Raw genomic sequence first — 144,179 nt, forward strand, 5'->3', positions numbered from 1 at the left:
CAACTACAGCACACAAGGCCCAGCACAGTCAAATAAATAAATAAAAATCCTTGATTTTCCAGATGTAATCACAAGAGTCTTTATAAGAAGGAGGCAGAAGTCAGAGGGGATGTGACAACAGAAAGAGGGAGGGGTGCCATTACTGGAAGCCAAGGTTTGTGGGGAGCCTCCAGAAGGTAGAAAATTTTCTCCTAACGTCCCCAGAAGAAAAGCAGCCCTGCTATCACTTTGATTTTAACACCATGTTACAGATTGAATTGGGTCTCCCCTTGAAAATATGTTGGAGTCCTAACTCCCAGTACCTCAGAAGGTGCCTTATTTAGAGAAAGGGTCTTTGCAGAGCTAATCAGCTTCAAATGAGGTCGTTAGGATAAGTCCTATTCCAATATGACTGGTACATTTATAGAAAGGAAAAATTCAGACACAGACATGCATGGAAGAAGAATGTCAGGTGAAGCAGAAGGTGAAGCAGAGATCAGAGTGATGCTGCTACAAACCAAGGGATAGCAAAGAATGCAAGCAAACCACCAGAACTGGGGCGAGAGGCTTACAACAGATTGTTGCTCACAGTCCTCAGAAAGAACAACCTGCTGACACCTTGATCTCAGACATCTAGCCTCCAGAAGTATAGGACAATGCACTTCTATTGTTTAAGGCACCTCATTGTGGTACTTTGTTTTGGCAGCCCCAGCAAACTAGTTTACCCTGTAAGACCCACTTGGGATGTTGGACCTCCAGAACTGTAAAATAATTAATTTATATTGTTCTAAGCCATTAAGTTTTGCTAATTCATCATGGCAGCAATAGGAAACCAATATATTCTCCCCATTAGAAGTCCTAAAACCTGAAGTCTGTGCCATAGCTTAACATCTTCCAACCTGAACTTCCTCCCTGGCTTTGTTGTTCAGTCATTAAGTCATGTCCAACTCTCTGCAACCCCATGAACTGCAGCACTCTAGGCTTCCCTGTCCTTCACTATCTCCTGGAGTTTGCTCAGACTCATGTCCATCAAGTCGGTGATGCCATCCAACCATCTCATCCTGTCGTCCCCTTCTCCTCCTGCCTCCAATCTTTCCCAGCATCAGAGTCTTTTCCAATGAGTTGGCTCTTCATATCATGTGGTCAAAGTATCGGAGCTTCAGCTTCAGTCTCAGTCCTTCCAATGAATATTCAAAGTTGATTTCCTTTATGATTGACTTGTATGTTCTCCTTGTTGTCCAAGAAACTCTCAAGAGTCTTCTCCAGCAAGCACCACAATTTGAAAGCATCATTCCTTCAGCACTCAGCCTACTGTATGGCCCAACTCTCACATCCATACATGACTACTGGAAAAACCATAGCTTTAACTATATGGATCTTTACTGTCAAAGTGATGTCTCTGCTTTTTAATATGCAATCTAGGTTTGTCACAGCTTTCCTCCCAAGAAGCAAGCATCTTTTAACTTTGTGGCTGCAGTCACCATCTGCAGTAATTTGGGAGCCCCATTGCTCTTCCCTCACTCCTTCTGTTCCAGCCCCACTGGTTTCCTTGCTGTTCTTGGAACATCCTTTTCACTCACACAGGGCCTTTGCATTTGCTGCTTCCTCAGACTGAAATGCTCTTCCTCTCCCATGCTCCCTTACTTCTTTCAGGTCCCTGATCGTGAATGACCTTATCAGAGAAGCCTTCCCTCAACATCCAATGTAGAATAGAACTCTCTCCTTTCTGCTTTATTTTTCTTAGCACTTATCCCCCTCCATGTGTTATATACTGTGTGTTAATTTGTGATCATCAACTCCTCTTGCTTCCATTAAAAACCAAAGTACCTTGAGAGCAGGGAGTCATTTGGTTCATTCCTGGGTCTCCACTACCTATAGGTGCCAGGCACACAGGAAACACTCAAGACATCTTTATTCATTGAATGAATTTTGAATGAAAATTGAAATCAAAATTTCTGCCTCTAAAGTGATTTCCACTTAAACTGTTTTTTATATCTGTTTTGAAGCATATAAGCAATGAAACCATGGGCTCCGGGTTCATAAACTCAATGTCCCAAGTGACTCTCATTTAAAAAAAAAAAAAAAAAAAGGAAGCTCACTGGGAAGGCAGCAGCACAGATTTCCTGCAGAACTTCAAAACCTTTCAAACCAGAGAGTCAAAAGCACAAAGGCAGACTACGCCTGACCAGAGAAACCAGTCAAGATGTAATGATAGCTCTGGACTTGTAATTAATCTCAAAAGTCTAGCTGGGCAATTAAGCCTGCGTTTGGAATTAGATATTAAAATATTTTTAATGCAGTAATAAAGCAGAGTGGCTTTTGTTGTTTATAAGGAATTCAAAACTAGTCCTAGTCTTCAAAAGCTCTTCCATTTCCAATTTTAATAGGATGTGACCATGGGTGACACATAGGCAGCCTTGAAACAGAAGTTATGATACGGGTAGACGTTTAAGCTGCTAGAGAGTGCAGCTTAAATGAAAGCACTTCTCAATCTCTTGTTCTAACGATTGTTCCCTTCAACTTAGAAGTCAGAGCCTATGGGTAAGGCTCTAAGGGCTTTGTTTTCACCTGTTTTAACCATCAAGTCATCATCCTTTGTTTATTTGCATCACCCTGCCCATAGGTTTAAGACTTGTAAAGCCAAACATGAGCAAAGGAATGAATGTGGCCATTCTTAAACAAGCTTAAACAAAGTATCTTCAGCTAATTATCACTGCTGGACATACATTAATGGATAAATAGCATAAATTCAACTCATGTCTTGGGAGATACTTCTAGACTCCTCAAATCCCCACATCCGTGATTACCATTGTGCTGTGCGTGTGCACTCAGCTGTGTCTGACTCTTTGTGATCCCATGGACTGCAGCCCGCCAGGCTTCTCTGTCAGTGGGATTTTTCAGGCAAGAATACAGGAGTGGTTTGCCATGCCCTTCTCCAGTGGCTCTTTTGAATAGAAGGATAGAACCCAAGTCTCCTGCATTGGCAGGCATATTCTTTACCACTCAGCCACCAGGGAAGCCCCCATTTGTAAGAGGAGGAATACCTAAATGCCCTTCCCAGACACTCTTAAGAGAGGAGGAGGGATAAAATCTGATGAGTCAGAATCCAATAATACTCAAAGGGACAAGTTTATTAACAGGTTTTAAATATCCACTTGCACTGAACATTAATCCTTAGCCCCTGTTCACTCTCTATAGGAGCAACAGTCTGAGTCAGGGCTGTCCCTGAGGCCCAGTAGCCTTCATGTTTCCCATCACATGCCCCAACCTGTTGGTCACTAATAAAATTTCCTCCACCGGGGGCCAGGCAGAAGTGATAAAAGATTCCAAACTTTGGATGTATGTTTGAGGGCAGCTAGGAGACTCCTTTTAGGCCAAAACTAAGCCAAGAGCTCCCTCTATTCATTGCTAGCCCCCTGCACCCCAATCATGATGTGATCCTTTGTTTTACCATCTTCTATTGGTCCCTATATCTCCCTCAGGCTTTCCTGGGTCCCTTCCGCCAAATACTATTAAAACTCTGCCTTTGACTTCACTAACCATATAATTTCACCCTGCAGGATAAAAGCAAACACAAACTCTGCGACGATCCCTTCGGTTCCTTAATGGGCATTAAAAGACATTACCTGTGGTTGAGTACCACTTTGCCACCAGCTGGGCACCCTTACCAGTTAAAACTCTCCCACATTTAAGAAACATGAAACATTACAACAAAATCACATGAACCTGCAGCATGGCTGGTGAGCAGTCAAAACTGTATATAGTCATCCCTTGGTCTGTGGGTAGACTGGTACCAGGAGCTCCATGGATGAGAGTCCCTTACAGTCAGCCCTTGTATCAGGAGTTTCCACATCCTCAGATACGGAGGGCCAACTGTATGTTAATATGAGATGCCTAAGATATTCTCCCTAACTACTTTTTTCCTGTTTATCATATAAAGCTGCTTAATTCCTTACTATCCCAAACAGAAACCTCTGACATCTCATCTCTGTCCTTTCTTTAAAAAATTTTTTTTAAATTGAGATATAGTTGATGTACAGTATTATATAGGTTTTAGGTATACAACATACTGGTTTCTCCTCTTCTTAGGCTTGGTTTTGACTGATTTTTATAGGGTGGTCTATACTTCCGATTCCCATTTTTGCTCTTACCACATTTACTATTTACACCCACATTTTCACTAAAATTACTCACCGTCTCTCCACAAGCCTTTAGAAATGTGGTTGTGAGGTGGAGTGGGGAACATTCTATAGTAATATGATTAGATCTCAGCCTTTCTGTGAGTCTGTACGTGCCTCTGGATTGTGAACCTCACATCTGTTTCTCAGTATTTTTTTGGGTGGGACAGGATGGATAGATTGGGCTGACGTTAGGTATTTCCCTTCTTCCATGTGGAAGGCTAGAGCCTGCTAGAGTTGAGTATATCCCTTCCCCCAGCTCATTTAGGCTCTGATAAGAATACCTCAGCAGGTTAGGCTCTGGATAACTAGTTTCCCCTGAGGACAGGGCTTCTGAAAAACTGAGTGCTCTGGTGTATTTCAAAATGGCTCCATTCCCCTCGCCTTGCTGGAAGGTCTACAGAGATTCTTTCTTCTCCAGGATCTACTGTGAAAACCTGGTGGAGCTCTGCAAAAGCGGGAGCCACCTCTATGCCCAAGTCCTCTAGGAGTTTTTAACTCTCAGGCTTATCCACACTGAGTCTCTGTCAATTACAGTTCAGGCGTTTCTTCCCCACCCTTGGTTCCTGCAGCGGTTTCCACTCCTCTCTGCTCCAATAAGTCAGGACTCCCCAGATCCACCTGTCTCTGCAATCGTCGGGGCAGTGGCTTGCCCAGTGTCCTTGCCTCTCTTCCAGAAAAGTTATTGATTCTTTAGTCTGTTTAGTTTTTACTTCAGGGCCTTGTCAATTTTCACTGAGTCCATTAAATTGATCCTGTCTGGTTCCCCTTCCCCTCATTCCTCATCCTGTAATTTAGCTTTCTCTTTTATTCCTCCATATCCCCACATATGCTATTTCACTTTACATTACTTCCATTTTCCACATGAAAAATATTGTTGTTTAAATTAAGAGTCTATTGGATACAAGCAGGAGGAAAAAACCACTAAAGCCGACTTTAGTGTGTAAAGAGAATGGAGCTGAATTTCCAGGGTAAGCTGGCTTCAGGAACAACTGGATTCATGGCCCAGAACTTGACACTGAGACTTTGATTTCTTTCATCTCTCTGCTTACCCCTGCTTTTTAATATGCGTTGACCTGATTTTCGGAGTCATTGCACTGCCAAAGTGGCTGTGGTTAATTCCCACCTCATATTCCTGAGGTTTGAGTCCAGCTAGGATGAGAGAATATCTCCTCCTAGGCATCTAAGCAGTTCTGATTGACTTAAGTCACATGGCCAGCCCTGACCCAAATGCTGTGCCCAGAGAAGCAGAAAGCATTTATTGACTTAGATATTGGTTACCTATGTTCCTATCCCACTGTTCCCCAAGGACACAAGAACCAAGAATGGCAGAGATAGATCCCCTGATGAATACCAGGGACTATTACCCTAAGTAAGGCAAATGGCTACTGCATGACTGAAACACATTTACCTACTATATATATATATTTTTTTAAGACTAAGTTTAAGTATCCCCATGAGACGGAGATCTCTGAGGTCAGGGGCTATATCTATTTTATTTTTGTACCTTAATGCCCTAAATGTATTGAGCACTCAAAAAGCACGTGCTGAATGAAGAATATGCCTACAGGAAAACAGTAAAGAGAGCAACTAACTGTTAAGGGGAATTGGGGAAACTTTTCAAGGGGACGTGGCACCTCAGACAGGTGTGATGATGAATGTGAGTCCACCAGGAGCAAGGTAAATTGCAAGAAGGGCATCCAAAAGAAGTAATAGTCTATGAAAACACCTAGACCAGCATGGAACATTCAAGACTAAATCATCTAGATTTGGAGAAGTAGGGGATAGAACAGGACAAGGAGATGCAGGTAGCTTATTAAAGACAGGAAAAGAAAAAGAAAGAAAGGAAGAAAACCTAAAGATTTGTATTGATCTCTAGGTGGTGAAGAATCCATGGGCAAACTCCAGGAGATGGTGAGGGACTGAGAGGCCTGGTGTGCTGCAGTCCAGAGGGTCAGAAAGAGTCAGACATGACTCGGCAACTGAACAACAACTAAAGTGGAGAATCACTGCATGCTTTCGAAAGAGGGATTAATATAATTGAGTATTCTCACTTTAGAATGACAACATCGATTTCTTTCCTCTCCCAGTCTGTCCTCCCCACTGCTGTGAGAATCAAGAAACCAATTAGGAGATTGATACCTAATCAGTCCAGGGTTTCCCAGGTGGCTCTGTGATAAAGAATTCACCTGTCAACGCAGGAGACACAGGAGACAAGTGTTTGATCCCTGGGTTGGGAAGAACCCCTGGAGGGAGGGCATAGCAACCTACTCCAATATTGTTGCCTGGGAAATCCCATGGACAGAGGAGCCTGGTGGACTAAATCAAGAAGTATTTCTAGGAAGTAAAATTAAGAAGTGATAGTGAGCACATATGCTTAGAGATGGACACATAAGAGAATGTAGATTTCAGATTGTCTGACAAGGCAGATGGCAATACCAGCAAAAAGGATAAGGAACAGAGAAAAAGGAAGTCATGCTGAAATGTGCCTCTTTCTCCTACTTCTTGCTTTGCTGTCTATGCTTTGCTTTTTCAATCCAAGGAAACATTTAACCTGTACTATGTGTAACATGTTTGGGCTTCCTGGTGGCTCAGATGATTCCTGCAATGTGGGAGACCTGGGTTAGATCCCTGGGTTGGAAAGATCCCCTGGAGAAGGGACTGGCAACCCACTCCAGTATTCTTGCCTGGAAAACCCCATGGACAGAGGAGCCTGGCAGGCTATAGTCCATGGAGTCGCAAAGAGTCAGACACAACTGAGCAGCTAACACACACACACACACACGTGCAACATTGTTATGTAAGATTGTTGATGAAGGGAGTGTGTGGGGTCCACTGCTCACCACTCAAAAGCCAGTAAACAGACCAGGCTGGTGGAAAAGAAAGTTTGCTTTATTTCAGATGCCGGCAACTGGGGAGGGAGAGGGTGGCGGACATCTGTCCAAAGGGCAACTCTCCAACCCTGACAAACAAGGGGTGAGAGTTTTTACAGAGTTGGGGTTGGGTGGCTACACGCAGAAACAACACAGTCATCTCCAACAGTCATCTTCAAATCGGTCATCAGTGGTCTAACCAGCATCATCTTCGTTGTTTTAGGTACAGTTAATCTTCAGTTCCAGGGTCATTGTTCCCATTTCTTTGTGATCAGTTCTCGGAATCGTGGCAGCTCATGTCCTGGGTACAGTCTGTTCACCATGTAGTTAACTTCTTCACCTGCTGTTTTGGTACCAATAAGACAACTCACAAGATATGGCTCAGAATATTATCTGTCTTGAGAAAGAACTAAAGGTCCTCGACTATGCTTAATGACTACATTATTATTATTTAATCTCCTCTGACTGTTCCTTTGTTTCTGTATTTCTCATTTCTATGATTAAATTTATGTTTTGGCTAGAGTTTTCAACAGACAATATGCAGGCAGAGGACACTGTGGGGACCCAAGGACCACAGGGTCCTGCTCCATTTCAAGATCTCCCCCAAACTGATGACTCTCTTGCCAAGGCTCCAAGGATAAATATGGGATGCATTTTCTAGAAACCTGTACAGGGTTTGGTTATAAATTCACCAGCATAGACGTATGATTTTCCCCAGGAGAGCATGATTGGAAATAGGAAGTTTGAGAAACCTAACCATAAGTCCAAGTCATTGCAATGGAGGAGATGAGGGAAGGCAGCCAGGGTGGGTTCTGATCCTGCATTAGCTGACAATAACTGCCTTTTGTTAGAGTGTTTTGTTGCAGGGTTCTCATCTGATAGGGAAGCTGGGTGCTCTATTGATGGGAGGGACTTGATTTGATTTTTATTGAAGGATAGTTGATTTACAATGTATTTGTCCCAGATGTACAATGTGGTGAGTCAACATTTATAGATTATTTTCTATTTAAAATTAGTATAAAATATTGACTATATTCCCTGTACAGTATATCTTTGTAGCTTACTTTATGCACAGTAGTTTGTACTTAATCCCTTGCTCCTATCCTCCCTTTCCCTCTTCCCACTGGCAACCACTAGTTTGTTCTCTGGCAATCACTAATTTTTGAGTCTGTTTCTGCTTTGTTATATTTATTTATTCATTCATTTTATCTTTTAGATTTCACATGTAAGTGATAACATGAAGTACTTGTCTTCCTCTGTCTTATTTCACTAAGCATTATACCCTCGCAGTTCATCCACATTGATGGAAATGGCAAGATTTTGTTCTTTTTATTAATGACTAATATTCCATTATACATGTATGTGTATATATCTGTATGTGTTATATACACCACATCTTTGTCCATTTATCTGTTGATGGTCACTTAGGTTGCTTCCATATCTTGGCTATTGTAAATAGTGCTGCTAAGAATGTTTGGGTGCTTATGAAGTGAAGTCGCTCAGTCGTGTCTGACTCTGCGACTCCATGGACTACATGTAGCCTACCAGGCTCCTCTGTCCACGGGATTTTCCAGGCAATAGTACTGGAGTGGATTGCCATTTTCTTCTCCAGGGGATCTTCCCGACCCAGGGATTGAACCCAGGTCTCCCGCGTTGTAGACAGACGCTTAACCGTCTGAGCCACCAGGGAAGTCCATATCTTTCCTAATTAGTGTTTTTGTTTTCTTCAAATATATATTCAGAGATGGAATTACTGGGTCAGATGGCAGTTCTATTTAGTTTTTTGAGGAACATCTTTACTGTTTTCCACAATGGCTACACCAACTTACATCCTCACTGGCAGTGTACAAGGGTTCCCTTTTTTCTGCATCCTCACCAACATTTGTCATTTTTTGGTCTTTTTAATGATAAGTATTCTGACAGATGTGAGGTAGTATCTCATTGTGGTTTTGATTTACATTTCTCTGGCTAGTAATATTGAATATCTTTTCAAGTGCCTGATGGCTCTGTATGCCTTCTTTGAGAAAAATGTCTACTCAAGGGTTCTGCCCATTTTTTAATTGGGCTGGGCTTTTTTAAATATATATATTGAGTTGAGCTGTTTGATATTTTATGAGATGTTTGATATTGTATGAGCTGTTTATATAGTTTGAATATTAACTCTTTATCAATTGTTTGCAATTATTTTCTCCCATTCAGTAGGTTCTTCTTGCTTTGTTGACAGATTCCTTTGTGCAAAAGTCTAATTAGACCCCACTTGTTTATAAAAGCAAAAACTTTTATTTCCTTTGCCTTAGGATATTCCCAAAGATATTGCTGGGCTTCCCTGGTGGCTCAGCAATAAAGAATCTGCCTACCAGTGCAGAAGATGCTGGTTTGATCCCTGCATCAGGAAGATCCCCTGGAGAAGGAAATTGCAATCCATTCCAGTATTCTTGCCTGAAGAATTCCATGGACAGAGAAGCCTGGCAGGCTACAGTCCATGGGGTCACAAAGAGTTGGACACAATTTAGCGACTCAACAACAACAACAACAAAGATATTGCTACAATTTGTATCCAAGGTGGTCTTTAGGCATGTTATCACCTTACCTGATGTGGGTGGGATCTGGTGAAAGCCACGGAGGCTGGTAGACATTTTGTTAAATGTCTGGAGGCAGAGTTGGTTGCTGTTTTGCTGTGAACGAGGATGCTGGTGGTGGCCTGTGTTCTCGCACTCCAGGCCAGAGGCCTGGCCCTGACGGCAGGCCCATAGTGGAGAAGACCCCAAGCCTTGTCTTCCTTCCCTGCCCCCACCAGCTCCCCTGGGAGAGGCAGAGCTGGGCAGGAGCACAGACAGGCTCTTCGGGTACCTGGATGGAGGTCACGGCTCAGTGCGGTTCCAGGGAAACAGCCTTTGTCTGCTGTATTGAGGAGTAAGGAGACAGAGTAAACCCCACCAGAAGGATGGCAGCGGCGTGGAAACTGTGTTCCACTGGTTTCTTCTAGGAGTGTTATGGCTTTTGGTCTTACACTGGTCTTTAATCCATTTTGAGTTTAAATTTGTAAATGGGATGAGAAAATGTTCTAGCCTCATTCTTTTACATCTAGATGTTCACGGCAACTTTTGATTAAAGTTGATCATTTTCAAATGCCATTTAAATGCTTTAATGAAATAAATAATATAGGATATTGTCCTCCTCCACAAAGTTTCGTTTCAGTTAGATTTTTTTTAGCCCTATACTTTGGCGACCTGATGCAAAGAGCTGACTCATTGGAAAAGACCCTGATGTTGGGAAAGATTGAGAACAGGACGAAAAGGGGGACGACAGAAGATGAGATGGTTGGATGGCATCACCGACTCGATGGACATGAGTCTGAGCAAGCTCCAGGAGTTGGTGATGATCAGGGAAGCCTGGGGTGCTGCAGTCCATGGGGTTGCAAAGAATTGGACACGACTGAGTGACTGAACTAATCTTGTGGAGTTGTGGAATTTTAAATAAAAGCAACGTTGTGACTCATTTTTTTTCTTTTAAGTCATTTCTTTATAGCCTAGTATCATTTGCCTAGAAAATTCCAAGGGCTACAATCCATAGGGTTACAAAGAGTTGGACATGACTAAGCGACTTCACTTTCACTTTTGTATCATTTCCTTAAAGGAAAAATTAACCTCAGAAAATCAAAAAATGTATAGAGATCTATAAAAGAATTTTAAGAAGTCTACAAGCATTCTGAAACAGCCTTAAGATTCCTTAGATTTTGAAACATTATACCAATATCATAGGACTATCATATTCTAGAATTCCTTTATGTAGCAAATACTTCATTTAACTTTCAAATATCACATATTAAATAATGTTCTTTCTCCAGTCTTCATTACTATGTTAAACATACTAATTCTAAGAGTTAATATCACATTGAGTGACATAAACTATTTCCAGGATAGTTCAGGATAAAGTTTACTTCTAGAGAAAATTCCTTTTTATCCCCATTGATTACTTCATTTCCATCATAATTAGAATTGTTTATTACTCTCATATTCCTATACCTAAAGCTATTATCGCAGTCATGAAAATAAAATGCTGACACACCTGGCAGTTTTGCCACACCTAAATCAAAGTAGTCCATCAAAAACAAATTTGAATCTTCAAAAATAATAATAGGTGATACAGGTACAGCTGACTTTTTACTGCATCCATTTATCCAATCCTGAGCACAGGAGACTTTTCTTTTCTTTAAGTCTCTGTTGTTTGGATTTTTGTCTTGCAATATGTGTCACTCCATTGTAAAGCATATTTTAAGTCTGTTAAAACTGAGTTAGCTGCCAAGGATGTCACAGTTCTTTCCCAAAACCCAATTTTAAAGGCGTTTTCAAATCTTAACTATTAAGCAGGTTTATAGCTTAGAGAAACAAGGTATCTGTTAGAAATCTGAAGATTGCCTGTGCCATCCAGACATGAGAATAAAGGAGAATATGCTTGAGAATATTATGCTCCAGAGATCCAGTTCCCAACTTCTCACCCTCAGGGTGTAGGAGGGTCAGCAATAGTATAATCATGACTCCTAGGACCTAGAGTCCATCATCATTATTTTCAGATTAAAAATAGAATGTTTCATTAAGCAGTGACTCATTAGTAAAATGCACATTAATAAGCTTAAAAGATAATTAAGGTAATTTGCAAAAGAAATAATGTTCAGGATAAAGAATGGGTACATAATTTTCTTTGAATGATGGATAACAGTGCAATAACCACCTGGTTACATAGCTCTCCTGAAGTATGGTTCCCTGGTGAGGCAGAGCAGAGTGTTTAAGTGCTGGCAGGCAGATGGAGCATAGGAAGGAAGGAGTTCAAAAAAGAACAGGGAAACTCTAGAGACCATCTGACCCTTACTGATCCTGACTCAAATCCTAGAGATGGTCACTGATGAGGAGTTAAGGCTGAATATCTTATACTTATCAGGGGGACATTTTAAAGTGGTCAAAACAAACCAAAAAAGAAAGAAAAGAACATCTTGTTTAGAAGTAACTAAACGAACCACAGTTAACCCATCTCTCCCACTCCTCAACCTCTGGCAACCACGAATCCGTTTTCTGTATCTATGTGCCTGGTTTATCTAACTTTAGATTTCACATGTGAGACTGCATAGAGAATTCGTTTTTCTCAGTCTATTGCAGTTCTCATAATGCCCTTGAGGGCTGTCCATGTTGTTGCAAAGGGCAAGATTTTATTCTTTTAATGGGTGAATAATATTTCTATGTGTGTATTTCAAAATTTCTTTTACATTCATCCATCAATGGACACTTAAATTGTTTCCATATCTTGCCTGTTGTAAGTAATGCTGCATTCAACACGGAATTCAATATATTTTGCTTAGTGTTTTCATTTTCTTCTGATAAATACCCAGAAATAATATTGCTGGATCATATGGTAGTTCACTTTTTAATTTTGTGAGAAAACTCCATACGGCTTTCCATAGTGGCTATAACAATCCACATTCCTACCAACAGTGCACAGGGATTCCCTTTTCTCTGTATCCTTGTCAATACTTGCTATTTCGTACCTTTTTGATAATAGCCATTCTAACAGGTGATATCGCATTGTAGTTTTGATTTGCATTTCCCTGATGATTAGTAATGCTGAACATCTTCTCATTTGCCTATAGTCCATCTGTATCTCTTCTATGAAGAAAATGTCTATTCACATCTTCTGCCTATTTTTCAATTGTTTGGCATTTTTTTTTTTACTATTGATTTAAAATTCTTTATACATTTTGGATATTAACCCTTTGTCAGAAATAGGATTTACAAATATTTCTTCCTATTCTATTGGTTATCTTCTCATTTTGTTGATGGATTCTCGGCTGTGAAGGTTTTTCATCTGATGTGGTGCCACTTGTTCAAATTTTTTTTTCTTTCGTTGCCTTTCTTTTGCATATTTTGGGCTCAAAAAAATCAACCTGAAGACCTATATCAAAGTGCCTACTGCCTATGTTTTGTTTTAGGAGTTTTATAATTTCAGGTCTTACAATCAAAACTTTAATCCATTTTGAGTTAACTTTGTGAACAGTATAAAATAGTGGTCCAGTTTCATTCTTTTTTATCAGTTCCATTCAGTTGCTCAGTCCTGTCTCTTTGTGACCCCATGAACTACAGCACTCCAGGCCTCCCTGTCCATCACCAACTCCTGGAGTCCACCCAAACCCATGTTCATTGAGTCAGTGATGCCATCCAACCATCTCATCCTCTGTCATCCCCTTCTCCTCCTGCCCTCAATCTTTCCCAGCATCAGGGTCTTTTCCAACGAGTCAACTCTTCGCGTGAGGTACCAAAGTATTGGTGTTTCAGTCTCAGCATCAGTCCTTCCAATGAACACCGAGGACTGATCTGCTTTAAGATGGACTGGTTGGATGTCCTTGCAGTCCAAGGGACTCTCAAGAATCTTCTCCAACACCACAGTTCAAAAGCATCAATTCTTCGGCATTCAGCTTTCTTTTTAGTCCAACTCTCACATCCATACATGACGACTGGAAAAACCATAGCTTTGACTAGACGGACCTTTGTTGACAAAGTAATGTCTCTGCTTTTTAATATGCTGTCTAGGTTGGTCATAACTTTCCTTCCAAGGAGTAAGCATCTTTTAATTTCATGGCTGCAATCACCATCTGCAGTGATTTTGGAGCCCAGAAAAATAAAGTCAGCCACTGTTTCCACTGTTTCCCCATCTATTTCTCATGAAGTGATGGGACCAGATGCCATGATCTTTGTTTTCTGAATGTTGAACTTTAAGCCAAATTTTTCACTCTCTTTCACTTCCAAGAGGCTCTTTAGTTCTTCTTCACTTTCTGCCATAAGGGTGGGGTCATCTGCATATCTGAGGTGATTGATATTTCTCCCGGCAATCTTGATTCCAGCTTGTGCTTCCTCCAGCCCAGCATTTCTCATGATGTACTCTGCATATAAGTTAAATGAGCAGGATGACAACATACAGCCTTGATGCACTCCTTTTCCTATTTGGAACCAGTCTGTTTTTCCATGTCCAGTTCTTTTGCATGTGGCTGTCTAATTTTCCCAACATCATTTATTGAAGAGACTGTCCTTTCTCCATGATATATTCTTGGCTATTTTGTCATAAATTATTTTACATATATGTTGGGTTTATATCAGGGTTCTCTCTTCTGTTCCAAGGTCTATGTGTGTGCTTTTATATCAATACCTTACAGTTTTATATATTATGTTGTTGTTCAGTCACTCAGTTCTGTCCAACTCTTTGCAACCCCATGGACTGCAGCACACTAGGCTTTCCTGTCCTTCATATCTCCTGGAGCTTGCTCAAACTCATGTCCATTGAGACAGTGATGCCATCCAACTATCTTGTCATATGTTGTCCCCTTTTCCTCCTGCCTTCAGTCTTTCCCAGCATCAGGGTCTTTTCCAATAAGTCATTTCTTCTCATTAGGTGGCCAAAGTGTTGGAGTTTCAGCTTCAGCATCAGTCCTTCCAGTGAATATTCAGGATTGATTTCCTTTCGGATTGACTAGTTTGATCTCCTTGCAGTCCAAGGGACTCTCAAGAGCCTTCTCCAATAACACAATTCAAAAGCATCAATTCTTCAGTCTCAGCCTTCTTTATGGTTCAACTCACATCCATACATGACTACTGGAAAAACTATAGTTCTGGCTATCTGGACCTCTGTCAGCAAAGTAATGTCTCTGCTTTTTAATACGCTAAGTTTGTCATAGCTTTTCTTCCAAGGAGCACGCATCTTTCAATTTCATGGCTGCAGTCACCATCTTCAGTGATTTTGGAGCCCAAGAAAATAAAGTCTGTCACTATTTCCATTACTTGCCTATCTCTTTGACATGAAGTGATGGGATCGGATGCCATTATCTTAGTTTTTTGAATGTTAAGTTTTAACCCAGCTCTTTCACTCTCCTTTCACCTTCATTAAGAGCCTCTTTAATTCCTCTTTACTTTCTGCCATAAGGGTGGTGTCATCTGCATATTTGAGGTAATTGATATTTCTCCCAGCAATCTTGGTTCCAGCTTGTGCTTCATCCAGCCAAGCATTTCGCATGATGTACTCTCTATATAAGGCTTCCCTTGTGGCTCAGCTGGTAAAGAATCCACCTGCAATGCAGGAGACCTGAGTTCAGTCCCTGGGTTGGGAAGATCCCCTCAAGAAGGGAAAGGCTACCTACTCCAGTATTCTGGCCTAGAGAATTCCATGGACTGTATTGACCATGGGGTCGCAAAGAGTCAGACATGACTGAGAGACTTTCACTTTCATTCTCCATGTAAGTTAAATAAGCAGGGTGACAATATACAGCCTTGATGTATTCCTTTCCTTGATGTACTCCTTTAAACATCACAGGTTTGTAATACAGCTTGAAATCAGGGAGCATGGTGCCTCCAGTTTTATTCTTCTTTCTGAAGACTGCTTTGGCTATTCAGAGTTTTCTATAATTCCAGACAAATTTTAGGATTATTTGTTCTATTTTGGTAAAAAATACCATTAGAATTAAATCTATAGTTTGGGTAGCATGGACATTTTAACAATATTCTTCCAATCCATGAGCATAAAATAGCTTTGCATTTATTTGTGTCTTCCTCAATTTCTTTCATTAATGCCTTGTATTTTTCAACATACAGGTCTTACACCTCCTTGGTTTAATTTGTTCTTAGGTATTTTGTTGTTCTGATGCAACTGTAAATTATATTTTCTTAATTTCATCTCCTGATAGTTTATTATTAGCATATAGAAACATATCAAGTATTAGATTTTATATTCTGCAACTCTACTGAATTCTAACAGTTTTTTGGCAGAGTTTTTAGGGTGTCTACATACAATATCATGTCATTTGCTTATGCTGCTGTGCTGTGCTTAGTCGTTTAGTCATGTCCAACTCTTTGTGACCCAATGGACTGTAGTCCACCAGGCTCCTCTATCTGTAGGGATTCTCCAGACCAGAATACTGGAGTGGGTAGCCTTTCCCTTCTCCAGGGGTATTCCCAACCCAGGGATTGAACCCAGGTCTCCCCTGCATTGCAGGTAGATTATTTACCATCTGAGCCATCAGGGAAGCCCAAGAATACTGGAGTGGGTAGCCTATCCCTTCTCCAGGGGATCTTCCCAACCCAGGAACCAAACTGGGGTCTTCTGCATTGCAGGCAGATTCTTTACCAGCTGAGCTACAAGGGAAGCCCGTCATCTGCACATAGGATAGCTTTACTTTTTTCTTTCTAGGTTGGATGCCTTTCATTTTTTGTGCCTAATTGTTCTGGCTAGGAATTCTATGTTGAGTAAACGTAGTGATTGTCTTGGTCCCGATTCTTGTCTTAGTCCTGATCTTGGCGAAGATTTCAGCTTTTCACTGTTGAATATGATGTTAGCTATGGGCTTGTCATATATGGCTTTTATTATGTTGAGGTACAGTCCCTCTATACTTGCTTTGTTGAGTCTTTTTCTTAATCATAAACGGATGTTGCATTTTGTTAAATATTTTTCTGCATCTATTGAGATGATCATGTGATTTTTATCTTTCAATTTGTTAATGTCCATATCACATTTACTTATTTGCTGATGTAGAACTATCCTTGTATTCTTCGGATAAATCCCAAGTGATCATGGTGTATGATTCTTTTAATATACTGTTGATTTGCTTTGCTGATTATTTTGCTGAAAGTTTTAAAATCTATGTTCATCAGGGATATTGGCCTATAATTTTCTTGTGGTATCCTTGTCTGGTTCTAAATTCAGGCCTCATAAAATAAGTTTGGAAGAGGTTTTTTTTTTTTTTTTGGAAACAGTCTGAGAAGAATTTGTGTTAATTCTTTCAATGTGTGCTAGAATTTATAGAATTTACCAGGGCAGCTATCTGGTCTTGGACTTGTGTTTGTTGGTAGGTTTTTGATTACTGATTCAATCTCCTTATTCTCAGTTGGTTCACATTTCTTATTTCATTATAATTCAGTCATTAGACATTGTATGTTTCTAGGAATTTATCTGTCTCTCCTCAGTTGTCCAATTTATCAGCGTATAATGGCTACTATAATCCTTTGTATTTCTGTTATCCATTATAAAATATCTTTCCATTCTGATTGAGCTCTTTTTTTCTCAGCTAATCTAGCTAAAAATTTGTCCATTTATTTTTCTATTCTTAAAGAAATAGCTCTTAGTTTCTGTGATCCTTTTTATTGTCTTTTAGTCTCTATTTCATTTAACTCTGCTCTAATCTTTATTTCCTTCCTTCTAACTTTGGGCTTCATTTGTTCTTCTTTTTCTAGCATTAAGCTAGGTTGTTTGAGACTTGTTTCTTGAGGTAGATATTTATTGCTACAAACTTCCTTCTTAGAACTGCTTTTGCTGTATCCCATAAGTTTTGGTATGTTTTAGTTCCATTTTCATTTGCCTTAAGATATTTTTAAAAATTTTTTTATTTCTTCTTTGACCCATTGGTTATTCAGGAGTGTTCAGTTTAATCCCTATTTGTCAATTTTCTTGTTTTCTTTATATAATTTCTAGTTTAATACTATTGTGGTTGAAAAAGACATCTGATATTATTTCAAGCTTCTTATTTAGATTTTTTTGTGGCCCAAAGTGAAAGTGAAGTCACTCAGTCATGTCCAACTCTTTGCAACCCCATGGACTGTAGCCTACCAGGCTCCTCTGTCCATGGGACTCTTCAGGCAAGAATACTGGAGTAGGTTGCCATTTCCTTCTCCAGGAGACCTTCCCAACCCAGGGACTGAACCCAGGTCTCCCACATTGTAGGCAGACACTTTTATAAAGTCTGAGCTACCAGGGACCTAACATATGATCTATCTTGGAAAATGTTCCACATGTACTTGAGAAAAATGTCTATTGTGCTGCTTTGGGATAAGATGTTCTATGTATGTCAAGTTCCTCTGGTCTAACATGTAATTTCAAGTTGATGTTTCTTCTGATGTATCTGGATGATATATCCATTGATATAAATGGAATATTAAGGTCCCCTACTATTACTGTATTTTTATCTTTTTAGGTCTGTTAATATTTACTTCATATATTTAGGTGCTCCTAGGTTGGCACATAAATATTCCAAATTTATATTCTCTTGTTGAATTGATGCTTTATCATTATGTCATGCCCTTCTTTGTCTCTTGTCAGAGTCTCTGTTTTAAAGTCTTTTTGTCTGATATAAGCAACCCTAACCTCAGCTTTCTTTCAGTTTTCATTGATATTGAACACCTTTTTCCAACCCTTCACTTTCAGTCTGTGTATGTCCTTATATCTGAAGTGAGTCTATTGGCAGCATGTAGATAGGTTTTTTAAAAATCCATTCAACTGCTTTATCTTTTAAAAAGATTTTTATTTACTTGGCTGCACTGAGTTTTAGTTGCAGCATGTGGGGTCTAGTTCCCTGACCAGGAATCAAACCTAGGCTCCTTACATTAAGAGTGTGGAGTCTCAGCCACTGAACCACCTGGGAAGTTCCTGCTTTATCTTTTGATGGAAGAATTTATTTCACTTATATTTAATTATTGGTGGCATGTGCTTATCCCCATTTTGTTAGCTGTTTTCTGGGTATTCTGTTATTTCTCTCTGTTCCTTTGTTCTTCCACTCTATTTCTTTGTATAATAGTTTGGTGACTTCCTTTAGTGGTAAACTTAAATTCCTTTCTTTCCCTTTTGTATATCTGTCATAGGTTTTCACTTTGTGATTACCATGAAGTTTACATATAACCTGTATTTTAGTCTTTGTCTTTTCTTAGATAAGAAAAAGTCTTATCTAAGTTAATAAGTTTGAATGCATTCTAAAGCTCAAAATTTTTGCTCCCCCTCCACATTTTGTTTTCAGTATTATACTTTCCATCCTTTTTATCTTGTGTATTCCCCGATTTTTATTTTACTACTTTTATCTGTCAAACTTTATACTAGTTTTATAAGTGATTCATCCACTAATTTTATACTTACTTTTATCAGTGAAATTTACTCTCATGTATTTTCCTGTCAATAATTAGTAGTGCCCTTCTTTTCAGCATAAAGTCCCTTTTAACATTTATGATAAGGTTGGTTTAGTGGTGAATTCCTCTCCTTTGTCTGAAAAACTCTCTCCACTTCTAAATCATAGTTTTGTGGGGTTGCCTGTAAGGTTGTTTTTAAGCATTCTGAATATATCATGTCAATCCCTTCTGGCCTGCAAATTTTCTGGTGAAAAGTCTGCTGACTGTTATGAAGGGTTCCTTGTATGTAACAAATTGTTTTTCCTTTTAATATATTCTCCTTAACTTTTGACACTTTAATTATAATGTGTCTTGATAGGGGTTTCTTTGGATTCTTATTTGGAACTTTCTGGGCTCCTTGGATCTAGATGTCTGTATCCTTCCCCAAGTCAGGGAAGCTTTCAGTCATTATTTTTTCAAATAAGTCATCTGTCGTCTTCTCTCTCTTCTCATTCTGGGTCCTTGTATAATATAATTCATTGGTCTACTTGATGTTGACCCATAACTTCCTTAAGCTATCTTCACTTTATTCTTTTTCTCCTTTTGCTGCTCTGTTAGGTGAGCTCCATGCTGTTTTCTCAAATTGACTAATCCCTTCTTCTGCTTCAGCTCGTCTGTATTGAATCCCTCTAACATATTTTTCAGTACTGTATTCTTCAGCTCTATTACTTGATACTTATCTTTTGAATTTCTTACTGTGTTCATCAATTTTTCCCTCAAATTCAGTGAGCAGTCTCATGATCATTTCTTTGAACTGTTCATCAAGTAAATTACTTGTGTTTCATAAATTTTTCCCGATGTTTTTGTTATTTAGAACATATTTTTTTATGTCTTCATTTTTCTTGAGTCTCTGTGTTGGTTTCTATTAGATGAAGCAGTTCTCTCTCCCAGTCCTGAAGGAGTGGTCAAGTGTATTAGATGAACTTATCATTCAATCTTGCCTTAGCTCTTGGTTGTCTCTAGAACCTTTGTGACTGTCCAAACAATCTTATTTTAATCACTCCCACTGTGGATGGGCTAAAAGGGTGGAGTTCTGGCTCAGCACCTAGATGCATGCTAATTGGAGGCCAGACATTCGGGCTGCAGCTTTAAAGCATGGAAATAAATATAATACTGTGGAACCATAAATGCAGCCCTCCTGGCCACAAGGCCCAGTGATTCAGAGGTGTGCCCTGGGCTACAGTCAAATAATTTGGAGCCCCAGGTGAGTAGATAAGCTTCTTTCTGAGAGATACTGGTCAGCTGTAGCAAGGCAGAGGGAAAGTACAAAGGTGGCATCCTTAAGTTCCCTGAGAGCATCTCTGTAGACCTGCTCGATGTGTGTCAAATCTGAACCCTGCCTCTTAGGCCAAAACTCTGGGACGAGCAAACAGGCCTTTCACAGAAACACTAGGGCAATGTTTCAGTCCGCCATCCGTGCAATGCTCTGCTGAGCACTCTCTCTCTGACTGGATAGTCCCAGGAGACCCAGGAATGTAAGCCCCCTTGTCCACCAGATCCATGGGTTCAAAGTCTGGCTCCTGGGCATGCAAACCAGGCACATCTGCCATAAAATCCAGGACATCAGACATGTGTAAGAGCTCCCTTCCAGGAAGTACTTCTGCTCTGGAGCTGGGCAGAGGGAGAATACAAAGATAGTGCTCACCTTCCCAGGCCTCCGCAAAGGTTTACTTTCAGCCCTTTAATGTGTGTGCATCTAACTAGAAGCCTGCCCCTAAGGCTGCAGTGATGATGGGCCTTCTGCACAGAATGAGCTCCTGGATTCTTTGCCTCTTGGTAGCTTTTACAGAACTTTGTGTTGGTTACACTCCTATGAGACCTTTGAGCATAAGCCCTGCTGGCCACCAGAACCAGGCCACATAGAAATGTCCCCTAGCAGCAGCTGCTCGAAGGAGGGCACCAGATAAGGGCCTAAGCTGCTCTCTGAGAGCTGAAGCAAGGCCAAGAGCACAAAGATTGGGTCTACCAGCCTGTTCCCCAAGAGCACCTCCATGACCTCTAAGAGTATTAGCCTAGAAGCCTGCTCCTTTGGCCTCTTTCTCAGAAAGACAGGGTATTCTTCAGTCTGAGTGTCCTGGGGATGGTAGTCTGCCAAGAACTCTCTGTCACAGTCCCGTGAGAATCAGGAATTCAAGCCCCACCCTGGCCTCTATAGTCAGGTGATCAGAGAATCCTTTGAGTGCCAGCCACAGAAAACTGGGGCATCAGATGTGAGTAAAGGCTCCCTTCTGGGAGATACTGGTGTCACAGAGCGAGCTAGACAGAGGAGGTGAGGACGGCACCCACTGAAGAAAAAGAAAAGAACTGGCACCCGCCAGGGCCTGTGTCCCTATAAAGTGTCCCTGTAGGTCCCTGCCTCTCTGGTGGTTGCTGCAAGATTAGCTGGCAATTCTCTGTCACATAAAGCCTGGGCACTCTCAAACAACTGCTTTTTCGCTGGGCCCTGGGATGAGTGATTCTGTGCAAAACAGCCCTTTGTGTCTCATGCAGCCTCACTGGTTTTCAAAGCCAGGTATTTGGGAGGCTTGTAACAAGTCCAGGTCTCCAAAGTTGGGGTGCCTGTTGTGTGGTGCCTCAGGGAGGAGCTCCAGGTTTGAGTTTCCTCCGTTTCCAAGGATGGATTGATGGTGAAACCATGTCTCAGCCTCTCCTACCCACCCTAGTGTGGCCCTTTTGTCATTTGCCATGTGAAGGAGCTGTTCCACTAGTTTTCAGGTCTCTTTCAGAGGAAATGGTTCCATATGTAGCTGCAGCCTTGGCAGGTCAGTGGGAAGAGCTGAGTCCAGGATCTTCCTGTGTTGGCATCTTGGACTGTCCTCCTGTATCTAGTTCATATCCTTTTTTTTTTTTTAATCTCCAAATATACAATAATGTTGGCAGTCCAGCACTGACTTTAAATCAAATTAGCTTAATGTTTCACCATTTAGGATACTATTTATTGATTTTTGCTAACCAGTCTTCCAGAGAAGGCAATGGCAATCCACTCCAGTACTCTTGCCTGGAAAATCCCAGGATGGAGGAGCCTGGTAGGCTGCAGACCATGGGGTCACTAAATTGGACATGACTGAGTGACTTCACTTTCACTTTTCACTTTCATGCATAGGAGAGGGAAATGGCAACCCACTCCAGTGTTCTTGCTGGAGGATCCGAGGGACAGGGGAGCCTGGTGGGCTGCCGTCTATGGGGTTACACAGAGTCAGACACGACTGAAGTGACTTAGCAACAACAACCAGTCTTCAGTTTAAGTTTAGGAAGCCCAGGTGGCACAGTGGTAAAGAATCTGCTGACAACGCAGGAGACATGGGTTCACTCCCTCAGTCGGGAAGATCCCCTGGAGGAGGAAATGGCAACCCACTCCAGTATTCTTGCCTGGGAAATCCCATGGACAAAAGGGCCTGGTGGGCTACAGTCCTTTGGGTCACAAAGAATCAGACACAACTGAGCACACACAACAATAATATAATACTTTAGGGACTTGCCCGGTAGTTCGGTGGTTAAGAATCTGCCTTCCAATGCAGGAGTTCAGTTCAGTTCAGTTGCGTGACTCTCTGCAACACCATGGACTGCAGCACGCCAGGCCTCCCTGTCCATCACCAACTCCCGGAGTTTACTCAAAATCCCGTCCATTGAGTTGGTGATGCCATCCGACCATCACATCCTCTGTCGTCCCCTTCTCCCGCCTTCAATCCTTCCCAGCATCAGGGTCTTTTTAAATGAGTCAGTTCTTCACATCAGGTGGTCAAAGTGCAGAAGACGTGGGTATAACCCCTGGTTGGGAAACTGAGATTCCACATGCCACAGGGCAACTGAGCCCATGTGCTCTAGAGCTCACGCTCTGCACACTGCAACTAAAGAAGGCTGCCACGAGAAGCTCCTTCACCACAACTAGAGAGAGACCCAGTGCAGCCGAAAAATAAAATTAGTTTATGCTGACAGTTTCTAATACTGAGGCATCCTAATATTTTCAAAAGTGGCTAAAAAGTTTCTCTCAATGTATAGAACATCCCTCTCCCTCTTTAGAAAAAGCCCAATCAATCATCAAAAATAGCATAAGAAAAAACAGAGTGGACTATTAAGCTCCTATAGTCAGTCATTCATGATTTAACATATTTATCCATATACATTTGAGTGCTTACTGTGTTTCATCTTCTTTATGTATGTTAACCTTCTTAACAATTCTTTGAGGCTGGTACATATCCATTTTACAGACGGGAGAACAAAGATGTTAACAAGTTGCCCAAAGTCCCACAACTAAGGGATGGGATGGTCAGATGTGAACCCAAGTTGAGAGCCTAAACTCTTTAACATCTATTTTTAAAATGTTTCTCATTAAAATATTAGAGAAGATAAAAAAATAACAGAAGCTCCAAGATGGCAGACCAACTTAATGTGCTATTTATTGTCTCCAAATTCTACTGAAATGACAGTAAACATCTGTGAATGAAAATAAATCCAAAATAATATATAGAGCAGAAGGGAAGGCCCACGTAGCTCAAAAATTCTGAAAAATTCCTAGAAGACAAGAAGCAAGGAGGCATTAGAAAAGTTACAAACCAGAAAAGCAGGGATCCTTTCCGTCCAGTCAAGCTCTACAAAGGACTTGAACCTGTGAGACATTGGGTACAGAGTGGGACAAGGTTGTTGGCAGTACTGTTTTACATAAAGGGCTGTCTATGAACAATTAGCCCACTCAGCTCTTCCCACCCATCCTCCCCCACTCAGCAATGTTTGCACAATGTTAAAAGAGAGGTGCCTTGTAAAGAAATTTGGACTATATTACATGCACAAAAGGGAAAACAAGCTCTAAAGTTGGGAGCTGGCCCCTTGATTATGTCCTTGTCAACTGGCATCATGGGAGGCTTCTGGAGTCCTTGACTCAGCCTACAGGACAGCAGTCAACTTCATAAAGGAAGGGCTTCCCTGGTGGCTCAGTGGTAAAGAATTCACCTGCTAATGCAGGAGACATAGGTTCAATCCCTGGTCTGGGAAGAATCCCTGGAGAAGGAAATGGCAACCCACTTCAGTATTCTTGCCTGGGAAATCCCATGGACAGAGAGACCTGGCAGGCTACAATCCATGGGATTGCAGAGCTGGACACAACTTAGTGACTGACAACGTATAAAATGAAGAAAAAGCAAGATATCCAGGCAAAAGGTATAGCTTGAGCAGCGGTATAAAGGTTAGGAGCAGCATGGTGGCTGAGAGAAATATTTCACCCTTGCCTGAGGATAAAGGTCAATCTTACGCGTGACAGATGCTGAGGCTAAAGGGGCTGACAGTATCCAGATCTAAAACTTGTACTTGCCCTACAGGCCAAAAAGGAGTCACTGAAGGATATAGCCCAAGACTATGAACGGTCAAGACCATGGTCTTAGCAGTTGAGCGGCCTTGGGAATGAATGCTCTCTGGGTATCCTAAGGCAGTGGGTCCCAAAATGTGGTCTGAGAAGGCATCAGGACTGCAAACGTAAAGGACAAAAAATAAAAAATAAAAAAGCAAAATTATTGGGCCCCACTGCAACCTACGGAACCAGACTCTCTGGAGGGCCCAGCAATCCATTTTAACAAGCCCTCGTGGTTACTGTGATGCACTCACTTGAAAACAACTCTTCCAAGGTAAAATACCTCTCATCTCAAGACATTCCATCTCGTCCAAGAACCCTTCCTGCTCCATGTAGAATGGATCACATCCTCCATTGTTACCAATGTAATTCTTATACAGTAGAATTCTGTGGTGTTTATTATGTCAGTTTTCTCTTGGTAACCAGCACTTCTTTATGTCAAGTATGTTCTCTCACCTGCCTTTACAGGCCTGGCAGGACCTAGCTAAGTTCTTAAGAAATTAGTTTCCTGAGTGAAACAAAACACCAATTAAGAAGCGTCTGCAGTCATCCAATCAACAGATGAGGAAATGAGGTCTTGAACACACAGTACTGGGGATGGACCTGAGAAATATTTAGCAAATTAAATTAGCAGAAGTTAGTAAGAGTTAACAATTATATAACACTAACTAGGTACCAGACAGTTTTAAGTACTTTACAAGAATTCCTATTTAAACCAATAAGGTAGCTACTTTTAGATGAAGAAATTGAGGCTAAGTAATTTACCAAAGTCAAATAGCTACTATTGAGCCAAGATTAAAAGCCAGATGTCTGGCAGCATCTTCATATTCTTTGTTATTTACCACTTTTTGCCTCCAAACTTGTGTTAAGATTTCAAGCTTGAGTGGTTGGATAAATGGGTTGCCAACAGCAAAGAGAGAAAGACAGGGAAACCAGGGGGAGATGCGGAGTTCAGGTTTAGCTATCCTGTGTTTGAGATACCTGTATGGGGTTGTCCAATAAGTGATTTGATATAAGTCTGAAATACAGGACTAAGGTTTACAGATTTAGAAATCAACATGTAAACCATGAGAAATGGATGAGATGATCCAGGCAGGATTATATATAATGAGAAGACATGAACTGAAGGGCCTAGTGAATAATGTTTTAGCAAAAATAAGATACAGTGGTCTCGTAGGTATTAGGAAGCCTCCAGAAGACGATAACATCCTAGAAGCCAAGGCAACAGTTAGTCAGTCTCATGGAGGGAGTGATCAACAATACTGATATCAATTTGAGTTCAGGTAAGAAAAAGACTGAAGGCCATTTTGGCATCTAAGACTTCACTGTAATTGGTTTGTAATGATCACCTATAGAGGGATGAGAGCCAGAGTTAAGTGAAAACACAAAAAAATCAGGAAAGCATATCTAGTTCTCTACAGGGATGGTATCTTGTAGAAGATACAATTAAAAACATTTAAGTCTTTTTAGATGAGATTTCAGGGTATTTTTGAGGGTCCAGCAGATGGAACTAGTGTTAGTGGTACTGAAGATAAAGGGAAGAGGAGGAGGACTGATTTAACCAAAACCTGGGACAGGCTGAGGGCTTCCCTTGTGGCTCATTAGGCAAAGAATCTGCCTGCAACACGGGAGACCTGGGTTTCATCTCTAGGTTGGGAAGATCACCTGGAAAAGGGAAAGGCTACCCTCTCCAGTATTCTAGCCGGGAGAATTTCATGGACTGTATAGTCCACAGGGTCGCAAACAGTTAGACACAACTGAGTGACTTTCACTTACTTTTCCTTCTTCTAGGACAGGCCGGAGGAAGGTAGGCTCTGGGAGAAGGACAACCAACTCAACCTCTGAGATGAGGATGTAAAGATGGCAATGGATAGAAAATGGCCTTAATTTTATTGACAAAATGATGTTAATGGTAATCCACTGGGTATGGAGACAGGGTTAAGTGTAATACTTAAAGATATAAGGAATGGGAGAGGGGGCATCCCTAGATGCAATAGATGGACACGTATTTTATGAATAAATCATTTACAAAACCCAGGAGATCCAGATTAGGTAAACAAAAGGCTAAAAGAAACAGAAAATGGTGGGAAATACAGATCACAGGACTCTGAGGTCAAAAGTCAATTTAGAGCAAGTGAAGGCAGACCTTGATGAACAGGAGATTGCAGTTAAGAGTAAGATAGAGTTTAACTTCAAACAGCTCTGGATGAAAATATCTAAGCTTGTAGCCTTAAGAGTGGTAGCAGAGATAAAGGTTGATCAAAACCAAAACCAATATTGAATGGTACCTACATAATTAATTTCAGAAAACATAAAAACTGCTGGCACTTTTAGGAGACTGCTATTTTTGTATACCACTTGCAATGTGAAGATTAAAAAAAAAAAAAATGCTTGAGGTAGATGATCCATTTCCTATGGGCCTGGGAGCCACAGCCGGTAACAAAAGTTGTCACTCCGGAAGGTGTGAAGATGGTTGTAGAAGATATGGAAAAGATGGAGAGGACCCAGTGAGTGGAGAAAGCGCTTAGAAGCAACTGAGTGGCGGGGTGATTGAAAAAACTTGTAAGAATAGGTAGGAACATCTAATTGTGAGTTGTTTACCATGACCTAACTCTTCTGCCCACATTTTGCCTGTCAAAAAAGGGCCCTCCACAGCTCAACAGAGCTGACTATTCTCACCAATGCCTCATGAACAAGTATTTAGCTGTTAGATATGACCTTATGACTTCTTGCCCATGGGAAAGCACTAGGTGACAGAAATGACTCACTTCTCTCTTTGCCTCTGCCACAGCAACTCACATTCCCAGCGGCAGCCTGATTATCCAGGGTCCCCGTGGGGTGCTAACCCTGTGCTATCCACAATACTACGCAGAATAATCATGTATTCTAGACCACCTATTTTGGGGACTGTCTGTACTGCAGCATAATATAACTGTGCTTATTCCCAGCAACCAATCAACTGTTGTCCTGTCAATTTTATTTCAAACACCCTGAGTGCCCCTCCATATTTATACTGGTTCAGCACAACATTCCCTTTCATACAGTTTATTCTATTAATGTATTAACTCATCAACAAACGTCTTATGTTCCTTCCAATCCATTCTCTAAAGTGCACCTAAGTATTTCTAGGTTTGCCATCACCTCACCCCTGAAATTAAATCCAAAATGTTTACAAAGCCGTCTATAAAATCTGCCCATCCTAGCCTCTAAACTCATATTCCACACTACAGCCATGTTCAGCTTCTAAAACCTTGTCTCTATGCTTTTGCTAATTCTGTTCTCACTACATGGAGTACATGACTTCCATGGCTTGGGTTTGTCCTCAACCCGAGACCAAGAACCTGTGCCACAATCATACACATACATATGTTTTCCCCGTACTGTCTCCAGTACTAGTACCAAGGCAAAGGAGGGGAAAAGGTAATTAATTTTGATCCACTTAGAAGGATGAAGGCATGATTTTAAGTTTTACATAAATCTTGAACACTGTGAGCAGGGGCTATAGCAGTACAGACCAGCAGTGGGGCGTCTCCTCCGGGTACATACATGGTCCTCTGCGAATGCAACTGATGCCGAAACAAATTTCTACATCTTTTAAATGTAGGTTTTAAAGACTGAATTTTCAAGGTTCCAAAATGAGCGTTCTGAACTTACTAAAACTGTTGACCAATCAGCCTCATGAATACTTCAAAAAACATCATGCAAAAGGAAATTAACTTTTATTTTTGTTTATGCCAATTCTGCTAAGAGGAACTAAAATGGTTCAGAAATTTGAAAGACTCAACTCAATGATCTTGTTTCAAAGAACAAGCAATCTGATTTGTGATAGTTTTTCTGCCACTTGCCTCCCACCAACCAGTCTTTATTCACAAGGATTTTATTGTCTGCAAACATCAACTAATCCTAGAAAAATAGAAAAATGTGCCAGTCAGGTTTATTTTCAAAGTTCAAATATATAATTTTGATATTATACTCCCCCAAAATCACTATTTGGCATGTCTTTAAATATTACAGCTAAACAGGAAATTACCTATACTGGAAAGCAAGTCTTTGTTCATTGTATTTACTTTCTTGAACTAGACTGTTCTCTTGAAAAGAATATAAATGAGTAATTTTGAAACTCCAACTTTTAAGAACCCAAGTAAAGTGTACTAGTTGCCCTTTTATATAGTACATCAACTGCAAAGCACTCACTGCCTCACATCACCTGGTACAGTAGAAGCCCCTTTTATACTCCTATTTCTTTCAGCATGAGGAAGCACTTTACAGCCAGGAAAAAAAAAAGCCAGTATATTAAGTGGTTTAATAAAGACCATCCATTTAAATCAGAGGAGGTAGTAATATAGAATGGAAACATTTTCACTAGATCATGATAGTTCTAATTAATTTAGTGGAAGAAAATATTGAAAACAGTACAGTGTACTTAAATTTAGTTAGGAAGATGAACTGATACCAAGAATGAAAACTGTGTGTACAGAATCTCAGTTGGTTACAGCTCACAAGAGAAAGCTCTCGATAATAGTGGTTCTTAACTGGGGCAATTTTGCACTCTCCCCCTCTTTCCCTACTCCCGTGGGGACATTTGGCAAATTCTGGAAACAATTTTGGTTGTCACAACTGATAGTTGTTGATGGTACTACGGGTATCTAAGTGGGTAGAGCTCAGGGATGTTGTTACTTCACAATGCACAGGGCAGCCCCCATGACACAGAAGTATTCAGTCCAAAATGTCAGTGCTAGGCTGAGAAATCCTGATCTTAAAAGAACATGCATTTTTCTACAGAAGTCTAAACTGATTTCTAGAATAAGAAACTAAGAGTTTATTTCTAGACCTTTTAGGAATGCCTAATTTAGTTCATGGATGGTAAGGATTCCAAGTACACATTTGGTTTCTTAACAATAATGCATTAGGGTTACAGTAAGATACCATCACACACATTTAGCTGCCCTGACCTAAGTAAGCAGTTGGGTTTATATTAAAAGTGAAATGTCTATGAAACAAGTAAAACAGCTTTTCAAAGTAACAGGATTATTACAGACTATTAAATCATGAGGTCATCATGGTATCATACATTAACCAGTTCCATAATATAATTCTTCAGAATTTCCCTGTGAGAGAGCATTCTAGAATAAAATCAATGTGCATCAACCACTAAGTTACTGATAATGGTTAAACACACTAATTCCAACACATTCTAATTTAGAAAGAAATTTCAGATAGCCTTTTCTCATCTAAGACTTAAGTGAAACAATTCAATTTGCCAAAGTAATCACTAATAATCATTTAAGATCAGAACTAAAAAGTACAAAGAGGCCAGGGTATCCACACTTCCTCCACTAAAAAGCATTCTGACACATTAACATTTCAAAGTCTAACAAAGTAAAATTATCTGCAATACTCCCATTTGTTTTAACTGAAGTTGATTTTTGTGAAAAACAAATTCCATTTTCAATTAAGAGCTAACTTTGAAAGTTATAAACAGCAAAAATATATTGCTGATAACTCTTGACTAAATTACAGGTGTTCACAAAATCTTATTTTTCTAGTATTAATAGGAAAATCAGCAACTTACTGTACTATAAAGGGAAAATAAGTAATTTTAGTGTGCATCTTTCTTAAGAAAATGACCGCATATGGTCAACTTTTGCTAGCTTGCCACATGATTACTTCCAATGTGTTCCATTTTGTAGCCAAAGGTATCAGGAGTTTTACTTAACTAGAAAAAAAAAATCCATTAAAACCAGAATATCCTCTTCCCAAACAGCAAAATGGAACTGTTGTTACTACTGTCCGTTTTCCATTTCACAAAGGATAAATTAAAATTTCAAAAACACGTGTGACTCTGGAGTGGCAGTAATTTAAAAATTAGGATTTAATTTAAGAGCTAGAATCAACATCTCCTGAAATTTTAAAGCTCTTTAATATAAAAATATTTACTAAGTATACTATATCTAGAGACTGGCAGTTAATTTTTACAACGTAAGTTTTTGGTAGAATTTTTTACCTCGGCAGAAAATGTTACTTCAACTTTTAAAAAATTGTCACGCATTACTATATTACTTTGTCATGTGGTTTAAATACACCTTAAAAGGATTACTAACTAGTTAACTGAATTTTCTGACTGAGGATCATGTGTATTTCATTAAACTTCAACATGCCTATCTATATAATCATATTCATATATCTGAAATTGAGTTAGATATAAAAGGTATCAGAATATGCCTTCAAAACCAGTTAGATATGCCCATGTTATTTATCATTTACCCAACAAAAGTGAAAAAACAAAAAAGTGGCCTGGTTATTTATGGTTATATAAAAATTATGTAAATATCAAACATTTGTTGAAGTCTCCATACTCCAATTTGTGAAGCATTCTGAATGGTTAAGCAACTTTAGATATCATTAATTAATATATGACCACATTTTAAAAATTATCATGCAGTGCTACTGACTTTAAATTTTTAGGTTGCGCTTTGCCATACCAAATTTCCTTTCTGCCTTAGTTTCATAATGTAACAACTAAAAAACAACCCATATTGAGCTGTCTTTAAAAGAACTTGGCTAAATCTAAACAATTTAAATGTCCTCATCAGTGAACAGCTGTTTTATTCTCCTGAGGAACCATCATGTGCAGAACTGCTAAGCAGAACTTCCTAATAATTAAACGACCAGTGAGCAGTATGTGTGACAGACTGTGACTGAACCGCACACCTTCCATTCCAGGACCAGGACATCACCACGAGAAGTATGAACTTGATCAGTATGACTCAGCATTTAAAATTTGAGTATTCTTCTTTTACTAATTTTGTTATATATGTGAATATATACATTATAATATATATATCATATATATAAACACAAATCATATCGACTGCTAGAAAAGAGCAGAACCTCTTTTGTTAAAAGAGAATTTCAGCTATATTAGAAAAATGAGCCATTTTGCGAGACTCAAAAAACAAAAAACTACAAGCATTTTAGAAGTTAAAAAAACTGAAGGTGTGAAATCCAATATGTGAGAAGAGTTTGGATTTAACTTCAATTAACTAAGACATTCACACAACATATGCTTATCAGTCTCCTACTTGGTCCTAGAGCCTACAGTATTGTAATTTATTGTGAAACCGTGAAACCAAATACTTAAAATATATCCACAACATCTGTACCACGGTAATGCATAGTACATAATATACTAACAGCTTGAAATAAATTTCTATTACAGTTTTTTGCAAATTATAGTATGATTATCACCTGCCACACACTCTGAAACAGCACCAACTTCATGTAACGTTTCATGTCCACATACTAATCAAAATCCTTACTGGTAATGAAGTCTTATGCACGATCATCTGAATACTTGAAGTTAAGCTGTTCGTCTATAACCGCAGTATGTTATAATTAAAATCACCTCATAACTGCATGTTAAAGCAGGTAAGTCAAACAGCAGGAAAAATATTTCCAATTCACAGTTTCAAAAATAAAGGGTGCAGTTTTCAAATATCTGAATGCTTAAAACTTGTCACTCAATTTAACAACTGCCTCCTTCAATACATGTAAACTATGTTTGCACAGCATTAGGAGATGTCTTTTATTTCAGAAGTTAGTTCTTACTGTTACAGGAGCACCACAAATTTGAGGGAATAGGCTACAGTGTGAAAGGAGCTCACTGAAGGATATGTTAAATAAAATTTTAACTACAGTATAAGGTACTGCAAAGCTTTGCTTCCCCCCAAGCACAGACCCTTTCATCAGGAGTAGTCAACACTTACCAAATACAATATGTAAATTAGCTCTAGAAGAAAGGGGGGGGAAAAATCTAACTCAACTAAAAGAAAATACTATTATTAGCTAACAAACCTGTGACAGCCAGCTTCAGAATTTTCCAAAAAATAAAATTCACAAGCACACAGTTATTAGAATCATTCGATATGGAATGTAGAGGTCCAAAGGAAATCAAAGAAAAATCTGGCTACAAATTTCTAAGGGGAAACGCACACACACAAATGGGTAACCGAGAAAAACTGAGTACTTAAATATTCAAATTTAAATTTATAATAGAAAAAGTGGCAAATTGTTGACTTGATTTGCTGAAAACACCTGCAAATTCACACTGGCATTAAGAAAACCAAAGTTTCAAAAATTTACTCCCCTCTCTCTCCAGATATGTTTTCTGTGCAAAAATAAATATCTGAAAATTGCACTAATACAATAATACTTGTTTTAACTTTTGTATTATGAATAATCTGCACATGCTGCTTTACAGACAATACATATTTGCAAACTTGCTCATGCAAAATTAGTGTGCGCAACAGGGATATTGTTAATCCCCATACTTAAAAAATGATACCCTACTGTCTCTCTTAAACTGCCAACCCCTCTGAAATGTAACAAGTCTTACACAGATAATTCTTGTCTGCCAGCTAAAAAATCAATTTATGTTGCTGAAACAAAGTTACACAAGAAAAAGAAACATGGTTTTTGTCTTGCAGAATTTTTGATTTTTAAATAAGAGAAAATTTATAAAAGAAAGAAATTCATGGTCACAAAATTTTAACATTTTAATCCTAAACATTACAGGGTAAATATACTGGACCCTATCTCCATCAATCCTAACGTTTAGTTGTCATTTTAAATGTTGCCCTAACCACTAGAACATCAGTGGTTTTACAACCTCTGGATTATGGAAATACATATTTCTGAAATAAATGCTACAAAAACAACAATGGAAGAAAGTCAAACTGTCTCCATGAAGGGAAAAAAAAGTGGAACATTGTGAAGCTTTTAAATACTTCTCTTTTCATGTCTTATGATTAACCTGCCAAATCAGTGCATCATATGGTCAATATAATGGTCCCCAGGTTGAACAAATATCTAACTAGTGTCCATTGATTCCAAGTTAGTGGATGATGAATCTTTTTGGATACTTTCAAAGATGGCTGCCAGCTCAGGGTTAGAACTGATCTGTGACTGGAATTCACTCATCAGTGGACTCTTCTCTGCTTCTGGAATGGTTAGCAGTGCTGCCACTGCTCTCATGGCAGATCGCTTTAGTTCATCTTGCTTTTCAAACTCCTGCTTTACTGAGTTTGCTTTTACCTGGAACATTGAGTAAATTTATATTACATGCTATAAAAGGCAGCTCTTATACCAACAAAATCTAAGCACATAAAAATAAAGCAAAGCTACTCTTGAATAGATCCACAAGACACATTATTCTTCAAGCAGAGGTGTTTTGAAACTTTTTTAGCAATAGCTGTCTCCTTTTAAGGGAATATTTTATACAAAGCCCATTATAAAAACCAGAGTGGGATCTGCTTAGCAAGTCCTACTTTGTCCTCCATCAAACTACTGTTTGATGTTATCATATTTGTTCATTATTCTTCAAACATGTCATGTACTGAAATCTCTGTGCCTTAATTCATATATCATTTTTGTATGAAAAGTCTTGCTTCACTTTCTGAACTTAAAAATAATCCTGATTTTTTTCAAGGTCCACTTTAAATACTGTCATGTGCATATATGAAGCCTTCTATGACTCCCACCCCCATGTGCCGCCTCCAACAGAATTAAACATTTTCTCCTCTTTTGTAGACCTATCACTTTACCCATATCAGTACTTTAAAAACGTGTCACACTGTTACAACAAACTTTTAAGAATAGCATTTAACAGTGGTAAGCTTTCTAAATCATCCACATTTAATAAGTTAATTTTTGAAGCCAACTGCTACACAGGATGCCAGCACAGTTAAATTTGGAAAACCACAGTACAGAATCAACTGAGAATCCTGAACATACCAAGCCTGGCCTAAATCAACAACATCAATATTACCTTAGTTGTACACGTGGCACGTAATGGCTCGACAAGTCGGTCCAACCTCTGCAGTACCGCACTTGGACAAAGCGTAGAGAGTCTCACCAACATTAAAAATGTAAGCATCTATTATGAATAAAAAAGACAAAATTTAGATTCTGAATTTATTTTCTAAAGACAAATCTCAAATTCTGACAAAGTTTTTAAAAGAAAATGACCAGCCTGTGCCACAAAGTTTCATTTTTATGTAGTCTGCCATTTGGAATCACACACAGTTCAAATCTAAGAAGTTTTAGCTACAAGTACTAAAGTTATCTATCATATGGTCTGAGAGTACAGAACTAGAAAAGTGATTCTCAATCTTGACTGCACATGAGCTAGAGCTGGGGAGCTTTCCAATTTACTTTTTTTGGTTTTTTTACTTCACTCATTGGGATAGGGTCATAAACTGTTTTTCAAAAAGTTCATGTGGACCAAATGGAAAAAATCAGTGAGTGAGAAAATAACTAGAAGAAAAGCTTTATAACAAGTTTCTACTGTCTTAGATTTTTCTAAACAACAAACAAAAAAAACAAAACCAAAGAGCCTGCTTATTCAGATTAATCCATTAAAGTCCAATAACTGATAGTCTTTTATCTTAACACTATAAATTGTAGAAGGATCCTATTCTTTCAGGGCTCTTTTCACTGAATTCTGGGAGAATCAGGTTATTCCATATTACATTATGGAAACATCAAAGTAAGAGTTCTGATAGTATGGCCGAATTACTGCTCAACTACCACTTTTGCCCTGCTTGACCAAAGGCCCTGAGTAGAAGATTTTTCAAATCACCCTTTTATAGTTCACATTTTAAATAGGAAGATAAAAAGGAGCTATAAGCAAAGTTCATGCTCTAAGCCTAAGAGGTGGTATAATTTCTCTGTGGTTGCGTCTACAGATAGCTCTGTGTATAACATCCTTTAACAACACTCTGATTCTGACTTCCTCCGCCAATGAAAAGGTTTCTGGATTTTCCTATATGTCAACTGATGTTATTACACGGCACTGCTACTTTGTTTGCATATTAGAGAGTTTCTAACACAATAAAATCATGACAAGTAAACCAATCATTCTCACTGAATAACAAGCATAAATTACAAAGGTGAAAGTCACTAGCAAAAAGTATTCTTCTAAAACATTTTATCAACAGGCACAAACATCTCACCTTAATGTCATAATGGTCCTTCAAACCATCTTCAACATGATTAAGAAATTCAAAGATATCAAGTCTATCCAGACAACTATCTAGAAGCGTGTACATACACTCAAAAGCTGCCTTTCTAATATCCAGGCCGTCATCAACTGTATGCTTAAATGGACCCATCTCTACCTGTTGAAATACAAAGATATGTAAATATTCTAGAAAGTAAAAGACAAGCTTAGGTAAACAGTGTAATCTAACGTACCTCTCTTATAAGCTCCTTTCTAACTTTTGTTTCATTATAAAGATGTGGAAGAACAGTATCCAGAAGATCCCTTATTAATGATGGCTTATTATGTGCTGCTGAGTTGAATGTGACCAAAGCTACTCTTCTTACATTTAAATCTGGGTCTTCTAATGTTTTTAGGAAATCACCTGAAGAAGTCAAAGAGAAGCAACATAGTTATACGGCAAGCTTAAAATTAAATATGCATTATACTGTTATTTTACTAGTGTTGGTATTATTGCTATTTCTTCAACGTGGATCATGAAATATGATGAAATACTAAGTGAACTATATAATTTCTTTTGACAACAGTTAAACCATCATGTCTGAATCTGAGTGCATTTAATTGATAAACCTATTCTCAGAACCTTTAAACACAGGAGTGAGGGCCCCTAAAGCTCCCAATTATTTTTATAGATAGTTGATAAAAAAGGTGGGTGGCAAAGAGAAGTGATGGAGTCAGCAACCACAAGAACTAGTAACGTGAATGACTCTCCTTAAAGTTCAAAATTAGTATCCACACTAAAAAAACCACCAACAGAGGTGGAATCTTTTTTCATTCAAAAAGTACTTGTTGAGCATTTACGGCATAAGGCATTGGGGTACAGCTGTGGGCAAGTCAAATTTATGTTCATATGAAGTTTACATTACATGTATGCTATAGTTTACATCCCAAAGGTGAAATCTTAAAACCTGAGTTCAAAACATAAACAAGGGTGGGGACAGATCCACTGCTGGAATACTGTTAACAAGTAAACAGTTTATCAGATGACAGAGAAATGTGCCTCCAAAAGCTAATTTTTATCTTTAACAAAAAATGTATAAATTGACAAGAGGTCTAAGAGTAGAAAAGAAGGAAACTGAAGCCTAACATAAGACAAAAAGCTAGAGAAAGTGCCCAGCCACTCTAAACACAGATGTAAGTGTGACTGTTCTTATACATGGAGGAAAGAATATAGTGCGCAGATCTTTGGAGTTACACAGACGGTGATCCAAACTGCTTCACTTGTCAACTGTAAGACTGACTTCTAGCAATTTATCATAGGCAAGAGCCTCAGTTTCCCAGTTTATAAAATGAGAATTATAAGCTTTTAGGGCCACAGAACAGAATAAATAGCATGTACATTACTGAACACAGTGTCTGGTACATGTATTCATTCACAGCTATTCATCAATATGATGATAAGTAATCTTTTAGAATACATGGTGGGGAAAAGGTGCCAGAAAATGTATCACAACAGCAATCTGATAAAATGGGAGATGAAAAAAATGCTTCAAACATCATAGACTGGGTAACCTCAAGACTGACCACCCAGGAAAGTTCTGACTACAAAAAAGGTTAAGAGATAGCTTGTGTTCAAAAAGAATTTAAAGCTCCTCAGCTCTATCTGTTTAGAATTACTATGATGGTAAATTGCTTTTAAGCAAAGCTCCTAAAGTACTGCTATCATTATGGACAAATGGTGACACAATCTAGGATCAGTGGTCCCCAACAACTTGGTCTAGGAATTTCAATTTTAAATAACCAGAATGATCATCATCTAACTGAGTAACTACACCAGTGATGCATACTTGCTGACTGATGTCTCTAGAGATCTGGCACAGGTCTCTTCCTTTGTTGTATCTTGTACAATGCCAAAAATGAGAGTAAACAAAGAAAAAAGAGGGGAGGAGAACAAAGGCAAGGATCTTCTGACAGAGACTTCCAATGAATTATCTCTATGTCTCAGCATTGTCATCCATTTATCCTCTATGTCCCTCTTACTCTGAACTAATAATCCCTTTGTGTAGTTCTTTTAGACTGTGTTTTTGCCCCTTCTGGTCCACTGCAGAATGGCATGAAGCTGCTAAGTTTCTATGCATACACCCCTCTATCCTTTCTGCTGATATTCCCATTCTTTTGTCAAGAAAACACCAAGAGTTTAGTTACTAAAGATTCTAGGTAAACTGATGATGAAAACAACATAGGAAGTTATAAAATCATGAAAAATAATAAAGAGATGACCTTTTGCTTTCTTGTGTATCTCCTCTTAGGCTGACAGGGCTAAATACCTCAAGAATTATCTTTTTTAGTCTTAAATTTCCACCTTAAACTTAAAAGCTTCCATAGAGCCCCTTGGGAGCTACAGGGATATAAATAACAGAAAATTTGGCCGTCACAACTCAAATGAGATTCATTTACAACTGGGAAGAACTTCAGACTGGTCAGATCATATAACATTTCCCTTTACCCATTAGTTTACTTTAGGTCATTCCCAAAACACTATTATCAAGTGTGCAATTGACTTTAAAGACATCCTAGCATATTTACCTAATTTCAATTATTTGCAAAATTATGTTTTTAATGAAACAATTACCAGACCCTTAAAAGTATTTTAGTTCCTTGGAGATATATTTAGCTACTGAAATAATTCAGGTTTTGATAATTAACTACTAACTATTTAGGCAGTATTTTCATCTTCATTTCCACTTACCTATGCAGTTCTTTAATAGTGGATCAATAGGTTGTGGATGATCAGAAATAGTAAACTTCACAGCTGTAACCACTGAGCTTCGGGCATATGATGAACCTAATTAAAAATAAATTTGAAGTCTACAGTTTTTAACCGCTAAAATCCATGGACACCTTTATCATTTTCAAACCACTTCAACTAACATCAGTGTCTGTAATTCCTTAAAATTCTCTGATCAAGAAGGGCATTTCTTCTTTCCCTCAGAATACTAATGGAGCAAAGTTTATTCATTTTGTGAAATATAATCTCACTAGATCTCGAAAGAAACAATTTCATCCAAGAAGGAGGCAGCCTGAGAAACCAGCAGTGAAGCATCTACCCCTCCTAAAAGGGAACTGGTTTAACCACATCAGCAGATAAGATTATCAAATTTCTTATTAAAAATGGAAGCAATTTCTAAGAATGAATGGCCATTTTTACCTTCTCCTTGGATAATAAGGGTTGACACTGGTAAATCTTAAAACTGTTCCCAGAATTTTTCATTTGAACTTAGTTCACCAATTTTAGTACTGTAATTAATACAAGCATAGTACTCTGGCTTTATTAATTCAACAGACATCTATCTTTTCAACATTAAGACAAAAGAGTAACATTAAAATATACTGAACACTAGAAATGACACCAGATTTATTTAATCATTATCTAACTCCACTTTTAATTCTTTTAAACAACAAAATGTCATTTGAACATGTAACAAGATATAGCATTAGCCATCTTTCCAGGCAACCAAATACTAGTAAGAATTTTTAGGGGGAGGGGAGGGAGGCTCAACAAGGAGGGAATATATATATATATATATATATATAATTATGACTGATTCATGTTGCTGTACAGCAGAAATCAACACAATACTGTAAAGCCATTTTTCTCCAGTCAAAAAATTTAAAAAATAAAAATTTTCTTAAATAAGAAAATCTAGGTACCCACCTGATATTAAATACCCCTTAAGTCGTGGAAGGAGAGTTTCTGGATCAATTAAAGTGAGTTTGCCTAGACATTCAGCAACAACATTTCTGGTTCCTTCTTCTGCACACTCACAGTGCTTTAGCAGTAAGGCCCAGATGTTTTCAACATACGGTTTAAGGCCCACCACTGATGCAGAGCTAATAATTTCCTTCAAGGAATGAAGCAGTAGATACTGCCTTTTGGGTTGACTGGTTATCTCTTGTAAGACAAACGGCAGGTACTCAGGAAGGTTGCCCACGCTGATGCTGCCTAATGCATACGATGCAGCTGACTTTACTTCTTCACTAGGAGATGAGAAGGCTTCTAATATGACAGACTTTAGTTCCAGCTGCCCACTTAGATCAATATGATGCCCAACTTCTCCAAGAGACAGTAGAGCTAAGAGACGAATTGAATCTGTAGACCTTGAGTTCTTCACATCTTGAATAAACTGACCTACTACAGCTGGTCCTTCTTTAGGGCATGCTCGAGTAAGAGCAGCTACACATTTGGCAATGGAATAATAAGACTGCTTATGAGTAAGAGCTGTGCTCTGAGAATAAACTGGGCCAGTGAGCATGCGCAACAAATCCATATATCCTAGATTATTCGTTCCAGTAATAACCAGAGCTTGGAAAAAGTCTAGCATGGCGCTAAGAGCTCCCCCTTGCAATAAAGGTGATCTAACAAGTCCAATAAGTTCATTGAGAATGGATCCACTTATCTTCGAAAGGGAGGAGGGATACACTTTTGCTAGTGTGGTTAGAAAACTGATAGCCATCTGTGAAACATGCATATCACTTTCACTGATAAGAGGTGGGAGCTCATCTAGAACTGCATCAATCATGGCAGCAGTCAAGCTGTCACTATAGTTTTTAATTAAAATATCTAGAGCAGAAAGGGTACCCAGTTTCAAAGCTCTCTGGTTTTTCCTGAGAAATGAGGCAAGGATAGGAACCCCTTCTCCCAGGACAGGCCTCAAATCTATCTTCAAAGGGGACCCAGCAATCAATGTCAACGCCTTCACTGTAGTTAACCGTGTAATCTCATTCTTCAGTCTCTCCAAGAAAATCTGAAGTGTATTAGGCAAGTCAGAGCCCAAATTGTCTCCAAGGTTGCAAATAATTTGTCCCATACAGGAAATAGCCCTTTCCTTGACTTCCTGATCAATGTCAGCTGCTTTTAACCTCTTAATGGTACAGGTAAATAGATCTTTGATGTAAGGAGTTGCATCAAATGAGGAAGGCTGATCTAAAGGACGAATTACTTTAACAAGTTGTTGAGTAACAAGAAGAGCTTCAGATGTAATCTTGTAAAATGGGTCTCCAACACAAGCCACCACTGGGGGGACCAAAGCTTGAACGTGAGGATGGAAGACTTGAGGAGAGTGGTTACAGAGGATTACATATAGACAGGACAAAGCATCGATCTTCAAATTTGATGAGCTTGATTTATCATTCAGTGAGAAAATGATTCCTAAAAACCCAACCAGAAAAGAAAAATCCAATGTTTTTATGCATGACAACTTTATGAAAGCAAAAATATAAAACTAATCCCTAAAAGACTACTAAAGCTTCCACTTTATGTTATCTCTAAAGTCACAGAAATTCCACAACCTGTGATAAATATTAAAGTAAAATATTTTAGGGTATCGTTTTAAACTTTTTACTTTTAACTTTAGATATTCAATGTTCCTATTAAAAAGTTAGTTCCATGTGCCAATTAAGTTGTCACAAATCATCCTTCTCAAGAAAACAATTATTTAAGCTTATCTAAGTCTTAATAAATCCCGAAAGTGATTTACTATTTCTTGCATACCTGGTACAAGTACAGGAATGTGTTGTGTTAGGGCCCCGGGTAATACATTTACCAGTTCAGTTAACATGTTAAAACAACACTGTCGGGTCTTCACACTTTTCTCTTTCATCTGTTTGTGCAGAGCTTTAACAATGTTTGGAACCTGTAATTATCAAGTGCTCATTAGCTGGTTCAGTTACTGGTACTTCCTCAGTTCACTTAACACAAATTACAAGAGGTGGGGATGAATGGAAGAATTTTTCTGGTCAAATTCCTAATTCTGCTAACCACTAACAATTTGTTCGATACAAACTTTGCTGCATCTACTACGCATGTTCTCTTGTAACTATATTTGCTTGATACTGATAAATAGAGAAAAGCTATCATTAGCTTTCTACAGAACAACAGGATAGTCTTCCTTAATTTTACTTATGAAATGCACAAGACTAAATAGAAATCTAAATAATAATTTTCAACCAAAACTTTAGGAACATAATTTATAAACTTAAATAGCACATATAAGCAATTACAGGAAAAAAGACAAATTACGGAAAAGAAACCATTAAATGGGCCCTTGTTTTTGCTTTTCGTTGGCTCTTACAATGAAATCAACCTCACTTCAAATGTAGTTACAAGCAGCAGGAATATGAGTCAAAGACATCGCTTCTATACTTTCTAATGTTAGCGAAACCTAAATAGGGTATTTGCTAATAAGTCTTAAGGATAGCAGGATACAGACACATACCATATTGAACAATGATGTGAGAACTAGAGGCAAAAGAAAACACCTATCTAATTAATTCATCATAGCACCATCAAAATTTTTTGTGATTTTTATCTGCTTTTTATATACTTAGTCAATTCCTTACGTCTTGGATACACTTTCTCTTTCTTCTACAATTTGTCTTCAGTGTTCACCTTTAAGTTCACCACAGTCTTTTAAAATTTTTACTACTTAAAACAAGATAGCTATGACACGTACATCCCTTCTCCTGGTTTAGTTGTTTAGTCTCTCTCAAGATCTCTTCTGTAATCCATAAAAATGGACATATATGTACCCCATGGGGCTGCTTTAGAGATTACATATAAGATAGGAAAATGCCTAATGTGAATATTATTAAATATTCAGTAAATGGGGACTATAAATACCTAATATTTAGATTCTAAAAAAGATGTGCTAAAGTGAAAAAATATGTATTTTATCAATAATAGGTGGGCTATAAAGCCAATATCAGTAATAATATATGGCATATAAAGCCTGTGTGGCAGGCTTCACCACATGTTTAAACAGAGCATATCATTTCCACCTTGGGTAGACAGTTTTAAGTAAACCATTACTACAAATGAGAAAACTGAGGCTTAATAAAATGTCTAAATAACTCGTCCAAGACTACACACACACATACACAAAGTCCTAATTTCTCTAAATTAGAAGAGAAAGAAGCTATGAACACAAGTAGTCCAATTCTACTGCCTAAGATTTCTCCATTAATACATCAAAGATAAAGATATTTTATTGAATCTTAAAATTAATACTGTTCAGCCAAGAAAAATCAAGAAAACTTCAATCAGAATAAATTATAAGTAATGTTATATGAGGATCCATAAACTATTATACAAACATATCCCAGAAATGTTTCTCTAAAGCTATTCTGGAACTCCTATTTCCATACAAAACCACCATTTTAAAAAAATCACATTTACTAGCAGGACTTTCAAAACCACACTTTAAACTGACCTGACTCTGAAGCATTGTTAAAGGTGTTTCTCCCTGTTCCATCGCGTCAGGGTCACACAGCCAACTTTGCACAGGACGAGTTTGCTTCAAAAGAGAAAGGTACGCATGAAATACATCTGCTTTTACATTCTCTTCACGCTCTTTAAATCTGGATATTAGTGCAGGAGAGACGGTCTTGTAGAATTCTGGAAGCATTTCATGCCTTGTGCTAACTACAGCATCCAAGCACTTAGCAGCTGCACGTCTCACTTTCCAACTCATGTCATCATCGTCACTGTATTCATCGTCACTCCCTAAAGAGAAGTTTTAATGTTAACAGACTATTAATCATATGAAAAGTTTAATACAGAAAGTAAATTGATACTCATAATTAAGATAATTTTCTAACTTTTAAGATATACAGTCAGAGACAGGTTTAAAAAGAGCTAGTTCATAAACCAGAAGCAGAGTTTATTTAAAAATCTACCCATAAACCTCTAAAGAAAAATGATCTGATTGTGTTTTTAATTTGTTAAACATTTTCTCATTGATGGATAATGAGCTGCTTCTTAACTATCATTTATTAACACATTAAACATCTTCAGATTACAAATATGTGTAAATGTCCCCGCCTTTTAAATAATATGAATAGAAGTTCAATTCAAAAGATTCACTTGACACTACAGGAAAATCAAACAACTGGGGAGTTTATAAGATAAACCATAAAAATAATGATCACCAATGGCATATCACACTGTGAAACTAATTTTTCAGGGGAGAAAAAAGAATCCTGATATTAGCTTTCTTTGTGGCTACATGGCTTTCCATTAAATTTCTTGATGGGCTATTAGGAACAAATATGCATATCTGTTATCAACTTATCAAAATACTATCTTAATATAGTTTAAAGAAGCTATACTTTCTCAGTTACAACAATAAAATTCTGTCCACAGAATAGAGCACTAGCTTCTCCAAACTCTTGCTAAACATTAAAACAATATTCTAAAAAATAATAATAAAATAAAACAATATTTTAAGCTTAAGTATTAACAATTCCATCTCTCTTATACCAAATACTGCTAAATCAAGGCATCTGATTTGAAGAAAAATTACAGGGCACTATCAAGTAGACTATTTAAAGCAAATAAGTAAAAGAAAAATTTCCAATGGCAACCAAACTATGGGAATAACTTTATAGAAATATACTTTATTGAAAAAGTTATAAAAATTAAATAGCCTAGTAACTAAAATTATGGCTATATAAGTTACAATAACACTATGATAAAAAAAATTAGGCATCAGAAAATGATTAGGTGTAATGAAGAAAGTAAGAATAATAAAAAGGGAAATAAGAGTATGCAGTATGGGAAAGTCCTGAGATGGGAGACTGGATGAGGGAGGTATGTAAAAAGTGATCAGGTATAACTCCAAAGTTTTTGGCCTGAGAAACTAAGGAGAATAGAGGTGCTATTCTGAGATGGAGAAGTCTAAACAAGAAACAAGTTAATAACCAACAGTGGAGGAAGGGTGGGAAGATATTCTGGACATCTAGGCAGTATATCAATTAAGCAGTTTTGCATATATGAACCTAGAATTAACAGGAAAGATCTGGGATAAAGTTTGGGTTTTCAGCATACTGATATTAAAGCCAAAAGACTAGATGAGATCAACAAGATTATAAAAACATAACAGAGAAGTCAAGAACTAAGCTCAGAAATACTCCACAGTTGAGTGATCAGGGTGATGAAGAGGAATCGGCATAGGGACAGAGAAGGAGTAACCACAAAGACAGGACTAAAACCAGGAGAATGTGATATTGTGGCAGTTAAATAAAGAAATGCTACTGAAAACTGAGGAACAAGCAGAGTCAAACATCTGAGGTCACTAGCAATCACTGCAAGACTGGATTCAAAAGAAAAGGGGGAAAAAGGAGTTGGAGAGCATTTATTCTTTTGAGGAGTTCTGTTATAGTGCAGAGAAACTGAGCGGTATCTGTTAAGAATCTAAAATGAGATTAAGAGGGCGTTTTTGTATCTTTTTTTTTTAAGATGGATGAACTTACAGACTTTAGAGCAAAGGCATTACCTAAATTCATTCAAAGAATCAAACTTAAAAGTATAATTAACAGGAAATCCACCAACACATATACCCAGTAACTTATTTAAACATTACCATTATGGTTCTTTTAACAGAAAAGAGACAACTACACATGAGCAACCTTGTGCCCTTGAAGTGTTACTCCTTTCCACAGTAAATACCACAAATCTCAGCACAACGACATCAATCTCAGGAACCTCAGAAATACTTGGATTATTCATGAAAGTTAAGTGGAGCCTCAAATAATACTTAAAATTTCTCATTAAAAGTAACTATGTATAAAACAAACCAAACTGCTAGGAATATGTTATAGATATCTATAGGTACAATTTTAAAAATAGGATTCATTTCCCTCCTTACAAAAACACTGTGTAATCACTGATAAGTGCTTTCCAAGAGAAAAACAGTAACATTTTTTTCAGCTTATTTTAAAAAATTAAATTGGGACAGAGTAATTTTGCTATCTACTTTTCATTCAACTTATTAACTGCTTTAAGAAATGTTTACTTAGAACATGATTTTGAAAATACTGCATACAGTTCAATACCTGGATGCCCCATAATTAAATCAACTTGCTCTTGTTGAATATTGTGGTAATTTCCACTTTCACTATTATAAGCAAGCAAACAAACAGTACATTTTGGGGCTAAGAATCATCTCCATCTATAATTAGTTCTTTCATGAAAATATAACAAATCCTACTTAATTTGAAATACCTTGGTCGTCGTCATCACCACCGTCTGCATCCATGGCATTTTCATCTTCATCTTCATCATCATAATTATAATTAGGATCATAAGTAAGATACTTAAGACATATATTTATAATGGTAGTAACATGGGGATACACTTCCTTAGGACATCTGTAGAAAAAACAAAAGCTACCTTGAATAATTGTACTTATCTTCTTGATTCAGTATCTGTCAACTTTATTACCAGATTCTGTCTTCCCTTTAATGTAACATCGGAAAAGTGGTCTCCAGCCTTTTCAACACCTAAGATCCTTCATCTTTCCCTCTCACTACGTCATGTTTTAAAAGAGATTTACTTTTCAAGTTACTCTTTTTTAATCAATTTTAAGATGAACTCTTCCCTCCTACCACCACCATTGTAACACCTTTGAAGTCAGGATGATTCTTATAATAAATGGTATGACATGGTTAGTGTGGGGACATACAAAGAGAGATTTGTACACAGTCTATCTTTTCAACATACAACTGTAACACAAAGGCCAAATAAATGTATTCTGCAGTAACTAGCATTACTGGTGAAAATGGTAGGGTACATTAATTTAGGTTTAGTCTTATAACTTTAATGTTCAGAAGACAGAACGTATAATAAATGCCCAAGAGTAAGTATTTCTCAATTAAAAGGATAGAAATGAACCCCACAATTTTTAGCAATTTTATATGACTATAAAGCTACTTATCAAAAACCATGAGTGCAAACTCCTTACTATTACTACAAATAGCAACAGTCAAGTCACAAAACACTGTGCTACAATGATGTCAATTCTAGCCAGGAGTGGGGGAAAAAACCCAACAATCTCGCTACTTAGCCAGTAAGATCTTCTCACACATAAATGCAGTTACTATTAGAACCAAGGTTTTCAAACTGAGAATCACTGCCCTAGCAAAACGGATGTAACAGATCTCAAAAATTGTTGAAGAGATACAAAATTCACTAGTATATATTTCTGACCAGATAATTAATTTGTTCTGGTAAACCACAGTAAGACAACTGAAAGACAATTATATATACTTTTCCCAAGTTCTTTAAGTTCTCACAGTAAGGAGGAAACATTTCAAAAGAAATGTGACAACCGTATTTTAAAATTAAGATGATATTCACTTCAAATACTGTGTTGTTATCACTTATTATTTAAAACTTAATTAAAATATCTGAAATCCAAAATTTAATCCAGCTGTGAATAATTCATTCTTCCTCACCCACCAAATCTAGATCTTCATTATTATTCTATTCTTAAGAAAAAATTTTATTTGAAAAATAGAGATCTTAAAAACTTGCCTTCTCACAAATGATTCAAAGGCTTGAATGCAGTACTCTCTTAATTCATCGTCATCTACATTACAAAATTTTACCACCAAAGGAATTATCTTCTCAAGGTATTCACCTAAGAAAAGCATATTGGTTCTTATAAATATTCATTAATATGTTTTAAAGAAAAATTTTAATTATATAAATATTTCTTACCTATTCTATGACCAGCTTGCCTACTAATAGCAGCAATACATTGTATGTAGGTTCTTGTGGTTGACATGGAATCATTTTTGGACAACTCTGACAACAGATGTTCAATAAGATCGACAAAAACTATATTTCCACAGCTCATAACCAGATGGCCAAGAGCAATAATGGTTCTTTTCCTCACTGCAAGTCTAGGGCTGGTCAACTGGGGGAGCAGACAGGTCAGAATTGAAGGATGGAAATTAACAAGAAGTCCTCCTTGCCTTAAAATAAAATAAGAAGGAAACAAATAAATTCAAGATGTCCAAGAACTACTACAATTTCTGCCCTCTGACCATCTCTTTTTTTTTTTTTTTTAATTTTATTTATTTATTTATTTATTTTTTTTTTTAATTTTAAAATCTCTTGATTACTTCTCCCTATTGTCTTTTCACTACAAATCTATACACTCAGTTTCAACCACTGTGTTGGTTCAACTCCTCTCTCTCTCAAATCATTTCACATGTGCAGTTCAATGACTCAACAGCAGTCAAATATCTGTGTCCTGGCCAGTACAGTGCTAGTGATCAAGTCACACATAGGACAAAAGGTCTAACTGAATTTTCACTACTTATCAAATTGATAAGACTCCAATCAATCAGAATGATCTCTGACTATCTTCTATTCATTCTATGTTCTGGAATAATAATGCTTCCCAACTCAAGACTACTCATATATTCTGATATATTTTATCCTTAAGCACATATACCTGTGCTCTAACCACTTTGCAAAACTCAATCCAGATGTGGTTCCCATAACAAACTTTCGTGGCTCCTTCCATTTTAAATGTCAAAATACACTGTACTCTGCGTTAATATTTAGTCCAGCTCTGCCTTACATTACAGCCATTTGTCTTATCTCCTGTAGTGAAGTATAAGCTTTTTGTGTGCTAGGATAGCTCTTCGCTTTTACTGTGTATTTGTACCACATGAAGGCACTTGATTATTTTCAAGTTCAAGTGAATTAGCCACAAATAATGATGACTATATTCAAGAAAATAAAGGGTAAAACAAAATATAAAAACTGTGCTGAAATATTTAAATTACAAATTTTATTATTTTTCAAGCTACAAAAAATATGCTTGCTATGTAATATTACATAAGTATAATTAGCTTTTTTCTTCCCTCACCCCTAACCACACATTTATAAAACAATTTAAATATTAATAATTTGACCAAGTTTTATTATATTTATCAGAAAGCGTTAATAAATGCAAATATCTGTATATAAGTAATAGAAACCACAGTCATGTTTACCTGCTTAACATATCAGCCATAATATCCAAGGCTTCTAGCTGAACAGACACATCTTCCTGCTTTGCTATTGCACTGGTAAGACGCCCAGTGATCTTTTTACATACATTAGCAGCTAATGCAGAGCCTGCACGAAAAAGGAACCATAATAATTTCTAGGCAAGTATGTTGAATTCCACCTTAAATTCATTCTAGTTATTAAATACTCAGCAACTCTAAACTTGATTTAAAAACTGACTCAAGAGATCCATATCAGAAAAATGTTTCAAAATAGACTGTTTTTCAATAAAATAAGTTATTAGACATAAACAAGAATTGGAGATAACTGCAGAAGAGTGCATGAAACAGGGAAAACAATATCAATTCAGTAAACTCATACTGCACAACTATTTCTGTGCACCAGTGGGAACGCTGGCTATGGAGCTATTAGCAGCGGTAATGTTTACACCTCTAAACTGGAAAGCATATAATATTTTTCTCTACTTGAGTCATCTTTAGTAGTAACCTAATGAGATCCTTTCCAATCTAAGTAGAAATGTTGTTCCAGGAGACTCATCAATAAAGGTTATTAATATTTTAAAGTAGATCTGTATTGTTACTGACCAGAGAGAGGAAAAAAAGGAAAAAGAAATTGTGAAAGTAAAAATCTGCATGGTTAACAGAATTCCTGTTAGAGCCAGAAATCAGCTAAAAACAAACATGTTTTATTTAATGAGAGGGAAAAAATGAGGACAATTATAACTAATAAAAGGACACTTGCTCCTTGGAAGAAAAGTTATGACCAACCTAGACAGCATATTAAAAAGCAGAGACATTACTTTGCCAACAAAGGTCCGTCTAGCCAAATCTTTGGTTTTTCCAGTCGTCATGTATGGATGTAAGAGTTGGAAGTATGAAGAAAGCTGACCGCCAAAGAATTGATGCTTTTAAACTGGGGGGTTGGAGAAGACACGCGAGTCCCTTGGACTGCAAGGAGATCAAACCAGTTAATCTTAAAGGAAATCAGTCCTGAATATACATTAGAAGGACTGATGCTGAAGCTGAAACTCCAGACTTTGGCCACCTGATGAAAAGAACTGACTCAATGGAAAAACCCTGATGCTGGGAAAGACTGAAGGCAGGAGGAGACGAGGACAACAGAGGATGAGATGGTTGGATGGCATCACCAAATCGATGGACATGAGTTTCAGCAACCTTCAGGAGTTGGTGATGGAAAGGAAGCCTGGCACGCTGCAGTCCATGAGATCACAAAGAGTCGGACTTGACTGAGCAACTGAACTGAATACAATTATAAATAACATGCGCAGAGTTGGTGAAATGTTTTTGAAGTAACTAATTCAGTAAGGGTAAAGTAACAATGACATGATACAGAAAATAATGGGTATGAATCTTCTTCACCCAACAAGGTAATCAAAACTTTGGATGAACTGACCTAATCTCCCTGAATCTGAATTCTCTTATCAACAATCTACATTATTAAGACCTCTCACATGATTGATGTTTGGACAAAGTGAAACAGTACACATGCATTATCTAGCATGATAGTTAGCACAGTGATTAACAAATATTAAGTAAATGAATGAAAACTACATACTAAAACTACATTTTTACCAATATACATCTTTCCATGGAATAGTAACTGCACTCCATTTGCAGATGAGACAGTAACTTTAGACTGTTAATTTAAGCCAATAGCTTAGTAGTGAAGACCAATTCTAAAACTTACATAAAAATTTCTATTGGAGATCAAAAGCTAATTACTTGACAAATTCATTAACTGTAACTGTTTTAAACTTTTTAAAATTGTAAGTAGTTATAAAAGGCTCAGCCTGAACTAAAGATACTAGTAAACTGAAATCTTTCATAGCTATCTTAATAGTGTTAAGTTTTACACCATAAATTCTAATGCAAAGCAAAATTAATACTGAAAATGGAAAGCTAATCAAAATAACTCATGATTTTGGTTATCTTTTCTCTCATGCATACACTGGTTTAATTCTTTTCTGCAAGTCACTGTACATGCAATGATATAAAATCAAGTTTCAATATCAAAATTTTTCAGAACTGGCACTCCAAAGAAATACTTAAATTCAATCAAAATAACTGAATTTGTTTTTAAGCAAAAATAAGACTCTAGAATTTTTTCCCTTCACTGTTCAAAGGGATGTTTACAAGATCTTCAGGGGTAAATACATCTTTCTCTCTCTGTGACCAGGAGAAAAAAAAAATTAGAGAAACACTTCCATTTTTAAAAGGGAAATAGAAGGAAAACACACTCTTGCTTACCACTGGAAGCTGGAGGAAGTTCTCCAATTACTGTTTTGAGGCCAATACTCGAAATATCTCGAAGTTGTTCTTTATCAGAAAGCATGTTAGTGCAGAGGGTATCTACAATTGTCTCTACTTGGTATTCCTTCACTTTACTCACTAAAGGGCCAAGACTGTAACACAAAAAGAAAAAAAAAATTTAACCTAGATAAAAAAACAGAAAGAGAGAAAACAAATATACAAAAAAGAGTATAAAAAATTCTTGGTTAATAAGCTTCTTGCAGTTTCCAATTTCTTCCCATTTATTTTCTTCACAGTATCATGAAATTCAAGATGCTTTCACCTGACCCCCACCCTTGGCAAACCCTTCAAATACACATCTTGTAATAATAAAAAAGCTAATTAGGAGTCTGTTCCTAATAAGAATCCCATGATTTACCTGCAATAGAAATTCCACCCAACATATCACATTTTGCCAACTGTGATCCTCTCTTCCTACCATCTAACACCAACTTCATTCAATTCAGAAGTCCAAGAATTTATATCTTTTATTTTCTTGTTTTAAGCATCAAGTAATAGTTGCAGAAACCAAACAAGTCAGAACCTCTCCATGCTTCCAAAGCATCTTGAATACGCCTTTCATATTAGTATCTCATACTGCTATTATTTTAGCACTGCATGTAAGTCCACTGGTTGAGGATAAAGGCAAGCTCTCCTCCTGTGTCCTTCCCACAGAATTTAGCACATAGGTAATACTTGGGACATGACTATCCACTGAAGAGCCACTGTACTCAAGACTGTACTGAATAACAAAAGTATGGCCCTGATCTTCAAAAATTTACCATATGGTTGGTGAGGCAAGGAACTCACATAACTATTTTAGAAATTAACTGAAGGCATTCACTACTCTGTGCAACTGGAAAAAAAAAAAGATAACTTTTAAATGCAAAGTTAGTATTTATTTACAGACAGGAGACCGCACTTAAACAAATTTTAGGTACTTGCATTTACAGGATATAGTTAGAAAAAAGAGCATTTCAAATGGAAGGATCAGATGCTAGAATGAATACAATACACACTAAAGAGATGAGAAGTCAAAAGAATTGCCTGACTTAGTCATTACTCATATTAGTTTTAAACTTTCAGGGTCACTTTTCAGGGACCCCAACTCAAACTTTTGAGAACTGTTGCCCCAAAAAAGGTATTAAAAAAATGGTATAAAAAAGGTATATAAAAACTTTGAGAACTGTTGTCCCAAAAAAGGTATAAAAATACCAACAGGGATTTCTCTGTTGGTCCAGTGGTTAAGACTCTGCCTGCCCAATGCAGGGGACATGGGTTCAATCCCTGCTCCAGGAAGATTCCACATGCCATGGGGCAACTAAGCCCATGTGCCACAACTACTGAGCCTGAGCTCTGCAACAAGAGAACCCACCCTCAGTGAGAAACCTGTGTACCACAACTAGAGTAGCCCCTACTTACCACAACTAGAGAAAGCCCTCTCACAGCAATGAAGGCCCAGAGCAGCCAAAAAAATAAAAATGGATTTGCAAAAATAAATAAAAACCAACAACAACAAAAGAAACAAATAGAAAAAGGGCAAAATGGCACGCTGAAAGCTTCCTACATCAATATTTACAATAAACAATGAACTAAAAAAACAATGCCATCAAAGGGAAGAAATTATGAAACTGAATAGAAGGAAAAAAAAGCAAGACTTAACCATCTGCTGTCTACAAGACACATAATTTAAAAATAAAAAGATTAAAAGCTGAAAGTAATAGAAAAAAGATGCACTATGCAAATACTAATTTAAAAACAAAACTGGGGCAGCTATATTAACATAAGAAAAAATATATTCCAAGATACAGTGTATTTAAAAAGAAACATTTTTACTCATAAACACATCAAACATCAGGAAGACATAATTATAAATATGTATGCCTCTAACCATACAGCTTTAAAATACATGAAGCAAAAATTGCCATTATTAAAGAGAAAAACAGATAAACAATGATAGCTGAAATTTTTAACACTCCTCTCAGTATTTAATATCAAGAAAAAAAAAATCACAAAGGATATATAAATCTGAACAACACTACCTTGACCTGACATTTATAATATACCATATTCAACTTCTGTAGAAAACACTTTCACATATACACAGGGAGCATCCACCACAGTGAAAGTCACTCAGTCACGTCCAACTCTTTGTGACCCGATGGACTATACAGTTCATGGAATTCTCCAGGCCAGAATACTGGAGTGCGTAGCCTATCCCTTCTCCAGGGGATCTTCCAACCCAGGAATCAAACCACAGTCTCCTGCTTTGCATGCAAATTCTTTACCAACTGAGCTATCATATGATGAATCATAAAACCAATCTCAATGAGTAGACAGGACAATACAAACCAAAACAAACAAAATAAACCTCTCTGAAATCTTAAAGAGTATGATTCTCTGATCATATGCAATTAAGTCAGAAACCATTAAAAATAAACATCCAGATAAATATTTGGAAATTGCTTCTAAATAACCGGTAAATCAAAGAATAATCACAATGGAAATTAAAAATGCTTCAAACTGAATGATAAAAAAAAATAATCACAAACTACTTGGAGAAAATATACCTTTAAATGTTTAAGAATTAGGAAAGGAAAAAATGAGCGGAAAGAAAAATAGTAAAAAAAAAGCAGCAGCAGCAGCAATCAGTAAAATAAGGCAACACACAATAGGGAAAATGAACAAACCTTGAAGTCAGTTCTTTGATAAGATTAGTAAATATGGTAAATCCTTGATTAAATGAATTGAGGGGAAAAGAGAGAAAACAAATTACCAAAATCAGGATTAAAAGAAGGAGATATTCACTGACAACAATTGTTAAGGTAGAATATCCCAAGGAATGAACAGAAAGTATTGAAATAAGTATGAGATACTGCAGTTAACGGTTAAAAGATCTAGTATTATTGTAATTGCTGATCCTCTTCGAATATTTCTATAGCTTCAACACAATTTCAACCAAAATTTGAGCAAGCTTATTTTTAAAACAGAACCTGAGAACCTGATTCTAAAATTTACATGAAATACAAAGAACTTAAAAACTCAAAATACTCTTGAGAAAAGAAAAATGAGGCTAGAAAACTTACATGACCTTACTTCAGACTTCTACAGATCTGTACCAGTGTTTCTCAACCAAGGGAGATTTTTGCCCTTCAACAAAAATTTGGCACTGTCTGGAGACATTTTTGGTTGCCCCCACTGAGGGATGAAAGAATGCTACTGGCAAAAATAGTGGGTAAAAGCTGAGAAACTGCTTAATATCCAACAATACATGGAACATACAAGATAGTTCCTCATAACAAAGAATTATCTGGCCCCGAAACTGAAGAGCACCAAGTCTGAAAAAGCCTGAGCTACGCTAACAAAACAATATGGCATTGGCATTAGAATAGACAAATAGACCAGTGGAACATAACGGAGTCTGGAAATAGACTTAACACTTTTATAGTCAATTGACTTTTGACGGAGATGCCAAAACTGACAGCACAGAAAGGAAGATGCTTTCAATAAATGGTGCTTCAACAACTGGATATCCATATGGGGAAAAAAAAAAACATAACTTCAATTTCTACTTCATAAAAATTAATTCTAGATAGATCACAGGACTAAAAATAAAAGCTGAAACTATAAAGCTTTTAGAAAACAACGGACAATCTTTACAATATAAACAGATTTCTAAGAACACAGAAAGCAATAACCATAAAAGCTGAAATGAATTTATAAATTAAGTCAAACTAAATTTTAAAGTAAATTAAAATTTTAAGATCAAATTGTGAGAAAATACTTATAAAACATATGCGCAAAAGGACATATACCCAGAATAAATGAACTACAATTCAGCAGTAAAAAGACAACCTCAATTTTAAAAAGTGGGGAAAGTCCACAAAAAAATAAATGGCAATAAACAAACAAAACAGCATTAAACATCAGTAGTCATTCAGAGAAATGGAAATTAAAACTACACCTATACACCAACTGGAAGAGATAAAGAGCAACATAACCAGGACTTCTGGCAACCCAGCAGTTAGGACTCCATGCTTCCACTGCAGGGGGCACAGGTTTCATCCATGGGAGGGAAACCATCTGCAATGCTGAGAGTCGTAGCCATTACCAACCGTTGATAACGTGGAACAACTGTACTTTCATGTAAAATGGTACAAATACTTTGGAAAACAATGATCAGTTTCTTAAAAATCTGAAAGTTCACGCATGCTAAGTCGCTTCAGTCACGTTTGACTCTTTGCAACCCAACGGACTATGGCCTGTCAGTCTCCTATGTCCATGGGATTCTCCAGGCAAGAATACTGGAGTGGGCTGCCACTTCCTCCTCTACGGGATTTTCCCCCACGCAGGGACTGAACCCACGTCTGTTACATCTCCTGCATTAGCAGGTAGGTTCTTTACCACTAGTGCCACCAAACAGACAACAGCAATTTCATTCTTCCCAAGAAATAAAGACACATGTCCTGAGATTCATACAATAATGTTCCCTCTACCTTTATGCACAATAGCCAAACCCTAAAAAGATATCAATGAACTACTAATCAGCAGCAAAAAGTCACAAAACACTAATATATCCAAAATAAAACCAACTTAAGGTGAACAATGTTGACATCTAGTAAGAAGTTGTGAGGTAAGGATACAATTTTATGTTTTCCAAATGGTAATCCAGTTTTATTTTTACAAGGTTCAACTTTTCTCATGATGCCGCCAACTGCATCGTGTAGTTTCCACCCTATTTCCCACTGCTGTTCTATTACTGTGTCACTACCTCACTGCTTTCATCCATTAGATAAACATAACAGCATGTTTCCATACCAAGCAGGGTTAACCAACACATCTCCAAGTCCAGTGATTTTCAGGGCTTTTGTGGTCTATCAAGCAAATATCCTGCCCTTCTTTGCTCTTCATACCAAAATGCCCTTTAGAATCAACTTGTCTAGCTTGTGGGAAAAACTTACTGATTTTTCGAGTTAAGTTAGCATTAAAATAACCCAGAACTAATAACTCTGTTGAGTTATTCTATCCAGGGACCTGAGATGTCTTGCCATTTGTTCACAAGTACATTTTTGCTATTGGTCAAGAGTATTTTAAAGTTTTTCTCCTATAATAGTTTTTTAAAAGATAAAATTATACACTTACTTTAAACCACACAATATCCTCACCCAAAGTCACCACTGTAACATCTGCTACATTTATTGCTAGGCATTTTGTCTTTCTGTTGCGTAATAAATGGACATTTGCTTCCATATCTTCTGTTTTATTTGCTTATATGAAGGCTGATTTTTATTCATTAATTTTACAGCACACTCCCTCACTAAATTTTTTATTCTTTTCTTGATTGACTTATTTTTGCCTATGACCTTTTAAATTCTTTTATGTCTTAGTTTCCTCCCCCTTGTCTTACAGTAGCTAATGCCTTCAAAAGAAATCTAATGAAGATAGAGAGACACTCGTGTTCCTGCCTTTAGTGTGAAAGTATCTGGTAATTTACTGGCTTTTGGGTTGAGGTATAAATGTGTTTGTGCACTTTTTAAAAAAGGACCTATGGATTTCTTGTTATGCTTTACTTGAAACAAGTGATGAATTCACTTTAATGATATAAAGCATCTCTGACCTATTCTTCACCCTGACATTAAACATGATGCCAGTTTTCAGAAAGTATTTCATCCCTCTAATTATACTAAGCAGTCTAGGTGTTGGATTTTATTTTTTTCTTTTAAATGAAGAATACAAGTTGAATCTCATCAGTACCTTGACAACTAACCAGATAGTTTTTTCCCCCGATCTATTAATATGATGAAATAAAAGTATTAATAAAGCACATAATATTAAATTGTCCTTATACTCAGGATGAAATTCACTTGGTCATGGTAAACTGCACTTAATATACTACTGATTTTATTTTGAACATTTAAATGAAACTGATGTGTAATCTTCTCTTTTAGTGTTATATTTAGTCAGAATTTGTTATCAGTATTTTGTTTAAAAGGTTTTAATACTTTATGTTCTGAAATAATTCTAGAACTATCTGTACTGGAATTATCTGCTGTTTGAAGTTTCAAAGAGTATGCGAAGATTTTTGGGCAGGAGTTTCTTTTGGGTGATGAGTTCTTTGATAAATTTTTCAACTTCTTGATAAAGCTACTTAGTAATTTATCTATTAGGACTTTCCCTCCTCCTAGAATCAGTTCTTGAGTTTTATCTCCTAATATATTACTTTTGTTTATATCTTAATTTCTTTCTTATATTACTAAATAAATGTCATTTCCCCCTCAACCTGTTAAATTTTAAGTATAAGAGATCATCAAAAGCTCAGGTTTCTAACAAGATTCATACTCAAGTGAATCAAGATCTGTGTATCTCTCAATCTGGGACAAAACCTACTTTTTATTATCATTTTTAAAGGCTAGTAATTGCTCAGCACATATGTTAGACAAAATTTTGTTTGTTAATAATAAGCATATATCAAAACAAAAGATGAAATAACTACTGAAGTAAAACCAGACCCATTGGCTCTATTCTGCAAGTTATTTTTTTTGAAGACCCATTTTATTTTAAACTTGCAAATGTTTGGAGTTAAAGAAAGCTGTATTACATATCTAGAAAAATCTATGCTGACCAATGATTTCTCACTTTGCCTGTTTTTACAGATGCGTAAATCCTTAGCCTAAAATAAATTTAAAGCCTTTATAAGAAAATTCAAAAGTAACAATGAGAATGCTCTATTTAAATCAATACCAAATATTATATGTCATACAAAATGAGATTAAATTCTGTAATTTAACTTTATAGGAAGCTAAAGGTTGTACTTACCAATAACTTACCATGTAAATTTTTAAGGATCTCTAATATTTGATATGCATAAATTTAAAAGGAGCATTAATACAATTTACCAAGAACTCAAATTCTCTCCCCAGCTGTCAATATCACCTCTAAAAGATGCTCTCAATGCACCATTCTCCAAGGTAACGGGAATTCTTTGTAACTATTATATCATCAGTGTTAAGTGACCTATAGTTTTAACTGCTGCTATCCTTTACTAAGTCTTATTATTTTTTACTTCCCTTATCATTGGTTCTTAAACTTCACCCCGCCTTGGAATATATAGTAAGTAGGCCTTTTAACCTAGCTAAAAAATCTGGCCGAATAAGTAAGAGAACTACTCTTTCTAAAGTTTCATAAGATATAAATACTATTGTTCTAGCCAATATAGAAACTACATATAAGGATATGTGTCTACGTACCAAGTACAAATGCTAAGTCAAGTTACCCGCAAAGTCTAAAACACTCCACAAAGACATAGAACAAAACTAAGAAAATTTACCAGTTACCATACTGAACTTTTTAAAAGTTGAGGTGGTAGGAAGCAAGTAAAAAACAACTTACCATTTGACAGCTAAATTCTGTACCTCTCCATTTTTATCTTCCAGTAACTTCAAAATCATTTTCACTACCTTTCTTTCACTATCATCATCCAACTTGATGGAATCTTTCTGCAGTTCTGTCATCAAATCATTTGTAGCCATAAACCTAATAAGATTAAAATTTGTCAGTAATTAAAATTTTTAAGCATTAATAAAAATCAGTTTTCAAATCCAATGCTATCACTTGTATCTAAGTCCTGATGTACTCTTTTAAATAAGGTATCATTGGCTTTATTTTCCTCAGGTTAGCCTTGATTTCAAATTTACTGACAGGACCTTCAATGAACACTCATTCAGTCTAATAAAGCTGACCCTTGAGCAACGTGGGCATTAAAGGCTTCAATCCTCCCGACGTACCGCGCCCCCTGCCACAGCCCTCCACATCTCATCAAAAATCCATGTGTAACTTTACAGTCAACATCCACATCTGCACAGTTCTCCATCTGCAGATTCAACCAATCCAGATCATGTAGTATATGTAGTATGCATTTAATGAAAAATTTTCCCATGTTAAGTGGACCTGTGTAGTTCAGACCCATAGTTCTGGGGTCAACTATAATTGCATCAAGGCTTTTAGGGGAAGAAAAGTGCCTCTTTACTTTTACTTTGCGTGTGATTTGAATTTTATCTAGGAAGTCTTTAACATTAAGATAATATCCGCAAATCAATCAATGTAATTCACCACATTAACAAATTGAAAAATAGAAACCATATGATTATCTCAATAGATGCAGAGAAGGCCTTTGACAAAATTCAACATCCATTTATGATAAAAACTCTCCAGAAAGCAGGAATAGAAGGAACATACCTCAACATAATAAAAGCTATATATGACAAACCCACAGCAAACATTATCCTCAATGGTGAAAAATTGAAAGCATTTCCCCTAAAGTCAGGAACAAGACAAGGGTGTCCACTTTCACGGCTACTATTCAACATAGTTCTGGAAGTTTTGGCCACAGCAATCAGAGCAGAAAAAGAAATAAAAGGAATCCAAATTGGAAAAGAAGAAGTAAAACTCTCACTGTTTGCAGATGACATGATCCTCTACATGGAAAACCCTAAAGACTCCACCAGAAAATTACTAGAGCTAATCAATGAATATAGTAAAGTTGCAGGATATAAAATCAACACACAGAAATCCCTTGCATTCCTATACACAAATAATGAGAAAGTAGAAAAAGAAATTAAGGAAACAATTCCATTCACCATTGCAACGAAAAGAATAAAATACTTAGGAATATATCTACCTAAAGAAACTAAAGACCTATATATAGAAAACTATAAAACACTGATGAAAGAAATCAAAGAGGACACTAATAGATGGAGAAATATACCATGTTCATGGATCGGAAGAATCAATATAGTGAAAATGAGTATACTACCCAAAGCAATTTACAAATTCAATGCAATCCCTATCAAGCTACCAGCAACATTTTTCACAGAACTAGAACAAATAATTTCAAGATTTGTATGGAAATACAAAACACTTCGAATAGCCAAAGCAATCTTGAGAAAGAAGAATGGAACTGGAGGAATCAACTTGCCTGACTTCAGGCTCTACTACAAAGCCACAGTCATCAAGACAGTATGGTACTGGCACAAAGACAGACATATAGATCAATGGAACAAAATAGAAAGCCCAGAGATAAATCCACACACATATGGACACCTTATATTTGACAAAGGAGGCAAGAATATACAATGGAGTAAAGACAATCTCTTTAACAAGTGGTGCTGGGAAAACTGGTCAACCACTTGTAAAAGAATGAAACTAGATCACTTTCTAACACCACACACAAAAATTAACTCAAAATGGATTAAAGATCTAAATGTAAGATCAGAAACTATAAAACTCCTAGAGGAGAACATAGGCAAAACACTCTCAGACATAAATCACAGCAGGATCCTCTATGATCCACCTCCCAGAATTCAGGAAATAAAAGCAAAAATAAACAAATGGGATCTAATTAAAATTAAAAGCTTCTGCACAACAAAGGAAAATATAAGCAAGGTGAAAAGACAGCCTTCTGAATGGGAGAAAATAATAGCAAATGAAGCAACTGACAAACAACTAATCTCAAAAATATACAAGCAACTTATGCAGCTCAATTCCAGAAAAATAAACGACCCAATCGAAAAATGGGCCAAAGAACTAAATAGACATTTCTCCAAAGATGACATACGGATGGCTAACAAACACATGAAAAGATGCTCAACATCACTCATTATTAGAGAAATGCAAATCAAAACCACAATGAGGTACCACTTCACACCAGTCAGAATGGCTGCGATCCAAAAATCTGCAAGCAATAAATGCTGGAGAGGGTGTGGAGAAAAGGGAACCCTCCTACACTGTTGGTGGGAATGCAAACTAGTACAGCCACTATGGAGAAGAGTGTGGAGATTCCTTAAAAAATTGCAAATAGAACTACCTTATGACCCAGCAATCCCACTGCTGGGCATACACACTGAGGAAACCAGAATTGAAAGAGACACATGTACCCCAATGTTCATCGCAGCACTGTTTATAATAGCCAGGACATGGAAACAACCTAGATGTCCATCAGCAGATGAATGGATAAGAAAGCTGTGGTACATATACACAATGGAGTATTACTCAGCCGTTAAAAAGAATTCATTTGAATCAGTTCTGATGAGATGGATGAAACTGGAGCCAATTATACAGAGTGAAGTAAGCCAGAAAGAAAAACACCAATACAGTATACTAACACATATATATGGAATTTAGGAAGATGGCAATGACGACCCTGTATGCAAGACAGGAAAAAGGACACAGATGTGTATAACAGACTTTTGGACTCAGAGGGAGAGGGAGAGGGTGGGATGATTTGGGAGAATGGCATTCTAACATGTATACTATCATGTAAGAATCGAATTGCCAGTCTATGTCTGACGCAGGGTGCAGCATGCTTGGGGCTGGTGCATGGGGATGACCCAGAGAGATCTTGTGGGGAGGGAGATGGGAGGGGGGTTCATGTTTAGGAACGCATGTAAGAATTAAAGATTTTAAAATTAAAAAATAAATAAATAAATTGAATGGAAAAAAAAAAATAAAATGAACTACTATGGAGTTCTATCAAAAAAAAAAAAGAATACCTTCCTGTGTAATGCTGTAGTGTCAGATTGGGCAGCTCATGTTACAAACCACTGGGAAAACTACAAAATGCAAACTCTCACCTCCATCCCAACTCCCACCACCAGAATCAAGTGTATTTTCAAAAGGATGTTTTGAAGCAGAAAGCTGTTCCACCAGACATCTAGCCTCCTTTCCTTAAGAACCAACTGCCAAAGGACAAAGTTTTAAACTACACACAAGCATAATTCTTATCAAGTCTTGTGAAACTGCTTAAAAAGAAAAGCATATGGTCAAATTGGGATAACACAGGTAAATTAAGCCTGTGCCTTTTAAAATTAACACAGTTCTCCTAACTGGAAGCCCCTTCCCATTTTACATGATGAAAAAAATGAATTTAAAATCACCTAACAGTCCAGAAAGTTAAAAAGAAAAAATCAACTGAACAGAACCATGCACGCACTTCTACACATAAAGCATGAAAAGCATCTTCACCAATTATTTTACTTGGATAAAATCCATTAGACAGGCATATCAGTTAGGAACCCCTAAGGATCTCTGAAATTTTAATCATATAGTTGAAGAGAAAACACAGGGATCATCAATTTGAATTTAAAAAAGCATATCATCCCAATAAAAAGTTATTTTATAGTTCTGAAGAAACTACTGGTACAAAGATGCCTTCCTTTATTTACCATTTATTTATTCACTGCCTGTTATGCTACAAAGGTTGGATTATGAGCAAAGGACCCTCAAAGAACTTATACTTCTAATAAAGAAGTTTATTGATTTCAAAATCTAGTTAAACATTTTTAAAAGCTGAAATGAGCATCAGCAAAATTAGCAATAGATAATATTTTTAAAAATCAGAAAACTAGATTGCAATAGTAAGAATTACTTTTTAATTGTGACCCTGAAACCAGAAAGTTCCCTCTGTTAATGTGTTAAAAAGTTTGCACTATAAATCTTAAAAAGAAGTTGTTTGACCAGTTTGAAAGCTATCCATGGCAGACTGAGAAGCAAATTTGTAAAATGTCTTTTACACATTTATTGCTTTAGCTATGGCACTAAGGGCTGAAATGATAAACTCAGACCCAGTCCCTCCTCTGAACTTTTCATCTCACATGGCAGACAAACAGGTAAATTGGACAAATCTCACACAAACTTATAAAAATACTCAAGGGTCTGTGTCAATGACCACACCAAAGAATTGACAGTTTGGATTTCAAAGGTTTGAGAGGGGTTTCCATGGAGAAAGCTGGTTTGGGATTTTAAATCTGTGTGCATGGCGGTGGTGCTGGGGAGGAGCATAGCACCCCAGACTGAGAAGCAATTCAGTGTGTGAGACACAGGGAAACCTAATGGGAAGATGGAAACACAGGCTGAGGTTAAGATGGGAAAGGTTGTATATACTCATTTCACTATGTCCTGAGAACCTTTTATTTGTCAGGTACTATGCTAGGTGCGAGCATACACCTACAAGGGCTAGCAAAAGCAAACACAGGTGCTTCCTGCTACCTAGCAGCTTACATAACAATCGAATTGAGGCATAATGATTTTTTTAAACTACATATATGAGTACTTACATCATATGTAGTTATGAACTGAGACAAATGCTATGAAGGAAAGGAACATGATACAAAGACAATGGGATAACATAATAACATGAGCTAGACTGGAAAGAAAGTTGTATATCAGAAAAGACTGAGATCCTAAACATGAACAGGAACTGTGTGTGGAGAGTGGGGAGGTTATAACCAAGTAAGCAAGGGCCAAAAGATTAAAGAGATTTGAAGACCTTACTAAGATTCTAGTCTTTATTATAAAAGTGATGGGAAGCTACCGAAAAGCATTTGAGGTAGAGATGAAGAGTAAGTGGAATGATCAGATTAACATTTTCCAAGTATTACTCTAGTTACACTATGGAAAGTAGTTTGAAGAGAATCAACCTTCATTTAGCAGACTGAATGGAGAACAGTAAGGAGAGCTACTGCAGCTGGAATTAGAGTTATGACAGTCAATGGAGACGGAAAAACGGACGCACAGCCAATTCTCATTATTAGCAAAGTAAAATGTGTTGCAACCCCCAAATCAACTCTCCAATGCTTTCATGTCATTTGCAGACTTGTGAAGAACCACGAAACATTTGCAGCACCCAAAGCACGCATCCGCACACACTCCCAGCTGACAATGCGCAAGGTGATGGTCTGCCTTATTTCACCTCTCACACTGTAAACAAGCACCCTCTTCTCAGTCTATCTGGTGCCACTTTTTTTTTTGTTTTTTTTTTGGCATGTCTGTGCTTTTTGTTGGTAATTTTGCTGTTTAGAATGACCCCTCCGGGTGCAGTGCTGAAGCGCTATCTACTGTCCCTGATAGCACACAAGAAGGTCATGATGCGTCTTCCAGAAGAAATACATATTAGACAAGTAACTACTGTAAAACAAGGAACAACCCTATTTGAGATTTGCAAGATTAAAAATTAACAGGCTTTTGAAATGGATTAGATATGGGGGTAGTAACAGATGAGTTAAGCACAAAGAAACAGGAGGGAAAACACAGGATTTGGGTGTTACAGCGGGTATGTATCCTGTCCAGTCTTAATGTTATTGAATAACCACCGTCACACATTAGATGGTGCAATCACTCATCTTACATCAGAGGGAGAGAGAATTAACAAGCCTAGTTCCACTACAGACTACACTGAATGGCCACTCCTCTGATCCTAATCAACAAAATCCCAGCAAAAGTGAAGCCGTCAACATCATGAATTACTGCCCTGAAGACCAGTTTCATCTGCTCTTGGCCAAAAAAATGAAGATTTGGGGGGAAAGGAGAGATGCTAAGAAAGGGGGGCCAGTAGCCTCTACAGTCCAGGAACTGGAGTGTAGTTCTGAGGTTCATAGCTAAACTCCAATTATAATGTCCAAATGAATAATCCAAACAGATCAACAGGTATCTTACAGTGAAAGGATACTGTTTTCCTATATATAATCACACAGAACATCCATTTCAGGCAACCTCACTTAGCAACACAAAATACCAAACATCCTCCTAACTAAAAGAGTGACTGCAACTTCTGCTTTACAATAGCTGTTCCTCTGCTTTACCATGCCTCCTTATAACATTTATTAAGATGTCAAGTGATCGAATTGCCCCTTTCTGACAACATCCACTCTAAAGCAAACAAACCCCTGCCTCCTTGCTGCTGCTGCTGCTGCGAAATCGCTTCGTAGACAGCCTCCTACCAGGCTCCTCTGTCCCTGGGAGACCTTACCAAAATTATCCAAATAGCTACTAACAACCTCTTACTGAGACAAAGGGTAACAAACCCAAACCTGTGGGAGGGACACCTATACATATGAAAATTTCAAGAAGGAAAAAATGGCAAACAGTGTTTACATACGAAATAAAAGAGCAAAGAAATCACCCACTAAGTTACCTGGAGATTGTTATCAATTTGAGGGACAGTAATTTCAGTCAGCTTAGGTGGAGTTTATCTCATCTATGGGAGGCAATGCAGAAGGCAATGATCAGCTGTGATATTTAGGAAGAAAATTCTAATGGAAGAACTACCAACATACTGCATTAAAAAGAGGCCTGAGATAAGGAGACTAATTTGAGAAATACTCATCAGGGAACTAAAGCAAAGAAGAAACGGTGATATCAACTGGGACATTTGGTGGATGGTAACATTAACAAGACAAAATAAGAAAAAATAAGTTTTAAGGTGGGAGAGGAGGAAGCTGTTAACAAGCAGACTTCTATGGAAGTCCCAGGTGGATTAACCTGCAGGCAGTGTCATCTCATTTACTCAAATATTTTGGTGCTACCATCATTAGAAACTGTGCCAAGGCTCTGCACAAAAAGTTATAAGCTAGACAGTCAGAGACTGCAACTGAACACACTTGGCTTATTCTACCGAACTGAAAGTTACCTGAGAAGTAAACTTACTCATCTTAAATAAATCCAATGCGGAGAGGCAGAAATAATGGTAGAAAGAGATACTCTGTACTGTACAGTGAGTGGTTTTCACAACACTTCTAATACACAAACACAAGTTTACTCTTGCTTCCAACAGAGATTTAAAGGCTACTGGCAAACTGCATCTCCCAATGAACAAATTACCTTTCAAAGATTTCATACACACCCCACCGCTATCTCACCTTTTCTCATTACTTCTCTTAGTCATGAATCAACTTGGGACAGTCTTAATATTGTTCATGTAAATAAAACTCATTTTTAGTCAGGTTTCTTCTTCCCAGTTTCCTCAATGAGGTCCCTTTCTCCTCTTTTTCAGTGGTGAGACCTAACTATTGCTGATAATGAGTGTTAGCAGTACCTGCATCCACACCTCCCTCCAAATCACATTAAGTGAAATCATGTAAATTACTGCCATCAACAGGCAAAGTACTTAGAAAATGCTCAGAAATCACCTTCTTAAATCTCTACAAATCTATTTCTTCTGATTAAACCTACTTTTCTTCAAGCACAAGCAGAAGAGCCTCTCCTGTTATAACTGTTGTCATTCAGTTGCTCAGCTGTTTGATCTTTGAGCCCCATGGACTGCAGCATGCCAGCCTTCCCTGTCCTTTACTATTTCCTGCAGTTTGCTCAAACTCATGTCCACTGAGTCAGTGATGCTATCCAACCATCTCATCCTTTGTTGCCGCCTTCTCCTCCTGCCTTCAATCTTCCCATAACACATTATTATAAATGCCCACACAGCACTTTCAGCTATTACAGGATCTGTAAGGTCCCTTCCAACTCTGAAAGCTGATGATTCCATAACAGGCCTGATATTTTTATTAGCACTTTAAACAGTTTTCAAGGGCAAATGTTTTCCAATAGTCAAAACACATAAATTAATTTGGTGACAAACCATTATCAAGCTGGGAAATTCTAAAATGCAGGTGAATTATTTCAAGATCGCATCAAATAATTTGGGTAGATTTTACAATGATTTCTTAAAGAAACTTTCCCAATCCTTATGTTTTTTTTCTTAACTCTGGAATTAAAATCCAATTCAACTAAAACAAGTTATCTATTGAGAACTCCCAGAACCAAGGCCCTAAATTAAGTGGAGGATTCAGTTCAATAAGACAAGGTCCCTGCCGTGTCTAACAAGATTATTTATACTCTCTCCCTGAGTGGTGTTTTGTATAGAGTGCTCTCACACCTGTACTCATTTTCTCTAACTAGAACTTCAAGACCTAGCTCAGATCACACCTGCAGGTCAATCTCCTTGCTTTCATGTTCTCTGCCACGAAGGCCTGAAAGCTACATATAGCCCTGGGTTCCTTATCTTTTCACAAATGTCTTAACCATTCAACAAGCATGCAGGTAATACTGAAGGCAAGCACTAATCTTCAACTTTCTGGAGTCCCTCTTAGGGAATTTAAAGTGTCTTTTAGCACAAAATATTCCATAAGCCTAACTTAGAACTGAAATTTAAGGTCTTATTCTTAATGTCCCCTGGTAAAAACCTTGGTGAAGTAGAGTATGGTAGTTGAGAGTTTATGCCCTGAGGGTATCTGGAAATCCTAGATCTGCTGCTGTCAAACTGACCTTGGGCAAGCACTTACTGCCAGATCGAAGTTTCCTCAACTGTAAGAGACAGCTTGTGTCCACTTTATTAAAGTTGTAAGGGTAAGTGTATAAAGTCCACAGTAAATATTAACTATTACGTACAGAGAGATAAAACAATGGTAAAAATTTTGTTTAGCTTTTGATTCCCTGGAATACTTTAATTCAGTTGGTGGTGAAATACATGAAAATAAAAGCAGAGTATCATTAGTTACCTCAACCCACTGAATATTCAGGATTAATATTTATAAGCGAAGCATTTGCTTTATTTGTGCATATTAAAGTTTTCTTCTCTTATCTACATAATCAACAAGCACTAAGCCTTACCATCCCATCTTCAAAGAATACAGAATGCTAAAACATGAAAGAAAAAGGACACTAGGTTTTGGTTTTCTCTCCCAATGAATCTGAGCCTATAATTTAAGTCCTACAACAACAACAAAAAAAAGATTCTAAAATTTAGAAGCCTGCATCCATTTATTTTCCCCCTTCACATTAAAAATCTATGTTGTTATTCAGAGACCTGAAAATCTGGGCCTGTAAGGGACCTTTTGTAATCATCCATATGCAAGTTTCTCAAAAGCAAAAATTTAATCTCAAAGTAGCCTGCCCAAGATATCAGATAGTTTACAACAAGAATCCTACAGGATGAGAACCTGTATTTGTGACTAGTAGTCTTATTCTCTTTGGATTCCACCATGAGGAAAATGATTTTTTTTTCCTTTTGGATGTACTGTTTTCTTTTCCCCTTGGCACAAGGTAAAGTAGTCTGCATACGTTAAGATCTTCTATAATGCTAATTAATCTTGTCCTCAAGATCCTTCTAGCATTAGGTATTTTTAAAAATGTGACTACAACTGTGGTATTTCCAGCAAAATAAACAAGTATATAAATTTCTAAAGAGAAATTAGAGAGCAACATTTTAAAATAGAACACATCTATTCAAATACAGAAAAATCTTGTACTTGACCGCAAATGCTGTTTTAATTAATCTCTTACATGTCAGTTATTTAACATACATAGTGCTTTGGTTTCAAAGTCTTGTCTATTACTAAACGGTGTGAGCGTATTACAGGTCTTAAAAATATAGTTATTAAGAATAGCTTTATGACAAATTACTGAAAGGCACTTACTGTCCCTAGGCATATCTTCTATAATATTCACCAACTATTAGAAAGATATCATTTTTAGGAGATTAAGTGATCCTCCAAGCAATGTTTTGATTTATTCAAGCCCAAACTGGTAGATAACCCTTATCAAGTTCCACACTGAGTATTACTCTTCCATATAATTTGTGAAAAACCCTCAAGCATATATGTATTACTTTCTTTTACAAAAAATGTAAGGAGGCTTTGGTCAATATCACATATGCAGTATTATCACATGACTTGATTTCTGTATTTTCAATGGCTTGCACTGAAAGCAAGCAAAGCTCCAAAGGGAAACAACATTCTAATCCTTTAAGGAACAAACAACTTTTATTTCCCCCAATAATTTTTATTTTCACACTAAAACTCACAAACCTAAAAATACCCCAAATAATCGTCTCTTTCCAAAACACTAAAATATTTATTATGAGCAAACTAATTTTGAAAGTTTTGAATGCAATACTTAAAAACTCCCTAGGTAGCAAAACTTTGAAAATCATTCTTGGCTTTGAAGCCACAGAACCAAAATGTATTTCATTGGCTCTCTTAATATACCAGCATACCAATTTAACTAGCAACACGATTATTACATTTTTCATGATTCTTTAACAAACAGAAAAATGTTCCCCCAGGACCTAAGGTTTGGGTGTGTTTTCAGGTTTTAAAACGTACTGTTCATACAAAAGAAAAAACCCTCCGACCAAAATTCAAATTGAAGACTATTTGTTCTTCCCTTTAAAATACAACTACTAGAAAACAAAACAAGTATCAAAAAACATAAAAACCCGCTTCAGATCGGGAGCTTATTTAATTCGTGATGGAACAGAAGGCGGGAAGCAAGGAATGTAGCAATTACTACTGTGTAAAACAGAAAAGAGGAAAAAACCAAGATAATCTGTGAAAATATAACAATTCTTCAATATGCATGCGACCAAGGTCTGGAACCAACAGCACAAGCCTCCAGGAACAGAACTGTATAACAAACCTTCATATTCACCGCCCCCGTATTAGAAAACTCCTTTCAGTAAGATCCATTTGTTCCCTGTACTTTTTTGTTTAAGGTTCAGCAATTCAACTTTCTGGCAGTAATTTTGAGTAAAAGGAAATAAGACTGAAACCCTGAGTTCCTGCTTGGGTTTTTACCTGCCAAGGAAAAATGACAAGAGATGCTGGCGGGAAAACTCTAGGAGTCAAGTTTCCACCATCCCAGTTCCCCCTCCACCTTCTTACCACCTTCACTAAAGAGATAATCCAAAGAAAAAGTTTATAACACAACCCCGAAGACTTGGGAGGAAAAGCAAATCGTTCAAGCAGAATGCACCTAGGCCTGCTCACATCTGCGCTAAAGGAGACGCAGCTGGGACCCCGCGTGGGCAGCAGCAGCAGCAGCTCGGGCCCCACGAGCAGGGAGGCCTAGCGCCTCGGGCAGGCCGGCGGGTAGGCCTGGCCTCCACGTCTCCAAGGCTAGAGTGACTCCCTTGCCCACAGCGGTGCGTGATCTCGCCCCTTCACGCTACCTGGGACGCGAAGTCACGTCCTAGGAGGGTAGAGCATGCGGTGGGGGACGCAGAAGGGGCCTATGACCGAGATGGGCAACGGCCTAGAGGAAATAACGGGGGGAGGGGGCTAGAAGGTGGGCGAGGAAAGGGGCCTGCTGGGATCGGGGAGCGGAGGGTGGCCTGGAGGCGTCAGGAAAGCCGAGCAACCAGTTAAGGCCAAAGGGGTGGGGCAAGGCCTGTGTGAGGGCCAGGGCCGCGGATGGGGGACGCCCGCCGAGGCGGACTGAGGGTCGGATTTCGGCCTCACCTGAAGTCCTTGTCGCTGGACGTCATTTTTTCCAGCAAATTGGAGATGTGGTACGAGGCGCTCGCCATGTTGACGGCCTCAATCCCGCCCGCCGGCGTTGCTGGTGCTGCTGCCCGCCGCCGCTGGGGCTCCTCCTCTCGCTCGCGGCAGCTCCCGCTTCCAGGGTCGCAGCGCGACGCAGACGCTGACTAGGGAGGCGCCTCGACAGGCTGCCCCCTCCCCGGCAAGGCGTGGGCCTGTCCCGGGGGAAGCAGAGGCTAAGGGGCCGGCCTAACGACGGCGCTGCTCGCCGGAGAACGGGCTCATGAGCAGCGTGGAGTACAGCAGGGCCTCTCCGAAGAGTTGGACACTTCCACTCCCTCCGCACTCGTTCCCTAGGGCAAGAGGCCAAAACCCGCCTCCTTCGCTCCGGGGGCGGGCACGGTAGACGCGGGACGCTACGGAAAGCTAAGGTCAGGGTTCACGGAGGTCTCCCCACGCACGCTGCGGAGACGCCAGATGAAGGGCAATCCTGTTGGCTGAGGCCCATGTCAATCTACACGTGATCCGCCCTTCAGAAGCCTGCCTACTCCCAAAGGAGCTGATCTCGCGAGATTTAAAAGCGACGGTTAAAGGACCGGGTGGCCAGTAGGATGAGGATGACTTCATCCGAAAAATCTTGTTTCCTGTACGACAGTAAGAAAAAAAGTTTACGATTTTTAAGGCGCACAAGGCCTGGGAATAAAACTAATTAACAGGTTAGCCTGGGGCACCAACGGAATAATTATTAGAAGGAGCTTTCGTTTGGAATCGGACGCGGGGCCTACATCGCCTTAAACACGATGGTGTAATGTTGCCACGTGAAAACCACAAACCCCATAATTCAGTCGGCATGTTATACTGGGTTATGGTATGATTGGCTGAAGAAATTTGTAGCTTCCTTATTGGCTCCCGTGTGAGGAGTGAATGCTGGGATTTGTAGTCTGGCAAGGCAGCCGCGCTGGCTAAAACCTTTGGAGCGCGGCGGGCGAGGTTGCTGCTGCAGGTTCGAATTTTCTCGTACAGCTGTTTTTGGTGTTATGGGGTGTATGCAGAGCTAGAATGCTGCGGTCTGGGCAGGCGCATTGCGGCTGAACTGATGTTCTTGGCAGAGGCCTAGTAGCGACTTCTAACACTAATCCAGGAATGGGATAGTTCCCTCATTCTCAGAAAGCAACCAGTGCTTCTGCTGGGTCTCTCAACGTGCATTGAAGAACCAGACCCCTAAAGCTAGAAGGGCGTAATAAAACCAACGACCATGACCGATGATTGTATTCGGGGCTTACTCCTTTTGTTTAGAATTACTGAACGGTTACCCTCTGTGTGCAGCATTTGTGGAATTGACAATCCGGCAGCTATTTCATTGTTGCTTAAAACACACAGACAGCAATCGGGTATCAGATACCAAATCACGTGTGAAGGTGGCCAAGTTTTTATCGCCTTCATTCGAATTGAAGCTAGCTAAAAGGCCTTCCTAAGTAAGAAGAGAGAGAAAGCCTAGTTAGGAGACGAGGAAAATTCTGTCTCAATCTGTTATTGCTCCTGTTGGGAGAAAAAATTTTTAATGACTTCTTCCGAGTGTTAAATCTCAACATTTCTCTACCGTTCTTTCCTATATCACCAAATGTTAATTTAGTGTCTTAGAAAAGACAGACATAGGCAATAACAAAATAGATGAAACATCTGTTTTCATCATTCACATTTAAATGTCATCTCATTACTTGTTTACCATTTTGTATTCTTTAATACTGCTTTCCTCCGCAGTAGTACCATATCTCTTCCCTCATTTTACTCAAGTCTGCTATTACTAGGTCCATGAGTACTTAAGCCATAATTCCTTTCTGCTCTAAACAACCTTTTCAGAGTATTTAATATAAACTATACACACACCACACATCACACACAAGCTACTCATTTAACTTGTGTGAACCCCAAGGCCTAAAATCTCAATAATTTAGTGATAATCCCCCTTTTTTTAGCCTGAATCTAAGAACTCTAATAAGTCTCATAAATCTAATAAGTCATGTATCTGCCTTTTATGTGTATAAATTCTTTCATTTATCAATTTACAACTGAACTATAATATTTGTAGTAAGACAGCTTAAATTTAAATTCTGTTTACTGCTACTTATTAACTGTCAGGCAATTCATTTTAAGCTCTCTGAGCCTCTGTTTCTTCAATGGTGACACAATGATGGACAGACTATTTCTCCATTGGGCTAGTATAAGGGTCAAATGAGCCATTGTCTTAGTCTGCCAGAATTGCCATAACAAAATTTGGTGACTTAAACAAGAGAAATTTATTTTCGCAACAGTTGTAGAGGCTGTAAGTCCGAGGTCAGGGAGCCAGTAAGGTTGGTTTCTCCTGAGGCCTTGGCTTGTAGACGGCCACCTTCTCACTGTGGCCTCACGTGGCCTTTTCTCTATGCACCTACATTCTCCTATCTCTTTGTCATACGGACACGAATCATAGGGCCCCATGTTTTATCCTCATTTAACCTTAATTACCTCTTTAAATGCCCTATCTCCATATACTATCATACTGGAGGTTAGGGCTTCAACATACGGATTTGAAGAGGAGGGGCAGAATTCAGTCCATAGAAATATCCCATATAAAGTGCTCAGCACATTGTCTGAACATAATAATAGCTAATTTTTTTGCACTTGCAAAGGTCATGCAAAGCATCTTACAAAGTTGACTATTATTATTATTATATTCTCTGTCTTGTCCCTATCCCAAACCGTCCTACCTAACCAGTTTAGTTTGCCAAAACTTTGTTTTTGTGGTGCTCCGCACCAATTTTATAAGCTCCCTGGGTCTCTGCTACTGAATAAAGTCCAAATGTTTGCAATCAGTGACTTCCTTCATCTGTCCCTAATCCTTTCTGATCTTTCTCCTACTATTATAATATAGGAATTGCTCAGGAATTCTGCTTATAGGAATCTGCTTTTTAAGTATGAGAGACACAGAGAGGTTAAGAAACTTGACAGAGATAGCAGTGAAGAGCAATCAGGATTAAAACTCAGGTAGTGTTGCTTCAGAACCCATGCCTCCAAACATCTATGCTGGAATGCCTCTCACCTCCCCTGTCTCCCTTTCTAAGATCTTGAACCAATCATCATGTTTATATGCTAGCCTCCAGCTACAGTATAAGTTCCTTAGAGTTTATACCAACTTTATTTATTTATTTGTTTTTATACCAACTTTAAATCACTTCTGCTTCATTCAAGTTCTTACCCTGTGACAAATTCATAGTAGGCACTCAATAGTACTTAATTTTATTTTGTATTCTTGACCACTTAGAGGTTTGATTTGTATATCACTGAGTATAGCTTGTCACTCAACAGTGGAAAAATGTTTTGCTTTAAGAATCTGTAAATGCTAAATTAATGATAAGTGCAAAAGAAAATAAGTCTAGATAAGGCTATCTTCTTAGAATTTTCTTTTTGGTTAGTAGTTACAATGCAAAACTGAGGCAAGAAATTTGATTTTTAAACAAATGGGGTCTTTCTAGCTGTTGGGAAGGTCTTCAAATATAAACCAGTAGTTTAGCTTGTTTCTCATTTATTGAGTCTACACTGTGCCAGACACATCCTCCTGTCTATATCAGGACCACCTTGGGAAGAGAAGATTCAAGGAGAAATGTGGTTATTAAGTTCACAGAGTGATGAGTCTTTCCTCCTCGTCCCACTCAAAAATCGAAAAAGAAAAACCCAAACAAGAAAACAAAAGAAAGCCACTCAGAGAAAATGAGTCTCTCTGTATGAAGAGAAGGACTTGGAAAGCTTTGAGGTTTGCCCAAGGTGTTATTCCAGATGAAGGAAAATATTTGACAGAGTGCATCAGAAAGCAGTAATCAGAAAACAAAACAAGAGAGAAAAAGTTCATATAGGTACCCCAAAGCTTCAGATTATTCATCCTTTGGTTGGCCACTTATTAATCTATACCTATTTGAGGAGGGCAGAAGAGAGATGGAGGCTAGAGAGGGATATTGCATTAAAGCAGCTGCATTCCCTCTTATTTTTAAAGATACCCACCAAGAGTGGGTGGCAGTCACCCCTTATAGAAGTGACTTTGTTACCATTATCCTTCCAGTGCCCTCCATTTAGTGTGTCAAGGATGCACATGTCTCCAGTAGGCAAACTAAACAACTCCCTCCAAATTATTGATAAGTTGGCTTGAGTGCCCTCTCTCTCTGCCATATGAAGACACGGAAAGAAGGTAGTCACCTGCAAGCTAGAAAGAGAGCTCTATGGAATTTTGTTATGGTAGCCCAAGCTAACAAATAAAAGTCTGCAGCCACCTGATATATTCAAGCATAGAATTTCTTAAGGTCCTGCCTATTACCATCTCAAGGGAAAGAGTACCATAAAACATATTTTGGTAATCATTGTTCCGTTGCTAATTTTTTTTCTGAACTGAATGCTGAACTGGTGATGTGGAAGAAGAGAGTCTTGGTAGAGAATAAGTTTAGTTGACATTTATCTTAGTACAGCCTTATGCCAAGTAAATGTGAACTGTACTTACGTCATACATTTACTGTAAATTGAGTTCTGTACTTACATTTACTGTAAATTGAGTTAAAGGAGCTAAGGAAAATAGAGCTATTTTTTCAACTAGTTATTAATTTTTGAAATATAATTGTTGAATGTCAAAGCTGATCTGTTAATAAGAGGGGTAAAGGGCAGTTCTGATTTGTGTTTCAGTACCGGAGAAGGCAGTGGCACCCCACTCCAGTACTCTTGCCTGGAAAATCCCATGGATGGAGGAGCCTGGTAGGCTGCAGTCCATGTTAAGGGTCAGACACAACTGAGCGATTTCCCTTTCACTTTTCACTTTCATGCATTGGAGAAGGAAACGGCAACCCACTCCAGTGTTCTTGCCTAGAGAATCCCAGGGACGGGGAAGCCTGGTGGGCTGCCGTCTATGGGGTCGCACAGAGTCGGACACGACTGAAGTGACTTAGCAGCAGCATGGGGTCACTGAGGGTCGGACACAACTGGGCGACTTCACCTTTACTTTTCACTTTCATGCACTGGAGAAGGAAATGGCAACCCACTCCAGTGTTCTTGCCTGGAGAATCTCAGGGACGGCAGAGCCTGGTGGGCTGCCATCTATGGGTTCACACAGAGTCGGACACGACTGAAGCGACTTCACATAGACAGCTTTGCACACAAATGAACAGAGACAAAATACTTCCTATTACAGATCATTTGTCAGTACTGAATTCAACTTAGATGCAAAAGGAAGTAAATGCTATACAACACTTAAGATTTATTTCCATTTGATTGAAAACACTCCAACAACTAGAGTTTTTCCTATAATCTACTGTCTTCTGTATAACTGATAGAAGGTCTTAATTTTTAGTGGCACTCTAGATCAAATTTAATTGTCATTCTGTGAAGGAGTTACTCTTTTAGAGATAGAAATATGTTTACATCATTAGATAAAATCACAAAGATTAAGTCACAAAGTTTCTTCACTTGGAATATCTTCCATTTCTTTTTCACTTTTGACTTTTATAGTAATATTGACCACCATCTGGCATTTTAAAATTATAACATTTTCTGATATGAACTTATAAAGGCACTGTCCAGGATTTTCAGACAACTAAAAATAGAACTTTATAAATGTAAAGCTGGTTATCAGTTTTGGCAGAAGGATGCAGAAGAAAGGGCTAGAATTTAGCAAATGCTGCATTTTGCTATAAATACAGATGTTTGCTGACGATGACTTGTCCTGTTACTTTAAAAGATAATCTGCTTACTACCAAGTGAAAGTTTTAATTTGAGGAGGGGAAAAAGGTGTGAAAGACTAAAGAGAAATCATGAACCCACAGAATCAGGAATTGGAAAAAAATCAGAAAAAATAAAATTGAGGCAGGAGAAAATTATTAATTTTAGTGAAAACGAATTTAATGAAGTGGTACTGAGATTCTCTCAGCAATGAATATTTATGCAATGAAATTAGTCCATTATTATTACTTATACTATCAGATAAAATGGTAAAAATATAACCTTCTAGAAAAAATGCCAATCATAAAATATATTTTTTGCTCTTATCATTTTGGAAAATACAGACTTTTCTATGTGACCAAGTAAACTCTCTTTGTACTTCATGGAGAATTCAATAAAATTTTTCATCAATTTGTAAGTGTGAGAGCTTTGTTATAATGGATGTAGTTATTAACATTTAAGATATGGTACAACCTAGAAGTGGTTTAGAAGAAAATGTTTATTGATTGAGGCAAACTATTACTTTTAACAGTATAACCAAAGCTTAACACAGGAAAAAATATTTGCAGAACATTTATTTGACAAAGGACTTGTATTTAGAACTCATATAACTCCATAAGAAGAAGACAGAAATCTATGCTTAAAAATAGGAAAAAGATTTGAAAGACACTTCACTGAAGAAGCTACAGGATGACAAATAAATGAAAAGATGCTCCATATCATTAGTATCAGGGAAAGATAAAGCTACATGAGACATCACTACATGTTTATTAGAATAGTTAAAATCAAAAAGAGTGATCTTACCAAGTGTTGGTAAGGATACAGAGGAACAGGAACTCATGCACTGCTGGTATAGAACAGTTTGGCGGTTTCTTAAAAGCTAAAGTAATCTACGTATAACTCAGGTATTCCACTCCTGGGTGTCTACCCAAAAGAAATGAAAGCATATGTCTACACAAAGACAAGAACATGATTTTGTCTTACCAGATTTATTTGTCATGCTAGACTGGAAACCACCCAAATATTTGTCAACAAGAGAACAGATAAGCACATTGTGATGTATCCATACAGTGGAATACGTCATAGAGATAAAGAGGAGCAAAACATTAATATACACCCATGGATGAGTCTCTGAATCATCATTCTGAGTGAAATAAGTCAGAGAAAAAAACATACATAATCTATGAGTCTATTTTTACATAATTTTAGAAATTGAAAACCTATCTGTAGGGACACAGAGCAGATCAGTGGTTGCCTAGGAATGAGTGTGGAGACAGGGACAGATTATTAAGGGTTCCAGGACAGTCTTGGTATTGATGAAAATGTTTTTTAATTGCAGTAATGATTTCACATGTGTATACATATGTCAGAACTCATCAAAGCATGCACTTTAAATGTATGTTTATCAAATGTCAATTACATCTCAGTAAAGATGCAAAAATAATGATAAAAACAGAAGCCAAGTTATTTAAAAACAAACATATTTAGAATACAAGAGTCAAAGTAACTTTAGTCTTCTTTTGTTTGACTTGAGGCATAAGAAAAATAACAGTATTATCATGACAAAAAGCAAGAGATTTTTCCTCCAAAGGAGCAGCAAGGAATTGTATAAAAAGAGTATATATTTCATATATATATTATAAATGATGGATAGATACTACCTATAGTTTTATACATTTTATATACTGTATTTATGACAAAGATGTTTATGTGCTAATGCTTCACTTAAAATTACTTAGTATAGTCTCCCAAGGCAACAGAAGTAGAAACAAAAATAAACAAATGAAACCTAGTCAAACTTACAAACTATTGTACAGCAAAGGAAACCATAAACAAAATGAAAAGGCACCCTATAGATTGGGAGAAAATATTTGCAAATGGTACAACTGATAAGGGCTTAATTTCCGAAATATACAAACAGGTCATAGAGTTCAACAACAAAAACTACCCAGTCGAAAAATGGATAGGAGATCTACATAGACACTTTTCCAAAGAAGACCTACAGGTTGCCAATAGACAAAAGAAAAGATGCTCAACACTGCTAATTATTAGAGAAATGCAAATCGAAATTACAATGAGGTATCACCTCGCAACAGTCAGAACAGGCATCATTAAAATGTCTACAGATAACAAATGCTCCAGAGGGTGTAGAAAAAAGGGAACCCTCCTACACTGTTGGTAGGAATGTAAATTGGTGAAGCCACTATATGGAAACATTATCGAAGTTCCTACCACAATATTGTAAAGTAATTAGCCTCCAATTAAAATTTTAAAAAATATAAAAAAGAATAACTATAGAGTTGCCGTGTGTGTGAAAGTTGCTCATTTGTGTCTGACTCTTTGCGGCCCGGTGGACTATACAGTCCACAGAATCTCCAGGCCAGAATACTGGAGTGGGTAGCCTTTCCCTTCTCCAGGGGATCTTCCCAACCTAGGGATCAAACCCAGGTCTCCCACATTGTAGGAGGATTCTTTACCAGCTGAGCCACAAGGAAAGTCACAAGAGTTGCCATATCATCCAGCAATCCCACTGCTGGGCATATACATAGAAAAAACTATAACTCAAAAAGATACAGGCACTCTGTGTTCATAGCAGCACTGTTAAAAATAGCCAAAGACACAAGAAATAACCTAAATATCCGTTGACAGATGAATGGATAAAGAAGATGTATATACAATGGAATATTACTCAGCCATAAAAAGAATGAAATAATGCCATTTGCAGCAACATGGATGGACCTAGTGAAGTAAAAGACATACCTTTCCTATAGTGAAAGTAAAGACAAATACCACATGATAGCATTTAATGTGGAATCTGAAATATGACACAAATGAACATCTACAAAACAGAAAACAGACTCACAGACATATAGAGAACAAACGTGGTTGTCAAGGGGGAGAGGTAGAGGGAGAGAGAGGTGGGGGAGGGATGGATTGGGAGATTGAGGTTAGCAGATGTAAGCTATTATATAGAGAGGGAATAAACAACATCCTACTGTAAGCACAGTGAACTATATTCAATGTGTGTGGTTAGTCGCCCTGTTGTGTATGATTCTTTGCAACCCCGTGGACTGTAGCCTACCAGTCTCCTCTGTCCATGGAATTTTTCAGGCAAGAATATTGGTGCGGGTTGCCATTTCCTACTCTGGGGATCTTCCTGACCCAGGGATCAAATCCTCATCTCCTGCATTGGCAGGCAAATCCTCTGCCACTAGTGCCACCTGGAAACCCAACTACATTCAATATCCTGTGACAAATCATGATGGAAAAGAATATGAAAAGAATCTATAGACATATATGTATTATTGAATTACTTTGCTGTACAGAAGAAATGAACACATTCTAAATCAACTGTACTTCAATTAAATAGTTAAAAATAAATAGATCTATTTATAAGCTATTAGTTTTCTGAACATATAATCAATTATTTTGTCTGTGTTCTACTCCATATTTCCAATGGTTCTGGCACATTTCTGCTTAGATATTGCACAGTTACATTACATTCAATATGTTATACATATAGCCAGTTGATTCAGAGTGTAGGCTCTGACTTACAAAGACCTAGGTTCAAATCCCGAATATAGCACTGAATCCATCATCTGGACAACTCCTTTAAAATAGAATAATGCTAATAGTACCTAGGGTTATATGAGATGAATGTAAAATGCTTGGCACAGCTACTTTATAAATAATAACTATTATTAAAAGCCAAAATGATTTTTCTCCAAAAAATGAGCCCTCTTGCCTACCACGGCATTTCTTCTCATAGGTCCTACAAATATTCCCAGCTCTTGGATGGAAAATCTTGGGAAAATATTTAAATTTTCTATTTTTCTATATTCATTATCTATATTCACTTCAACACCAGTTCTTCATTAAAATATCACTTAGATTTCCCTTTCTAATAAATTCCTGATACAATTAGTCTCTCCACGCACTCCTCAGTTTACTACCATATAGCATTCATTAAGCCCTTGCCGCACTAGATGCTAGCTGGGTGATTTAGATAAGTTACTTAACCTCACTAAACTTCAGTTTTCTCCACTGCAAATTGAGGATGACTGTATAATGCTTTTAAAGTCCTTTTTACTGTGCCTGATACAAGAGTAATTGCCTGAAAAATGGGAGTTACTTTTACTATTTCCTAATTCTATTCAATATTTATAATTAATGGTCATTTTAGCTTCTTTGGTTGTCCCATCTCACGATCGCTTCATTGATTTTACAGTTCACACAATCCTCTAAACATTTCCATACCTTGTACTGGACTGTGGTTATTCCACTTGTCACTCCCTCCTTATCTTTCACAGTTAGTGTATTCCAAATGATTCTCAGCTCTGACTGAACTTAGAATCAACTGAAATGCCTCTTAAAAATACTCAGCCTGTACCCAAAACCAATTAAGTAAAAACCTCTAACTCTAATGTGCAACTGGTTTTCAGAACCGCAATTTTGTTTTACTTGTTTGTTTTTGGTTTTGTTGTTCATGTTTTGCTTTGTTTTGTTTGGCATTTAATTATAAGATTTGCTTTAGGTTCTGAAGATCTTGCAGATGGGCATGGCAACCCACTCCAGTATTCTTGCCTGGAAAATCTCATGGACAGAGGACCCTGGTGGGCTACAGCCCGTGGGGTTGCAAAGAGTCAGACACGACTGAAGCGACTTAGCATGCATGCGCTGAAGATCTTATTTGCATCTTGTCTTTACCATGAGACATTCTAGCTATTCCTTGCAGTTACTGAGTTTCTGCAAATTTAAGCGTTGTGCAGCAATACTCTTGACCAATTCATTGGTAAAAAAGAGAAAGAAATAAGATAATAATATAAATCCTGGAGAATTAATGAATGAATGAATGCTGAATTAATGAGAAATTCATTAATTTCCTTAATTCATTAATCAGCACATCGAAGAATATCATTAATCAAGTACTTTAATTATAAATCCACATAAGTGCACTGATGATACCTCTTAATAACTGCAAACATCATCCCTTCTAAATCTTCTACAAATGATATTTGGAGAGAACCTGTCAAAGGACTCTATATATTATGCTGCTGCTGCTGCTAAGTCACTTCGGTCGTGTCCGACTCTGTGCGACCCCATAGACGGCAGCCCACCAGGCTCCCCCGTCCCTGGGATTCTCCAGGCAAGAACACTGGAGTGGGTTGCCACTTCCTTCTCCGATGCATGAAAGTGAAAAGTGAAAATGAAGTCGCTCAGTCGTGTCCTACTCTTAGTGACCCTGTGGACTGCAGCCTACAAGGCTCTTCTGTCCATGGGATTTTCCAGGCAAGAATACTGGAGTGGGGTGCCATTACCTCCTCCGTATATATTATAATCCTATCTAAAACTGATATGAGGTTTTTCTGGTGTGATTTTCTTAATAAATCTTTTATCTTCCTAATCCCAGTTTTCCTTCCTCAGTTCTTAAAGACTCAACAATTTATTCTAGAGTTTTACTGGGAGTCATAGCAAGCTCTTGATCCCATAGTTTTCAGTCTCTCTCTCTCTCTTTTTTTTTTTTTAGATTTTTAATCTAATCCTATATTTTAAGCACCTTTTCAATTCTCTCCAAACTCCTAAAGATTACCAAGAACTTCCTGGTGGACTGAGATTATATCCTTTGATATCCTGAGATTATTGTTCACCCAAGCCTGAAAATAAACAAGAGCAGATGAGTATTTTTCACTATTTTACTGTGTTAATTTCCATTTCTTCTTATTACCACTAATTTTATTCTTTACAAGTGATGATGAATCTTCATAGAAAAGACAGAAACATACTTAAGGAGTTAACAGTTAGAGAGTTAAGTAATCGACTTAACTTTCTCTATTCAGTAGCATTGTACCATTCACCCCAGTGGCATTCTTACACACCATTCTTGTTTCCTTTACTTATAAGAGTCATTTTTCTTGCTGTTAATAGTTTTCACAAGCTTCAGAATCTTCTGGGCTTTTAGCCTCACTGACATTTTCATATATTTCTTGCTGCTTCTCAAAATTATTCCTTCCTTCTTCTGAATCTTTCCCTCATATTTCTTTTCGTATTTTTTCAAAAGTCTTTTAAATATAAATTCATGTACTCACTGGAGACTTCTCTGTGCATTCATATCTATAATTTTATATTCCTCCCCTTTTCCCTTTCATCACTGTCAGTCAGAGGTTGGCAAACTTTTTCTGTAAAGAGATAGACAGTAAATATTTAAGGTTTTCTGGGCCTGCAGTCTCTGTGGTATTTACTCAATTCTGTCATTGCCGCACAAAAGTAGCCATGGAAGATAAATAAATGAGTGATTATGATCTGATAGAACAATATTTATGGGCACCTATCTTGGGCTTTTATATACATTTCACATGTTATAAAATATTCTTTTGATTTGTTTAGTATCTTTTAAAAATCTATTTTCAGTTGATGAGTCTTATCAAAACAGGTGATTGGGTGTAATTCACATGTAGGCTGTAGTCTTTCAGCTCCTGCTAAAGAGGAGTCAAAGTGTTTAATACACATTACAGTCAGTAGGGGAAAGTGATAATAATAAAAATAATCACGTAAATAAACTCTACTCTCTCTTAAACACATTTCGGTTGGAAACTTGTGGGTCAAATTATATCTCCCTAAAAGAGATGTTATTTTTTCAAATACTAACATCTAGTATTTATGAAATACAGTGACTAGATTTGGGTCCACAAAGGCCTGGCATGGTCTTGCAGCTTCTAGCATAGTACCATATACAAAATGAGGAATCACAAATGTTTGGTAATTTGAAATGATAAATGCAAAAAGAGCTACTTTGAGTATACGTATTCACATTATATGCATATTTAATGTATAGTTTTAAAAGTCATTGCATTGGCACTTGAAAATTATATTGTTCTTTAAAATATATTTTTGTCAGTTTTTTTAAGGAAAAAATATGGAAAGGAATATGGAGTAAAAGTCAGGGATTACAATAGTGTACTATTCTAGAGAAAAATATTAGGAAACAGAATACAATTTAGGTGGAGAGATACTGAAAATAAGAGAAATTTATTACTTGAGAGAATGGGCTTATATTATATTCTATGTCTAAAATTTTTGTTCTTCTTTGACTCTTCCCAAAACACAATAGATGGTTAATGATACATTAGTGGTCAGATGGTTTGATGCTACAATGCTACCACGCCAGGCCTTAAGGGATCCCAGTGTAGTGACAATACTTCATAACATGCTGTCTGCAGAAGGGTTTGGACTCTGCAGTCAGTCAGACTTGAGCTCTTCTTTGATCTGTCATCTACAAACTGTGATCCGGGGCAAAATAGCTGATATTATTTTTCAGGCTGATGATTCCAAATGCCACAACATACAACATGTGGACTAGAGGGAAGTGACTAGTTCTGACTATAGTGAGGACAGATTTCAAAGTAATAGAGAAGGAAATAAAATTAGAGGGGGACTTTGAAACACAGCTAAGACTACAGAAGGTGGAACTGGAATGAGCCCAGGAGAAAACAAAATGTTCTTTAGCTTATAAATAAAACACCCATTGTTTTAAAATATTTCTTATTATTTGACTTAACTGTTTAAGTAATATAAATGTTCTTTCATGACTATATGTATATACCAATCTGCTATTTTGTTGTGTATATTTTATGAAATATCCAAATGAATATGCTGTGGAAAGTGCTCTGATTTGATATAACCCAAAATATATACATTTTAAACTATCATATATAATTAACCAAAAATTACTTTTAAAGTAAAAGTTGAGGAATTCCACACGTTAGTCCCATGCCTATCCATTAGTTTGTTTTTTTTTTTTTTTCAATTTGTGTTAAAATCTTCAGTTCAGTTCAGTTCAGTCGCTCAGTCGTGTCCGACTCTGCGACCCCATGAATCGCAGCACGCCAGGCCTCCCTGTCCATCACCAACTCCCGGAGTTCACTCAAGTCCATCAAGTCGGTGATGCCATCTAGCCATCTCATCCTCTGTCGTCCCCTTCTCCTGTCCCCAATCCCTCCCAGCATCAGAGTCTTTTCCAATGAGTCAACTTCGCATGAGGTGGCCAAAGTACTGGAGTTTCAGCTTTAGCATCATTCCTTCCAAAGAACACCCAGGACTGATCTTTAGAATGAACTGGTTGGATTTCCTTGCAGTCCAAGGGACTCTCAAGAGTCTTCTCCAACACCACAGTTCAAAAGCATCAATTCTTTGGTGCTCAGCTTTCTTCACAGTCCAACTCTCACATCCATACATGACCACTGGAAAAACCATAGCCTTGACTAGACAGAACTTTGTTAGCAAAGTAATGTCTCTGCTTTTGAATATGCTATCTAGGTTGGTCATAACTTTCCTTCCAAGGAGTAAGCATCTTTTAATTTCATGGCTACAATCACCATCTGCAGTGATTAATCTTGTATAACCCTAAATCTATTTTACTGGCTGCTCTCAAACTGGCTTTAACTTTGTTTTGAGCAGAATGTTTTCCACAATATGACAAACAGCTTAGATACCAGGAAAATTCTTTTTCACCATTGCACACAGCCTCTAGAAATATTGTTCTTGAGAAAATGTGCTATCTTTTTCAAGTATTGCCTCATCCTATTCCTAACAATTAAAGACATCAGGATAGTTGCTAATCAGCAGACTTGTAGATTTGAAAGAAAGCACAGGTTAGCCTGTACTTGTCCTGTCCAGGCCAGCAGTCCACTCAGTGGGAACAGGGTAGATGTGTGCCCTCTGGAGATTATTCAAAACAATCCATGGAGATACAGCCAGAAAGTAGGAGAAATTTGCTTTACATATTTGTATTTAAAAATTCTACTTGTAGAAGTTTTATTATGGGCATAATTTATTAGTATAATAACATGTATACAGTTTGTAAATGAATACATCACCCATGTTGGAGAGATGTGTTCGGGTATGCAATTAAAAACACTGAGTGGAGGTTAGTCATTACACCCGCTTCTTCCCATTTTCCAGATGCAGCATCAGTCCAAGAGAGCCTGGATTACATCATTCCGTGGGCTGTGGGCACATGCCTGTGCTCTTGTCAGAAGCTGCTGTGGTCCTGAAATGCTGCAAAAGGAGAATTTGTGCCTTTTAAATCTTGGGTTCTGGGGATTATGCCAGGGCTGGTTACACAGCAGGAGAAACCAGACCCATGATGTCATTCAACATATCTTCTCCCAGAGACTAGATACGCTTGTGAGCTAGATTTGGACTTTTGTACTTGCTTCATGGGAATAGGTATTCTGTTTTGCTTTGTTTTGTTTTAAACCTCAAATTACCCCATATCCCATGGCCCTGGTTTTAGTAAATATCCTTGTACTGCTCTGATTTTTCAGCCTGAGGTTGTCAATAACAAACAATAGTAACTTCATAATGAGACAAAGTGCACTGTTGTTGTTTGTTGAATCATTTTGCATCTCACAGAAAATGTAATGGATGATAGTGACAGGCTTCTGTCACCTGCCATAGCTCCAGAAGAGGAGGACTTTAATCTCAACTGTAGAAACTGTTAGTTAACTCTTCCTGTGGGAAGCTCCAGACCCCCACCATCACTGCCACCTCTCCCCCACCCTCCTCACCCACCCTTTAGTCCCCCCCAAAATAGGCTGTTAATGAGAGAGCCTCTCAATTAGGGGAATGAAGGATGCTCTGGTTGATTTTTTTTTCTGGAATAAATTTTAATCTAAGAAAAATGCTTTTTAACCATTTATATTAAAAATGACTTCAATAAACCTGACCAAGAAAGTGAAAGATTTATATACTGAGAACTATAAAACATTAATAAAGGACACTGAAGATGATTTAAAGAAATGGGAAAATATCCCATGTTGTTGAATTAGAAGAATTAAAATGTCAAAATGACCATACTATACAAGGCAATCTACAGATTTAGTGCAATCCCTATCAAATTACCCATTACATTTTTCAGAGAACTAGAGCAAATAATTCAATTTGTATGGAACTGTAAAAGACCCAGAATTGCAAAAGCAATCCTGAGGAAAAAGAACAAAGCAGGAGGCACAACCGTCCCACACTTCAGAGAATACTACAAAGCTACGGTAATCAAAACAGTGTGGTATTGGCATAAAAATATATAGATCAATGGAACAGAGTAGAGTAACCAAAAGCAAACCCACACACTTATAGTCAATTAATCTTTAATAAATAAGGTAAGAATATACAATGGGGAAAAGACGGTCTCTTCGGAAAGTGGTGTTGGAAAAGTTGGACAGCCACATGTATACCCATGAAGTTGGAACACAGTCTCACACCATATATAAAAATAAACTCAAAATGCCTTAATGACTTAAATATAAGACTCGAGACCATAAAACTCCTAGACTAGAACATAGGCAAAACACACTCTGACATAAATCATACCAATGTTTTCTTAGGTCAGTCTCCCAAAGCAATAGAAATAAAAGCAAAAATAAGCAGATGAGACCTAATCAAACTTACCAGCTTTTGTGCAGCAAAGGAAACCACAAACAAAATGAAAAGACAACCTATAGCTTGGGAGAAAATACTTAGAAATGACGCTACCAACAAGGGCTTAATCTCCAAAATATACAGCTCATTTAACTTAATAACATTCAAAAATAACCCAATCAATAGACGGACAGAAAACCTAAATAGACATTTCCCCAAAGACAACATACCAAGAGGCACATGAAAGGATGCTCAACATCACTAATCATTCAGTTCAGTTCAGTTCAGTTCAGTTGCTCAGTCATGTCTGACTCTGCGACCCCATGAATCGCAGCACGCCAGGCCTCCCTGTCCATCACCAACTCCCAGAATTTACCCAAACTCGTGTCCATCGAGTCGGTGATGCCATCCAGCCATCTCATCCTCTGTCTTCCCCTTCTCCTCCTGCCCCCAATCCCTCCCAGCATCAGAGTCTTTTCCAATGAGTCAACTCTTTGCATGAGGTAGCCAAAGTATTGGTGTTTCAGCTTCAATATCAGTCCTTCCAATGAACACCCAGGACTGATCTCCTTCAGAATGGACTAGTTGGATCTCCTTGCAGTCCAAGAGACTCTCAAGAGTCTTCTCCAACAACACAATTCAAAAGGATCAATTCTTCGGCGCTCAGCTTTCTTCACAGTCCAACTCTCACATCCATACATGACCACTGGAAAAACCATAGTCTTGAATAGACGGACCTTTGTTGGCAAAGTAATGTCTCTGCTTTTTAATATGCTCTTGCCTGGAGAATCCCAGGGACGGGGGAGCCTGGTGGGCTGCAGTCCATGGGGTCGTGAAGAGTCGGACACGACTGAGTGACTTCCCTTTCACTTTTCACTTTCATGCATTGGAAAAGGAAATGGCAACCCACCCCAGTGCTCTTACCTGGAGAATCTCAGGGACGGGGGAGCCTGGTGGGCTGCAGTCCATGGGGTCGTGAAGAGTCGGACACGACTGATTGACTTCCCTTTCACTTTTCACTTTCATGCATTGGAAAAGGAAATGGCAACCCACCCCAGTGCTCTTACCTGGAGAATCTCAGGGACGGGGAAGCCTGGTGGGCTGCTGTCTATGGGGTCACACAGAGTTGGACACGACTGAAGCAACTTAGCAGCAGCAGCAGGTTGGTCATAACTTTCCTTCCAAGGAGTAAGCATCTTTTAATTTCATGGCTGCAATCACCATCTGCAGTGATTTTGGAGCCCCCCAAAATAAAGTCTGACACTGTTTCCACTGTTTCCCCATCTATTTGCCATGAAGTGATGGGACCAGATGCCATGATATTCGTTTTCTGAATGTTGAGCTTTAACCCAACTTTTCACTCTCCACTTTCACTTTCCTCAAGAGGCTTTTGAGTTCCTCTTCACTTTCTGCCATAAGGATGGTGTCATCTGCACATCTGAGGTTATTGATATTTCTCCCGGCAATCTTGATTCCAGCTTGTGCTTCTTCTAGCCCAGCGTTTCTCATGATGTACTCTGCATAGAAGTTAAATAAGCAGGGTGACAATATACAGCCTTGACGTACTCCTTTTCCTATTTGGAACCAGTCTGTTGTTCCATGTCCAGTTCTAACTGTTGCTTCCTGGCTAATCATTAGAGGAATGAAAATCAAAACTACAATGAGGTACCACCTCACAGTGGTCAGAATGGCCATCATTTTAAAGTCTACAAATAACAAATACTAGAGAGGGTGTGGAGAAAAGGGAGCCCTCCTACACAGTGGGAATTTAAGTTGGTGAAGTCACTATGGAAAACAGCATCAAGTTTCCTCAGAAAACTTAAAGGAGAGTCGCCATATGAACCAGCAATCCCACTTCTGGGTATATATCTGAACAAAACTACAATTCAAAAAGGTACATGCACCCCTATGTTCATAGCATCACTATTCAGAATAGCCAAGACATGGCAACAACATAAAGGTCCACTGATAGGTGAATGGATAAAGAAGATGTGATACATACATACAGTGGAATGCTACTAAGCGCCCCCCCCCCAAAAAAAGAGTGAAATAGTGACACTCACAGCAACATGGATGGACCTAGAAAGTAGGTCAGAAAAAGAAAAATACATTATGATATCCCTTATATGGGGAATCTAATACATGGCACAAATGAACCTATCTGTGAAACAGATGCACAGCCATAGGGAACAGACTTGCCATTGCCAACAGCAAGGGGTAGGGCGCGGGTGGAGGAGGGATGGAACGGGAGTTTGGGGTTAGCAGGCACAAACTATTATACATAGAATGGATAAACAAGAAGGTCCTACTGCATAGCACAGGGAACTATATTCAATATTCCAAGATAAACCATAATGTAAAAGAATATATTATATATATAACTGAATTACTTTGCTGTATACCAGAATTCACACAACACTATAAATCAACTATACTTCAGTTTAAAAAATGACTTCAAGATATTATAGCATATTTCATTACAGTAAAGATGACCAAGTCTCTCTCTCTCTCTCCTTTTTTTTCCTGATAAAGTATTTTATAGGGATTCAGGATTACCATTCTCTATACCAAGTTTCAATCTCTAGAAGTATAGCAGTAGGACAATACACAGCGTGCATTGACCTCAAGGAAACATTTGACGTTTAGGGACTGCTTTCACAAGATATTTAAACTGACAGCCTGTTCTTATCATGTACCCCTTCCTCTGAAACTGTCAGACTGTCATGGTTATATCGGGGTGGGGGTCTATTATGTCTAGTTTTACTCTAACTGTTCTTTTTAGTGACCAATATCTTAAAAAGCAAGTCTAAGGAGAATAATCATTTAACATTAAGAAACATTTAACCTCTTTCTGATTCCACTTTCTGACTTTTCATGTGAAAATTTAGCACTAAGGACTTTGAGAGTATTTTTCATAATTTTTTTTTCACCAGGAAGGGCATAAATTCTCTAATACAAAAAATAGAGAGAGATTTTATAGCTACAAGCATTTGAAATTTTTAGGCATACCGGTAACTTAATTTTCTTCTTGGTTTCCAATTTCTGCCTACACATGCTATCAAGTTTGTTTTATATATTGAGCCCACTGCTGAGTACACATAATCTCAGAGATGAAAGGGTTTATCATCTACAGTACAAGAAATAAGACATACAGTACTTATTTATTTTGGGTACTCAGTAGTGGTGAGCCTATACTTGCTTCCAGTTTTTTCAGAAAGAAGTATTTCACCTTAAAAGTGAACCCAGATGATATAATTTCTGCACTAGTTATGACATTGTTTGAGTGTTTTTGAACAACAGTCTCTCCTAAAATTATTTCCTGAAGAGTAAGCAAAAGATTCAGCCTTAAAAAAAATCATCTAATTTTTTCAACAGTGGGCACTAGTATGATAACTTGTTAGAATATGAGGTGTTTAATAAAATTTTCGAGTAATAATGAAGAATGTTGCATCTTTTTGTACAGCTTATAAATAACAGCTATGTGAAAAAACTGGCCTTTCAACAAATACATAATTATATAGGGACAGTTTATGATTTTAAGATATAAATATCATTTTGCATTTGTTCTTTGAAATTTCTGAATTGTTATTTGGTAGCACAGAGCATCATGACAGATAGAAGGAAAATGCTCTCAAGTGGGAGCATAAGGCAGTATTAAGACTTTGGAGTTGGACAGAAATGCGTGAGTTAGAAAAGAAGATCTAGCTTAACTAGCCTATTTAATATAAGAATAACAACTTCTAGTTCGTAGGTTTATTGTGAAAACAAAATGGAAACATGCAGATACAGAACCACTCACCACCTGGCAGGTGGGTACGCGTTCTGCTGAAGGAGACATCTGACAGTGATGCTGTGCTAACCTGTTGAAGGTCTTAAAACTGTCAAAGGACCATACCCTTTTCTGGAGACTGAGAGATTGTGAGAAATAAGCAGTAGTGTTTGTATTTGGGGGGAAAGAAAGGTTGCTCTCACCCTCTGAATGTTTCCTCTCTTTTCATCTGCAGTATTCAGCTCCGTAGTTCAGAAACAGAGCAAACTATTCTCAGAAGTTAAAACGCTTAATGAATGTCATTCCCATGGAAACTTCTGAGGAAGTCATGCTGATCAAGGGTAATTGATGATGTATAGAGTCAGATACAAAATTCAGCTCTCCCTGCTTTTCAATCTATGTCTGCTTCTTTTACATCCATCAGGGATTCAGCCTGGCCTTTGCCTGTGCTCATAAGAAATACAAAAGATACTTAGCTTATTATGTTCACAAGCAGAACTTAGTCTTTATTCCTGTTGATCTCTACCAAATCACTTCACAAGCCTTCTTCATAACATACTCCTATACTTCTGCACTTGTGTAAAGCTTTGGGCCAAGAGACAAGCAGTTCTAACCACAGTGCAGTAACTGAATACAGTTTTGTCTTCATTTTTAGCAGTCACGATAAAAGAAAATTCAATTCTGTCAAATAGCTTAGAGAGTGGTTAGTCACATCAGAGTTCCTTTATCATTAGCTTCTTGAAGGAAACAAAGGGCTGGTTGAGAGGCATGAAGTTAAAATGTCAGGGGCTCGTAAGCAATGAAACAATGAAAAAATAATCAATTTACAAACCTTTTATTTACAGAGAGTTTCTCAGGGCAAATTTACCTCTGTATACTCCTGGATCTCTTTCAATTTGCTTTAATAACATTAAAGAGCTTTTTATAGACTCAGGATATAAATGATTCTGCTAAAAATATAAATATTCAGAGTCCAGTGGACTTTAAAATCTCTTTCATATATGAAATGAAACCAACCCCTGGGGGATGTCAACTAAAAAAATTCACCTAAAAAAGTTGAGAATTATGTCTTATTCAGCAGACTTTCTGAGGACTTCAAGCCCAAGAGAAAACCTCTCTGCTCAGAGACACTGCTCCCAAGAGGTAGGCGAGGAGTCAGGATATAGAGAAATTTTGCATCAAAGGCCAGGTAGTCTGGAACTTCAAAAGATTACTGTTAAAGAAAACTAGACATCTCACGTTGATGAATTTAGCATTTTTTCTGTGAAGATGCGCGAGCAGGGCTCATTGACATCATTGCTTTGATATGTACCTTAGCTCTCTCTGGCCAGAATCCTCTCTTTTCCCATCCTGACTCCCCTCAGGCTATAGTGGCTGATGGCTTAATGGCCACAGCATCCTTAGTTTGCTTATATGGCTGGCAACATTTTTCATTCACAGGGGCAAGGGTGAACCAAAAACACAAAAGGGGTTCTTATAAATAAGGAGAAATATTTAGAAAACATGGCAAAGAAGTTTTTGCTTCCTCATCAGTCTTTTCAATCAACATCTAACTGAAAATCAATGACCTGAGTGGTTCTGGAGTCTGGTGGTATCAGAATCAGTTAGAGGATTAGTCTTCAGTATGGGTTGGCACAGATCTTGCTCTCAGCTGAGCATCACTTTGTTGCTTTTGAACCGGGTTAAAATAACAGTTAAGAATAATTGTTCTTTGCTTGAGCTTAATGACATCACAGAATTTTCTAGTTTTGCTTCTGGGCCACTATCAACTTACTGATTCAAATGAATTAGGACATGTGTATGACAGACCAATCAACCCCAATATTTCTTTTTTACAATCTGAACTCCACAAAAGTGAACACTTGGAACTGTGGGCTTTTGACAAGAATCTTATGCAGTATAGAAGAAAAATATCACCCAAAGCAGGGATTTTCAAACATACTTTTTTGCCATATCACATGTTAAGAAAACTACTGTATATCTCAACTCAGTGCAAGCAAACTTGTAGAGGCAGTTGGCGCATATCCACGGATTTGCATCCTCTGACCAACCAATTGTGGATCAAAAGTTTGATATATACAGTATATTTGATATATTTTATAAATGTGACTGTATATATACACACATAGACATGTGTTAAAATATTTTACACAGCATGATAGTTACCAGTTAAGTTTTATTGGGGCCAAAATGAGGCCTGCAGCCTGGGAGATAGCATTTCAGATAGCTCAGAGAAACTGCTCTGAGGAGGTGAGGGAAGGAGCTAGAATATATAGGAGTTCTGCAACAAAGGGCAGGTAGTAAGGAACAACAAAAGATTACTGTTAAAGAAAGCAGACATCTCAAGCTCAGAAACGTAGTGCTTCTCTGTGTGTGAAAGAGGTAAGAGTCTGGGCTCGCTGGAATCTTCCCTTTGATTTGCACCTCAGCTATCTGGGGGCTTCCCTGCCAGCTCAGTCAGTAAAGAATTCGCCTCACCTGCAATGCGGGAGACCTGCCCTTGACCCCTGAGTCAGGAAGATCCCCCGGAGAAGAGAATGGCTACCCACTCCAATCTTCTTGCCTGGAGAACCCATAGACAGAGGAGGCTGGTGGGCTACAATCCATGAGGTCACAAAGAATCTGACATGACTGAGCTACTAACACCTTCACTGGCCAGTATCCTGTTTTCACATCCTGAGTTCCTCAGGGCCCATCATATGGAGTGGCTGCAGGGAGTGACTGCAGTCAGGTGGCTACTAGATGGCAGGTATTCTTTCCTTTCTGAGTTCCCTCAGAGCTCATTGGCTCATCATCCACGGTGGCTGCAATTGCTAGTGACTGTGACATCCTTGTTTACTAACACGGCAAGAAATAGATCACTGTGGACAATGACCATAGCCATGAAATTAAGAGATACTTGCTCCTTGGAAGGAAAGCTATGGACTGTAGCCTACCAGGCTTCTCAGTCCATGGGATTTTCCAGGCAAGAATACTGGAGTGGGTTACCATTTCCTTCTCCAGGGGATCTTCCTGACCCAGGGATCGAACTCCGGTCTTCTGCATTGGAGGCAGGCGCTTTAACCTCTGAGCCACCAGGGAAGCCCATAAGAAACCTAGACATTGTAATAAAAAGCAGAGACATCGCTTTGTTGACAAAGATCTCTATAGTCAAAGCTATGGTTTTTCCAGTAGTCGTTTACAGATATGAGAGTTGGACCATAAAGAAGGCTGAACCCCAGAGAATTGATGCTTTTGAATTGTGGTGCTGGAGAAGACTCTTGAGAATCCCTTGGACTGCAAGGCGATCCCACCAGTCAATCCTAAAGGAAATCAGTCCTGAATATTCATTGAAAGGACTGATGCTGAATCTCCAATACTTTGGCCACCTGATGCAAAGAGCTGATTCATTGGAAAAGACGGATGCTAGGGAAGATTGAAGGCAGGAGAAGAAGGGGACTACTGAGGATGAGACGGTTGGATGACATCACTGACTCAATGGACATGAGATTGAGCACACTGTGGGAGATAGTGAAGGACAGGGAAGCCTGGTGTGACGCAGTTCCTGGGGTCACAAAGAGTCAGACATGACTTAGCGACTGAACAACGCCAACAATTCCATTTCTCATATGTGTGATACTATGATTTGTAAGTAAAAAATATATATGTGGTCTTCCCTTTCTGGCAGAGAGCTCCTAAAACTGTTGGTATTTCCTAAGTGCTGAGTGCAATCAAGGTGTCTCTTGTCATGTTAATAATCTGACTCCTGGAAAGCACCTAAGAATGGGAGTTGGTTGCCTGCGCAGTCTATTGTGTGATTAGAGTTGGTTGCCTGCACAGTCTCTTGTGTGATTAGAGGATTGGAACTTTCAATCCCACCCCTCCCTTAACCTCCAGGAAAGAGAGGGGCTGGAGGTTGCATCAATCACCCATGCCCAGTGAATTAATTAATCATTCAGCCCGAGGTAATAAAGCCTCCATAAACACCCAGAAGAATGCAGTTTGGAGAGCTTCTGAGCTGGTGAATACATGGAGATTTGGGGAGGGTGGCCTATCTGGGGAGGGCATGGAACACCACACCCATTCCCCACACCTTTCCATCTCTTCCACCTGTCTGTCTCTGAGACATCTACTCTTATGAAAATCTGGTTATCTAGTCAGTAACGCCTTTTACTGTGTAGATCACAACAAACTGTGAAAAATTCTTAAAGAGATGGGCATACCAGATCACCTTACCTGCCTCCTGAGAAATCTGTATGCAGGTCAGGAAGCAACAGTTAGAACTGGACATGGAACAACAGACGGGTTGCAAATCAGGAAAGGAGTACATAAAGGCTGTGTATTGTCACCCTGCTTATTTAACTTATATGCAGGGTACATCATGAGAAATGCCAGGCTGGAAGAAGCACAAGCTGGAATCAAGATTGCTGGGAGAAATATCAATAACCTCAATAACCTCAGATATGCAGATGACACCACCCTTGTGGCAGAAAGTGAAGAAAAATGAAAGAGTCTCTTGATGAAAGTGAAAGAGGAGAGTGAAAAAGTTGGCTTAAAACTCAACATTCGGAAAACTAAGATCATGGCATCTGGTTCCATCACTTCATGGCAAATAGACGAGGAAGCAATAAAAACAGTTCAGTCAGTCCTTCAGTCCTGTCCAACTCTTTGCGACCCCATGAATCGCAGCACGCCAGACCTCCCTGTCTATCACCAACTCCCAAAGTTCACTCAGACTCACGTCCATTGAGTCAGTGATGCCATCCAGCCATCTCATCCTCTGTCGTCCCCTTCTCCTCCTGCCCCCAGTCCCTCCCAGCATCAGAGTCTTTTCCAATGAGTCAACTCTTCGCATGAGGTGGCCAAAATACTGGAGTTTCAGCTTTAGCATCATTCCTTCCAAAGAAATCCCAGGGCTGATCTCCTTCAGAATGGACTGGTTGGATCTCCTTGCAGTCCAAGGGACTCTCAAGAGTCTTCTCCAACAGTTCAAAAGCATCAATTCTGTGGCACTCAGCTTTCTTCACAGTCCAACTCTCACATTCATACATGACCACTGGAAAAACCATAGCCTTGACTAGACGGAACTTAGTTGGCAAAGTAATGTCTCTGCTTTTCAATATGCTATCTAGGTTGGTCATAACTTTTCTTCCAAGGAGCAAGCGTCTTTTAATTTCATGGCTGCAGTCACCATCTGCAGTGATTTTGGAGCCCAAAAAAATTAAGTCTGACACTGTTCCCACTGTTTCCCCATCTATTTCCCATGAAGTGATGGGACCAGATGCCATGATCTTCGTTTTCTGAATGTTGAGCTTTAAGCCAACTTTTTCACTCTCCACTTTCACTTTCCTCAAGAGGCTTTTTAGTTCCTCTTCACTTTCTGCCATAAGGGTGGTGTCATCTGCATATCTGAGGTTATTGATATTTCTCCCAGCAATCTTGATTCCAGCTTGTGCTTCTTCTAGCCCAGCGTTTCTCATGATGTACTGTGCATAGAAGTTAAATAAGCAGGGTGACAATATACAGCCTTGATGTACTCCTTTTCCTATTTGGAACCAGTCTGTTGTTCCATGTCCAGTTCTAACTGTTGCTTCCTGACCTGCATACAGATTTCTCAGGAGGCAGGTCAGGTGATCTGGTATTCCCATCTCCTTCAGAATTTTCCACAGTTTATTGTGATCTACACAGTCAAAGGCTTTTGCACAGTCAATAAAGCAGAAGTAGATGTTTTTCTGGCAGTCAGGTGATCATAATCAGGGAGCACTTCTGTCTGTCATTACAGAAATTTGGAGAGGTGGATGTGACAGAGCTTGGACCCAGAAAACTGAGTTTGTAGCTTCTGCTCCTTGTGTATTACACTGCCTTGAAAATAAAACATTTCACCTCTCTGAGCTTCAGACTAATAACAAACATATAGAGTATTGTCATGTGCCAGATATAGTGCTAGGTTGTAAAAGACAAAGATGACTAAATAATAGTGCATACCCCTAATATAAAAATGATAAAACTAGAATAATATTTATCTAGCACACGTTAGGATTATTTTTGTTTCTCTCTTTTTGCATTTGAATCCACTTGTTTATGAGATAGCACAGAAACTTTGCAAAATGCAAAAACACGTCTGTTCCACTAAATGAATTATTAAAAAAGCAAATACTCATTTAACTGAAACCAAGATATAGAAGTAGAGTATTGCTGTTTACCCCAGAAATCCCTCTCTGCTTTATGAAATCACAACGCCTCTCTCCCAGAAGGCAGCCATTCGCTTGGCTTTTATAGTTGGCACTGTCTTGTTTTCCTCACATGTGTGTGTGTGCGTCTGCGCGTACATTGTTATTGTTGTTCAGTCTCTCAGTCACGTCCAACTCTTTGCGACCCCACGGACTGCAGCATGCCAGGCTTCCCTGTCCTTCACCATCTCCCGGAGTTTGCTCAAACTCATGTCCATCAAGTTGGTGATGCCATCCAGCCATTTCGTCCTCTGTCAGCCCCTTCTCCTCCTGCCTTCAGTCTTTCCCAGCATCAGGGTCTTTTCCAATGAGTCGGCTCTTTGCATCAGGTGGCCAAAGTGTTGGAGCTTCAGCATCAGTTCTTCCAATGAATATTTAATGTTGATTCAGGTTGTGTGTATAAATATATATACATACATAATTTTAACCACATAGGTGTACCTCTTAAATATTACAGTTTAGTCTGATTTTGAACTTTATATACAATTGTTTTTACTTTTTACTTTTAAAAAGTAAATAAAAGGCTTCTTTTACTTACACATTATTATTATTCAGAGTATTTTAATTCTTTTTTTAAAAAAATATTTTAATTGAGGATAATTACTTGACGATATTATGATGATTTTTGTCATACATCAGTATGAATCAGTCATAGGCATACTTGTGTCCCCTCTTTCCTGCACCCCCTGCCCATCTCCCTCCCCACCCATCCCCCCAGGTTGTTACAGAGCACCAGCTTTAGGTTCCCTTCATCACACATCAAACTCCCACTGGCTCTGTGTTTTACATGTGGCAACATATATGTCTCAAAGCTTTTCTCTCAAATCATCCCACCCTTTCCTTCTCTCACTGAGTCCAAAAGTCTGTTCTTTCTCTGTGTTTCCTTTGCTGCCCTGCATGTAGGGTTAATGGTACCATCTTTCTAGATTCCACATATATGCATCAATATACAATATTCGTCTTTCTCTTTCTGACTTACTCAACTGTGTATAATAGGCTCTAGGTTCACCCACCTCATTAGAACTGATTTGGCCACGTCATGCGGGTGGCAGGAATTTCATTCCCTGACCAGGGATCGAAGCTAAGCCTCAGCAGTAAAAGCACTGAGTCCTAACCATTGGACCATCAGGGAATTCCTCATACTTATCACATTTTAAAAATTGTTTTAAAAACGACCTCATTGTAAATGTGAGTTGTAGTTCATTCATTTTGTTGCTGTGTAATATTCATTTGAATAAACATACCACATCTTCTATTTTAATCTACTTTATCATTTGAACATTTGGTTTGTTTTCACTCTTTGGCTGTTACACTAAGTGCAGTGATTAAAATTCTTATCCATGTCTAAGCCTGCATTTCTGTACAGTATATACTTAGGAAAAGAACTGCTGGGTCATACAACACATATATCTTTGTTCCTGCTACATAATGTCTGTTTTCCAAAGTATTTACATCAATTTACACTCTTGGACTTCTCTGATGGCTCAGATGGTGAAGAATCCACCTGGAATACAGGAGACCTGGGTTCGATCCCTGGGTTGGGAAAATCTCCTGGAGGACGTCCTGGCAACCCACTCTAGTATTCTTGCCTGGAGAATCCCCACGGACAGAGGAGTCTGGTAGGCTACGGTTCATAGGGTCACAAAGTGCTGGACATGACTGAGTGACTAAGTACAGAACACAGCACACTCTAAACAACAGTGAATCAGAGTTGCTTTTGCAAAAAAAAAAAAAAAAAAGAGTTGCTTTTGTAGCACTTTCTCACCAACTCTTGGTTATTGTCAGACTTCAGCTATTACAGTGGGTGTAGATCTCATTATAGCTTAAATCTTGCATCCCTGATCACTAGTAAGATTGAACACTTATCAGCCATTTGGGCATTTCCTCTTATGCAAAATGCCTGGTTAAGATTTTGCCCCTACTTTTTTTTGAGTTGTCTTTCATCATGGTTTGTAAATAATCTTTTTGTTAGTATCTATAATATAAATGTTATGTAAATGACTTCTCCCACCCTGTACCTTGTCTTCAATATCTTCCTAGCGTCTTTTGGTGAACAGAAGTTCATAATTTTAATATTAGCACACTATTTCAAATTTTTCCTTTAAGAGCTTTTCTTTGTCCTAATTATGCTTTTTGAAAAGATCTTTTCGCTTATTATACTCCAGTGTTACTTCTGTTATAAATCAAGCACCCATATATGTGTAGTTCTGTGTGCAGTTTCTTTTTATGTTTCCATTGATCTATGTGTCTATCATTGTAATAATCCCACAAATCTTCTATATCCTTAGTGATTTTTATCTACTTATTTAGTCAGCTACTGAAAACTACATGGTATGATTTCTCAATATGATTGTGGATTTGTATATTTCACTTCGTAACTATCAATTTCTACTTCTAACGTCTTAAGTCTAAGTTATTAGATGCATACAATTTTTTATTTGCTATAAATTTCTTACAAATTGAACTTATCATTCTTCTTTATTTCTAGTAATTGAAATAGAAACTTTTTTCATACCATCCATGTTTTCATTTTCTAAATCTGTTACTTATATAGCACCTAGTTTTAATTATCTCAAAGTTTTTGTCTTTTAATGAAATCATTTGATTTATTTACACTTAACACAATTATGGATCCATTGGTTTATACTATTATAATCTGTTGCCTCTCTGCCCCACATTCACCCTTCACTGCCAGGCTTATGATACTGGGCCATTTCTCCCTTGTCAGCTGGCACAGTGCTTGGCTTCATCAGTGGAGGCCACTGGAGACACAAAGGAGAGTGCAGACGCCAAAAGTATGTAGTATCCCCCTTGTACAGCTTCCTCTGGCACTTAGAGGGAGGCTTCCAGTGAGTTTTGTCGTTGGGGAACCTCACTGGGCTCTGTCATACTTTAACCAGTCCCTTCTCTATGCTATTTCTAGTGTTGAACTTTGCACATTGCATTATAATTTGTCTAGGTGTCAGACTGTCCACTACCAGGATATAAGCTCTTTAAGAACAGGATCTATGTGTTTGTTACCTCTGTTCTACAGTGCTCGTCACTGTTCTAGGCAACAGCAGTAATAGCTAACCTATTGTTAATGTTAACCTAGACTATGTAACCTAATGTCTATGTTAGACATCGTCTCATATGTTTGAATACAGTGGACATTTGTGCAATGTTTGTTGACAAAAGTGTAACTTATTATTCCCATTTTTTTCAGGAGAAGTAAGTAAGGATTGTAAAGGGAAAATAACTTGCTGAAGGTCACATAACTAGGCAATGGCATGGTCAAAATTAAAACATATATATGTTTCTTTTCTCTCTTCTGTGCTCGTTAAGATACAAGAATGATAATGCCAAGAAAGAAAGGGAAGTCGCTCAGTCGTGTCCGACTCTTTGCGACCCCCTGGACTTGTAGCCTACCAGGCTTCTCTGTCCATGGGATTCTCCAGGCAAGAATACTGGAGTGGGTTACCATTTCCTTCTCCAGATAATGCCAAGAGGGACTGGTTTTATTTTGTTGCTTTAGAGTAGAATTCTCTGTTGAATTTGAACTCAGTAGTAGGGAATAGGGATGTGTCTTATGTCACTTTGATTATATGCAATAACTTTTCATATATGCACTGATAAGATGGGTGTTATTATCATCATGATACAGAGGAAGACACTGAAATCCAGAGAAGTTAAGCAAAACTTCTCAAGCCACACAGTTTCTAAATGGCAAAGACAGACTTCAAATCCAGTTGGTTAGGGTCTTGAATTTATACTTGACTATTAATATACTGACTGACCAGGTACCAAACAGGTAAGGAAAATAATATAATAAATACCTATGTACCTATCGTTCAACATGAGAAATGAAACATTACCTCATGTATTGATTACATTCTCTAGAATTTGGTGGCTATCTTTCATATGCATGTCTTTAGGTTTATATATATATATATATATATATATATATATAAATACCATGCAATATACAGTATTATTTTCATGTGGTTATATAAATGACATTCCTCAGTAAATATTTGAATATGTATTCTGTGCCAGCCACTCTGAAGTACAGAGAAAACAGTAGTGACAGAACAAAATCCCTGCTCTCATGAAATTTAATTCTGGACTGGGAAGACAGACAATAAAGCATAAAAAAAGCAATACATACTATATCTGGTGGTAGCAAGTAAAACAAAGTGATACATAATAAGGGATAAAGAGAGATAGGGCTGAAGAAAAAGATGAAGTCCTCTTTTATCAAGGGATATTTGAGCAGATATCTGAAAGAAATGAGCAAGTGTCTCGCATTATAAAACAAAACAAAAAAACACTCTTGCCAGTATGGAGAATAGATGGCGGTGAGCCAGGAGTGGAAACAGGGAGACCAGTTTCAAAAAGTCCAGTTGAGAAATAATGGTGGCTTGGATTGTCTAGTAGTCAGATTTTGCTTGTATTTGGAAAGTAGCATTTAAAAGATGGGATGGGGTGGAGTGGACATCTTTGACTACCATTTTGATTTTTAAAATTCGTACTGCTTTCTTCTGATTCTCACCTTTTAATGTCAACATCTTACTTTTCTTTGAATTTTTCCATTTCATTAAACTTTTCTTTTTAAATTACTTTAATTGGAAGATAATTATTTTATAATATTGTGATGGTTTTTGCCATATATCAACATGAATCGGCCATAAGTATACATGTGTCCCCTTCAATACTGAAACCCCCCTCCCACATCCCTCCCACCCTAATAAATTGGCTAGTGTATACTTGGTTGCATTAATGTGTTTGCATTTTCACCCTTTTATTTATTCTGTATTTTATTTTCATATTCTCTCTTTTCATGTATTAGTCTTGCAAGACTATCTAATTAAACTTTTGAAGAACAAGGTCTGCAGTTTTTAAAGCTTCACAATTTTTATCATTGTCATTTTTTGTCCATTTCAAAGTGAGAAGATAAGTTATATTTCCTAACATTTTGTTTTTCTAGATGTCCCTTTATGATTCTCTCTACCCCAGCTTCTTCACTGAATGCTTAGCTTATTCTCATGATTCAAAAGCCCCAAAGTACAAAACATTTTATAGTAGAAACCCAATCTCCTATTGTTGTTGTTGTTCAGTTGCTAAGTCATGTCCAACACTTTGGGACCCCATGAACTGCAGCACTCCAGGCTTTCCTGTCCTTCACTATCTCCTGCAGTTTTCTCAGACTCATGTCTATTGAGTCAGTGATGCCATCCAGCCATCTCATCCTCTGTCACCCCCTTCTCCTTTTGCCCTCAATCTTTCCTTGCATAAGAGTCTTTTCCAATGAGTCAGCTCTTCATATCAGGTGGCCAAAGTATTGGAGCTTCTGTGCCAGTCCTTCCAATGAATATTCAGGGTCGATTTCCTTTTAGGATTGACTGGTTTGATCTCCTTGCTATCCAAGGGACTCTCGACAGTCTTCTCCAGCACCACAATTCAAAAGTATCAATTCTTTGGCACTCAGCCTTCTTTATGGTCTAACTTTCTCACCTGTTACTGGAAAAACCATAGCTTTGACTATATGAACTTTTGCCCACAAAGCAATGTCTCTATTTCTTAATATGTTGCCTAGGTTTGTCAGAAATTTTCTTCCAAGGAGCAAGCATGTTTTAATTTTGTGCCTGCAACCTCCCATACTTGTACCCATATGCTCAGCTCTTACCATGGTATCTACAGGTGAATAATGTTCTTAGTTCCCCATGTAGCATTATGGATTGTCTTTATGTGTATTTATTGTCTTTAACAAAAGGTTGCATATTATAAATACTCACTCTGACCCTTCTGATTCACTGAATCATATGTGTTATAGATTTTCCATAACACTACATAAGATACTTTCTAATTTTTTATAGCTTCATAATATTAGATGCATTTTGGGCAGTCATTCTCCTATTGATAGCCTTTGGGTTGCTTCTCATTCTTTTGCTGTTATAAATGATGTTTGTAACAGACATCACTAGGATCTTTTCAGCCTCATCAGGATCCCTTTTCCACTATTTTCCCTCCTTGTGCTCCTATGATGACCTATCCAGAATGAGTTATGGTTTACTCCAACTAGACAGTGCCTTGTCACTTGTCCAAGACATGTGAATTTCCCTCCTGACATAGGGTCCCCCTGCTGCTCCTAAGGCATGAGATGTCTCAGGACAGGCTCAGCACACATGCATTCAAATCAGAATTGCAAGAAAGGGAATCTTAAAGAGAATCACAGAGAGCAAATCTTAGAACAAAGAGACATGGAAACCAGCAGAAAAATGATCAATCCTCACTCCTTCCATCTCACAGACTACCCTAAAATGCAGTAGTTCATAGACTCTTAGGATCCCACAAGATCAAGCAATGAGTTTGTTTGAAACTAGATGGAAGGCTGCTCAGTAATATACCTTCTGCTGCCTCCCCCTACCTCTTTCTCTCTTACTTTGCTTTTGATCTTGTATTTTTGAGTAAAGGTAACAACATATAGGTGTTTGTCCTGGAGAACTCGGCTAGGACTGCTGGATCCAGGGACAATCCTTGAAAGCAGACCCTTCAGAACATGATTTTGGAGTTTTCTCTCCAGCCTTATGCCAATGGGTTTCCCAGGTGGCTCAGTGGTAAAGAATCCAGCTGCGAAGCAGAAGACACAGGTTCAGTTACTGAGTCAAGAAGATCCCCTGAAGGAAGAAATGACAACCCACTCTAGTGTTCTTGCCTAGGAAATCCCATGGACAGAGGAGCCTGGTGGGCTATAGTCCATGGACTCTTTAGTGACTAAACAACAGCAATTTGATCCCAATAGGGACTGTATTACTGATAGTAAGTGGAGGTGGCATTAACTCCTGCTCGCAGTAGCATCAGAATCACTAAGACTTTCATCTAGGGTCAGGTTAGGATGAGGTATGGTGCAAACTGAGACTCTAGCATGCGCTGAGGTTGTAGCACATTGCGTATCTCAATGGTACAGGAACAGTCACAAGCGTGAGTCTTACAGAGGAGACTGGGTCCTGTTCACAGCACTGGGCAACTCATATATGGCCACATTGAGCCAGTTGCCAGGGTGATACTCTAAGAAGTACCATGCTGATTATTTGGCTTTTGTTTCCCGGCTCCAATCTGCTTTTCTCTGTAATGCTTTGTGATGCTCTGTGAGCCATGTTTCTGATTTAGCAGCTGGCTCCCTGTTAGGTTTTTCCAAAAGGGAACACTAGAGGGAGACTGAAAGCCTAGAGGAGAAACCACCAACTCCTCCGTTTGTGTTTGTGCTTGTCAACATCACCCTCTCAAACATCCTGGCTTCTAGCACCCCTCCTCAAAGGCCTGAGTTCTTGCTCTGTGAAGGCTGCCCAAGCCTCTAAATTTTAATAAATCCAATCTCCTTCCTTTGTCTTCCCCTGTCCCTGGAATGCTAGCCTCTTTCCTTATCATCATTTCTGTGTTACTGTTTTCCTTTTGCCTTTTTAGTCTCTTAAGTATTGTTTAACCAGTTCCTTATGATATATTGTTTCTTATATAACTGAATTAAGTCAAATAAATTGAATGAGGTACCCTTTCCAGAGATTGTGGAAGTACAATGCATTACTTTGTACATACAGACATGGTTCCAACAGTTTACTTGGTTGGTTGACAGAACTTGGGTTCAGTGGAAGCATGCATTCATTGAGATGAGGATGTAGAACTTTCCCCAGTAATGCAGAGGGTGGAATTTAAAGGTTTCAGAGGGTAGGGGTGTAGTGGATTTATCATCAGTGACCTGTACACTAACTCCCTGGACCTGTCCTCATTGCGTCATCTTCGATACCTCAGGGGATGCTTCAAGAGCTAACCAAAATGCTTGGCCACCAGCCACAGAAATGAAATTGGTAGACATTCTACTGAAGTGTTACTTGATCATCATAACAGAAAAAAGTAATCCAGGTCTTGTGGCCAGAGAGTTGACATGAGTCACCACAATGGAGAGTCAAGACCTTCTATCTAACTTGCAAACCTAAGCCAGTTCAAAAACTCAAAGACCTTTGATTGGAAAGGAGGATGGGCCCCTTGAGAAATACCCTGCAAGTATATACTGTCCCTACAAGTATATACTGTAAATCTTCCTCCAAGCTTTTCTCAGAGATAGAGCATGACTCTATCTCTATCATGACTGTGTGCTGAGAAAGAGGAAATACTCAGAATGTGGCTTAACCAGCTTCTAGAATAGGTTGGAAGAAAATGCTCAGCTCCTGCAGCCACGAGGTAGACTGTGCTGAAAATCAGGCTCTGGATCTGATTTTAAGGGTGGAGACAATGCAAAGGATCTTATGCACACTTGACAGATTTCCTCTGTAAATGAACAAGCCTTGATACAAAAAGGATAAGGTCCTGAGACCTGGAATTTAGATAGGGGAGCTTGAGAGTCTGTGACACCTAAATTCCTCTAAACTCTCTAAGCTGGCAAAAGCAGACACTTGCTAGGGCTTCCCAGGTGACACTAGTGGTAAAGAACCTCCCTGCCAAAGCAGGAGACATAAGAGATGAGAGTTGAATCTCTGGGTCAGGGGAGATCCCCTGGAGGGGTCATGGCAGCCCTCTCCAGTGTTCTTACCTGGAGAATCCAATGCACAGAGGAGCCTGCTGGGCTACCGTCCATAGGATTGCAAAGAGTCGGACATGACTGAAGCAACTTAGCATGCACACATGCGTCACTTGTTAGGAGAAGGCCTTCTTGTACCTGGAGACCAAGCAATGATCTCAGCTATAGCAAGTATCTTATAAAATCTTGCTGATTATTAACACACACACCCCCACCCCATTACCCATGCAGAAAACTAGGGTCATATTTCAGCACAGGTTGAATGAAGAAGTATGCCGCTCCAGGAAGAAATAGTTTATGTGTCAAGGGAATTGAATAATGTGGATCACATATACAGGCTTTAACTAGGGGAATATGTGAGGGACTAGGTTTTTAGAGCATGGGGGAGGAGTTGAAATACAAGGGCAGAAGGGGTAATTTACTGATATGGGGACACTCGTCTATGACTTGGGATTCAGTGCTTTGGCAAAGACGACAGGACCTTGTCCTCCTGGTCTGCTTGCTGAGATGGCTCTTTGAAGTTTGGCTAGAGCAATAGCTTATAGTAAATGAAGAGGTGCTGCTAGAATTTCCTTGGTGAGACTGGGAAAGCATTCAGAGGCTCAAGGATATGAGAAGTTTTGAAGGACCCACCACCTAACAGTTCATGAGAGCATCCTTTAGGATGCTTCTTTTGTAAAGCAACAAGATGTACTTAAAAGAGTCATTAGTATCTTGAAAAGTATGATGGTTTTTGTCTCACACGGGCTGGGATTGACAGTATGAAATGCTGCATGGCAAAATTCAGGAGAGTGAAAGGATTAAGAAATGGCAAAAGCCATTTCCCTGAATCTTTGGAGGCAAGATGGAACCAGTGACCAAAATGAGTAAGGCAACATACATCATTGTTTGGTCAGGACAATTTTCACTTGTTGTCCCAGTATTATTATTAATGATAGTGCCAACTTTCACTCTCAACATCCTGGTTTAGACAATAAGTCGTTGGTCATCATAGTAATGGACAGAAAGAGTGGAATGGCCATCAGGATGCCTTCATCCATAGGAATCTAGGGTGACAGCTAGGTGATGTTTCTAGGGTCAAAATACAAGGATCATGGAATGAAAATCTAGTTGATTTGTACAACAACAACAAAACAATTTTTAAAAGTGAGAGTTGGTGAGTAGTGAGCTGATGTCAGCTATTATAACAGAAAATCGCAATTTCTCATTCATTTTCTAGAGCCAAGACAATTCACAGACCCAGAGCCAGCAGATTGAAACAGAGGGTGTAGGCCCTTGAGGAAGTACCCTGTAAGTTATCACAAGCATGTCTTTTTCTAGTCACTGCCCAAAAAAGATCTGTGATATTTTTTTCCAGGATAACTCCCCACTGGAGCATGTAGAATGGTCAGACTTTTCAAGGGCCAAGAATAAAGTAAAATTTATGCAGGCAAGTTGGTAAATGGAGTCCTGGCCCATGTCCATCTCACAGTTTATCTCATGAATCCGCAGATCTATCTTGTGGTAATTTTCTCTATCCTGAATGTAAAATTGGAATAAATATTCTTGGCACAAACAGTAATTTTACATTTGACCGTAAGATTTGCAAAGGACTGTGTGATGCTAGTAAAAGCCAAGTGAAAGTCCCTGAAACTGTCACTCCTCCACTTGGCAAAGATAGTAAGTCAGAAGCATTACCATCCAAGAGACACTGAAGAGATGAGTAGCACCCTAAGACTGAAAGGATGTAAGAATGGTGCTCCCCATCATCTCAAGGGTTAATTCTTTCTCCTGTAAAAAAACATATGGCTAATGGGGGATATTATTGGTATTATAAACAGGTGGTAGCCCCAGTTGCAAATTCCATGCCACATATGGTAGGTTTATTGGAGCACATCAATGTTGCCAATGGTATTCAGTATCCAACTATTGATTTGCTTAATTTCCATCAGTAGAAAGGATCAAAAGCAGTTTATATAGTAAACTTATTGCCTTGACCCAGATCTATGTTAAGTTCTTGTTCTCGGTCATGTGTCTGCGTGCTGTATCAAGTCATCTTGATATTTCAAGGAACATCATGGGTCCACTATATTGACGACATTATGCCAATTGAATCTGGAGAGCAAGAAGTGGCAAGAATCCTGAATGATGGCATAGCACTAAAAAGTGGAAGAAAAGCCCCATGGAGAGTCAAAAGCTTGCTATATTGGTAGAATTCTCTGGAGTCACTGGACTGGGAAATACTGGGATATCTCGCTCCAAGATGAATATACTATTGCACCTCACACCTCGTGCCACAGGAAAATAAGCACTGTGTTTCGTCAGCCTCTGGAGTTTGGAGGAAGTACGTACTGTAGTACAGAATACGGCTTTGATCCATTTATTGGATCACTTAGGAAGCTTCCATTTTCCAAAACATCTAGAGCAAGAGAGGGCTTGGCAATAGGTCTGTGATAAGATGCCAGAAGTTTCTCTGCTACTCAGGCCATGTGATCCAGTCATTTACAGTATGTTTCTTTCACATCTTTTTACAGATTTATCCCTAAGTATTTCATATTTCTGATGCTATTTGAAATGTTTTTTTTTTCTCAATTTCTGGTTGTAAAATAATGTATATAAAATACAGTTCATTTTCACATATTATGCTCTGCAATCTTGCTAAACTCATGCATTAGTTGATTGGAAGCCAGATTTTGAAACTTTACCTCATTAAGTACATGTATTTTATTCCTGTAAATATTTCTGAGAGTTGTTTTGGGATCCAGTGAATTTAGATACAAGGATAGATCACTGATGATTCTGAGCAGCTACCACAGTAACATGAGTATAAAATTCTTTTTGTATAAAAGACAAACTTCTTTCTCTTTTAAGCCATTGTCACTTGGAAGTTTTCTGTATTTGCTTTAAATCATTCTATCCTGTACATTAAGTTTGCCAAATTGCCCAAAACCTAAACAAACACCTAGAGACCACACTTGTCACAAAATATTTTGAGGTTGGAGAAATTTATTCGTGGTGATTAAAGCTCATCATTTGGTGTCTTTTTGCCACTTTTCCATCATCATATATGCTCAGTGCTTTCATACTATTTCCTTGTCATCAAAATTGCTGTCAAAGAAAAGATCCAAAACTCATTTACTAGGGTTATTTTCATATTAATAAGGATCAGTACTTTCATCTAAAGAAATTATATTCTAATAGTGGATTTTGCAACAAGCAGGGTAATTGAAAAAAATTACCAGACTTGTGTGTGTATGTAGGGGTGGGAGACACTTAAAATTCTATCTATATAGGAGCCTGTACTCAAATGGGAAAGATGGCTTCACCTAACAAGTGCATTTTTAATGATATGCTTTAGATAGTCAATATGCAAATACACAACTCATAAATGGGCCCGCAGCCTGAATTCAAAACCAGAGGGTAATATCTAGGGCAGATCCTATTACTCCAGTTTTCCTCCAAGCTTTTCTCTGAAACTATATTGTATAATTTTGGCATATCTCATGATCATAGAGTTTCTCTTTCTCTCTAGTTTACTCTGGAAAGCTGATGGTTTATACAGAATAGACTCGAGGCTCAGTTGACATCCATGTCTAGTTGAAACATTGACATGTGACCAATCACAGCAGGTAGAAATAGATAGACAGGTGTTATCCAGTATGTCTCACCTTTACAAACTCAGTTTTTAAATTTATTCAGATTCTCATGCTGCTGCTGCTGCTGCTAAGTCACGTCAGTCGTGTCCAACTCTGTGTGACCCCATAGACGGCAGCCCACCAGGTTCCCCCGTCCCTGGGATTCTCCAGGCAAGAACGCTGGAGTGGGTTGCCATTTCCTTCTCCAATGCATGAAAGTGAAAAGTGAAAGGGAAGTCGCTCAGTCGTGTCCAACTCTTCGCGACCCCATGGACCGCAGCCTACCAGGCTGTCCATGAGATTTTCCAGGCAAGAGTACTGGAGTGGGGTGCCATTCTCATGGTGACCTATATATTTTAATTTTGAATATAGTTCTCTGAGCTTTTAATGAAGGAAAAAAGATCTGTAAGACAAGAATGTTATTTTTTTTTTTTTTTGGCTGTGCTGGGTCTTTCTTGCTGCTCAGGCTTTTCTGTAGGTGCAGCAAGTTGAGGCTGCTCTCTAGTTGTAGTGCCTCGGCTTCTCCTTGCAGAGGCTTTTCTTGTTGCGCAGCACAGGCTGTAGGCTCAGGGGCTTCTGTGGCTGTGGCACGTGGGTTCAGTCGTTGTGGCTTCTGGGCTCTAGAGCACAGGCTCAATCGTTGTGGCACAGGGGCTTAGCTGCTTTGTGGCATGTGAGATCTTCCCAGATCAGGGATCGAACCCACGTCTCCCGCACTGACGGGTAGATTCTTTACCACTGAGTTGCCAGGGAAGCTGGGAATGTTATTTTGATCAATTTTCTTCTCTGCTCTAGCAGCATTTGCTTACTTTACATCTACTCTATGTGGAGGGATGATAAGATAATCCCTTTCCACTCCTTGTGGGATTTATACAAGACTATAACTTTGTGGAGTTGGCAGAGACTCGCTGAGAATTTCTTAGCCCTTGGGATATATTTAATTCTTGGACCTAGTAAACAAACTCATTCATAACTCATATGTATACAATTTAATAGGACTGCCAAGGACTGCTTGCCTGGTTATGAATTTATATGTACAAATGACAGGTGCATAACATGTTTTTTTTAAGAAGGAAAATGCTCTTTGAAAATTTTATATTTTCACATGCCTGGCAAATGGGGGGAAGCATCTGAAAGGGAAATATCCAGAAAACAGTAATGTACATTGCAAAGTAAATTACCATTGGAACACTATTAACCAATGGATACTATTAATTCATCTGTAACGCATGCATTTGTCAAGGACAGTTGCTCTTGTCTCTGCTCAGAATACTCTTCTCCAAGCTCTCTCTATGGCTATTTCATTCTCATCCTTCAGTTGTTGGCTTAAAGTCCACCTACTTAGAAAGGCTTTCCCTGGCCACCCTGTCAATAGTTGTGGCACAGGAGCTTAGCTTCTTTGTGGCATGTGAGTTGTCTCCCCTCTTTTGTTTTATTTCCATCATAAAATGTATCACAGCCTATAATGGTCTTACTTATTTACATTTTTACTTATTTAATACCTGTCTTCCTGAGAAAAATTGAGCTTTATGAGGGTAGAGAATGTTTTTAATCTTGTTTCTCTCTTAATTTACAGTCTAGCATAGAGTAAAGTATCTGGAATGGTCTCAGTTAAATACATATAGTTGGATAAGTTGTAGGAGTGAAACATAGAGTTAGCTCCTACTCTGTGCCAGCCTTTACTGAGCCAAGTGCCCTTGATATACTCAAAGTCTTACAAGTAAAGAAGGACTTGTAAATAGTAAATATCAGCAATATAATAATAGGTGTATACATTCTCAAAACATCCTGCATGTACCCAAACCTACTTATAAGTTTGCTACCACATCATCTGTGAGTAAACATCATTATACTTCTTCCTTTCCAAACTGCACGGCTTGATTTTTTCTTCCTCTTGCTTTATGGCTCTGGCTGAGAACTCCAGTGCAGTGTTGATTACGAATGTGGAAATGAACATATTTACCTTGTTCCAACTACTGTCACAGTGGTTCCTAATAATAAAAACATGAACAGTGATTTTATTTCAACATTTTATCGAGCCTGTTTACAATGTGCCCAGAGGCATTCTTCTGTGTACTTTTGTAATCAGTCCCTGCAACAACTCCTTATGTGTCATGATCATTTCCATCTTACAAATAAAGAAATCAGGCTGCAGAGAGATACACTCATTTGCTCAAGATTACACAGTGAATAAGCGGGGGCGGGGTGTGTGTTATAATTTGGATACCAAGGATTTGGGTTGACTCCAGAACTGGTTTTTATCTCAGCATTTCATAGCCATAGAGTAGCTGAACAGCAGGACATAGAGCAAAGACCTTTGCAAGAGAAAACTTGGGTTTGAATTCTGTCTCTGTATTAGTTTACTTCAGGTCCCTCACATTTAAAAAGGGCAATAATACTTATATCACACAGAGTTTATAGGAGAATTGAGTTTTACATAAGAAAGTATGTAACATCATTGGTGCTAAATTTTTTTGTTTTTTAAACTCTTTTATCTATTTTAGGTTTAGTGGTGTTTTTCTCTGGTAGAGTAAAAAATGCACAATATTTTTGATGTGTATCCTTGACTTACTCTCTTCTATCTTTTGGCATCTTCTCCAGCCCAAAATAATATTACTTAATGCAAACTTGAGCAGGCAGTGCACATGACAGAAAGGACTGCTATGAGAAGAACACAGTCATCAGTTTTGCTATGCCCATCAGAGATGCTAATAGTTCAGGTGTTTTGTGGCAATTCTGTACAAGACACTTGTAAGTACATTTTAGTTATCTTGATAAAGGGTCTTCCCAGTACTTTATAATAATAGTTTTAGGAATGTTAGGTATAGTGGAGGGAAGAGAGGCCAAACGTCCAAAAGTAACAAGGGTGGGCTCTGAAAGCAGAAGGTCTGTGTTCAAGCCCTTCCCTGGCCTCGTTTGTTAGCTAAGGAACTTTGAACAAGCTACTCAATCTGTCTATCTGTTTGTCTATCTGTCTATCTGTCAATCTGTTTGTTTCCTCCTCAACTAGTGGGGGTGTTAGCAGCTCTTAACCCTTTGGATTTTTATGAGAATTAATTGTAGTATATAATAAGTGCTCATTAAGAGTTGATTTTGAGACCTAAATAGACATTTCTCCAAAGAAGATGTAGAGATGGCCAATAGGCATGTGAAAAGATGCTCAACATTGCTAATTATTAGAGAAATGTAAATCAAAACTACAATGAGGTATTACCTCACACCGGTCAGATGGGCCATCATTAAAAAGTCTACAAAGAACAAATGCTGGGAAAGGCATGGAGAAAGGGAACCCTCATACACTGTTGATGGGAATATTAAGTTGGTACAGCCAGTGGGGAAGACAGAGTGAGGATCCCTCACAAGACTAAAAATAGAGTTGTCATATAGTCTAGCAATCCCACTGCTGCCATTACCAGACAAAACTATATTTCAAAAAGATACGTGCACTCCTGTGTTCATAGCAGCAGTGTTCGCAATAGCCCATATGAACCAATAACCTAACTATGCACAGACCAATAAATGGATAAAGAAGATGTGGTACCCATATACAATGGAATATTACTCAACCTTAAAAAGAATGAAATATTGCCACTTGCAGCAACACAGATGGACCTAGAGATTATAATATTAAGTGAAGGAAGTTAGAGAAAGACAAATACCATATGATATTACTTGTATGTGGGATCTAAAATATGATACAAATGAACATATCTATGAAACAGAATCAGACTCACAGACATAAAGAACAAACTTGTGTTTGCCAACAGGTAGGGGGAGGGAAGGATTGGGAGTTGTGGATTAGCAGATGCAAACTAGTATATATAGGTTAGATAAACATGGTCCCATTTTATAGCACAGAGCTCTATATTCAGTATCCTGTGATAAACCAAAATGGAAAAAATATGAAAAAGAATATGTATATTATAACCAAATCATGCTGTTGTACCAAAAACTAATACAACATTTTATTAATAAATCAACTATACTTAATAAAATAATTTTTTTAAAGATAAAAGTTAACATTTGCCACTTTTTAAAACTCATAGAACTCATTTTGAAATTTGAAATGTATGTTGATGTTTTAAAAGTTGTCTTGTTATTTAATGTTGTTGTTTAGCCACTAAATCATGTCTGACTCTGCAACCCCATGAACTGTAGACCACCAGTTTCCTCTCCATCCATGGGATTTCCCAGGCAAGAATACTGAAGTAGGTTGCCATTTTCTTCTCCAGGGGATCTTTCTGACCTAGGGACTGAACCCAGCATTGGCAGGTGGATTCTTTGCCACTGAACCACCAGGGAAGCATCCCAGTATTTCTACTTACACAGTAATATTACTCCCAGTGCTAATAGAGTGTTCTCTGCTTGATTTTTCCCCAAACATTTCTTAGTTTTGCTTGAGTTAATTCTATAATTTTGTCCAGGACTTTTTAACCTTCAGGTTGTGAAGCAGCTGGGAAATTTACCTGTAGTTGTAAGAGTCATACAAGGCTAATACAAAGCTGATCTTGTCTGTAAGTTTACACACTGTAAAAAAAAAAAAAAAGACAGTATTTGGGTTGACTAAAGATTTAGGTCAGCAATGGAAAGAGAGAATTCATGTTGACTTCATAAAGTTACAAATCAAGGAATTTTTGTTGACTTATTCTTCCCTTAAAACAAGTTCACTGACTGGTATGGTAGAAGTAGCAAAGTAAACTTTCTACATTCCTCTTCCTAAGCCCCCAGAGTGTTGCTATCCTTGAAAAAAAGTCTTTCTTCCTTCAGTTTTCCCTTCCCTAATTCCTTCTATGCATGTCTCTGTCCCAGTACTATGTTTCTTAGCAATTTGATTTTTTCTATTAATTTGAGACAAAGAAGCAAATACCTTTCAGTTCTGCAATGTCATATCAAACTATTTTTAGGAAACAATTTAAAAATCCGAAAAGAAAGAGGGGTGACAGCAGTATTTCCAAGACTCAAAAAACTCTAGAGGAATGCAGAAAGCTGTTTTCACTGTATCAGTGCCCACCTGGATGTTCTTGATAAATAATTCACAGCTAATTTGCTTGTTTGAAAGATTAAAAATGGATTTGAAGGGCTGTTTTCACTCAATCTGCCTGGTGTTGATCTAAGCAGTAAAGACAATAATGAAAAATCTCTCAAGAGATTACACTCCAAAGGAGGCATTTTGGGAGCCGGCATGAAGCCAGTTTTTGTCCAGGACTATACAAAGCGTTTCTGAAACTAAATGCTGTCTTTGCAGCCATTCCCAATTTCTCTCTTGGTGTGTTTGGTATAACATTGATCTCTGTATTTTCAGCCAAAAGATGTGTCCATCTGCCTCTCAAAGATTAAACCATGGCTGTTGACAAGAAATAGGTACTGGGGAAACATATTTGTTGTTAAAAAGACATGTTTTCTTTACACGAAGTGTTAAGGGAATGACAATAAATTAGCATTCTCCTGCTTTGTATTAAGCTATAGAGTAAATTTTTTGCTGTGCAACATTAATCTCAGGAGACAGGATGTCTTGATTAATACAGGAGGGCATAACCATTGGCAGCAACATGAATGGACCTAGAGATTATCATGTTAAGTGAAGGAATTCAGACAGAGAAAGACACATACCTTAAGATATCACTTGTACATGGAATCTAAAATATGCCACAAATGAACCTGTCTACAAAATAGAAACAGACTCACAGACATAGAAAACAGACTTGTGGTTGCCAGGGGAAGGGAGGGTGGGAGAAGGGTGGTCTGGGAGTGTGAAATTAGCAGATACGATTATATAGAGAATGGATAAACAACACAGTCCTACTATATATACAAGAAACCATATTCAATATCACCTGAGAAACTACAATGGCAAAGAATATGAAAAAAATGTATGTATAACTGGATCACTTTGTTGTAAGTAAAAAGCAACACTTTGTAAATTAACTACACTTCATTAAAATAATTTTTGAAAAATATCAGAGGACATAAGATCAAGAGAAAATCGAGAGAAAGTCCAGTAACCTACCTAGAACTATAATAGTCATAAAACAAAATTACTCCAAAATCATATACTGACTGCAAACAATTATAGACCTCTTATTATAGACACATTCCTCAAGGAATATATATATATTTTTTTCTTTCTTTCCAATCCCAGCTAGAATTCCTATGTCATCTAAATCAAAAAACACAAAAATTAACATTTCAATCAATAATTCTTTGTACATCAGGTATGGTTTTTAAATTATTCAAATGATGTAAATAGTTTGATTTATCTTGACTTTGGGTTTCCTTCTATTTGTAATTATATGTCACCTTGATTTTTTTTCTTCATTTTAACTACAGGGGAAAAGATAAATAGCAGGAGAACTATCTTGAATATTTTATTTAGTTTTAAGCATAAGAATTGAGATATAATTTGTTAATTATATATAAGCATTACAGTGGTGCTAGTAGTAAAGAATCTGCCTGCCAATACAGGAGATGTGAAAGACATGAGTTCCATCCCTGGGTTGGGTAGATCCCTGGAGAAGGAAATGGCAACTCACTCCAGTATTCTTGCCTGGAAAATTCCATGGACAGAGGAGCTTGGTGGGCTACAGTCCATGGAGTCACAAAGAGTTGGATACAACTGAGCAATCGAGTATATAAAACAAAATTTAAAATTTCAGCAAAATCATGATTAAAGGTCCTCCTACTGAGGAGGAAATACAAACAGACTAAAGGGCAAGAGATACTTACATATAAAAATAGAGCTACTTTTGAATAGATGCACTGAAATAATATCTAGATACTTGTATTTCAGAATTATGCAGAGAAGAAGAATATTCCTAAAATTTATAACATATAATTCAGTGAAATAATAGAGAACCAGGAATGCAAATTCTGAAGAGAACATGATCAAAGTGTGAAGGGTTTCTCAGGTAATACCTTTTTTGTTTGATTTAATTGAAAAATATAGGCATTGTGTTATATATTTTCACTATCATCATTAAAAACTGTGTTACTATTCCTGTTTTTGTTGTTTAGTCACCCAGTCATGTCCAACTCTTTTGCAAACCTATAGACTGCAGTCCACCAGGCTGCTCTGTTCATGGGATTTTTTAGGCAAGAGTACTAGAGTGGTTGCCATTTCTTTCACCAGTTATTATTTTTAAAATGCTTTTAACAACTGAATACCAAAGATCTAACAAATTCACACAATTAAGTTTGGGATCATAGGGTGGATAGTTTGGAGAATACATCTGGATCATATTTTTTTGTTGTTGGGGGAATTATTCCTTTTACTCGTAGTAGTATCTTTTCTTTAACCCTTTCAATGTTGTTCACTAAGCTATTCTATTTTTATGATTTGGACATTGCTATGTCAGTTTCTTGATGTTGATATTTGTCAAAAATTTTTTTTTTCTTATCCGATTTATCTATTTCTGAGTAATTCTGGGGACAGCACACTGATGGATTGACTAATTCTGAGAGGTTCTATCTTTTGGAAGATAAGTTTGATGCTCATTGTATGATTGCTAATATGTTTGTTCTTGTGTCTGCCATACTATTTTGTGTTTTTAGTCTATCATCCCTTTCCTTTGCTTGTTTTTTCTTATTTTTCCTGTCTCTTCAACTGATTAGTTCTCCCTTTCCCATCCACATATTTGCATATTATTTATTTCTTCCCTCCCTTCAATTTTTCTTCCTTTCTTTTTCTTTTACTGTTGACCATTAAAATTTTTAACATTTGTACATATATTTATATTTTCTTAAAGTTCAGAGTTACTTGGCATCTCTCTCCCCTTCTGAAGAAGACAATAATCTTAGCATATTTCACTTTTCTTCAAGCTTTTCTCCAACCGCTATATACTTTTTACTTAAAATGTTTACTAAAAATAAAAATATGATTTTTTTTTGTTTACAAACAGCATTCATTTTAATTTTTCATTATGGTTTTCTGATTCTTTGCCCATTTTTAATTTTGTACATCCCTATATATTTAGTTAGTTGAAAAATAGACCTTCAAAGTTTTCCTAATGATGGTCATTGTCTTAGAGGTATAAGTTTGCTTTAAAATATATTCATATATTATAGGTTGGTTGTAGAACTATGGTACGGTTACTTTAGTTTTTTTCAGAAAGCTTGCAGATAATCTATTTTCTTAGGCATCTTTTTTTTTTTTTTTTGGCTACACCTTGAGGCATGCAGGATCTTTGTCCCCTGACCAGGGACGGAACCAATGCCCTTTTCAGTGGGAGTGCAGTCTTTTTAGGCATCTATTTTTACCAAGGAAAAAGCTATAGAATTAATCTGCTTTTTATTTTTCTTTTGAAGAATTTTCTCTTTATCTTAATATTCTGCAAACTTGCTATCATATGTCTAGAAGTTAATTTTTAAAGTATATTTACCAGTTTGACACATGGTGGAATCCATCAGTCCAAGGACCCTAATCTTTTTTTTTTCTTTCTTCTTCTGTTTTTATTGAGATATAATTTACATACAGTACTGTGTAAGTTGAAGGTGTACTTTATAATAATTTGGTAAGCATACATCATGAAATGATTTAATAAACATCAATCATCTCATATAGATATAACCCCTTGTCCTTCATTCTGAGGAATTCTCGGCATTCTCTCTTGTCATGTTGCTTTGGGCCCATTTTCTCTGTCCCTCCTGTTGTAGCTCCTGTTAGATTATGCCAGTCCCTCAGCTTCAGTTGCCTGAACCAAACATGTTTCTGTTTGATTTTGTTTTGTTTTGCCATTTTTATGGTAATATCTTGGTTTCTGGACCATATATTTCCTCTCCTTGTTTTTAGTGTGTCCATGTGCTTTTCAATTTGTGAAATCTAGTTTATCACACTGTCCTATTTTTAGCTGAAGATGGGAGTTTTAGCATTGGTTTCAGTCACCATCCTGACCTGGAAGTCACCAGAACTTATTAAAAAGAGGCTAAATAAATAACATACCATGGGTACATGAAAATACAGTATGCCAAACTTATACATCCACTTACTTAACCCCAATCAATATTTCTTTCTCTGCCATAAAATAAGAAGACTAAATTTTAGCTGAGTCACTCTAGCAGTTATGATTGAATTACAAAAGCATAATTTCATAGCCTCCATTATCTACTTTTAACTGAAGAAAAAGATAACTTCTTCCTTCTAATTCTCTAAGCTAATAGTTGCCATGACTCACACCCTATTTCCCCTGCAGTTCATATTCCTTCTAGATCTTCAAGGAAGAGGAAGACCATTATCCCAGGTAATTGGCCAATGAAGCCATGCAGTTCTGCAGAAAACTAATGCAGAGCAAGAAATGGCCTCTGATGCAACAGAAAGTGAGAAATGGCAGAAATATATAGAGCGAGGAAGAAAATATTTGCCATTTTATAAGTCATAGTCAGGAGAAAGACTTTTGAGTTATTACATTTAGATCCTTCCAGGTAGGTTGGTAATAGCAGTAGCTGTTCCCATGACAACCTACAGATGATGTTAAAATTCTCCAAATCATAAGGCACTTATATTGTCAATAACAAAGCCGAAAGGAAGCAACTTTCAGTTTTTTGCTTACGTCTAAATATTTAGCATTATTCTGACATTGTGCCATGAGCACATGCTCCCAAATGATTATGCTCCACAGTTTTCTAAAGTAAGCTTAAATAAATGAATAACTCCCCCATAGAAACAAAGATGTTCAGATACAAAGATCAGAGATGACCAGCCTGAATTCTAGAGAAGTGTCAGTGATAGACCTCATATGTATGAATGTATTGACTCTATGGCTCATAGCATTTAAATCTTCCTCATCCCCAGACCCCAAGATAGCAGTTGTGATACACACACACACACACACACACCCATGATCCCTGAAGTCCAGTAAAGCCAAATCTCTAAATACCATCTTTCTTGGCAGAAGAAAATGCATCATTTGTTATCTGATTTTTTTCTTCAGATTATCTTCCAAGTGGTAATTAAATTAATGTCCCAGACTGCACTGAATGAGGTACACATATAAAACTCTAGGAAAATTTCAGAAAGATAATTCTTGTTAGAGTTGGGGAAGCCATGGAATGAAATATAAAATGCAAGAAGCTATTTTAGTCTAATGTCTACACAGATGAGACGTTAAAGATCAGAGAGTTCAAACAACTTGTTTAAGGTCACACAATTTGTGGGCAGAGTCAAGAAGAAAAAACTAGTTTTCTTAACTTCCAGAGCAGGGCTTTTTCTATTGTATCACACTGAATATGATTATTTCCTCCCTTAACACAACTGATGGAGTCTGACAGATCACTAGGCAGGTGGGAGTCAGTAATTTGCTGTGGTAGTCATCTTTTGCCTGTTATTTTCATAGATGGAACAGAAAATCTAACTTTTGCTGTGCTAAAAGTAGCATGCGCGCGTGCATGCTAAGTCACTTCAGTTGTGTCTGACTTTCTGCTATCCTATGGACTGTAGCCCGCCAGACTCCTACGTTCATGGGATTCTCCAGGCAAGAATACTGGAGTGGGTTGCCATGCCCTATAAATGAACTTTCAATTAACATTCTACCAAGCTTGATTTCTCTGCAGCAAGTAATTGTATATCTTAAAATTCAGACTGTTAGGGAAATAGAGAATCAGATATTACGGAGAACTGTTTCTGATAGTACGAAGAGAAAATTCATGATCACTGCAAAAATTACTACCTCTATGTGACCTTCCACAGTAGCAGAACAATCAGCCCCACTTGGGAAGTGCTTGTTTGGCTGCAGCAGCTCAGCCTTGCCATAGTCCAAGCCTTTGGTCTGGCTCAGTTCCTAGGGATGTTTCCTGATAGCAAATACTCTATCTTTTGAAGACTATCAATGGTTAAAAGAGACATAGCCCATCAGAGGCATTTACCGTCTCAGCCACAATTGTTTTTTCCACTGCTCATTTTCAATAAACATTTTAAAGAAATAGACTTAACTTTAACCTTCCACTGGGATCACCTGATGAGTCATGGCACGTTGAGAAAGGAAAGATATCAAGAATGTTTAATCAGCAGTGATTTAAACAAGGGACATATTTGAGGAAATTAACAAAATCAGCATGCACATGGCTCCAGGGTGATTTTTCTTGCTGGTAAAACTAAATGAAAATCAGAACCCAAAGCAGTAGAAGGCTTTCAGGTCCAATTCATGCTGCCAAAGTTAAAAAACTGCCAGGATTGAAGACTGAATCACTCCCTGTGCCAGTTACAGCTGTGTTTTTCATATTTATAATGAATTTCTTGATTCCAACGTTAAAAAAATTCACTCATCTTCCAAAGTTTTATTCTTATCTCACACCCTCCATCCCTTCCCTTTCCCCCATGCCCACTCCACTCCTGGGAATTGATTGCAGAGCAGTTAAAGGCATTTAGTATAACAACATCAGTTCAGAATGTCCTGATTTAGCTTGATGTAAACATCCTGAGGTAAAATATTCAGAAGGAGGGCTAAATCGATGACTGGTGATGCTTCTTCTTAGTGAAGCCATCAAAGACAAGTGCGCCAGAGAAAGTGCTTAAAACTAGTAAGATAGAATATATTTGGGAAAAACTATAAACTGTAAGTTTAAAAAAAAATCAATGGTAAAAGTGCAGGATGTGAAACTGATTTAACAACCATCCATGGAAGAAAAGCTGTGAGATTTTATTGACTGAAAGTTCAGTAGGAGCCAGAGAAGTAGTGTGGCAAACGTTTGTTGCATTCTGAGAAGCGTGGTGTCCAAGACTAGCCTGGGAAAGATTCAATTTCACCTGGCGGTAGTTCTACGCTACCTGGATCGTCATCTAGAGTTCTGGTAGCCAGATTTTCAAGGAATGTTTCTGGCTGATGTTTTTGGACACTTCCATGTGACATTTAATTTTCATAATGTGTGCCTGTGTTCTGAACCCATCCACTGAGAATTAGTAGCTCATAATACTTAGGGAGGAAAATGTCAAATACCATATGAAGAAGAATCAAGTGACAAAGAGTGGGCCTATGAATACCCAATCACAAATTAGAGATGGAGTATTGCCTCACAATCAAATGCTTTCTTCAAGTAACATTAAGTAAGATTCCGATGAAGATGAAATTAATCTCTACTGTTCTGCTTAGGACTTCAGATCTCATGGATGCAAAATAAGCAATATGTTTGCTTTTTATAATGGAAACCAAATGGGATATCAAAGCACTATATCACAGATGCAGAGCCTATTAACTAGAAACCTGATCTCTTTCAGTATGTGTGGGAATTATGACCATGTTTGTATTGTGCTAAATAAATTGTAATATCCAGATGTTTATCCAAACCACTGTGCTTGTTCTATTAAAAGGTGATATGCTTGATTAATTATTGCTAGACCTGAATGTTTAGCTTGGGAGCGAGGGTAAGATATCCCATGGCAGTGGTTGAGAGTTATTTTCTTCGCATATGTCTATTGCTTGTTTTGTATGATCCAGGTCCTTCAGAAAGAAAACAGAGGACAAGCTAAGGTGACTTGGCAGCATCAGGAAAGTGATTCAGGTTTATAGCACCATCTTTTGAGCAGGTGTAGAAGGACAGGCTGACCTGGTCAATACCATTGGCAGTACAGACAACTCACACAGACCACAGTAAACAAAAGAGCAGTTGTTAATGGTGCACAATTATCCCCCAAGGCTCAGCACAAAGGAAGCAGGCAAATTCACCAGTCTCCCAGTCTCTTATAGAAAGCGGTCCATCTGTACACTTGGAAAGCTGCTGCCTGAGGCTCAGACTTGTACTCTAGCATCACATCTACAGGCGGCCTGCAGGCCTCCCTGGAGATCTGGGAAATGTGGAGGAGGGCAGGAGGGCATTATGCTAAGCAAAATGAACCAGATAGAGAAAGACAAATACTGAATGGTATCACTTCTATGCAGTATCTTAAAAAATGGAACTGAAAGAAACGAAGAATAAAAAAGTGGTTGCCAAGAGCTGGGGGCAGGGGTGGAGGAAATAGAGATGGGTAAAAGGTACAAACTCAGTTACAAGGTAAATAAGTACTGAGGATCTAATGTATAATATGGTGACGATAGTTGATACTACTGTTACTGTACAACTTAAATTTACTAAGAGAGTAGAATTTAAATGTTCTTACCCAAAAGAGGGGTAAATATATGATGTAGTGGGCGTGATGATTAACTTGATGCAGGCAATACTTTCCCAATGTATACGTATGTAATTATCATATTACCTCAATCAAGCTGAAAAAGAAAATAAATAGATTATATCTGGATCCAGAACCAGTGACCTAAATAAACTCAGTAAATAGCTTTCTACAGGGAAAACTTCTACCGTAGTAAACGTGATTACATCACAAGGAAATGTACTGACCCTCTTCTCTTAAAACTGACCTTTTCTAAGGTAAACTGCTCAGTTTAGGAAGGGGAGAAGTTGCTTTGAAACTGCGTATTTCTTTCTTCTTCCAGTTTTATTGAGATATAATTGACACACTACACTGTGTAAGTTTAAGGTATACTGTATAACAATATGATTTATATACATCATGAAGTATTATAGTAAATTTAGTGAACACCTATCATCTCATATAAACACCAACTTAAAGAAATAGAGAAAAACTTTCCTTGTGATGAGAACTCTGGATTTACTCTAACAGCTTTCATATATAATATACAGCAGTGTCACATTTACCATGTCATATGTTACATCCCTTCCATCATTCTGTTTTAAAAGTTGATTTATTGTGCTGGGCTAGGTCTTGGTTGTGGCATTCAGTATCTTCGATCATTAGCTGTGGCATGCAGACCCTTAGTTGCGGCCTTCCATCCTTCTTAAATGCCACTCTGTATAACTTAATTAAAGGTGAGGAGAGTGGACTCACAGGCTGAAGATACGAGTGAATGTCACATTCGGAAAATTTCAAATGGTTTGGAATGGTGGTGATGAGAAAGTAAGTGACAAGGGATGAGGCTAAACAGGAAATAGATGGGGAAACAGTGGAAACGGTGTCAGACTTTATTTTTTGGGGCTCCAAAATCATGGCAGATGGTGACTGCAGCTATGAAATTAAAAGACGCTTACTCCTTGGAAGAAAAGTTATGACCAACCTAGATAGCATATTGAAAAGCAGAGACATTACTTTGCCAAGCAAGGTCCGTCTAGTCAAGGCTATGGTTTTATGCTGAGCTCTTTATGTTGAGCCATAAAGAGCTTGCTGGCCTCACTGAGGAAAATGAATTTCTGAGGGTTCAGTTCAGTTGCTCAGTCCTGTCTGACTCTTTGCAACCCCATGAATCGCAGCACGCCAGGCCTCCTTGTCCATCACCAACTCCCGGAGTTCACTCAGACTCACGTCCATCGAGTCAGTGATGCCATCCAGCCATCTCATCCTCTGTTGTCCCCTTCTCCTCCTGCCCCCAATCCCTCCCAGCATCAGAGTCTTTTCCAATGAGTCAACTCTTCCCATGAGTTGGCAAAAGTACTGGAATTTCAGCTTCAGCATCATTCCTTCCAAAGAAATCCCAGGGCTGATCTCCTTCAGACTGGACTGGTTGGATCTCCTTGCAGTCCAAGGGACTCTCAAGAGTCTTCTCCAACACCACAGTTCAAACACATCAATTCTTCGATGCTCAGCTTTCTTCACAGTCCAACTCTCACATCCATATATGACCACTGGAAAAACCATAGCCTTGACTAGACAGGCATTTGTTGGCAAAGTAATGTCTCTGCTTTTGAATATGCTGTCTAGGTTGGTCATAACTTTTCTTCCAAGGAGCAAGCGTCTTTTAATTTCATGGCTGCAATCACCATCTGCAGTGATTTTGGAGCCCAAAAAATTAAAGTCTGACACTGTTTCCAGTTTCCCCATCTATTTCCCATGAAGTGATGGGACCAGGTGCCATGATCTTTGTCTTCTAATGCTGAGCTTTAAGCCAACTTTTTCACTCTCCACTTTCACTTTCATCAAGAGGCTTTTGAGTTCCTCTTCACTTTCTGCCATAAGGGTGGTGTCATCTGCATATCTGAGGTTATTGATATTTCTCCCGGCAATCTTGATTCCAGCTTGTGCTTCTTCCAGCCCAGCATTTCTCATGATGTACTCTGCATATAAGTTAAATAAGCAGGGTGACAATATACAGCCTTGACATACTCCTTTTCCTATTTGGAACCAGTCTGTTGTTCCATGTCCAGTTCTAACTGTTGCTTCCTGACCTGCATATAGGTTTCTTAAGAGGCAGGTCAGGTGGTCAGGTATTCCCATCTCTTTCAGAATTTTCCACAGTTTATTGTGATCCACACAGTCAAAGGCTTTGGCATAGTCAAGAAAGCAGAAGTAGATATTTTTCTGGAACTCTCTTGCTTTTTCCATGATCCAGTGGATGTTGGCAATTTGATCTCTGGTTCCTCTGCCTTTTCTAAAACCAACTTGAACATCTGGAAGTTCACGGTTCACATATTGCTGAAGCCTGGCTTGGAGAATTTTGAGCATTACTTTACTAGTGTGTGTGATGAGTGCAATTGTGCGGTAGTTTGAACATTCTTTGGCATTGCCTTTCTTTGGGATTGGAATGAAAACGGACCTTTTCCAGTCCTGTGGCCACTGCTGAGTTTTCCAAATGTGCTGGCATATTGAGTGAAGCACTTTCACAGCATCGTCTTTCAGGATTTGAAATAGCTCAACCGGAATTCCATCACCTCCACTAGCTTTGTTTGTAGTGATGCTTTCTAAGGCCCGCTTGACTTCACATTCCAGGGTGTCTGGCTCTAGGTGAGTGATCACACCATTGTGATTATCTTGGTCTTGAAGATCTTTTTTGTACACTTCTTTTGTGTATTCTTGCTACCTCTTCTTAATATCTTCTGCTTCTGTTAGGTCCATACCATTTCTGTCCTTTATCGAGCCCATCTTTGTGTGAAATGTTCCCTTGGTATCTCTAATTTTCTTGAAGAGATCTCTAGTCTTTCCCATTCTGTTGTTATTAATTTGTGTGGTTCAGCAGCTGTGTCTCAAATCAGATAAACAATTTAGAAAGACCACTTTCACTACAATATGGGCACTGCTGGGCAAGCCAGTATCTTGGAGGAGACAAGGAGAGAATAGAAAGTTATTCCAATAATTCAGCAAGAATTTGGAGCATGTTGACCAAGTTGGTAGTAGGGATGACACAAAGAAGTGAAGAGAATCAAAGAGATCTTTGAGAGGCAGAACTCTTAGGAACTGGAATCTAGTTTGATTTGGGGATGAGAGAGATAGGGTTAAGGATGACTCCCTGTCTTGGGCAGTGGTGTAGATGGAGGAGTCTTCTTGGAGAGGAGACTACAGGAAGAAAGACCAAGTCTTGGGAGGGAAAGACAAAGATATTAGGTTTCATTTTGGAGGTGCTGAGTTGAAGTGCCTGTGGGACATGTAAGTGGAGATGTCTGGTAGCACTTATATGCATGTACCTGGAGGTCTGAAGGGAGAATGTGCTGGAGCTCCAGACGTGGGAGTTATTGGTATATATGAATGTTAGTTGGAGTCAGTGGAGCAGATGAAGTAATATTGGATGCATCTGTAGAATGAAGTGAGAAGCAAGTTGATCCCTGAAGAACATCAGCTTCAAAAATGTTGTCAGAAAAAAAGAACCCATGAAGGAATACGATCAGGTGCAGCTTGAGATAGAAGAACTAGCTGAGTACAGGATCACAGAAACCAAGGACATTTCAAAAAGGAAGATGTGGTAACTGCTGATGTTCACATCCGAGAGGTCAAGTAAGATAAGGGCTAAAAGAAGCACACTGTATTTAGCAATGATTAAAATAGCAATGAGCTGGCCCTCAAGTTTCTTACAATTTATGTGGGATTGGCAGGGAACTGGCATAGTAAGACACAATAAAAGTATAAGAACATGCAAATTATGCTATAAGCATATATAAACATAAGAACTTAAAATGTCTGAATCACATTCCATATAATTAATATAGAAAGGCTTAAAAATAGAATTTAAATGAAGTTTTACAAGAGAGAGAAACTTGATAAGAAACTAAGTTTCTTGATAAGAAACTTCCTGTAGGAGAAACAGAAAATTGATTGCGTTTCTATAAACTTTTGTTGGAGTGCTCTGAATTCTCTTCTCATGTTTCATGTGTTCAAAACAAAATTGCAAAATGTTTCTTTTAAATTTTAAATAGGTATTGCTTTCTTTAGAAGCTTGTCTCTGCCTTCTACCTCTAGATTTATTATGCAGCTCCTTGCTTGTTGACATGTGCTTTGGAATGTTTATCCTTATTGATGATTTTGAGTTATAAATGCCTTGAGGCCAGGATCTAACTACCTTGCTTACCATAGCAGAATACTATTGGTACATATCTGCTAAACATATAGCAAATATTAGTTTCTTATCAAAATGTCTGAATCACATTCCATATAATTAATATAGAAAGGCTTAAAAATAGAATTTAAATGAAGTTTTACAAGAGAGAGAAACTTGATAAGAAACTAAGTTTCTTGATAAGAAACTTCCTGTAGGAGAAACAGAAAATTGATTGCGTTTCTATAAACTTTTGTTGGAGTGCTCTGAATTCTCTTCTCATGTTTCATGTGTTCCAGGTAACTTTCCAAACTGTGACTATTTTACAGTAGCAATACATCATGTTTATGACACTTGGATTCATTGACACATAATATGTAAAAGTTTTCTCCCTATGATCACTGTTGGTTTCATTTCATATATTGTTTTCAAGCTTAAGTTTTTTCATTTTTTCCATAGGAAAGAATAAAGAAAAAAGATTTACTGAGCTAGAGGGCTAAGTCTCAGCATGGCAAGTGAAGAAGTTGAGCCTTAGAGGGATTCAGTAACTTGCTTACAATGAAGCTGAATTTTTTCTAACATATGTTATTCTGCTGCCTCTTCCCTTTGTCATTCTTCATATTTTGCAAAGCTGTCACTAAAATAATGGCAAGATTCCCATTCTTTCCTCCTAATAGGTTTCTGATAATATTTCTTCATTCAAATGCTGTCTTATATGCCTAGATTAAAAATCTTTGCAGGTACATACTGCTCTGAAAGAAAATAAATGCAGAGCTCTTTGCCTGATGACACTCTAAGCAATTAGGATAATTATAATTGTTACCGCCACCATCATCACTGTTACTATCTCACTGGCAGTTTACTCAGACACCAATAAAACATTTAAAAAGACCTTACAAGGTGGTTCAAAAATCAAAAGTGACTTAAGGTGCATTCAGTTAATGTGATATAATCTCAGTGGTCCAAGAAGCCATGTTTATTTCTCAGATAGCGTCCCCGTGCCTGCATGTATATTTGCTGATGTTTAAATTTCTATGAACATTCATGTTTAAGATTTTATTAACAAGGAGTAAAGACTTTCATTTCACAAGAGAGATGAGACTTAAGGACATGTCTTTTGGAAAAGGGAAACTGGATGAATGGAATGGACTTAGAGATGTAAATTACTATTTTAATTAGATCTGAATGGTAGAGAATAGAGAACAGAAGTCACTTCATGACTGAAGTTTCAGAAGTTAGAGGATGCCCTGAAAGGGAAATGGGGAACACAGGCTGAGAGGACCAAAATTTGCAGCATCATGTTTTTGCTCACAAGCATCTTTTAGAAGGCTAACATGCTTTTAACTTATCCTCTTCATATTTTGCAAAAAAAAAACAAAAACAAAATTGCAAAATGTTTCTTTTAAATTTTAAATAGGTATTGCTTTCTTTAGAAGCTTGTCTCTGCCTTCTACCTCTAGATTTATTATGCAGCTCCTTGCTTGTTGACATGTGCTTTGGAATGTTTATCCTTATTGATGATTTTGAGTTATAAATGCCTTGAGGCCAGGATCTAACTACCTTGCTTACCATAGCAGAATACTATTGGTACATATCTGCTAAACATATAGCAAATATTACTTGGTTTAGTATGTGAAAAATAGGAGTATTTGTCCTCTGATTACCTCCCATAGGTGCTTCAAAGTTTGGGAATGTATTGCTACTGTTCTAGGCTCTTGCAAAAAAGGGCATCATCTAAACTTAAGAAAAGAGAAACAAGAGAGTGAAGAGGTCAAGGAAGAGCCCAGATCGTTGAAACAAGTGTTGTTGTGACCCAAACTGCTTCTAAGTAGGGGATATAAATTAAAAAAAAATTTTTTAATCTCTTGAATTGACAAAGGTATGGAGTTTGTCTATTTAAAAAAATTTTAATTTCTTGAATCCTTGATGTTTGCACTTTTGTATATTGCCTTCTAAGTAGTGAATAGTGAACACTCTTATTTATTTATTTTTTTTAAATTTTATTTAATCATTTATTTTTATTTTTTTTAATTTTTATTTTTACTTTATTTTACTTTACAATACTGTATTGGTTTTGCCATACATTGACATGAATCCACCACGGGTGTACATGCGTTCCCAAACATGAACCCCCCTCCCATCTCCCTCCCCATAACATCTCTCTGGGTCATCCCCGTGCACCAGCCCCAAGCATGCTTTATCCTGCATTGGACATAGACTGGTGATTCGATTCTTACATGATAGTATACATGTTTCAATGCCATTCTCCCAAATCATCCCACCCTCTCCCTCTCCCTCTGAGTCCAAAAGTCCGCTCTACACATCTGTGTCTTTTTTGCTATCTTGCATACAGGGTCATCATTGCCATCTTTCTAAATTCCTTATATATGTGTTAGTATACTGTATTGGTGTTTTTCTTTCTGGCTTACTTCACTCTGTATAATCAGCTCCAGTTTCATCCATCTCATCAGAACTGATTCAAATGTATTCTTTTTAACGGCTGAGTAATACTCCATTGTGTATATGTACCACAGCTTTCTTATCCATTCATCTGCTGATGGACATCTAGGTTGTTTCCATGTCCTGGCTATTATAAACAGTGCTGCGATGAACATTGGGGTACATGTGTCTCTTTCAATTCTGGTTTCCTCAGTGTGAAAAGCAAAAATAAACAAATGGGATCTAATTAAAATTAAAAGCTTCTGCACAACAAAGGAAAATATAAGCAAGGCGAAAAGACAGCTTTCTGAATGGGAGAAAATAATAGCATATGAAGCAACTGACACACAGCTAATCTCAAAAATATAGAAGCAACTTATGCAGCTCAATTCCAGAAAAATAAACGACCCAATCAAAAAATGGGCCAAAGAACTAAATAGACATTTCTCCAAAGAAGACATACGGGTGGCTAACAAACACATGAAAAGATGCTCAACATCACTCAATATTAGAGAAATGCAAATCAAAACCACAATGAGGTACCACTTCACACCAGTCAGAATGTCTGCGATCCAAAAATCTGCAAGCAATAAATGCTGGAGAGGGTGTGGAGGAAAGGGAACCCTCCTACACTGTTGGTGGGAATGCAAACTAGTACAGCCACTATGGAGAAGAGTGTGGAGATTCCTTAAAAAATTGCAAATAGAACTGCCTTATGAACACTTTCATTTAACCTTTGGACATTCCCTTTCTCAGCAATTAATTCAAAATTTTCATTTGAAGTGCCTCTGAATGGAAGTCACCTGAATGTTGCAAGGAATGATTTTTGATCAGAACATATCAGAAAGTGTTTTTATATTTTTTTAAAACCTAGAAATACCTTAATAGAATATTTTTAGGTTTCTGACAAAGTACGTGGACTATCTCCATGTGTCTTTGTCAGATGAACTCAACTACCAGGGTTGATCAGCCATAGAAAGTGAGAGATTTATTTGAAAGATCGATAAAGCAAGATGCTGCCTTGTTAGGGACATTTTTTATGCTCTTAATTGGTCCAAGCACGTTTTTTGGTAAAGATCCCAAAAAGGACTGCCAAAGAAATTTCACACAGAATACATAGAATATAATGAAGACTACATGGTGGCCCTGTTTCAAAACACAAGGGCAGTCTCCCAGTTCTGCTTTTTGTTCCTCACCATCTTTTCTTGCCTCCCATTTTCCTTTCCTATATCTTCACTCAAGTTGGTACAAGAGATTGGTGTTGAATATGGTCAGAAGGAGCCACATTCTCATTCTCTTGATGGAGAATGAGATGAGTGAACAGTTTAAGGCTGTGTAAGAGGTGAGAGAAGGTCTTCAAACCCTCAAGGATTTCAACTCAATCCAATGTTGCTTGGTACATCATAGAAGAGAAAGGAGTCTCTACCAAGATTCCAATGGCCAATTCATTGTCAATAAGACCAGCTTAAGTCAGTAGAATATTGGATGATGGTTTGAAATTTTCTTCTTGTGGATTTAGATTAAACATAATGCCTGATTATTTTCTGTTTTTAGCCTCATTTTAAAATCAGAAATCACCTTATTGAACATTTCATGTACTCAGATTATAACTTAACCTATAAAACATCTAAGTTGAGAATCAGAGATCATATTTTAATAACATCCCAATTAACCTCACAGAATTTAAAGTATCCTGCAGCAAGTGCAATCTTTGGGACAGAGGAGGGTGAAATAAAATGGTGATTTGAACATGGGCGTGAAGCTCACAGGAATACAAAGTGACCTGATACCAGAAGTATAATGAACTGAGGCTAACAAGTGTTTTCAATCAAGAATAAGCCCAAAACTAAGAGAGATGAGAGAGAAGATAAAACACAGGAGGTCATTTGGGTCATCTAAAGAATAAAATTCTTTTTGAGGAAAACATTCTATTAAGACACTGCAAAATAAATTCATGAATTGAACAGCTGTGCTTTACTTCTAAAAGATTCCATGGAGAATTTATTAGTATGCATCACATCTAAAAGACTGAAGTTTAATTATACAAAATTATTAAAAAGGGAAAACTTGTGTTTCTCTTTCTTTCAATGATAGAGCAAAATAAGTGCTTAACTAGATACCTTCAGGCTTTTTCACAAATTGAATTGGAAACATCTTGTCTTTTATAGTCCTGGGCTCTGCTCATATCAGTCTCCGGAGAAGGCAATGGCACCCTACTTCAGTACTCTTGCCTGGAAAAGCCCATGGATGGAGGAGCCTGGTAGGCTGCGGTCCATGGGGACGATAAGAGTCGGACACGACTTCACTTTCACTTTCACTTTCATTCATTGGAGAAGGAAATGGCAACCCACTCCAGTGTTCTTGCCTGGAGAATCCCAGGGATGGGGGAGCCTGGTGGGCTGCCGTCTATGGGGTCGCACAGAGTCGGACACCACTGAAGCGACTTAGCAGCAGTAGCAGCAGCAGCGTATCAGGCTCTACATTTGAGGAGAGAAAATGCATCCTGGCAAGAGACCATAGTGTTAAGGATAGCATACAGTCCATCACCATTCCATTCCATAGTTAACACAGTATGATTCCATGTTGCTAAAGCTTTAAGCCAGAAACCTACAGTGGATATGAGAGGTCGATGAAATTTATTTCCTATTCTCCCATTTCAAAAAAAGGAAAGAGTCTAAACTATTAATACCATGACATTAAAGTACCACAGTTCAGTCCAAGTCAAAGTCAATGAATGAGATGGCTCCATGTTTCTGAAAGCTGACAAGAAGAGAAGTCCCCCAGTAAATCAAGATTAGTAGATCTGTTCAGGGTCCTAACCCCATTCAGCAACATTTCTGGCCCTCTGTCTCCTCTGTCTCTGTATTTTCAACACTAATCATCCTAACCCTCAGCGTTCTTTTCAGAAATGCTGACAACTCTTGCCTATTACTCCATATCACTTCAATACCTTCTTGTGCAACCCAACTGTAGAAAATCTTAGTAGATGTGGCTTTCTTGCCTCTCAACCTGTGGACATCAAGATAGGGAGCCTGGTTGTTGTTGTTCAGTCGCTCAGTCATGTCTGACTCTTTGTGACCCCATGGACTGCAGCACATCATGCTTCCCTGTCCTTTGTCATCTCCCAGAGCTTGCTCAATCTCGTGTCCATTGAGTTAGTGATACCATCCAACCATCTCATCCTCTTTTGTCCCCTTCTCTTCCTGCGTTTGATCTTTCCCAGCATCAGGGTTTTTTCTATTGAGTTGGCTCTTTGCATCAGGTGGCCAAAGTACTGGAGCTTCAGCTTTAGCATCAGTCCTTCTAATGAATATTCACAATTAATTTCCTTTAGGATTGACTGGTTTGATCTTGCAATCCAAGGACTCTCAAGAGTCTTCTCCAAACTACAAAATATGGTCCGCTGGAGAAGGGAATGGTAAACCACTTCAGCATTCTTGCCTTGAGAACCCCATGAACAGTTTGGAAAGGGAGCCTAGAACTCTCTGGATTAAGTGCATGCTTTGATGACCCTGGAAAGACTAAGACCACTCATTTTTTCCTAAGGACAAAGTAACTTATTTACATTTCAAATTTATTTCCTAAGTTGAACTTCTGGATTTTAAAAACATCCATGATTTGATATTCTTATGCCCCAGTGCCCACCAGCATAATAAGTTATTAAAAGATAAAGTATGACAGCATACTCGTGGTCATGGAGTCAAGGTCAAGATTAAATGGCCAATATAGCCATGGTCACCATTCATCACACACATGTTCCTACACTAGAGCAAACACTGCTAACAGGGAAGAACAGCCAGATACTATTGCATAACAGTCTAGTTACCAGGAGGTATTACTGCCGCATTTTCTGTCCAAAGAAAGAATAGGAGAGACCAAAGAAAGTGTTCTGAAACTTTATTAGGTAAGAATATTCAATTGTCAACTGTGATTTAATATCTATCATTTATAAATTTATCTTAAGTCTTTCTCTTGAAGCCATAAATGTTTGAAACCCCTCATGTTCATGTAATTCATATGATGGTTTGTGGTTGGATGCTATTTTCCTCTACTCTGGAGATCTAGATCATTATTGAAAATAATATAAATCCACATGGCTAATTTTCCAAAAGCTTCTTTTAAAATCCATTAAATTTATTCTTAAATAATGCAACTTCTGACCTGCTTAGTATTCAAAACCAAAAACTGAAATTTTGCCACACTCTTTGCAGTCTATTGATTTGAGAACTACAGCTGCTGAAATTAAACTTTATTGTTAGCACAGAGCTTTCAGCTGAGGAAGCAATTTCAAATTGGTTTCTTTTCTAGCCCAGCCTAATATTAAGTAAATATGTGCCTATAAGTATCTCTAGCAGATTATTACCTAAAGTGGTACATGAGACTTTGCAGGTGCAGCTCTGAGAAACTAAAATCTACTTTGGTGGTGAGTCTTACTACCCAATGGATAAACATTAATATTGAAACTGAATACACAGTTACCCTCAGACCTCTAAGAGTGATTGCAAGTTAGACATTTCTTCATTTAACATACTTTTAAATTTAGTGCTCTAAGATATGTGCATACAGCAAGGAAATGGCCACAGTCCCTGTCTTTGGGGAGTGCCCCATCTAGAAAGAAGACAGAAACAGAAATAAATATAATGTAACATGTCAATAAAGAGAGATGTGTACTTTATATGATGGGAAAGGCTTCTCACTTATTTAGAGGGTAGTTTTAGGGAATGGAAAAGACTCTTGAGAGGAAATCAAGTAAAGATTGATGAGAAAGATGTCTTTGCTTTATTTCTCTAAAATAGCAAGATCAATTTCCTGTTTCAAGAAATAGCTCTTATTCTCTAAAAATAATAAAATAATGTTTCCCTGCTGGCATAAACACTAACTGAAGCAGCAGAAATAATAACCCATCATTTTATAGACATTCTGAAAGACAACAGGGAAAATGATGAATAGAAGAATAAGATGAAGAGCCGTGAATTTTAAATAACAAGATCAGTAAAGATACCGCCTATTTTGATCTCAAATCTATAGGCAGCAAAAGTTTGGGAACTAGAGGAAAGAAACACAATGCTTTTTGTGAATGCCCTATTTTTTAAAAGAATACCCTGCTTTTTCAAAGTTCTGCTTTGAAATATGATGGACAAAAATCTCTCAAAAACTTGTTTTGGAAATCAATAAAACTTGAACTTACATCTGAATTCTATCAGACTTCCCTTCTTAGTAGAGAAAGCCATGGTTACTAGTCTAAGCAAAGATAAATCTCTACCTCAAAAATTTTCCTGCCAATTTACCTGCTGTGATACATCTTTTATGCCATGAAAAGATGAGGCTAAAGTATTGAGTGAAACTATTTGTAAAACCCACTTTTATCAATTGTCTGTAAAAAACAAGGAAAGATGGTACAAGCTATACCCTGTGTCTTTATAACACAAAGATGAGTGACAATTTGCCACCTTTCTACATGATGTGAACAAAAGAAAAAATTAATCTGCATAATTCAATCCAAGTGTATTTGGGTACAACACTCAGGAATGAAGAATAAGAATGGAAAACCAGTACATGTGGTCCACAAATCAAAGAGACAAAGCTATAAATGGCAATGAAGTCCAGGGACAACTTTATCTCCCAGTAAGAGTACATGGGCCAAGCCATACACACATTCTTATTTATATGCAGTGTAACCATCACTACCACCACTGTACCAAGTGTTTACTCAGCATTTACGTATTTTGTGCCAGGCACTATTCTGAATGACACATCTTTATTAGTTTATTACATCTCTGCAATAACAACATGAAAATTGTATTTCCACATTCATAGAATCTAAGATATCACTGACAGTGAGATAATGCCACTGTTTTATACAAGTACTGTTAAGAGAATGAAAACAAGCTATGATTTGCTTTCCATTTAAGCCACATTTAGATTTTTAAATACAAAATAATGTGCACTTGGGAATCAATGAAATTCAATACTCTGCTCTTTATTTTACAAAAAAGCAAACAAAAGCCAGGAAGGTTAAGATGAGTTTCCCAAGGTCATATTCAAGCACAGAAAGAAAGTGGAGGAGCCAGAGTATTGGCCTGGAAATTAGGGGCCTCGACCAGGAGCACTGTCTATTTCTGTGATCCTAATGATCAACACCTCTTTGTGCCTCAGCCTCTTTTGAAGCAGGATTTTCAGTCTTGAACTAGATTATTTCTAATATCCCATTCAACTCTCACATCTTGGATCTTTATCGTTACAAACAATCAGTGGTTTGGAATTTAATGAGAGGGAGAAAAAAAAAGGATCACGCACAGCATAATTTCATGACCATGGAAATGAGAATGGGTCCTTGGAAAGAAATCAGACTTTGGGGCAACGAAACATAGTCGAAGCAGCAGTGGCTTTTGATCCAGAAAAAAACTGACTTCCAACCCAAAGACCAGTTCTGCTTTAGCTATGTGACGCAGAGATGCTTAATCTGTTTGAGCTGAAGTTTCTTCATCTAAAATAGAAGAATATGCCTACTTCAAAGGGCTATTGTAAAGATGAACTATTACAGTGAAAGTGAATCCCTTGGCAAGGGACATTTGCTCCAAAACGGTCAGCTCCCCATACTCTCAGAGAAGCAGTGTAAAATAACAGTATAGTCTAGGCACGGGATATTTTGTGGTTATGTGTATTCTCTTCTTATAAATGTCATGTGACGATGGTACCGGAAAGTTGCAAGTATGGGGAAATGGTGCAGTGTATTATTGGTAGACAGACACTTTGGAAAGTAGCAGTTGTAGACTCTTGTTATTCCCTGCTCCACCCGCAGTGTCCACTTCTTCTTCTGCTGATAGTACCACAGCCCCACTCTTATCCATTCTCAGTCCACGTGTTTGAATGCAGTTGGCTGAAACTTCAGGGAGGGGCATGAGACTCAGGCTAGGAAAATGAAATATCTCATCAGATCTGAAGAGCTACAGCATGGAAAGTTTTGCCACAACTATTGAGAGGAAGTATGTGCTGTTTTCCCTGGACTTGAAACTTGAATTTGATGATGGCCATCTTACTAGCATGGGAGTGTAAGAAATAACAGTGCAGTTGAGAACAGAGTTGAGAGATAGAGACACAGAGTGTCTTGATGGCATCACTAGTGGCCACACTGACCCCATGTATGATTCCTGCCTTAGTTCAGGCTGTTCTATAAAAAGTACAATAGACTGAGTAACTTTTAAACAACAGAAACTTGTTTCTTACCGTACTGGAGGCTGGAAGTTTGAGATCAGAGTGACAGCATGGTAAGCCTCTGTTACCCTCTCTGTATAACAGACTTCTCATTGTACCCTCAAATAGCAGGAAGAGGGTGAGGGAACTCTCGGGGGTCTCTTTTTTGAGGCACTAATTCCATCATGGGGGCTCCACTTTCGTGACATTGATTGCCTTCCAAAGGCCCTACCCTCTGATGCCATCACATTGGGGGTTAGATTTCAACATATGAATTTTGGGAGGGACTCATTTAGTCCATTGCAACCCCTGTGAGTTCACTTCTAGCTTAAGCCTTTTTGGGTTAGGTTGTCTGTTACTTATTGCTTGAGGGAATCTGTCTACTGGAAAGAGGGACTGCTACTATTAACTTCCTTACCTAATTCTCTTACTAGGACTGGACAGAATCAGGACTACCAGTATCATTTTGCAAAATTCACTTGCAATCATCGGTGACAGGAAGTCGGGTGGGATTCTGAAGAAGAGCCATGGCACCTCCCTGGTTCCAATGTGTGGACAACCTGTACCAAATGGCTTCTAGCATCATCACTCCTCTATCTTCTGAGATACAATCACGTCTAATCAAAGGCCATATTCTAAAGATTGCTTTCAGGTGTTTTTTTTTTCCCCTAAACCTTTTAGTTAAACAGGCAAAACTCAACTTCTATAAAACGGATTGGAGTCAGTTCCCTTTTCTCTTACTTGGTACAAGCACTGAGAAGAGGACTGGAACAGATGACAAGCAGCCTGCAAGAGAAAGAGGAGAGGCTGTGGGGCCTGCACCAGCTCAGAACAGGTGAGAAAAAGAACACTCAGTGTGGGGGAAAAGGGTCATATGAAACATTGTGCACGCAGACTTGGAGTTGCTCCTTTTATTTTTTAAAATTGAAGTAGAGTTGATTTACAGTGTTGTGTTAGTTGTAGGCATACAGTAAAGTAATTCAGTTCTAAATATATATATATGTATATTCAGGTTATTTTCCATTATAGTTTATTACAAGGTACTGAATGCGGCTCCCTGTGTTACACAGTAAATCTTGTTGCTTATCTTTTTATATAGAGTACTGTGTATATGTTAATCCCTCCCTCCCCTTTCCCCTTTGGTAGCCATAAGTTTGTTTTCTCGGCCTGCCACTCTGTTTCCGTTTTGTATACAGATTCATTTGTATTATTTTTTAGATTCCACATATAAATGATCATACAATGTTTTTCTTTCTCTCACTCACTTCACCAACTATGATAGCCTCTAAGTCTGTCCATGTTGCTGCAAATGGCAATATTTGACTCTTTTTTACAGCGAAAAAAGTTGGCTTAAAGCTCAACATTCAGAAAACGAAGATCATGGCATCTGGTCCATCACTTCATGGGAAATAGATGGGGAAACAGTGGAAACAGTGTCAGACTTTATTTTTTTGGGCTCCAAAATCACTGCAGATGGTGATTGCAGCCATGAAATTAAAAGACACTTACTCCTTGGAAGAAAAGTTATGACCAACCTAGATAGTATTTTTTTGGGCTCCAAAATCACTGCAGATGGTGATTGCAGCCATGAAATTAAAAGATGCTTACTCCTTGGAAGAAAAGTTATGACCAACCTAGATAGTATATTCAAAAGCAGAGACATTGCTTTGCCAACTAAGGTCTGTCTAGTCAAGGCTATGGTTTTTCCTGTGGTCATGTATGGATGTGAGAGTTGGACTGTGAAGAAGGCTGAGCACCGAAGAATTGATGCTTTTGAACTGTGGTGTTGGAGAAGACTCTTGAGAGTCCCTTGGACTGCAAGGAGATCCAACCAGTCCATTCTGAAGGAGATCAGCCCTGGGATTTCTTTGGAAGGAATGATGCTAAAGCTGAAACTCCAGTACTTTGGCCACCTCATGCAAAGAGTTGACTCATTGGAAAAGACTCTGATGCTGGGAGTGATTGGGGGCAGGAGGAGAAGGGGACAACACAGGATGAGATGGCTGGATGGCATCACTGACTCGATGGACGTGAGTCTGAGTGAACTCCGGGAGTTGGTGATGGACAGGGAGGCCTGGCGTGCTGTGATTCATGGGGTCGCAAAGAGTTAGACATGACTGAGCAACTGAACTGAACTGATAATAACTTTGAATGGAGTATTGTCTATTAAAAAAATCAAGTTACTATATTGTACTTCTAAAACTAGCGTAATATTGTAAGTCAACTATATTTCAACTTTTTTAAATATTAAAAATAAGCATTTAGAAAATAAAGAAACAAGTGTAATAATAGGGCATAATCTGAGTTGCTGTGTCAAAGAAAGCCAAAAGAGTGACTCAAACTAGGTAGAAACTTATTTCTCTCTCATATAACAGACAAGAAACCATCCAAGGCATGTGGATAGCTATGATCCAAGAGGGTGTTAAGCATTTGTCTCCTTTTGTTTGATTGTTCCACTATTTTTCAGGGTGCTCGCCTTGTCCTTATGGACAAAGCTATCTCATTAGCACTATATCTATATTTTAGTCTATAGGAGTGGGAAATAGAGAAGTGGCAATTCCCAATAAGAATGTGATTTGGAAGTTGCAATTACAGCTGTTATCCATTTTCCAATGGGAAATGATCTTAACATAGTCATATAACAATACTTTGCTGCCAGTGAGGTTAGGAATACAGTCCTTTGCTAATTCAGGCCATTACTCCATCTGAAATTCATGAAGTTCTCTTTCTTAAAAAAGAGAGAGGGAGAGAATGATGTATACTAGGGAGCATCTAATAGTCTCTTCCAAAATACTCAGACAAATTAATAACCCATGGACTAGAAATTTTGAAGAAGTAAGAAGATATAAAATCATCAGGAGGAAAGTAAGGAATTTATGGATGGCATGAAGGTTCAACTCAGCATTAGGATTGTAATACAAATTAGGACTATTGCTAGGCTATTTGTAAATCAGAGAAATGCCAAGTGGCGACCTGAACAGGAAGTATCTTGTTTTTCCAGCTTGTGGGGAAAAAGAAATCTAACAATACTGTTATTTAAGTAACTGTATAATCCCTGCCTGTATATTTAGAGAAGATGCCGTAATGTTCAACATTAAAAATAATAATTAATGATAATAATAAATTGTAGAGTGAGGGTTGAGGTTGAGTAAAATGCTTCCCTGTACATGTTTTTGGTCACAATCTCTTTCAATAAGGGAGTCGGTGATTGAGTGTTGGATTTGAAAGAGGCAGAAATGTGGCTGTTTGGGAGGGAATGATGAAAGGATAAATGTTAAATGGGAGGCAATGAAGGGAAAGACAGGGTCAGCTGAAATGAAATACATATGACAGCAGACATGGGGTCTGTGTAGGCACTTCATACTCAAGACCCACAGACTGCACTTAACACAACCCCAAGTGCAGCAGGATTAACCTATATATACACAGGAAATTGTTCAGTCCAAGTTCCTCCATCTTCTTACGGATGCTGAAGCATCTCTTTGCAGACAGAAAGTGATCAGTCCTGGGGGAGAATAACAGTTCACTATGTGCACGAGAAAGATCAGCATTAAGGAAACCAAGCCTAGAATTTTAGGCACATGCACTACAGAGGGTGGAAAGAGCTCAGGGCCTGGTTATGTGACTGAGGTCACAAACTTAGCACTTTGGAGATCTGGTTCTCTCGGCTATAAGATGTAAGATTACTCTGAAGGAGACCACTACCAGTTTAGCTAATACATATTTTCCTCCCTCTTCTTACTAGTAGGAACTCTGTATTATTGGGGAGCAGAATATGATCGGCTTAAAGTATATTTCCCCTCCTTCCTTGCAGACAGCGGTGAGATCATGGTTTAAAAATCACTGCATTGGACTTTTTGGAAATCTCTTTAAACAGAATGTGAAACTTGAAATCTTTAAAGAGAGTTAGGGGGTGTTCCCTCCTAGCTTCCCAGCTCCCTTTCTTCTTCCTCCTACAGGAAACATAAGATGTGATGGTCGGAGCTATAGTGGCCATCTTTGCAACCATGAAGCAATCATGAGACTAGAAGCCATTCACTAAGTCTGATGAGCAGGGAGAGGAAAGAAGCCAAGCCTGGGCCTCTGGAGTTAGACTGGGACTGATTAGAGGTTTTTAATGTGAGAGAAAAATAACTCCCTCTCTTGTTTTAGTCACTGTTTCCTATCTCTTTTACCAGTGGTAGTGGGTTTGTTGCTAAGTTGTGTCCAACTCTTGTGACCACGTGGAGTGTAGTCCACCAGGCTCCTCTGTCCATGGGATTCTCCAGGCAAGAATACTGGAGTAGTTGTTCCTTTCCAGTGGTTTTTCCTTCTCCAGAGGATCTTCCCAACCCAGGAATTGAACCAAGGTCTCCTGCATTGCAGGCAGATTCTTTATTGACTGAGCTACAAGGGAAGCCCCCTTTTACCAGTAACCAAATGCAATTCCTACTTCACAAAACTAACATATAAATTAAATGATACCATATATGTAAAGAATCCATATATGTGCTATTGTTTTTTTTCTTTATATCATGCATCAGTTCAGTTCAGTTCAGTTGCTCAGTCATGTCTGACTCTTTGCGAACTCATGAATCACAGCACGCCAGGCCTCCCTGTCCATCACCAACTCCTGGAGTTCACTCAAACTCACATCCATCGAGTCGGTGATGCCATCCAGCCATCTCATCCTCTGTCGTCCCCTTCTCCTCTTGCCCCCAACGCCTCCCAGCATCAAAGTCTTTTCCAATGAGTCAACTCTTTGCATGAGGTGGCCAAAGTACTGGAGTTTCAGCTTTAGCATCATTCCCTCCAAAGAAATCCCAGGGCTGATCTCCTTCAGAATGGACTGGTTGGATCTCCTTGCAGTCCAAGGGACTCTCAAGAGTCTTCTCCAACACCACAGTGCAAAAGCATCACTTCGGCATTCAGCTTTCTTTATAGTCCAACTCTCACATCCATACATGACCACTGGAAAAACCCTAGTCTTGACTAGATGGACCTTTGTTGGCAAAGTAATGTCTCTGCTTTTCAATATGCTATCTAGGTTGGTCATAACTTTCCTTCCAAGGAGTAAGCGTCTTTTAATTTCATGGCTGCAGTCACCATCTGCAGTGGTTTTGGAGCCCCCCAAAAATAAAGTCTGACACCATTTCCACTGTTTCCTCATCTATTTTCCATGAAGTGATGGGACCAGATGCCATGATCTTCATTTTCTGAAAGTTGAGCTTTAAGCCAACTTTTTCACTCTCCTGTTTCACTTTCATCAAGAGGCTTTTTAGTTCCTCTTCACTGTCTGCCATAAGGGTGGTGTCATCTGCATATCTGAGGTTATTGATATTTCTCCCAGCAATCTTGATTCCAGCTTGTGCTTCTTCCAGCCCAGTGTTTCTCATGATGTATTCTGCATATAAGTTAAATAAGCAGGGTGACAATATACAGCCTTGACGTACTCCTTTTCCTATTTGGAACCAGTCTGTTGTTCCATGTCCAGTTCTAACTGTTGCTTCCTGACCTGCATCTCATGCATAAAAGACTTAACTTTGGAATAAATAATGTTTGGTACATGAACTTTAATTAAAACAGTCATTTAAGGGTGTTTTTTTTTTGTTCTACATGTCAGGCTGATGAATATTTTAAGATATTATTACTTCACATACACATAATAATCACAAACTCTCCACTTCTACTTATCAACTGGTCAACTGCCCTTTTTTTTTTTTTGGCATTTGTGGATACAGTACTTAATTATATTTATTGCCTTCCCTGTTCTAATCAGGCTGTGGACTCATTCTTTCTCTACCTGTTCATTTTCCCCTATTGCTTCTCACACACAGAAAGTCCCTGCCCAACTGTCTACTCAATGCCCATTCATTCTTCAAGCTCATCTGGTTTCCAGCTCATGGTAACCATGCTCCATGAATGCTGCTCACAGATCCTTTCACACCTGAACTCCTCTATCAGTTAACCACAGCAAACTATTCACATTGAATAAGGTCTTTCTTACCTTGCCTTTTAGTTGTTTAAAATGTGGAATCCGTATCTTCTGCAGTAAACTGTTACTCCCTTGAGCGAGGAGGCCACATTCTTTAAGGCATGTCCAAAGGAGATTAATGCACAGGAGACACACAATTATATCATTTTTGTTGCTTCAGATTCCACATAACTTGGGTTGTTCCTCCCATCCCCCAGTCTCACATAGTCTCCAGCACAGAACTTGGCACAGAGATGATGCTTGATAAATACATGCTTAATGAAATTGAAAACTCTTTGCTGTGTTTAGGTCATGATACCAGACTGAAAAACATTCAAATTATGCTTAATCAAGAACTTTCATCTAAAAATTCAAAGTGCCTACCCAATGAACTGGATGTACTAGGACAAATAAGTGCAATTGAAAAGAACACTTAGCCAGAGACAGATGGAAAAATACCAGGCTGGTCAAGAACCATTTCCAAGTTCTCTGGAACTTGGGAAAAAAATTATTTAATCCAATCAAAAAAGTACTTCAGTTGAATGCCAGTGAGTTTCTTCCTACCTGGGAGAGGCAAAGGCTGAGTTTCTCATTTTAGGAGTAACCTACATGGGCATATTTAAAATTTTCTCTTAGAATGTCTGGCACAGAACAATTATCATTTCCACCTATCTCTTGTTTGGAAGAGGTGTTTTAATGCTAAGTCAGAGATTAAGCATAACATTTAATTTTTACTTTTTCATTTCATTTACAGCTTTGAAACAGAAATTACTTTTATTAAAAGTATGAATTGAAAAGTCAAAACAAAATGTGGTGGTAGAGTTTGAAATTCAAGTGTATGAAAAAAAGAGTCAAAAGGTAAGGACTTCATTTCCATGTCTGAGAATTAAAGCAAGTTGCATGTGAACTAAAATGTCATCAGTAAAAATTCAATGAATATTTTTAAGGGGCTCTAGCAACAGTTGGGCTTCCCTGGTAGCTCAGCTGGTCAAGAATCCGCCTGCAATACAGAGACCCCAGTTTGATTCCTGGGCCAGGAAGATCCCCTGGAAAGGGATAGGCTACCCACTCCAGTATTCTTGGGCTTCCCTGGTGGCTCAGATGGTAAAGAATCTGCCTGCAGTGTGGGAGATGTGGGTTCAACCCCTGGGTTGGGAAGACCCCCTGGAGGAGGGCATGGCAACCTACTCTTGCCTGGAGAATCCCCATGGACAGAGGAGCATGGTGGGCTCTAGTCTATAGGGTTTCAAAGAGTCAGACATGACCAAATGACTAAGCATGGCACAGCAACTCTTAGCTAATACAGTAGAACATGCAGAGAAATTTATTTATATTATACAGTGAATATGTAGTCTTTAGGGGATTAGAAAATGTGGATGGAGAAAAAAAGAAAGACAAAATGTTTAAAAATCATCCAAGAGCCTACCAGCATAGAAGGGAAGGGCAATGGTAGAAGTCTAGGGGAAGACCCATTAAGAATATGTGTCCTTTTAACAAGGTGATGAGATAGATTCTTCCTGTTCTTACACAATTGAGAATAAAGTCATTTGAGGATGAGCAGTGATCAGTACTTTACACGCCAGCCTCTGGGGCCAGCCTTCCTCCTGCATCCTTGCTGGGAAGTACCAGTAGCGTACCTAATACCACCCACACATTTTACAGATGATGAAGAGGAAAGTCAGCAGGATCCTTCATCCTCTGCCTCCTGGAGATGAGAAGGCTGTTTTCTCCTCCTGAAGGCCAGTGAGGGGAACTCCAAAATAATCACCCTTAAATATTAGAGGTGCTTATAAGGTGGGCACCAGCACCTCACTCTTTGGCTGGATGTCAGCTCAGGGTCAGGCCCTTGTGTGTGCATCCTGTCTGGGAGCAGAAGATGGTGAGGGGGTTCTTGGGAAGGCATTTGGTGCTCAGAACCTAAGAATATGGTAATGTGATTTTAGCAGATTTTTCCATCCATGAGGAAAGAGGTTTGCTTGCCATATGTCCCTTGAGGTTTGGAGATGCACTTGATTTGGAGAGCTCTGGAAGTAGGAGACCCTCTTTGGGAGGCCCTATTAGTAGTACTTGAGTGTAAAGTACTTAGAAAGGAGAGTGGTCTGACACCTTATTTTCCAAGGTGACTTAGAGGGCACAGAGACCCTGGTAATGATCCTGTGTGTGTGTGTGTGTGTGTGTGTGTGTGTGTGTGTGTGTTAGTAGCTCAGTCGTGTCCAACTTTTTGCAACCCCATCGACTGTAGCCTGCCAGGTTCCTTTTCCATGGAATTCTCTAGGCAAGAATACTGGGGTGGTTTGCCATTTCCTTCTCCAGGTAATGATCCTAACTGCACAGAAAGAAGTATGGGAATTATGACACAATAACCTTGAGGCTGCCCCACATGTGTATTTGGCAGGTCAAGTAGTGAGGTATTCAATGTTGAGAAGGTATTAGGAGTACATATAGCAGGTGAACCAAGAGGAGACACTCCTGGTCTGTGGAGGAAGCTCTTGAGCCGTGGAAAGTGTCCAAGTGGAGCCAGTCTTCACCCCAAGAAAATCATACTCCCAGCCTGTGAGGACCTCACCACTACAGCTGAGATTGCCAATATCAGATCAAACCAGACTGAGCCAGACCGAAAATAGGGGCTGGTTAACAAACGTATATGCAGAGTACATCATGAGAAACACTGGGCTGGAAGAAGCACAAACTAGAATAAGATTGCTGAGAGAAATATCAATAACCTCAGAAATGCAGATGACACCACCCTTATGGAAGAAAGTGAAGAGGAACTAAAAAGCCTCTTGATGAAAGTGAAAGAGGAGAATGAAAATGTTGGCTTAAAGCTTAGCATTCAGAAAACTAAGATCATGGCATCTATCCATCAATTGATGGCAAATAGATGGGGAAACAGTGTCAGACTTTATTTTCTGGGGCTCCAAAATCACTGCAGATGGTGCTTGCAGCCATGAAATTAAAAGATGCTTACTCCTTGGAAGGAAAGTTATGACCAACCTAGACAGCATATTGAAAAGCAGAGACATTACTTTGTCAACAAAGGTCCATCTAGTCAAGGCTATGGTTTTTCCAGTGGTCATGTGTGGATGTGAGAGTTGGACTGTGAAGAAAGCTGAGTGCTTTTGAAGAATTGATGCTTTTGAACTTTGGTGTTGGAGAAGACTCTTGAGAGTCCTTTGGACTGCAAGGAGATTCAACCAGTCCATCCTAAAGATCAGTCTTGGGTGTTCATTGGAAGGACTGATGCTGAAGCTGAAACTCCAGTACTTTGGCCACTTCATGTGAAGAGTTGACTCATTGGAAAAGACTCTGATTCTGGGAGGGATTGGGGGCAGGAGGAGAAGGGGACGACAGAGGATCAGATGGCTGGATGGCATCCCCGACTCAATGGACATGAGTTTGAGTAGACTCCTGGTGTTGTGACGGACAGGGAGGCCTGGTGTGCTACGATTCATGGGGTTGCGAAGAGTCGGACATGACTGAG

At 38.2% G+C, this 144,179-nt stretch overlaps 1 protein-coding gene, 1 long non-coding RNA gene and 1 other non-coding gene across 3 annotated transcripts; 1 reads left to right on the forward strand and 2 right to left on the reverse strand.

Annotated features, from left to right (window-relative positions):
- On the reverse strand, positions 23,363-70,029 carry CAND1 (cullin associated and neddylation dissociated 1). Its single transcript, XM_005680210.3, has 15 exons — positions 69,566-70,029; positions 57,891-58,034; positions 50,460-50,614; positions 48,177-48,300; positions 46,888-47,144; positions 46,702-46,807; positions 45,391-45,536; positions 42,599-42,891; positions 40,882-41,023; positions 39,046-40,539; positions 38,080-38,175; positions 35,585-35,754; positions 35,344-35,508; positions 34,158-34,265; positions 23,363-33,424 (listed from the first exon to the last, which is right to left on the reverse strand). The coding sequence occupies exons 1-15, from the start codon at positions 69,631-69,633 to the stop codon at positions 33,200-33,202; spliced, it is 3,693 nt and encodes a 1,230-aa protein (XP_005680267.2). The 5' UTR covers positions 69,634-70,029; the 3' UTR covers positions 23,363-33,199.
- LOC108636007 lies at positions 70,151-84,993 on the forward strand. Its single transcript, XR_001918063.1, has 2 exons — positions 70,151-70,240; positions 84,278-84,993. It is a non-coding gene; the product is annotated as an uncharacterized LOC108636007 (long non-coding RNA).
- Positions 96,774-96,845, reverse strand: TRNAK-UUU. Its single transcript has one exon. It is a non-coding gene; the product is annotated as a tRNA-Lys (tRNA).

Source organism: Capra hircus, chromosome 5, assembly GCF_001704415.2.
Source record: "Capra hircus breed San Clemente chromosome 5, ASM170441v1, whole genome shotgun sequence".
In the NCBI taxonomy this organism is placed as follows: domain Eukaryota; kingdom Metazoa; phylum Chordata; class Mammalia; order Artiodactyla; family Bovidae; genus Capra; species Capra hircus.

Bases quoted from the DNA above. Each gene is read 5' to 3' on its own strand.
- CAND1 (XM_005680210.3), bottom strand. From the start codon at position 69,633: ATGGCGAGCGCCTCGTACCACATCTCCAATTTGCTGGAAAAAATGACG. The intron at 35,755-38,079 runs GTAAGTGGAAAT...TGACTTCTTCAG, and splicing joins ACTATTAAAGAACTGCATAG to GTGATTTCCTAAAAACATTA. The intron at 35,509-35,584 runs GTACGTTAGATT...GTATTTCAACAG, and splicing joins GAAAGGAGCTTATAAGAGAG to GTAGAGATGGGTCCATTTAA.